At 52.6% G+C, this 121,896-nt stretch overlaps 1 protein-coding gene and 2 long non-coding RNA genes across 3 annotated transcripts; 2 read left to right on the forward strand and 1 right to left on the reverse strand.

Moving 5' to 3' along the window:
- The first annotated feature begins 119 nt into the window (after positions 1-119).
- Positions 120-8,009, forward strand: LOC125755160 (uncharacterized). The gene is made up of 3 exons (XR_007410935.1): positions 120-244; positions 1,272-4,209; positions 5,637-8,009. It is a non-coding gene; the product is annotated as an uncharacterized LOC125755160 (long non-coding RNA).
- A 41,886-nt stretch (positions 8,010-49,895) lies between these two features.
- On the reverse strand, positions 49,896-114,617 carry CRISPLD2 (cysteine rich secretory protein LCCL domain containing 2). The gene is made up of 15 exons (XM_025427022.3): positions 114,473-114,617; positions 98,270-98,575; positions 92,550-92,668; positions 89,881-90,013; positions 89,336-89,451; positions 86,287-86,387; positions 80,977-81,120; positions 79,388-79,448; positions 76,734-76,800; positions 76,154-76,284; positions 74,314-74,357; positions 72,346-72,418; positions 70,131-70,206; positions 63,210-63,343; positions 49,896-52,405 (listed from the first exon to the last, which is right to left on the reverse strand). The coding sequence occupies exons 2-15, from the start codon at positions 98,501-98,503 to the stop codon at positions 52,351-52,353; spliced, it is 1,488 nt and encodes a 495-aa protein (XP_025282807.1). The 5' UTR covers positions 98,504-98,575; positions 114,473-114,617; the 3' UTR covers positions 49,896-52,350.
- On the forward strand, positions 69,275-76,284 carry LOC112646759 (uncharacterized). The gene is made up of 3 exons (XR_003127855.3): positions 69,275-69,452; positions 70,835-70,937; positions 73,591-76,284. It is a non-coding gene; the product is annotated as an uncharacterized LOC112646759 (long non-coding RNA).
- Positions 114,618-121,896: the final 7,279 nt, after the last annotated feature.

Consider the following 121,896-nt stretch of genomic DNA (forward strand, 5'->3'; position numbering starts at 1 on the left):
TGCCCCCGTATCTCTATCCAGTCATCACAGTAGGACACACCCTGCTCTGATAGGGCTTCATCTGAACTTGACCTCTGCCAAGACTATTTCCAAATAAGCTCATATGCACAGGTTCTAGATGAATGTGAACAGTTGGAGGGGGGACTCCATTCACCCCAATACAGATGGAAAGCCTTCCGAGGCTTCTAAGCTGGGAAGGCACAGGAGCATCCCATGACCTGCTGCACCAGGACAGACCACAGAGGTAAGGGCGAGGGGACACGTGGCCAGCTGGAGGCCGTGCGGCTGGGAGAGTGGCTGGCCTGGGGCTGCATTTTGAAGGTGAAGTAACAGGTGGTAACCCAGCATCTGAATGAAAATGAGGCATCGGGGATTTGAGCCCAAGAAACTGGAATGAGAGAGATGCCATCCATGGAGAGAGCTACGTAGTTACCGGAAGTAGTTTCGGGAAGCCCAGCATTCACTAGCTGGGAAGGACAGGACCCCTGCATGGCTTAGAGCTAATACTGAGCTGACCCGGTCAACCCCAGCTATGGTCTACTTGTGTTTCCAGAGAGTTCTGACTCCCAGAATGGTCTATGACCCCTGCCCTGTGCCCCCCGGCCTCGAGCCATCTCCACTCTCCTGCCCCAAGTGCCTCCACTTCTCCCACACCCCAACTGTCTGACCCACTGTGTGCCCTGCAGGACACACCTGCCTCCCTGTCATTGTGCGAGGCTGTAAATACCAGGACCGAGAGCAAGCCGCTCCTCCTCTGGGAGCCTTGGCGTCCTCTTCTGAGATACGGAGGTTCCAGGGCTCGAAGATGGGTCATTTGGCGGTTGCCCTCCCGGCCCCTGTGGCTCTGCACAACGGCACCCTGCCCACATGCGCAGTGCCCACGGGCCTTCCCGGCAGCTGCTGTGTGCCAGGGAGGGAAAGGGAGGTGGTACCCGGTCTGACCCTCCCTGGGATGGGCGCCGCTGTGGGTGCTCGAGCAGACAACAGGGTCTGCACAGAGCAGGAGAGGTCACCTGGGTGGGGAGACTCCTGTGGCTTCTGGTGGCTTTTGGTGGCCGTGCGGCTTGGGCTGGGCTGACCAGTGGGCTCACGGAGTCCAGCCGCCACAACCTCGGGCCTGGAGCCTGCCTCTGTTTCAACAGGGCTAAGGGTGGTTTGCACTCATGGAAACGGGTCATGCTGCCCAGGCTGGAGTCACCTCCCAAGCTCTCCACGAAGCAGGTCACCGAGCCAGGCAACTGTCCTAATTTGAGCTCTGAAATTTCTTGTAGACCTCTCCCTTTTGCCGGGAATTCAGAGGACTTGGTCCAACATCTGGGCAGGAAGGCGGCTGACCCACTTCCATGCATCGGATCGTCAGGCAACAAGAGATATGGTGGCGGGGTGTGGGGTGACCGCATGGGCGCACTCGGAGATGCTCAGGCTTTCCATCTGCAGAATGGGCTCTTGCTGGCGGCCTTCCCTTCACAAAAGGGCAGCTTAACCCCCAACAATGAAGTAAGCACACAAGCTGTGAAGAAGGCCAGCCCTTGGATTCGGATGAGTTCAGTTGGGAGGACGCTGGCCAATTTTCTCATGCTCCCTCAGCATGCGGACAGGGAGACGTGGGTGACAGTGACAGTGAGCGTGTGCATGTCCCAGGGCGGCTGTAACAAACTGCCTCAAACTGGGAGCTTAACACAGCAAATGTGCAGCTCCAGAGGCCGGAAGCGTAAAATCCCAGTGTGGGCAGGCCCCGTTCTCTCAAGGACCCTTGCTTGCTGTCCCGGCTTCTGGTGCCTGCAGCAACCTTCAGCGTCCCTTGGCTTATGGGCCTGTCACTCCTGCCTCCGCCTCATCATCACGTGGCCTCCTCTGGCAGTGTCGATGTTCCTCTCTTCTAATACGGACCCCAGCCAATGGATTCAGGCCCACCCTAGCCCATCAGGACCCCATTTAACCTGACATCTGCAAAGATCCTATTTCCAAACCAGGTCACTCGCAGCTTTGGGGGTAACATATCTTTTCAGAGGACACGTCCTCCCATGCTGACTGAAGAGTCAGAAAGCCTGGGTAGAGGGACAGTCCCCTCCTGGCCATGTTTGGGGGAGGGGGCAGGCAAGCATGGCTGGAGAGCCCTGCACTATCCCACCTGCCCTCACAGATGGAAGTTCCCCAGGTTTCCCTTGCAAGAGGCAGCTGGCCTGATGTCAGCCAGTTGCCCAGTGGCAAGGCCATGCCAGGATGCAGAGCTCTGCTGCTGGGCCAGGCCCGAGCCGTGACATGAGGAAGGAAGCGCAGCGGCTCAGCCCCAGCCCTGTACACAGGCCTGGGTGAGGATGGAGGGCTAGAGTGGGAATTCCTGGCAGAGAGAAATCCATGCCTTTGCCTGTTGGATAGCAGAAGGGCTTGTCCTTGTCATAAGGGCCCCGTGTGACTTCCCAGGCTACATCCACAGACCCTACAGCAGCCGCCACGCTGGGCAGTCCTCTGGAGGGGGACCGAGGTGGCTCACAGGCTCCCCAGAGGTTGGCTCTGCAGGGGTGTTTGCCAACCCAAACGACACACTTCCCAGAGAGGTGTAGGGACCAGCCTGAGGTCACACAGCCATCAGGACTACATGGGGGTCCAGGCACCTTGCCTCCCATTCTGGTCAGTGGGAGCCTCATAGCCTTCATCCACCCAGATGGTGTCTGTTGGGGAGGTCTTTGCACACAGGAAACCAGGGTGGACATGATAATGGCTCTACAGTGGCAGTTGGGAAGAAAGTATCACCCTTGCACACCCATCCTACCTGTGAGCAGCTAGAGGCTCCGGGAGGCTGGACTCAGCCAAGGGTTCCATCCCCAATCGGGCCTCTTGGGTGTCCTATCATGTCACTGAGCCTTAGTTAGCTTCCTTAGCTGTGATGATCACAAATTTCACATCACCAGCAGTCATGAGGATTCGAATTCCCTCCCAGCAACACCGGCACATCGTAGGTGCCCAAGAAAGGTGACGTTTCCAATTTTCTATTGCTGCTGTAATCCATTTCCACTTAGCAGCTAAAACAACACAGATTTATTGTCTTGAGGCTAGAGGTTAGCAGATCTCTAACCAGGGTCTCTCTGGGCTCAATCAAGGTGTCAGCAGGGCTGCTCTCCTGGGGGTTCTGGGGGACAACCGACTCCTTGCCTCTCCAGCTTATAGGGAAGGTATTCCTGGCCTCAGGGCCCTTGCCTGAGCTCAGAGCCAGCAACATTGCATCTCTTAGAGCCTTCTCCTCTTGGATCACAGCTGGAAAAGCTCTGGGATTTTAGGACTGGATGGTTATATTGGGTCCACTGGGCAACCCAGGATAACCTCCATATCACAAGATCCCAAACTCAATCACATCTGCAAATTCCCTTTTGCCACGCAAGGTCACATACACACAGGTTCCGGGAATTAGGGCAAGGACGTCTGGGGGCGAGGGGTGTTATTTTGCTGACCACAGGTGAGTGGAGTTGAATTCCATCAAGCAAGGGAAGCCTGGCCTGGTCTCTGGCAGTTCTTTTTGGATGAAGAGGATTCCACTAACACCAGCTCATTCCAGAACCATTTCCCATCGTTCTGCTGTTTTTGACTCTCTTCAAAGAAGTACTGTCTAGCCAAGGAGACTGGGTCAGGGCTGCCAAACCTTTGCTTCAAAATAAACCCTACTAGGAAATTTCCATGGGATTGGGCCCTTTTCTTGCCCCACAAACCTGCCTGAAATCAAAAACCAAGCAGGGCTTCTTGTGGAAGGGCTGTCAGACTTTGAGCTCTCCAACATGGGGCTTTCGTTGTTGTTTTGGCATTTATTTTCTTCTGTTAGTTTCCCCCCATCAAGCTCAATGGCACTAGGTGTACCGTCGTGCAGGCAGAGGAAACCTGGGTTAGGATGTCAACGACTTGGAAAGGTGTCTGCAGCTCTCCTCCTCAAAAGGCCCTAAACCAGGACGCCTGGGTGGCTCAGCGGTTGAGCATCTGCCTTCAACTCATCCTGGGGTCCCAGGATTGAGTCCCGCATCGGGCTCCCCACATGGAGCCTGCTTCTCCCTCTGCCTGTGTCTCTGCCTCTCTCTGTGTCTCTCATGAATAAATAGATAAAATCTTTAAAGGATAATTTTTAAAGAAAGGGGCCTAAACCATCCCCACTTAAATTCTTCAGGAGTCCCTCCTCATCGTCTTCAAGCAGAGCTCAGCCATTTCTCTTCTGCCCACATAGAGGTAGGCACAAAAATCCCTCTGGCCTAACACTCAGCATCTTTGACCTTGATTTACCCAGAAGTATTTACAAACAGGCTGAGCGTGGGACACTTCCCCATGGGAGAAGTGCATTTGTTTTGGATTTCGAGCAGGTTGCAAGGACAGACATCCTCTCATGAATTCTCCCCACAACGCTGGCATCCCCACTTTGCTGGTGGGGAAACAGGGTGGGACAGGGGAGGGGACGAGGTCATGGTCACTCAGCCGAGGTCATGGTCACTCAGCCAGTAAGGGGCAGGGCTGGAGTTTGAAGCTGTGTCTTTTGACTCTAAATCATTCCAGTCTACAGTGACAACATGCAACCTCTACTGTGGTAAGAAATATATATGTGGTCTTTGTCCTAGGTTCCTGCCACAAGAGCCCCTAAAGCACCGGTCACCTCCTCATAGTGGTGAAAGTGGTGTCTTTATGTCCAAAAAGACCCCTTCAACCACACCCGAGTCCATGCTAATGGGGTGACCCCTGGCAGCCCCCAGATAGCTTCAGCATGGGGCTGGGAGCCGGAGGAACAACCGTGTGATTAGAAGGTTGGAATCTGAAGCTCTGTCTCCAACCTCCAGGGAAGGGAGAGGGGCTGGGGACCCATCACACCTCCATAATGGAACCTCCATAAACACTCTCAATGCAGGGGTTTGGAAAGCTTCTGGCTTGGTGAACACACACATGTGCCAGGAGGGTGGTGCACCCCAAACTCCAAGGAGACAGAGGTTCCTACTGGATTCCCCCCTACCGCCCTCATGTACCTCTTCACCTGGCTGTTGATTTGTATCCTTTATAATAAACCAGTAAATGTAAAAGGAAACCAGTAAAAGGAAACCAGTAAAAGGAAAGTGGTTTCCTGCGTGCTGTGAGCTGATACAGCAGATTATCAAACCTGAGGGTGTCATGGGAACCCTCAAAGTGTAGCCAAGTCAAACAGGAGTGTGGGCAGTCTGGGGTCCTGCTTCTTGCGACTGGAATTTAAGTGGCGGCAGTCTTATGGGTCTGAGCCCTAACCTGTAGGGTCTACGCTAACTCCAGGTAGTGTCAGGATTGAATGAAGTTGTGGGACACCCAGCTGGTATCCACAGTAAACCGAAGAACTGCTTGGTGTCAAAAGTATTATGAGTAAAAATATAGAGTTTACTAGTGTCTATAGTTGCGTGTTCATTCATTTGGTGTTTGATAAGTCCATCAGGTCAACCATGTGCTGGAGCTAAAGTGACAGACACAAAATGTGCATTCCCTGCGCCCCACAGCACATGGAGCAGAAGGGAAGCACATTCTCCAGGACCCTGCACACCAGGACCCCAGGGGAACTTGTGAACAAAGACAGCAGAGATTCTGGTTCAATTGGTGCAGGGTGGGTCCATCACGCTGGTAATTTTTAAAATTTCTTTTTAATTTAGGTATATGGCAGGCTGGACAACAGTCCCCGAAGGTATCAGGTCCCAATCCCTGGAACCTGTAAATGTTCCCTTCCATGGGAAAGACTTTGCGGGTATGACTGATGCTCTTGAGTTCGGTAAGCGGGATCCTGGATCATCTGGTGGCCCCAAAGCACTTGCATCACTACAGGGAGGCAGAAGGAGACGTAACACACACAGAGGGGAAGGCAGCGTGACGGCAGAAGCGGAGATGGGAGGGATGTGGCCACCAACCAAGGGCTGCCGGCAGCCACCAGAAGCCAGAAGAGACGAGAGCTTTCAGAGGGAGCCTGGCCTTGATGCCCTGATCTCACAGTTCTGGCCTCCAGAACCGAGAGAAAATAAATTTTGTTCTTTTACACCACCAAGTTTATGGTAACTTACTACAGTGGTCACAGCAAACGAGCGCCAGGAAGAGCTTACAGATGACGATAGGCACAAACCGCAAGTGCACAGCCTGGAGTGTTATATGCATGTACCCCCCTGTGTCACCCTGTGGATAACGACACAACATCCCCAGCATCCCGGAACATACCCCCAGCAATAGCCACTCTCCCGACCTCTGTCACAACAGATTGGTTTTGCCTGTTGCAGAGCTCCACACACATGGGCCGTGAGGCTTCTTTTGCTCCACTTAACATCGGTGAGATTCAGACATGTTGGGTTTTTCCTCCTTTGCTGAGGAGTATTATTCCGCTATAGGAATACATCATGATTTGTTCATCTGTTTTCCTGTTGACGGTCATTGGAGCTGCTCTTAGTTATTAGTATTATAACAAAGCAGACGGGAACATGGGCCTGCGTGCTCTGGAAGCATACGCTCAGCTACCTCAGCCACCTACTTAGGAGTGGACCTGCTGGGTCCGGACCAGTAAGCTTCTGTAGCTTCCCAGGTGATCCAAATGTGTAATCAGGTGCTGAGAACCATTGCTCTAAACTCACGGTCCTCAACTGGGGCTGCTTTGCCCCCCAGGGGACATCTGGCAAGGTCTGGAGACATTTTTGTTGTTACAACAGAGACTGGGGAATGCTAATGATCTCTAGTGGTTAGGGGGTCAGGGGTGCTGCTAAACATCCTACTGTACATAGGGCAGCACCCCCCACACACACACACGGTGATGGATCACCTTGCCCCGTGGCCAAAAGCCCTGAGAAACCCCACCGTACACGGCTGAGTCACAGCCTCATGCATGAGTGACTCACCTGCGCATAAGTTGCAGCTCAAAGAGCACAGTTCCTGCTTGGAGAGGCGAGCTGGGGTGCCAATGGTGAGGGTCCGAGGCCTGGCCCCACTGGGTGAGCCACGGGAAAGAGCAGGCTGCCTGCTGAGACTGTGGCGTCCTTTCTCGAGGGGACCTCAGCTGTGAGGCTTTACCTGAAGCTCCGAGGCAGCCTCCTGCCGCACAGGTGCACAGAGTGGATTTCTGACCTCACTCCCCTCCTCTGCACTTTCTTCCTGGGTCTGTTGGCTCCAGGGACACCGGACGCCCTCAGGGAGTGGGAACCAGTCTTAGCCATGCTGTAGATGTTGCAGATGTTTGCTTGTGAGGGAGTGAATGATGGTCCAGGTGCACGTCCCAGCAGCGTGGCAGTGAGACCGGCGTTGGGCCCACAGGCCTTGGAATGAAGATCAAACCAGTAGGCTTCCGACCGGCTCCACCTGCTGGGGGATGTTTGTGGTGCCATACAGGCACTCTCGTGGGGCCTCTGTGTGTGTGTGTGTGGTGGAGGGGGGCAAACGCTGGCTGCTCACCACCCGCCCCTTTCCTCTTCCTCCTGGGCCAGATGGACTACAGTTCCCAGCATCCCTTGCAGTCAGGTGACTGAATACAGGTGAACTCCTGAGCACCTCTTAAAGACCTCCCACACCTTCTCCTCCTTGCTCTGGCCCTACGCAGGAGCCTGAAGCCAGGAGGCTGAAGCCAAGGGTTGCTGGTGGGTGGTGGAGTCAAAGAAGGAAGAGCCTGGTCCCTAAGTCTCCCCACCTGACACCTACTTTGCCCTATTGAGCAGAAAACAAACTCCAGTTGTGTTAAGTCACTGAAATGTGGAGATTGGCTTGTTTTAGCAGCTAGTATGAACTTAACTAGTACCCCCTGTCTCTCCAAACAGGGAGATAAGTATCAACTCCACTCCTAGTAAGAAGTGATTCCTCACCCCAAAAATGACTTAGAATGCAGAAGGAGGAAAGGTTTGAGGAAAAACATAGATGCCAAGGACACCACTGAGCAACGTGGACCTCGGGGAGCAGCGAAGGCCGTGGCATGTGGTGGGCATTTCTCAACTACTGTAGTAAGGCTTTCGGAATTTGTGGACAGGCATTCAGATGTGCAAAAATGAGTGAATCATTCTGTGCTCTTGTGTTTTTTGTTTTTTTATTATAATGTTTACACATAATTAGGGGCACCTGGGTGGTTCAGTGGTTGAGCATCAACCTTCGGCTCAGGTTGTGATCTTGAGGCCCAGGAATCGAGTCCCACATTGGGCTCTCTACAGGGAGCCTGCATCTGCCTCTGCCTATGTCTCTGCCTCTCTGTGTCTCTCATCAATCAATAAAATCTTTACCTAAAAATCTTTAAAAAAAAACAATTACATTCATTTACACATAATTAAAATCATATTGGCTCTTTAGAAGTACTTTCCACTCTCAGATTTCATGAAATCTATTCAGACCGTCCTCGGGCCCTCGAGGCAGGGCTTTGGCATCCTGAGTACCATGCCAGTGTTCGGTCACCTGCGTTACGTTATTTGAGCTGTGGAACTCCGAACTCAGATGCTATTTGGATCAGTCCCCAGCTTGGCTGTTCTGTGATCCTCAACCAGGGTCACCCTGCTCCTTGCATTGGTGACTCCCCTCCCCCCGGGTGTGCACCAACCTGTCCCCTTGGCCATATCCCACTTGCCCCTCTGGGGCCCACACAACTTCTGAAACCCCACATGCTGCACACAGCCGTGGGAAACAGGGCTCTTCTGTCAGGCTCCGGGCCACGTGAAGGTGGTGCTGGGCTGGGGGTCCTGGGCCTTCCCATCCTCTGTGCCACAGGATCCCCAGCGGCTATATCTCCCAGGTGCCGGAGTCCACCAACCGAGGCCAGTGGGGACCCTGGAGGAGAAGCCAGGTGTCCCCTCCTTCCTTGTGGCTACATCTCTGGTGGCCCAGGGTCTCCTCCAATGGCTCCTGCCCCCTCCCAGATCGCGGCACATCTGTCCCTTCAGTTCTAGAACGGGGAAGGAGAACTGCCTCCTGCACTTGCTGAGCTCAGGTCACAGCACAGCTGTGTGGCTCCTCGGTGTCCTGTGGCCTGCATGCCCAGCTCCCCGCACTCAGCTACCCCCGTCATGGTGCTTGTTTCCCAGGCTGGACCCCGATCTCTATGTGGCTTCCACCTCCCACCGCACTGCCGCAGCCGGGCGCAGGCCTCTTCTGTTCTTCCCTTCCATGTTCTATTCCCTCAGCTGCATCTTGCAGCTTCCCCTCTGATTCATGCTGAGGTCTGTCTTCCACGTGCAGTTCTTGATGCGAGAGCAACCAGGTTTGGGAATTCAGAAACGTGCAGTTCCCTTGACAGCCCGACTTTCAAGACCACTGAGTAAGGATTCCAGAAAACGTCAGAAAGTTATTTCACAGCTCAAAGCGCTGAGTGTTTATCCCCCTGTATCAGTTCTCCTCTGCCCTGAGTGATAAGCTGCACTTTGTGGCTGGTTGTGACATCAGTGGGAGTGGTGATGGGGGGAACCCCAAAAGAAAATCTCTGAGCTGTTCTATTTTTTTTTAAAGATTTTATTTATTGATTGATGAAAGACACAGAGAGAGGCAGAGACACAGGCAGAGGGAAAAGCAGGCTCCATACAGGAAGCCCGACGTGGGACTCGATCCCAGGACCCCGGGATCATGCCCTGAGCCGATGGCAGATGCTCAACCACTGAGCCACCCAGGTGCCCCTCTGAGCTGTTTTGTAATATTCTTCCCTTGAAGCAAAGCCAGCAGCCAGCAAGGGACAGAGCACACTCACAGGAGCAAATTTTCACAGGAACTGGTGAAATGTGGTTGCCCCGATGTGTCTGGTCTCTCTGGAAGGACAGAAGCTGCTAACTGGGAGGGAAAGGGGGTTCGGGTGAGAGGAAGGCGAGGTCCCTGACCATCCCTTTGGCACTGTTAATGCCGGGCATGGGTGTTACCTTCTGAAAATGGAGGGGGAAAAACATCTCATCCCTCTTTCCAAAAAGTCCAGTTGGCTCAAGTCATCCTGTCTGAAATACACAGAAAAAAAATGAAGAAAAACAGCTGCTAAAAGTCTCCAGCTTGAGGCTGTGCTCTGCAGAAGTGCCCAAGCCAGGCTAACCCCTTGCCTGCCTTTTGCGATAAGCGTTTGCGGGTTCAGGCAGAAACGTCACGAGCGTGTGAGGGAGGGTGTGGGTGGCAGCCACCAGATCCCCATCTTCTGGCTGCTGGGGGCTTATCTGCCTCCGGCAAAGCGGAGGATTCGAGTTGCCATCATCCTGTCCCTGCTCGCGGTCTGTGTGTCAGAGCACCTACATGCACACACTCATCCGAGGTCTGAGACCAGAGGTCAGAGATGACTAAGGGGACGGTGATCAGAAACCCCTCCCTCCCCCTCTGAAGTCAGACCCAGACCCGGCACTGGCTGGGAGAAACCCAGGCCAGACAGACCGGCTGCCTGCATCTGCTGCATGCGGTGGTGGCAGGTCCATCTGGGGTCTCCTGGAGAGCATGGCTTGGTGGCATGCCTTGGGAGGCTGGCCTTTGTGAGCTGTGTGCACCAGCATCGACGGGGCAGACAGGACTGTACCTACAGACACTGCAAGGAAGGCTCAGGACCAAGCCCAGGACAGGTCCTGGCTGCACCTTCTACAGCCTGCTGCTGCCCCAAAGCACTGAAGATGCCGTTCCTCCCAGGGCCACGAGAGGGCACTGTCCATTGCCACATCACCACTCCCCTTCTGAAACCTTCCATGGCTCCCCATGGCTCTTAGGAGAAAGGCCAGATCCCTAAATCCGGCGTACAAGGCCATGAATGATGTGACTGCTGGCCTTCCTGGCTTCTCACCAGCAATAATGGCTGTCTTGCAGTTCCTGGCAAAGGGGACACCCCCTGTGGCCGCAGGGCTTCCGTAACCCCCTGCCCACTTCTCAGAAGGCTATTCCACCCTCGTTCACTCACCTACAGGACCCTACTCATCCTGTACGTTTGCCCTTAAACATCAGCCCAGTCCCGTAGGGAGGCCGTGCAAACACCCCTGGATGAGGGCCTATGGCCCTGAGCGGCCGCCCTGGCACCCTGCACTCCTCCCCTGCAGCACTCGCCGTAGGTGCTATTAGGTCATGACTGTCTCGCTGCTCGTCCACTGTCTCCCCAGCTAGACTCTCCCTGTACCTTGTTCAGCGCAGACTCCCCAGCCCACACGACGCCGATATTGCTTGACGGCTGCTGGAAGGGTGTCTGGTGGACATCGGTGCCAGCCACCAAATACTTCTGGATCCCCACCCTTCCGGGCACCTGGTAGGACTACCTGCAGGGGATGAGCTGCGAGCAGCAGGGCCACGGCCACGGCCCAGGCGAGGGCACTGAATGGCCAGGCTGAGCCCCTCCAGCCCGGCGCCTGGCCACAGTCAGGGGGCAGCTGTTCCCTTCGCTGGAGTCTCTGGGTGTCTGTGATGAGCGCACTTGCCCTGCTCACCTGTCGTGGATGTGGACAATAAGCAAGAGACAAATCTGTACTGTCTTCAGCCACCGGCGCTCAGGGTGTGCTTGTTACAAGCCCCGGTGCTGCCCATCCTGACTGATCCGCTGCCTTTGGCCCAGAAACAGGACACGAGGACTCAGCCTGCTGCACGCCAGCCCGTGTCACCGCTTCGGCTCTGCCTTCCTCACGGGGTTGGCACGCCGGGAAGCCAGGCCGCCTCTCCCCTACCTGGGCTTCCAGACACCTTCCCCAGGCAGCGAGGCCAGGCTTGCTGCTGCCTTAATGGGGGAGGAGAAGGAGGGGGACCCAGCGAGAACAATTCAGCATAAACAAATGCCTCAAAATGCTATGTGGCCACACATGAATTCTAACACTGGGTTAGAGCCATTAATTAATTGTCTGTTTATGCCTGTGAATCCTCCTTGAAAGCAAGGGCTGTTGATGCCTCCTGTTGCTGTGCCCACGGGGACAGCACGCCTGGGTCATCAGGTGTTCATATTTTTTTAAGATTTTATTTATTTATTTATGAGGGACAGAGAGAGGGGGAGAGACACAGGCAGAGGGAGAAGCAGGCTCCATGCAGGGAGCCCGACGCGGGACTCGATCCCGGGTCCCCAGGATCACACACTGGGCTGAAGGTGGTGCTAAATTGCCGAGCCACCCGGGCTGCCCCAGGTGTTCATATTAATCCACATCTGGCATCCCAGGTGGAAAGTGTGCACCTTCTCTCTGGCTGGTTTGAGGGCCCTTCCACAGTGTTACATTAACCACATCCCTTTCTGACCAAGATGAGGGGGAATTAGAGTATGATCAAGACCAAGTGCCAGCCTCTGGCTGGGCCCATCCACGAAGCCCGGCTCTGCTGGTCCCACTGAGGATCTGCCCTGCAGCCTGGACCCCCGCTCTGCCTCTTGTTAATGAGAAGTGGGCAGCGGGCTGCCTGTGGGAAATGGCTCTATAGATGCCAGGTGGGTCACGGGCCCCCGAAACCGGGCCAGAGCAGGGGGTCGTTTAAATGCCCAAATAGGATAAAAAGCCAGAGCTGGCCCGGGCCAGGCCCCAGCTGAGCAAGCAGCAGGCAGGAAGTGTGCAATGGGCTTCTTTGGGCTGGACAATATCTTTTTTAAGTGGAAATGTCAATCGGTTTTAAGAAGAAGACTCAGTCCTTGGAGAGAGGCCAGGTCGTTCCCTGGCCAACAGCTCCGGGCTGAGCGTGGGCTGACCCAAATTGGAGACCAGCTCTCCTACGTGGCAGTAGGAAGTTGGGGGGGAGGCTGGAGGGGCCCCCAAATGGAGCTGAAGAAGCTTTGGCCTAGGAGGAGGGGAGATTTGGGATTTTTCCCTTCCCTCTTCCCTCCCTGCCTCTTCCTGTCTTTTTGTTTTGCCAAATATTTATTAAAAGCCTACTCGGTCCCAGATACCCTGCTAGGTACGGGGGATTTGACAGCAAATGAAAAGAACAACAAAATCCTGCCTTTGTGGAGTTTATCTTTCAGTGGGAGAGATGGACAAGAAAACAAGTAAATAAAAATAAGTTTCAAGGGACGACTGGGTGGCTCCATCGCTTAAGCCACTTAATCTGACTCTTGATTTTGGATCAGGTCATGATCTCAGGGTCGTGAGATTGAGCCCTGGATTGGGCTCTGCACTGCACATGGAGCCTGGTTGAGATTCTCTATCTCCCTCTCCCTTTCTAAAAGGAAAATAAATGAAAAAAAATTCAAAAACCATTCTGGGGAACAAATAAATAAGGAAGGGAAATGCAGTTTTTTGGCAGGGGTAGGGGGCGGCTGCAGGACTCTCAGCTGGGGTAGCCCGGGAAAGGAAGGTCTCACAGAGGACGGTAAGGAAGTAAGATCACCAAGGCATGGCATTCCAGGGAGAGGGCACAGCAGGTGCGAGGGTCCTGGGGTGGCCGTGTGTCTGGCATGTGTGAGGAATAGCAAGAAGGCTCCATTCACTCAGTTCCTTTCCTGGACTGTCCCAGAACCTTCTCTTTGTCCCATTAGCCTCTGGGCTCTATCTCTCTGACCCAAGGACAAGGTAAGACCACCCATTTCATGAGTGACACTGCTCTCCATTCTGGGGATTTGGGTGGGGAAGTGAGGCAAGTCTGCACTCACATTGGTTCCAGTCCAGTCCCAATACTGAAAACGTGGCAGCTTGTAGGCTTGCCTGGACCAAACCATTTGTTTGCTTTGGCCAGAACTGATTTTTTTTTAAGATTTTACTTATTTATTCATGAGAGACACAGAGAGAGAGGCAGAGACACAGGCAGAGAGAGAAGCAGGCTCCATGTAGGAAGCCCGATGTGGGACTCGATCCCAGGACACCAGAATCATGCCCTGAGCCAAAGGCAGATGCTCAACCACTGAGCCACCTGAATATTTTTTTAATTGGTACTTTTATTTACTATTTTTAAAGATTCTATTTATTTGAGAGAGACCATGAGCATGGAGCAGGGGAGAGGGAGAAACAGGCTCCTCTCGGAGCAGGGAGCCTGACACGGGACTCGATCCCAGGACCCCAGGATCATGACCTGAACTAAAGGCAGATGCTTAACTGACTCAGCCACCCAGGCACCCCTTTGACTGGTAACTTTTATATAAGGTATAATTTCAAACTCACAGAAAAGTTGCAAGAATAGTGCATGGATCTTCTGTGTGTTCTTCATGCAGACTCACCAATTGTTCGGGTTTTGCCCCATTTGCTTCACACCCCTGTGTTGCTCTGGGTGGATGTATGTACATGTCTCTTCCCTGAGCCACGTGACAGTAAGTCACAGCCAGCAGACACTTTCACTTGGACACACTTCAGTGTGATAGAAGCAACCTCAAAAAGAAAATGTGCAAATACATCCCTTGGATTATTATAGAGCCTGAAGAAAGAAGGAGATTCTCGCATTTGCAACAACATGGATGAACCTGGAGCACGTGATGCTAAGAAATAAGCCCGATGCAGAAAGACAAACATGGCAAGGGGCCACTTACAGGATGAAGCCAACAGTCAAACTCATAGGAACAGAGAGAGTGGTCAACGGACATGTAATCTCAGTTCTGAAGATGAGTCAGTCCCACAGGCCTACCGCACAGCATGGAGCCTGTCGTCATAAATGCTGCCCTGTGAGCTAGGAGGGTGGTGGTTCCTACGTTAAGTGTGCTTATCACTGGATGGATGGATGGATGGATGGATGGATGGATGGATGGATGGAACCTTGGAGGTGATGTGTTCATGGCAGATTATGCTGATCATTTCATGGGTGTATCCATGTCTTCACACTCATCAAGTTGTGCCCATTAAACACAACTTTCTGGATGTCAATCATGCCTCAATAAAGTGGTTAAAAAGACTTTGGTGTGCAATTCCCAAGAACAAGGATGCTCTCTTACTTAACCACGGTGTGAAGATCAAAGCAAGAAATTCACACAAATACCATCCTCGTATCTAATCCATTTCACTTCTGGTTCATATTCAACTCTCGTCAACGTCCTGTTCTGTCTTCCTCTTCTTCGTTTTTTTTTTTCTTAAGATTTTATTTATTTATTCATGAGAGACACACAGAGAGAGGCAGAGACATAGACAGAGGGAGAAGCAGGCTCCCTGTGGGGAGCCTGATGCGGGATTTGATCCCAGGACCCCAGGATCACGACCTGAGCCAAAGGCAGACGTTCAACCACTGAGCCACCCAGGCACCCCTGTTCTGTCTTCTGCAGCTATATTTGCTTTTTCTAGAATATGAGCCAGGACACCACATTGCATTTACTTGCCGGGTCTCTTGAATCTCCTTTTCTCATGAATAGGGGACTTGGCCTTTCTCCTCCTCCTCCTCCTCCTCCTCCTCCTCCTCCTCCTTCTTTTGATCTTTGTGGTCACAGTTTTGAAGTATATGGGGCCGTTATTTTCTAGAATGTCCCTAAGTTTGGGCTAGTCTTAGACTCTGGTGCTGCATCTGGAGCACAAATACTGCAAAAGTGATGCTCTGTCCCTCCGAGTGCATTTCCTCCAGAGGCACGATGTTGTTTTGGTCTCACGTGGATGACATTAGTGTTTTTTTTTTAAATAAATTTAAAAGTTATTAGCCCTAGGAAAAAATCGATTCCTCAAAATCAATTCTTACGTTCCCTGTAAAACAGTAAGCTTACAGAATATTTCTCTCTCATGAGCAGAAAATCACTATGCTTTTGGTCCAAGATATGTTGCATTTTTCCCCTTCCTCTACGATGACAAACAGATGGATGTAGCTGAATCTGTGAATGAGCATACTCGCCCCAAATGTGCAACATAAATACAGAAGCAATGAGCAGAAGACTCACAGCCCATTCTGGACCAGGGCCAGCTTCAAGCCCAGGTGAACCGTCTAGATAGAAGGGCCACGTGCCCTGTGGCCTGTGCTCCCCATGCCACAGCTGGTGCTCTCCTCTGCCTGAGGGCAGCCCTGTTGGGCTGGGAGAACGCTCTGCAGAGCCACATGAGGGCCACCAGGCTCAGACCCCACCTGCCAGGCATGGCAGGGACTGGCGTCGGTGGCTGAGAGGTTGCCGACGTTAGTTTTGACCACTTGATTAGGCTTGTGTCTGCCTATTTTCTCCACTGAAAAGTTACCATTTTCCCCTTTGTAAATTATAAATGATGTGTGGGGAAATATTTTGAGACTATAAATATCCTATTCCTCCAAACATTGTCTCTTGTGAGATTTTCAGCATCCACTGATGATCTAACTCCACCATTCCTAATGCATTTATTTGTTGGCAGTTATCTTGGTAGATATATGGATGCCAGAGAGATGCTTTCTTTTAAAGAGAGCTTTCTCTTCTCCCTCATTTATTCACTTATTCTTTCCTTTTGTTTCTGTCCACATGGCACACATGTTTCTAGCTGCTGTGGGGGGAATGCATGGGTGTGGGTGGGTGTATTAGCTAGCCATTGCCGTGTAACAAATCATCCCAACACTAATTTGTAAACATTTATGATCTTTCATTGTTTCTGTGTACCAGGTATTTGAGAACGGCTCAGTGGGATAGTTCTGGCTTGGGGTTTCTTGGGGTCAACATGCAGGCCTGAAGGCTTGATTGCAGATAGAGGATCCACTCATGGCTGCCTTGTTGGTGCTGGTTGTTGGCAGGAGGCCTCAGTCTCTTTCCACGAGGGCTTGGCATGGCAGCTAGCTTCCCCCAGAGCAAATGACCCAAGAGAGGGAGAGGTAGGCAGAGGCTGACCTTCCCGGGGCCTAGCCTTGGAGGTAGGACAGCATCACTTCCATCCGCTTCTACTGCTAGAAGTGAGACTGAGTGATTGGGTCCACGCCAGAGGGAGGGGAATTAGCCTCCACCTTTAAAGGACATGCATGTGTAGACATGCACAGGCTTCTCAAAAAGTTACACACAGAGCCACTTTATGACCTGGACGTCCCCCTCCTAGGTACCTACCCAGAGAAAGGAAAGTAAGGACCAATATAAGTGCTTTTACATGGATTTCACAGTAGCAGAAGTCAGAAACAACCCGAGTGCCTGTCAACAGATGACAAATAAAGCAAACACGGTCTAGCCATACGATGGAATTTTATTTTGTCATAAAAAAGAATGAAGCACTGACACAGGCTACAGCCTCACAAAACCTTATGCCATGTGAAAGAAGCCAGACACAGTTACATATTGTGTGACTCCATTTGTATGAAATGTCCAGAAGAGAAAAATCCAGAGACAGGGCCTAGGGGTGGGAGAGGAGACAGGAAGCAATTGCCTAATTGCACTGGGCTTTACTCGGCCGGGGGTGGGGGGACCCATTTGTGAAGTAGGTAGAGCTCATAGTGATACAACATCTCAAATGTACTAAATGCCACCAGACAGGTCACTTCAAAGAGTTAATTCTATGTTATGTGAGTTCACTTCAGGAAATTATTTTATCTTATTTTGTTTTATTTTTTTAAAGATTTTATTTATTTATTCATGAGAGACACAGAGAGAGTCAGAGACATAGGCAGAGGGAGAAGCAGGTTCCATACAGGGAGCCTGATGCAGGACTCGATCACAGGACCCCAGGATCATGCCCGGGCCGAAGGCAGATGCTCAACCACTGAGCCACCCAGGTGCCCCAGGAAATTAGTTTAAAAAACAAAAACCCCACGTTGGGCAAGGCTGAACTCTGGGGAGACCAGCTGGAGCTGTGCAGTCACCGGGGGGTAGGGATGTGGGCATAGGGAGGGCCTCGGAAGGAACGTGGGTGTGCAGATTTTCACCTGAACAAGCAAGGAAAGGAGAGAGTTGCTCCAGCCTCTGGAGGACTAGATGGACAGTGAGGATTGTCAAGGGCCAGAGCACAAAGGCCTCCAGAAGCTTCTGGAAGAAGAGCAATGAGCTGTTTGTGTATTGGGGTTTGCAGTGCTGGGGGGGCCTCCTGGCGGGGCTGCTCACAAGAGCGTCTGCCACTAAGTGAGTCAGAGGGAGGGCATGCTCAACATCTATCTGGGAAAACAGGCGACGTGTCTTGTCATCTGAAACCAGCCCTCCCCACCACATCCCGGGGGCCGAGCCCCCATGTCAGAGTGGCCGGCGCCTCAGCTCAGCCTGGCGGCAGACGGGTGAATGCGTCTGTGTGGGGTGGCGCCACGTGGGGCCGGGGGGCCTCGTGGGTTGCAGGGGGGCTATGCTCACGTCAAAGGCTTGTCCCGGAATCCTCTGTGCCTGGCCAGACTGAAGCACAACCTCCCTCGTGTTTGTGGGATTTGCCTCCCTATTTCTCTTTGGGGGCTGGAATCTGGGTACTTGGGTGCTGAACAGAACCCATCCCTTACTCCCTGAACAGGGAACAGAAATGCTACGGAAGATACGCAAGACTTAGAGAGACCTTCAGGGATCAGAGTGGATGATATTTTAGTCAACACCGAGCCTGGGATGTTACTAGTCCAGGTGATGTTCATGATTATGTGAACCGGAGTCTCTAATTAAGAAAGTTGGCGAGTGAGTAGTGGCACCTGGGTGCCTCAGTAGGTTAGGCGTCCGCCTTCAGCTCAGGTCATGATCCCGGGGTCCTGGGATCGAGCCCCGTGTTGGGCTTTCTGATCGGTGGGGAGTCTGTTTCTCCCTCTCCCTCTGCCCTTCCCCCACTGCTTGTGTGCTCTCTCAAATAAATAAAATCTTAAAAAAAAAAAAAGATCGTCGAGTAGACCATGGTAATCCTCATGGTGGGTTTTAGGGGATATGGGAGGGTTACTAGCGTGGGCTCAGGGTCGGATGCACCTGGAATCAAGACTAGTGGTGCTACTCACTAGCAGTTTAACTGGGGGTGAAGTCACCTGACCTCTCTGTGCCTCGACTTTTCCTTCTGTGGAATGGGGTGATAGCAGCCCCTGGCAGATAGTGCTGTGAAAATGTGTACCATGAGCTAGTGCTGTGCACACGGCTCCGATGATTACCAACCATTATCTTTACACCACTGCGATACACCTGGGGTGTTGGCCAAGTTTTATCTGACCCTCCTTCCCTGTCACCTGTCTGACATCCTGACAATTCTCCCCATTTTATTAGGGGGAGAGTGTTTGTTTCAGGGGTAACTGGGGTGGATCACATCCACACCATTTCAAATCTCACACACTTTTTATCACATAGTTTGCTTCTCACAACCTACATTCGTACCTACATTCGAAATACATTTTAGGAGGATCCCCTCTTAAGATGGCCACAGGCTTTGGGAACTTACGGAGCCAAGCCTGTCCACTGTGGGAACGGCTCTCTGCACAACGCAGTGGTGTCTCTCTCTTGCTGGGGATATAGGCTGGAAGCAGGTGGTCATGGAACAGGACTTCCCTGGGTTTGGGTTCAGTCCTCAGGGGGATCGAGGGAAAGCTGCCTCCCAGGACAGCAGCTGGGCAGAGCAGGCCCCATGGGCATATGCCCACATCAGGATAACTGAGAGAGGGTCTGGGAGCCATCTGTGCTCAGGTGGACAGGTGCGCCACCAGGTGGGCTGTTCCCTGGGCTGGAGGGGGCAGCAGGCAGGTGATGTGGGGCCAGAGGAGGGAGCCATCGGCCAGCCAGGGAGGTCTGTGTGCAGCACCCAGGCCTGCAGTTGAGGGACATGGCCAGCCCCAAGTCCACAGAGAGGAAACTGGGGGAGTGAACACCCACTTATCTCCTCCAGCCCCTGCTGGTTTTTCCCACTGGCCAAACCGCACAGGACCCCCCGGGCAGCCAGTCCCTACAGGTGGGCTCTGGGATGCAGAGGGTGGAGGGCGGATGCGGATGAACAACAGCAGCAGTTGGAACAAGCCGGGAGTCCTCAAAGGCCAGTGTCAGCAGGCCAGAGAGGGCTCCGCCTCCTGGAGCCCTGGGGACAGCAGGGTGGGCATTCCCTGGCCCCCGCCTCCTCACGCGCAGCCCTCACGAGGGAGAGGACGAGAACATTATCCTGCTGTTTGTAAACCTCAGAAAGCCAAACAAACTGTCCTTCTTAGCAGCCAGGCCCGGATCTGCCTTGGACATCTGGAAAACCTTACCCGATTTCCCAATCTCCGCTGACGGCCCTTGGCTAACTTGGGATGGGGTCCAAGTGGACAGGGGCCAGGGCACCTGAGGAATGTCACATCTGATGACTAGAGGGACAGCTGAGAGGCAGATCCCGCTTGGATCCTGTCCCACACAGGCCAGAGACGAGCAGGACGAGCAGGGTGTTCTGGAACATTCCGTGATGCATGAGGCCTTTTCTCACCAGACCCTCTACGGGCTTCAAACCCTAATATGTCCTTCCCACCGTGGGGCCTTCCCTGCACTGCAGCCTCTGTCAGGAATGCCTGCCCAGCCCCCTGCCTGCCCCCTTCAGCTCTTGGGGACACAGCCCCCCGCTTCCTAAGCTGGGTCACAGCCCACTGTAAGCTCTCGAGGCCCCCCGGTGAAATGATTTATCGCTCAGTGCATCTCCCGGATGTCAGGCCAAGGTGGGCAGGGGCACAGCTGCTGGCTCACATCCATCTGTGTTTGGGCTTGGGACGCCGTGGAAGCGCAGTGACAGGTGTGCTGGGCCAGTGGGTAAACCTCAAAAGCCCCAAAGGGTTTGTCTTGACTCCCAAGGGTTCCTCAGTGGTACCGTGTTCAGAAACATCTAACTTTTCTTAGATATATTGTTGATATTTTGAAGGAAGACAAAGTGGAAGCACATAAAAGGGACTTGTCAACGTTATGGTGACGGGAAGATGATCTACGGGGCTCCTCAGCCATCCCTTGGCTCCCAAACCGGCAGAGATTGGCCCCGGGGTAGGCCTGGCCACCCAGCCGGCCGGGCAGGGGGGTGCTAGAAGCCTACATTGCTCTGAAGAACTGTTTCTAGGGTGAACACACTCAGGTCAAGGCCTCAGGTCCTCCCCTCTGCTCCAGGAGCCGTGGCAGAGCATTGTGGCCACCCAGGCTTCCAGCAGGGCTGGGGGTGGGGGTAGGAGATAGGCCTCAGAATGCAGATTCCCGGGCATTGTGGCTTCAGGAGGTCTGGGTCGGGACCCCCCACTCCCACCCCATGACAGGAAGGGGTTGGCGGAGCATCAGGTGGAACAGCCTGAGACCCCTCTGTGACCTGCTCACATTCGGACACCCTTCCTGGTCACCTTGGTGTCTGTGCCTGAATAAAGACACTTAGGAACGAGGGTGGCCCTTATTACCATTTAGATAAGCAGAATGGTTTGACTCACCGACAACATCTCAGAAAGCCAGGTCTGGAAAATTTGCGTAAGAAAAAAAAAAGCTGAAATAAGAAAAATCGGGGAAATGTTTTTTTTTTTTTAAAGGCTGGAACCAATTTGGGGGTTAAACCAGCTGCCCACACAGATTTATTTCAGCTTTTCAAGCGTTATTCTATATGATTTATTTCCTGCTAACGTATTTGACAACTGTTGTGTAAATGGTTTCCATTTATTCTGGAAAGGCCTCTCCTCCTGCTTTGGGGAGGTCCTGCTAGGACCCTACTAAATCAAAAACAACAACAACTGGTTTTGATTTGGAAAAACAAAACCCACAAGAAGCCAGAAGAGTAAAATAAATGCTGATTCCAAAAGTAATCTTTAGACGCTCCGCAGTGAATCACCGGGGGCCCCTCTGGCCTCTCCGAGAGATCTAGGTCTGACTCCTGCTGTGTGTTTTGGGCTAAGAAATTACTCAGGCTTTCTGGGCCTCTGTTTTCTGACCCATAAAATGGGGACAGCAGTTGGAACCACCTCACGGGGACGTTGAGAGCTTTACAGAGATCGGGCATGGCACGCTTAAAAATGGTCACAGTTCTTCTTATAAGATGGAAACATTCTGAACCACAAGGACTCCTCCTCCCCGTGTTTTCATACATCCGTTCACACCGCAAGGGCCCCACAGGGAACTGGTCAACACCTGGATTCCAGGCTCAAAGACGGAAGTGACTTATTACAGGAAAACGAGAGGCTGCAGGGAGGGTAAGGGATCCGCTGGCTCCGGGGCACACAGGCTGTCTTTTGAATCTAAAAAGTGGTTGAGCTCAGGTCATGATTCCGGGGTCCTGGGATCGAGTCCTGGTTTGGGCTCCCTGTGGGGAGCCTGCTTCTCCCTCTGCCTGTGTCTCTGCCTCTCTCTCTAGGTCTCTCACCAATCAATCAAATAAAATCTCTTTAAAATTCTCAATTAAATTTAAAAATAAATTAATAAATAAATAAGAGAACAAAAAACTTTGTAAGAGCTGATATTAAGGCAGGATGCCATTCAGGTGTGTGGGGGGGCTTCTGGAAAGGTCATTAGGGCAAGAAAGGGGTTTCCTTGCGGCCACCACCTTTCTACCCCAGGCTGGCCATGAGCGTGGGGAGGGGGCCATGGCTGGGCAGGGTTGCTGCCGCCTGAGCCACGTCCAGAGGACAGCGCTTCTGCTCTGTCCGGCCGAGGTGTGCCCCAGCGGCCACCATCCCTGGGGCTGCGATGCAAGGGGAGTCCCCCTGGCCTTGGTTCTGAGCAGCCACCACTGCCCGGCTGGCCCGAGAGGAGAGGGTCACGCCGGCCCAAGAGTGCACGCTCAGTCTGGGCCCCTGCAGGCACATCTGGGCATCCCCTGGCAATCAGAAGAGAGAGGCCGGGGCTGGAGGCCAAGAAAAGGATTCGAGGTCAGCACCAGCAGAGCCAAGTGAAGGCGAGGGCGAGCACGGGCAGGCCGGGTCAGCAGGCCAGCGTCAGCTCCTGGGCTCCACACCAAGCCGCGGCGGAGCACCCAGGCCAGAGTCAGCACAGAGATGCTGCTGCGGCTTCAGAGAGCCTGGCAGTGGGCAGGGAGCTGCTTCTCAGCCCAGGGGTGCCTGCAAGTGACCCTGCTTCTGCGGGAGGACAAAGGCCACTCACCTTTAGCTATGACCTTGGCTGCCTCCTGCGGGGAAGAGGCTGATGAAGTGTCGTTGGGGAGGCCAAACCGGCAGAGCAGCTGGGATGACCCAAGTGTCTGGGGAGGCACCCCACGGTTCTGGCTTCTCGGCAGCAATATGTGCTCTGACTCAAGGCCAAGCTTAGCACAGGAGACTCAGAACAGGGATACCCCCAAATCCCAAGATCCTTCCCCAAAAGACAGGGGCAGCTCAAGTGGGTGGCTTTGTCTCCCCACAGTATTCACTAGTCCCTCTGCCTTATGTTTCAGGTTGGGTCCTTCAGATGCAGAGCTTGAGACAAGGATTTGGTACAAAGAGTTTATGGGGGATGTGTTCCCGGGAAGCACAAGTGATGGAATGTGGAAGGGAGGCCAGGCAGGGGATGACAGGTGTCCTGGGTGGGTATCCTGCTGGGACCCCCGGGGATCACTTGGAGAATCCCGCGTGAGGGGCAGGGAGCCAGTGTTTACATACCCACGCTTGTCCTTCCTTGCTAGGGGACTGCCCCCAGGACATTAACTCCTCCATGGGATGACCACCCATCCTGGTCTGCCTGGGACTAAGGTGTTTCCTGGGCTCTGGGACTTTGAGTGCTAGGAACGGGAGCGTCCTGGGCAAATTGGCACAAGTTGGTCCTACGACTCTCTGGCCCTTCCAGGGCCCCTGATGCGTGGTGAACTTGCTCCTGCCGCTAGAGAATGCCTTGGGGCACTTCAGGTGAGAAGCTGCTGGTGTGAACCGCAATGGTGAAGTCGGAGGGCACACTGACAGGGGATATCAGCAGATCTGCTACACCAGATTAGGCCCCCCCCATACACCTGATTGCCCCACCTCCCTGCATCCTTCCTGCTGCCCCTCCTTACTCACGAGCCACAGCACTCCAGCCAGCCACAGTGTTCCACAAACTCTCCCGCCACCTCTGACCTCAGGGCCTTGGCACTGGCTGTTCCCTCTGCTTTGAAGTCTCTTTCCCAGACACGCATGCAGGGAAATACAAACACCATGTGAGAAGTTTGCTGGGTATGAACAGTGCATTACTCCTAATGCACAGAACAGTGCCGGGTGCACAGTAAACATTTATCCACCAAACGAATGAAAATGATCTAAAAACAACACTATATTGAAATAAGGACCTCAAATGCACCTGGAGATGAGACTGCAGGCCTTTCCAGCCATGGAGATTGCCTCCTCCAAAGGAAATGGGGGAACTGTCGAGTGATGCCTGAGAGACCTGGGATTCCTGACTCTTCTGCAGTGGCCTCTCTGCTGCCCTGTGCCCTGGAGCCTCTAGCAATCCCTGATGTGGGCATTGGAGGGAACCCAGCCCAGGACCAGGGTGTCCAGATTCCTCCACTTTAGCAAATTAATCTGTGCAGAACCTCATCAAATAAAACAAAAAATGTGCTTTTACCTTTTTTAAAGCAGGAGTGGAGAACCTAGATCTGCCCGCTTCCCATTTCCTACATGGGGGGCCCAAAGGACCACCCTGGGGACTCAAGGACAGCTTGAACACAAGGCCCTGGAGAGCTGAGATCAGAGGTCCCAAGTGAGGGTCTCATTAAGTGCAGGGGCAGATGCAGAAGATGTTAGTGTGTCTAACAAGCTCCGAGGTGATGCCAATGGCCTGTGGCCAGGGCTTTGAGCACACGATGAGCATTTGGCAACGTCTCCCCTCTCTGCCAGAGTCAGGAAGCTTTGATGATCTTGCCTATAGTTTCCACAAGCTCAGCAGTGGTGAGGTGTAAGAGAGGAGTCAGAGGCCCTTGGTCACGGGTAAAGCGAGGGTCGAGACAGCTTCTCTGACACATAGGTCCTCGTGTCTGAGTTAGGGTATGGCATACCCACAGCATTGTCTGCTGTGACAAAGAAGCCCCCCGATACATTGACTTAAACAAGATAGACAGTATTTCTCTCATCGTCCAGAAGGAGGTGGTCCAGGGCTAGTAGGATAGCTCTGCTAGCTTCAGCACATGGTTTTTACCTCTGGATCCAAAGTGGTTGCCACAGACCCTGCCATCCTAGCTACATCCCAGCTGGTGGGAGGAAGGAAAAGGCAAAGGGAGCCATGCTCATTCTTTTTAAAGGCACCATCCAGCAGTGCCACATACCCCTCCTGCCCCCACCGCACAGGCCAGACAGCCATGGGGTCATTCCTCACTATAGATGAGGCTGCGAAATGAGCAATCCTAGGCTCATTTGGGACACCGGGTGGTTCAGCAGTTGAGCGTCTGCCTTCAGCTCAGAGCGAGATTCCGGGGTCCTGGGATCAAGTCCCACATCAGGCTCCCTGCAGGGAGCCTGCTTCTCCCTCTGCCTGTGTCTCCCCTCCTCCTCTCTCTGTATCTCTCATGAATAAATAAACAAAATCTAAAAAAAAAAAAAAAAACCTTAGGCTCAGTGAAGCGGAGGCCTTCTACCATCAAAGGAAGAAGAGGATGGATATTGGTGGCAGACACTGGAAGAAAGTTGTTACATTCAAACCCTAACTTGAAGTTGTGTGAGTAATATTCCCACAGCCCCATTAGGATGGACCATGCAGGTAGAGGGCACGTGGTAGGTGGACTAAAGATGTCCCTGTTCCCATCTCCAGAAACCGTGACTAGGTGAATTTACAGGACACACCACAGATGTGGTTAAGGACCTCGAGGTGGGGAGAGGGTCCTGGGGTACAGTGCGATCACAAGGGTCCTCGGGAAGTCAGAGAAGACGTGGTGGCAAAAGCAGAGACCAGGGCCGCACACCCAGGGTGGAGGAGGGGCCACGAGCCAAGGGATGCAGGTGCCTCCAGAAGCCGGAGACGGCCAGGAACCAGGTCCTCCCCCGGAGCCCCTGGAGGGAAGCAGCCCTGCACTGGTTTTACCTGGAAGACTCATTTTGGGCCTCTGCCTCCAGACCTGCACCGGGAGTACACTGACGTGGTTTTAAGCCGTTAATGTCCTGACCCGCTCTTACACGAGGTGGCCCTCACTAACACGCCTTGCTGGGAAGAGCCAGCCGGGCAGCCAAGCTGGGGCCTCCTGCTTGGGATGTGAGTTCACAGTGTCCGGGGCTCCCTGTTACCACCCGCCCCCCTGCCAGGCCCTGCTCTGAGTGTTGGGGCCAAGCTCAGACTTGGACCTAACCTTGGGGCGTCCTAAAGACCCCTTTCTGGAGCCACTGGCCACCAAGCCCAGACTTGGCTTTCCCACCGTCAGCTAATGACAGTCGTATTAACCCAGACAAATCCCAAGGGGCCCAGAGGCTCCCCAAGGTGCCTCCTCCCTCAAAGAAAGAGTCAGACCTTCCCTGTGCCAGCCAGGAGCTTCGAGAGCGCGCTGCAGTGGACGCGCCCCGTCCGCCCCTGCACCAGTGCTGGACACTAGCTTCTCTCCTGTTCTCCCTCCACCGTCTAGAGTGGCTCGCTCTCTGTGACTCCCCCAGGCCCCCCAAAACCTCTCTCACCAACCCCCAGGCCCCATCCCTCTACTCCCCCAGCGCCCGGGCTTCTAGCACCACCCAGCCATCCACACCCTCCCTCACACAGGAACCCCCCAATCCTCCCCACCCTGAAAATGCAGCTTTCTCACACTCTGCCTCTTCCTTAAGGACTTCAGATGAATTTTACAAGAAGCCAACTTTTTATAAATAAGTAATACTAACCAAGGGCTTATGCATCCAGCACCTGGCCCCGCACTTCCCTTCATGCCTGTCCTTCAGGATGAGGGTGTTATTACCCACCCCCCTGTGTTGGGTATGGACATGGGAGAAGGAGTCAGTGCTTTCCCAAGGTCACCTTGCAGGGAGCCAGGGGAGCCAGGGTTTGAACCCAGGTCTGGCCTGGCCGCAGTCTCTAGACACCCCCGCTGCTCGTTCTGGGCACCATGGTGCAGGAGTCAGCTGCAAAAACCATGTCCTCTCACCGGCCTAGACAGCTTGTCCACTTTTGCTTCCAAAGGGGTGGCCCTCGGAGTCCACTAGGACTGGGTCCCTCCTTTCCCGCCAGGGAAGAGAACAGAGCTGGTGCGCTGCGTCTCGGGCTGGGCCAGGAGGCAGAGCGGCTCGTCCAGCCCTGGCTGGCCACCTGCTCCGGGGCCAGGACTGATGAACCAGCAAACACACGGCCTGTGCCCTGGCACAGGTTCTCCTCACCCAGAGGATGCATGAGCTCTTGCCTGGGCCGGGCCTGGTGGCTTCGTTTAAGTGGCATCCCAGGAGCTGCACCAGGCATGGAGGGCTGTGCAGGGCACCACATTTCCCCCTCAGCCAGCAGCCCTCTCCCACTGTCTTGGGAACCCCGGGGAGCTGAGGAGGAGGAGGAAGCTGGCCTTCAGCTCGGTCCCCTGAGCCTCAGTTTCTCAGCTGAACATACAGAGGAATAGCCTGTTTCCTGCCTCCAGGGACCAGTAAGACCCAGTAAGATAATGGCAGAGAGAGTGTTCCGAAAACTCACTCCATTGAACACCTTTGTAGAGGGGCGCCTGGGTGGCTCAGTGATTGAGGGTCTGCCTTCGGCTCAGGTTGTGATTTGTGATCCCAGGGTCCTGAGATGAGTCCCACATTGGGCTCCCTGCATGGAGCCTGCTTCTCCCTCTGCCTGTGTCTCTGCCTCTCTCTGTGTCTCTCATGAACAAACAAATAAGACCTTTAAAAAAAAATCTACAAAAACCTTTGTCAAGAGCCCACAATGGCCAAGCGGGGGGAGGCAGGGCATGCTGGGGGCACTGCAACGGGAACCCAGCCTTCCAGGAGCTGTCAGTGTGACCAAAGAGCAAACAGGCCACCAGACTATCACAGAAGAGCTCAGGAGTTCCACTGTGCCTGAATATTCTGGAAGGTTCTGGGGTAAGGCAGGAGGGAAGCGGTAGTTGGAAGTGAGTGGGTGGTCAGCAGGCTGAGTCCAGAGAAGGAGCCACCTTGTAGGTGGGAGCCAGTCAGAGTACTGGCTCACCCGTGGGCCTCAGAGTTGCACCCGGGCGTGCTTTACCTAATGGGTTCTCTAAAGCAGCCTGTGGACGCTCCCTACCCTATAGTGGGGACAGACGCCCTGAAGGGAGTGACTGGCCCAAGGGCATGCAGCTAGGACCTGGTGGAGCCTTCCCATAACAGCCCGTGCAGAGGCCCAGGGGTGTGGGGAGTGGGGCGACAGGTCAGGGCTGAGGAGAGTCCACAGAGGCAGACAGGGACAGGGTTGCAGGACTTGAGGCCCCCCCGCCAGCCTGAAGGCCATGGGAGGCTGATGGGAAGCCAGAGAAGGGTCTGAGCAGGAGAGGAGGCAGGGGACGGAGAATCCTTCAGCCTCGTGCCAAGAGCCCCTCCTTTCCCTGGGGACTTTCCCTCTGGCTCGCTGCGGCTCTGCTTGGGCCAGCTCCTTCTGGACAAACATTTGGAGCAGGGTGGGGACGTTGCCTTCTGGAGATAAGGTCTGGGCAGGCCTCCCTGGCGGCTGCCTTCGAGGACAGCTGTGCATCTGGAGCTCGCCTCCCTGGGCCTGGGGTTGCTGGAATTTTTCTGATAAGCGAACCCCAAGACCCTGAAGATCCTAGGGGCTTAACCCACCTCAAGGTCTGCACAGTCTACAGACAAAATGCAACTGGCAAGCCTGCAACCTTTCAAAACAACTCACAATTTGACGGCCTGCCTCGCTCTGGTGTTAAGGGGTCTGACCTTGAATGGGATGCCCATGACACAGCCTTCTCCCTGGGAGACAAAACTGAGCTCCAGTAGCTTTTCTAAAAACTTTATTGCTTAGCAGTCAATTTGGTAAAAATTAAAATGTTTGCAGGTTACCTAGGGCTCAGTCCCAATAAGAACAATAATAGCCATAGGACATTTTATGGGGGAAAACATGGGTTTTTTGTTTTTTAACAGTTCTTGTGAGATCTAATTCACACACGACACAGTTCTGTGGTTTAAAGTGTGTGACTCCATAGTGTGTTCAGAGTCATGCTATCAATACAGTTCATTCTAGAACGTTCTATCACCCTCTCTGCCTCGCCTTCACCTTCAATCTCCCTACCCACCCCCCCGGCCCGGCCCCAACAACCATGAACCTGCTTTCCACCTCTGTGGATTTGCTTATTTGGATGCTCCCATATTTATATGGGAGGCAAACACCCTGGGGTCTTTGTGGCCTGCTTCCTTCACACGGCCCGATGCTGTCGAGGGGCATCCGCGGTGTGGCGGGCACCTGCCCCTCACTCATCTTTATGGCCCGAGTATGATTCCAGCGGGATGGAGCACATTTTGCATCCTCAAAATCGGGCGCGCATGGTTGGGAGGTTCCCCTCGCTGGCTGCTGGGACGAGCTGCTGGAGCATCGCAGACAGGTTTCCCCGCGAACCTGTGTCTGTTTTCTCTCGGATGTCTCCTGACAAGCGGAATCGCTGGGTCATACACGGAGTCTGCTTAACCTTGGGAACAGCCGGACTGGGAAAACAGGAGTTTACAACACACATGGCTTGTTTATTAAGAAGGTTCATGGACACGTGCTGAGTGTTGACTATGAGCCAGGGGTCCCGGGAATTGGCTTATCCTCGCGGCCCGCTGATTTGGCAGCCGGTGCTGTTACCGTCTCTACTGTTCAGACAGGAATAGAGAAATCAGAGAGGTTGAGCCACTGAGCAGGGTGGCTCAGCTTGTAAGTGTGGAGCAGGGATTTGAACCCTCTCTTCCTGATTCCTCCCGAGGGACGGTCTCTATTCATTCTAGTGCCTGGAAAGGGCCCTGTGGCTCCTTTTTACTCCTTTTGAGCCGCATCCATGCTCATCAGGGTGAACTGTAGCCCTGAGGTCACCGGTTAGCTCCTCCCTGTGGAAATCGCTGGGGCTGGGTCCCGAGGCTGTGCGACTGTGGCTGACTCACTCACCCGTCACCGTGACCACCACTGGTGGATGCCCTGCTCTAGACCAACCACCCGGTCCCATGCTGCACCACACCGTGCTCTGCCTTTTCTTCCTCAAAGCCACATCGACACAGACCGGCAAATAAATCGCTGCTCCCGGCTGGCCTGATTCATCGAAAGCAGCCATCCCCAAGGCTGAGCTGTGCCCGGAGAATCCCCCGGATTCTGGGGCCTGTCTAAACCCACAGGGCCGGGCCCGGCCCCCGGAGATTCTGAGGCTGCCAGTCTGGGGCAGACTCGGAGAATCTGCATTTCCAGCAAGCTCCCTGGTGAGGCTGGTCCTGCTGGCCCGGGGTTCCCCACTTTGACAATGTCTGCAGTCCTGGGGCTGGTCTGTAGGAACCTCCCTCGAATCACGAGTAAGGTGCTTTGGCCTCTATGTGGGCAAAACTGTGTTTGAGAAATTATGCCTGTTTCCCTCGGGGGCCTTTCTGGACCTCCACCCGGCGGTCTATGTAGGATATGCCAGTGAAGCACATGTTCGTTTGGAGGGAAGAAGAGGGGCTACCCAGACCGGGTTGGGGAGTTTTGCAACTTATCAGAGTATTAATTCGGACCCCTGGATTTAGATTGCTACATTGATCCCTGGTGCTCTGCTGCCCCCTAGTGGTGGGCAATTCTGCACCACCTCCTTTGGGAGGTGCCCCTTGATGGCTGACCAAAGCCAGGGGACCCCAAGGCCAGAACCCTCGTACTTGCTCTTTCTCGGTAACTGATCTGCTGTCAGTCATTTCTACTTTAGCAAGAGTCAGTTCCAAGTTCTTGATTGTCCTCCGTCAGTCCCAGAGCTCATCGCTGAAGGACAGGAAAACTCCCCCTTGGCTTCCTGTTTCACGCATGGAGAAGAGAAGGGCAGGGTGTCCTTCCAGACCCTTGGAGAGTAACTGTCTCCTCCGACCCTGGAATGTGATAGAACCTGGCCGAGGTCCTGCTTGTCTCCCAGCTGCACTGGGCTCCTGACCTGGAGGTGGGTCGTGTGTCATTTGCATCTGCTCACCAAGACACTAACCTCTGATCCTGAGACCTAACCCGTGCTCGGCTTCCCTCTGTGTCTTCCTGTGCGGCCGCGTCCAGGGTCTGGGTTGCTGTCCATCCGTAGCTCACAGACGCAGCTGTGGGGGCTCAGACAGGCTAGGAGGCTTGCTCTCTTGATAACTGGTAAGCTGAGGGGTCAGGGAGGTGTCCAAGCAGAGGGGCCAGTGGCCCGCGGGCCCTAGAACGCTGCGGACCTCCGAAGAGGCGCCTGAAGCCAGGGATGCGATGAGCTCTCCTAGGGAGGGTGGATCCACGGGAGGGCAGGGGCCCAGGGTCAGCGTCAGAGGGGACAGGAAAGGAGCAGAAGGAGAGGCCGGGGAGGGAGGAAGACCATGAGGGTGGAGATATAGGTGCTAACAGGTGGACACCGGCTGGAAGTCACGGTCTCTAAGTTAAATCTACCATTTGATCAACCACTGAACCGACTGCAGTGCACAGCCCGCCGTCTGAAAGGGGGAGCATGAGGCACAGCTGGGGGCCCCATCCTGGAGGTGGAGCCAGGCTCAGGCACCTTTACTGTCCTTTTGTTTGCAGGCCAATTTGTGAGAGACTCTGCAAATTTGAATATATCGCATCCTGACCCCCTCAACCTGGAAATGTGCCTGATGTGGCAATAGGGTCTTTGTTGTTGTAATTAAGGATCTCCAGAAGAGCTCATCCTGGATCATGTGGGTGGGCCCTAAACCCAAGGACACATGTCTCCATAAGACACAGCTAAGGAGCGGACACGATCAAGGGAGAGGTCGTGTGAAGACAGGCAGGGACCAGAGTACGCGGCCACAGACCCCGGAGCCCCCGGGGGCTGGAAGAAGCAGGAAGGACCCTCCCCTAGAAGCTTCAGAGGGAGGTGACCATGTGACACCTTGATTTGGAATTGTGGCTTGCAGAGAGTGGGAGAGTACACTTCTATTGTTTTAAGCCATGTAGTTTGTGATCATTTGTTATGGGGGCTGCAGGAAACTCATATGATATGTATCAATATATCTGTATCTATATGGCTAACTACATAAATCTATCTAGAGAGAGAGAGAAAATAGATCCCCTCCCCCATGTGCATCTCACCTGTCATGTGAAGGGAGGATATACCATCTGTGTCAGTGTTTCTCCCAGGTGTGGCCTAAGAAGACTTGCATTAAAACGACCTGGGGGGATCCCTGGGTGGCGCAGCGGTTTGGCGCCTGCCTTTGGCCCAGGGCACGATCCTGGAGACCCGGGATCGAATCCCATGTCGGGCTCCCGGTGCATGGAGCCTGCTTCTCCCTCTGCCTGTGTCTCTGCCTCTCTCTCTCTCTCTCTCTGTGTGTGACTATCATAAATAAATAAAAATTAAAAAAAAAAAAAAAAACGACGTGGGGACCTTGCCAAAAATAAAGACCCGCAAGCCCACTTCCAGACTGAGGGGACTGGACTCCCTGGGTGGAGGCCCTGAACAGGCATTTTATTTTTCTAATTCTTTTTAAAAGATTTTATGTATTTATTTGGGAGAAAAAGAGAGCATGAGCAGGGGCAGAGGGAGAAGCAGGGAGCCCGACGCAGGGCTCCATCCCAGGACACCAGGATCGTGATCTGAGCTGAAGGCAGATGTTTCACTGACTGAGACCCCCAGGAGCCCCCTGAATGGGCACTTTAAACCATCCTTCCAGGGATCTGATGGACCTGGGGGTCTGGGGACCTGTGGTCCCTGGATGCGGCCATGAGAATGACCTGAGTGCAGGTGGGAGGAAGCTCATCACACAAGAGGGATCAGGAACGTGTCCAAGTAAAACAGGAGGGACAAGGGTGGACTGTTCTGCTGAGGCGATGTCACCAGCATGCCTTCCTTGAGGCCAGTCTATGCCATGGGCCCAGATGTTCAGGATCACAGGGACCCAGCTCTGTCCCTGGGCGTAGCTGTTCTTGGGAAGGGCGAGGAGCACATAGAGACTTTCGGAGGCTGATGTGCTCACTCAGCACGCCTGCTCCCCCCTCACCCCAGTGTTTCAGCAGCTGCTCTGGGTCAGGCTGCTCCAGGAATCCCAGGGCCCAGGAAAGTAGCCAGGGCCGACATCCCGGGAGCAGCTGGTAGGGTGGGCCGCAGGGCCATCTGGAAGCTTCCAGGCCTCAGGGAACACTTATGTAACTGGTTCAGAGGGGAATTTTGGACGCTGGGTCAGCTTGGAGCCAAGGACAGACTGAGTGTTCCACACACTGGGCCAGGGGGCACCGGGGTGGCACCTCCAGTCCCAGGCCTGGCAGTGAGAACCTTTCCTTAGTCCTCAACCCCGCGACCCCCACAAAGTGCACCACGTTGGATGCAAGCACAGAAAGCAATTTAAGCTCTGTGAGGGCGGGGCATCTTCGCTTTGTCCCCCATGGTGCTCAGCGCAGGGTGTGGCACATAGTAGGCGCTCAGGTCAGGGCGGGGCACACAGTAGGGGCTCAGCACTGTCTATAGGATACACACGTGCTATTACTACCACCGTCGTTCGGATCACCACGGTTACTGGTGCTGCGGTGAGCACCTGTACCATCATCACTACCACCAGCACTGTTCCTACTGCTGCCATCACCGCGTCTCTTGGACGGTGACAGTTGCTCCGCTCGTTCCTCTCTTCCTATCATTACTCCAGTTGTTGCTACTGATGCTATTAGTGCTGCCGCCAGTATCCCTCTGCTTCCTCCTCTACGACCACTCCTACCACGGCCCTAAAAGTGCTGCCACTGTCCATGCCATTACCACTGTGCTACTGATATGACCGTACGAGTCTTCCTACAGTTTCTTTTCGGATCGTTACTGTCAGTATTGCTGTTCTTGGTATCATTGGTACAATTCCTGCTACTATCACTACTACTTCGGCAAGGCAGAAGGACTTCTCCCAGCTTCCAGGAGGGACAGTTGCAGGAACCCGGCTCCAGCCCTGCACCTGCAGAAGCAAGACTGCCCAGGCTCAGGGGCTGCCAGTGCAGAGCAGAGGGGGGGCCCTTTCTCGCTGTGTGGGGTGAGAGGCAGCCCTCCCCGTGCACTCTGGGAGCGGTTTGGGCCCTCTCTCTGGGGGTGGGGCATCCTTCCCTGTGCACTCTGGGAGCAGTGCGGTCCCTCTGGCCAGAGCAAAGTGCAGCCACGGCTTCCCCAGACAGTCCTTGAAGGTCACAGCCCCGAAGTACCAGGCTCCATCTCTCAGGCTCATGCTTTCAAAGCACCCCAGCATCTGTCCCTCCCCCCAATCCCAGCAAACACACGGCTTCCCGATGGAGGTTTCCTCCAAGCGGCTCTTCCCACCCAGACCCTATCTGGTCGGGGCCAGACATGAAACAAACCAGAGCTGTCTCCGGGCTGGGAGCCACAGGAGGGAACGCCACTCACTTTTTGAAAGGCCCCAGAGCTGCAGGAAAATGCCAACCATGTCAAGCTGTGGTTTGCACGTATCTTCGGGAGAAAGGAAGAGAATGCAACACAGAGGCTAAAACACAAAATTTACACTAAACTGCTGGAATTCGGAAGGCAGTCTGCAGACCCAGTTTGGGGGCTGGAGCAGGTGGCTCCTCCAGGGCAGCTCCGCACCACGAGGGCGGACCCCACTGGCACATCCTGCTGGACGGGGGCGAGGTGCCACTGAGGGCCACCAAGTCTTGGCTTTAGGAGACCCTCTCCGGGCTCCTACCAGCCAGTGACTCGAGAGAGAAAACAGAAACACAACCTCCACTAGCAGCACGGATTTCATGGAAAATATCTGTATTTTCACGCGGTTCCCCCTAATCACAGTATTAGAGTGCGATCATTGATGACAACTTGGGAAGTGGAGAAAAGTGAAAGAGGACGATCCCCTGTCCACAGAGAACCTCTGTTAAATGCTAGGAAATTTCTTCCTGTGTTTTTTCCACACACTGTAAAGGAAAAAAAATAAGATCAAACGTCCTTTTCTAACTTAAGATGACAGAGGTGTTTTCTCCCCCTTCTCTCTCCTCGGCCAAGAGGTACCTGGACTGACGGACACCACTGTTCGTCCAGTTCAGCTAATTAAGCAAGGTATGCTGGGGCAGCTTTGACCCTGCTTCCTCCTCTCCCAGAGTCCACGGCCCCCGAGTCCTGTGGCGCTGCCGTCCCAATCTCTCTCAATACACCCACTTCTCTGCACCCCCACGACTGCCACCCCAAGCTGCCTGCCGCCCAGCACTAAAGAAGCACCTTAGAAATAATTGGCTGGTGACCTCTCACCAGGGCTAGGTGATGGCTGCCCCCCGCTTTCTGGCTTCCACTCTGGATCCCAACATTCCACTCTCCACACTGTCCCTGGAACATGCTTTCAAAAAGCAAATCTGATCACATCACTGCCCTCTCCCCCTCGATTAAAACTTCAATGGCGGTAGTCCATTGCTCCTGGGGTTTAGACCAGACTCTTCCTCCAGGAAGCCTCCCTGTTCTGCAGGGGCACCAGATGCCACCCACTTGGTGTTTGTGGGCCTCCCATGTAACCTCCCCCAGTCACGAGGCCTCTGGGAGCCGCTCTCTCTGCACAGAGAGCAATGAGCTATGAGCACTCTGAAAATGCATCATAGAAGAAATGAATGCCAACACTCTCGGGGCCGCCCGTAAACAGTGTCAGAGTGGGTGTTAGGATTTGCTCGGTGGAGGCTGGCGCTTTCTCCATCCTTGCCCATTTACCAAGAACAGGGGAATTTGGGATTAGTGATCACCCAGCAATAGGCAATCACTCTATGCACCCACAAAATTTAGGTGTTGGCCGCCTGAAGTGCTGAGGATGGCATGATCACCCTGATTCTCTTATCAGAGAGATAGATTTGGCACTTGGTCTAGAGAATCTCCAGGGACATAGCTCAGCAGGAAGTGGAGACGGGAGACTGAGGTCCCTCAAATCCCTGCTGGGTTCTGTGCGCTCCCTGCTCCCGGGAGCCAGAGGGGACCAGGATTCCAAGGTCAGCCCCACAGCGCTGTTCTCACTCCTTGCTCGTGGTTTGGAGACTGTTGTCTGTCCTGCAATGACACCAACTGCTGGCTGTCTTTATCAATGAGTGAGCCGCCTGTGTGTGTGTGTGTGTGTGTGTGTGTGTGCGTGCGCGGGCGTGCTTGCGTGTACATGCATGTGTGCAACCCACAGTCAAGACTACCGGGGGGGTCATTCTAAAGACAGCTGCCGGGGTAGCCTGAGGTCACAGGTCCAGCCCTAAAAGGAAATTGCTGGACTCTTCCAGTGGCCAGCCTCTAAACCCCCTCTCCTTGGCTATACTTTGGGGTTAGGTCATGGGGCCTCTGAGGCCAGTGCAGAAATGACACAGGAAGAGGCCCCCGTGGGGGGACACGTGGAGAGTCTGGGCGTACCAAGCTGGGACCCATCGCTGCCCACACTTCAGGATTTCCTGCCGTAATCAGTGCCTTTTTGGTTAAAAATAATAATAATAATTCTCCTCTTACCAAGTGGCAGGTGTTGTGGGGTTGTTACTCTGGCTTTTGGCAAAGCAACCAGAGGAAAAATAAACCCACACAGTCTGCAAGGAAAGGAGGTGGCCAAATAGTAAGATCTGGACCAGTTCCGTAGCATCTGGGACACAAGCGGAGAGAATGACGAAGTGTTTTCTCCTTGAGATGATCGTCATTCTGCTCAGCGTCGTCGCTGTGGCTATAAAGTCTGTCGAGCACCCAGCCCATGCCCGGTGCGCTATCCGTGTCCGTTCTAGAGACAAGACCATGGAGGCTTAGCCTCCAGATCCAGGACTTGGGAGCAGTGGAGCCGGGCCCGCCCCCCCTCCTCGATTCCCTACCTGCAGGTCAACACCTGTTTTGCTCCCCACTCCCAGGACACCCGAGGGGCTGCGACAGGTAGAGAACCAAAGTCCATGGGGCAGAATGAGGGTGAAGCCCTGGGGCCCGTGCCCCCCACCGTGGGCTCTAGTGGGCTCCATCTCCCTGTAGACATCACCCCTCCTTCCTACAGGAAGGGGTGCCAGTGGTCAGGTTTGAATCCCAGGGCTACCGCCCCCAGCCCCGAGACCATGGGCGAGCAAATGACACACCTGGGGCCTGTTTCTCACCTCTAAAAAGGGTTAATAGTGCCTCTTGCATAGACTTGTAGGGGGACGCGTTGCCTCCTTCCCTCCTCCCCTAGCTTCTCCCCTCCTCATGCCCAAACTATTCCCACTTGGGAGCCTTCCCAACTCCCACCCTCCCTAGACCAGCAGGTGCCCGTTGGTACCTGCGCCTCGGCCTTGGAGCCTCCTCATCCTGGTCCCACATCTGGTGGTCCTCAGAGGGCAGGGGTGGGTCTGTCTCATTAACCTTGGGGCCACCAGGTTCAACTCTTGTGCCGGGTGCACAGTAAGTGCTTCTGTCCCCCTGGAGCTGGGGGGAGGAGGTGAGGGTTTCTGGGCACCTGTGGCCCCTCCGACACGCTGAGCAGCAGGCTGCACACCTGAGCGTGATGATGCCCAGCAGCCACGCAGCGGACTGAGAAGGCACGGGCCTGCCTCGATGGTGCGGGTGTCCCTTACCTGAGCCAGGGGTCACACGGCACTGTTGACAGTACGGGTTCAGTGCCTTTTTTGTTGCCGTTCTTGGTTATTATATCCCGTGATTTTTTATTTTGGTATAATTTCAAATTTACAGAAAAGCTGCAAGGACAATCTAGGGAATTCCTAGGCATGCTCCACCCAGATTAACCAGTTGTTTGCACTGATGTCACTGCTGTATCGGTTTGCGTGTGTGCCTGTGGGTTTATTCCCATCCCATTCAGCAGTAAAGTGCAGACACCGATCCTTTCTGTTCCTAAATGAAATTATGCATATTCCCTACGAACAGGAATCCCTTAATGACAGTAGCACGATCCCAGTCGGGGCGCTGAACATCTCACGGGGACGTAGTGCCATCAGAGCGTGACAGTGTGTGTACTCAGGCTCCTGTGATCGATACGGTCACCCAGCCCGCAGCCCAAGCTGCCCAGGGGCCCCGTGAAGCACTCCACGGCCGTCCCTGCTCCCGGGCTCCAGGGCCCGGTTGCTTGTGGTCATGCCGTCTCTCTCGTCCCTCTAATTCACAACAGTTTTTCCGCCCGTCTTGGTCTTTTCTGACTTGTTGATTCTCAAGACTGTGTTTCTTGTCTTGTCTCTTCCCATGAGTTGGAAACTATGACAGCCATTCTGAGCCCAGTTTGGAGGAGTTAAGTGCATGATGAAATAGATGCCCCAACATCTGGTCAGCACTCACGTCCTGTCATGTGGTCCCGATGTGTGGCTGCCACGTGCTCCTGGGCGAGGGACATGCCTCTTACCCCACTGCTCCAGCCTGTGTGACCTGGCGTAAGTCGCTTACCGTCTCTGTGTCGAAGTCTCCTTATCTGTGGAATGGGGATAAACATGGTACTCATGGTAGGATGTCATGAGGATGGATAAGCTCATGTCTGTAAGAGCTGAGACATGCCTAGCGCACGTGACACAGGAAGCCTTCCTGGAACACACTGGTTGTCTGGTTTCACTCACACGATCTTGAAGACACAGCTTGCATCACAGCGCTCCTGGGGACAGCGGCTCAGTCACATGGGATGTACTCACCCATCCCTCACTTCCCTTCCCCCAGGGCTTTCCCTTTACTCACACACACCCACACGCACAGGCACGCGCACACAGGCGCACACATGTGTCTGCACACACGGGACGGCGGAACCAGGCTGACACACACGTTCCTGCAGGGCCAGTCCATCCGTCTGGTTGTCTGCTCACTCGCTCGCTCATCAGAGTGTTACTGGTATAAATGCTCATTGTTGCTCCGCTATCTTTATAGCTGTTTGTGTTTATTCATCGTAACGTTAGCAAGCACGTGTGCAGGGCTTTGCTATTGTTAATCAGCAGCTTGGCTGTGTCCACGTGCTGCTGTAAGCTCTTTCCACCCACTATCTCCTGGAAGCCCCGGCACCTGTATGAGGCTGGGCCTATTACCGTCCCCCGGGTACAGCTGAGGAGAGAGGCACAGAGAGGTTAAGGAGCTCACCCGAGGTCACACAGAGGAGCCATGCTGGGACTCTAACCCACGGGCTACTAACTCTTCAGTTATCCCCCATGTGACGATGCTGGGGTGAAAAAAGTCCACGGGAGAGAGTGCTGATGGCATACGCTTGGGACATGGGGACAGCATCCTCAGAAGGCAGAAGCACTGAGTGTGAGGCAGTGAGGGAAACCAAGTCTCAGAGCCGTCCTGCCGCGTGGGGGCGAAGGCCAGATCGGGTACCTGCCGGCCGTGTGACGAGTCTCTGAGGCACGTAGGCTCCCCACTGGGGCTCCGAGGAGGAGGGGCTGGGGCTGAGCTTGCCCAGCAAGGCAGGGTGCGCTGGGACATGGTGCAGGTGCCCTGGTCCAGCCAGGCAAGCCCAGGCTGCGTGTCCCTGGCACGACCGCCACATTCACAAAGGGCAGCTGGGTCTGTGGGCCCCTTGACCAGGATCTGGGTTCTGCCCCTTGCCTGCATTTCCTTGGCCAAATGGTGGAACTCAAACCTCAGCTTCCTCGTGGACTCATGGGCCTGAGAGCTGTTACGTCGCCGGGCTGTCGTGAGACCAGATGCGGTGGGTTAGCCAAGAGGAGCAAATGGCCCCTTTGTCTTGACCTTGCACCGTGTCTGCTCCCTTCCCCGAGTGAGCAGGGGAGGCCCCGGGAAGGAGCGGAGCGGGTGGGGTGGTCTGGTTCCTATTAAGCTGTTTATATGCGTCCTTGTCCGGTGACAAATGGCTGCAGTGACGGAGAATCATGGTTTCAATTTTCCATTTGGGATCAGACGTCTCGCGGCTCTGCCAACCTCCTCCGGAAGTGGGCAGGTCATCCCAGAGGCCTCGAGAGCCAGGGAAGGTGGCTCCTGACCATCATGCCTGCTCCGGGCCTGGCTGGCCAGGGGAGGAGGACGGTCCTCTCCGATCTCAGCCTGGGGTCGCTCTGGAAACTTCAGGCCGTCCCTGCCCTCTTGTGCCCTCACATAGCCCTGCATGACAAGACCACCTTATTTCTTGGGCAACACACGTCCACACCCCCCAGCAAATTCTTCCTTCTCAATTGACCCATTTGGCCGGAGCCGGCTGTTTCCAGGCCAATGGGAACAGGGGTGTTGGAGCGGTGCGGGCGGACGGAGGGGCAGCCTGGGCTCTCGGTAATTTCCATCTTGATTTTCAAGGTCCCACAGAAGGTGAAGGCGAGCCAGCAGAAGCTCAGGCGGGAAGGGAGAGAGGTGCTCCACAGGGAAGGTAGCCTGGGGTGGGCCGAGGGCCGGGGTCGCGGGGCCTGGCAAGGCACTCAGCCTCCCCGGGCCTCAGCTTCCTCACCCAGCAATGGACACATCCACACCTGCTTCGCGAGCTCGTGATGAGGAATGAATGCAAGGGTGCACCTGAGCCATCATGAGTTTTCAAGCCACACACCCAGGTTGACAAGGAAAGGTGCACTTTTCTTTTTCTTTCTTTTAAAGATTCTATTTATCTATTGATGAGAGACACAGAGAGGCAGAGGGGAAGTAGGCTCCCCGTGAGGAGCCTGATGCAGGACTCGATCCCAGAACCCTGGGATCGCGACCTGAGCTCAACTGCTGAGTCACCCAGGTGCCCCTTATTTTTCTGTAGTGAACCTTTATCTCTGGAGGTCCCCCACCCCCCTCCCTACCCTCACAGCCAGCAAACTCAGTAGAAGAAAACTGGCCATTGTGCAAAAAGCAGCCTGGTTCTATTTCTGGTTTAAATTGGTTCATTCTGAGAGTACCCTCTGCCCCCTCCTGGAGCTCACGTTCCCTTAGAAATGGAAGTCAGAGCCCATCTCTTCTCAGCCAAGAGCCCTCCCATGGCTCCCCAGTTCCCTGGACTGGAAGCCTAAGTCCTCCCCACGACTGATGGCTGCCCCTGCCTGCCCTCAGGTCACCTCTCCCTCTGTGCTGTCTTCCTGGGGTCCCTGGGGCCAGGCACCCTCCCTCTTCAGCTTCTCAGCCTCTAGTCCCTCTGACACGTCTGACTCCACCCTACCTCCATTGTGCCCCCTTTACAAAGTCATCTTCTCAGGGACCTGACCTCACCTTCCCTCCCTAACCACCCTGTTTAACATATCAACAACTCTGTCTCTGGCACTTCCAGCCTCCTTCATCTGGTTTCTTTTCTCATAGCACTTCTTACACTGGACACATAAAATGGGTAATTTGTTCTCTTGTCTCCTGCCTGCACCTGCCCCACCATGCAAATGTAAGCTCCACACCTCTATGTCTGTTTTTTTTTCATTTGTGGTACCTCTAGGACCTACAGCAGTGCTTAGAACACAGTAGGTGCTCAATAATCATCAGATGGATGGATGGATGGATGGATGGATGAACAATGGAAGGAAGGAAAGAAGGAGGGATGGATGGTTGGTTCAGCCTGTGGGCTGGGGAATTCTCCAAGTTCTGGAAGGAAGTAGATGAGTCCCTTCTACTTTCTAGTTTCCCAGACTGATCTGGGGGCTTCCTCCCTTCTTTCCCACCTGGCTTCAGCATAGGAGGTGGGCACAAGTAGCCCTTCCCAGTGCCCTGCACTCATTTAAACAGAAGAGGGATTTGTTATTAGAACAGGAGGACCCCACAGGATCTCAGGGCGGGCTGGAGGACCAGTTGGGAAGGTTCTACAGCTGGAAACAATGGCCAAGATCACACCAGAGAACTCATCTGTTGGGACCTACCCATTGGGTGGCTGAGTGTGGGCATGCAGGGTGGGAAATTGGACTCTCTTGTCAGCCCCACACCCAACGTTGCCAGATAAAACACAGGAGACCCAGTTCAATTGGAATTGCAGATAAACAATGAATAATATATTAGTTAATATATGTTATTGTTATTATTATATTTTCTTTTCTTTAAATCTGTCATCCTTACCCACTGCTCCTAAAGCCCCCACCATTCCTCTGAGAGAAGGCTCTGGACACCAACTTCTTTGTGTCAGAGGCTCCCAGTTCAAAGTCAGGGAAGCATGCCACTTGTGTGCACCCTAGCTGCAAAGGAGTCTGGGGAAACGAGCATCAGAAACTCTAAGCCTCTCCAGTAGGAGGGAGCTCCACCTCATGGGTTGGGGAGCCCCTCAGATGATCGCCAGAACCTGGCTTTAGGCTTCTGCTCTCCTATTATCTGGAGAGCCTGGGTAGGTGAAGAATCAGACTCTCCCCAAATCTGTTGTATGTTCCATGAGATTTGGCTTTTGAGATGCAAGCATCCTTTCCTTCAAAGTGTTTTCTCTGCCAGGGAGTTTTATGTCTATTTAGATATAAACTCCACTAAAAGGAACCAGGGATCCTTGGAGAAATGGCTGATTCCAGGGTTGGGGCAAGGAAAGTACAAGATGAGCCCAGAACATCTTGTTGTGCCAGAAAGCTGTGCCAAAACGGATAGGGCCATGTCAAAAGCACACAGAAGCCAGCTGGCAGGGGCTCCCACTGTCCAATCTGGGATGAATGAGCATCAAACACAAAAAGAGTAAGGCATTGTGATTCCCTGCACAAAACAAGAATCAGTGCACCTTCCCAATGTGTATATGTATGTATATCATATATAAAGTATATATACATATATGCCGTATATTTATAAAATACAAAATACAGTGTGTTTGTGTGTGTGAATAAACGAAGAGGGCATGTGCCAGGATCGTGCCAACTAATAAAAGTGTAATTAGAAACGTTACCATTTGACAACTACCCTAGAATACTTGTTTCAGACAGGAATTATCAGTAGAGGCTAAAATTAGTAGGGAATGAGATATTTATATAGTCTCCCATATGTCTCCCTAAGATAATTATTTATTACAAAAAAAAAAAAAAAAAAAAAAGACCTTCGCAGTGGAGAAATCTACCAGACACCACCTTTACCAAATGATCAAAAATGATGTCAACAGCAAGAGCATGAACAGACATGTGCGTCCTGCTACCCCACACTGAGACAGAGATAGCAGCACTTGTGGGGGATTCCTTTCCAGAATGTGACTCTAGAATCTCCTCATGAAGAAATACCAAATGAACTCAATTTGAGGGACACACTCTGCAAAATATTTGGCCAATAATCTTGAAAACAACATAAAAGGTGAAGACACAGTGAAGTGCTCGTTCGGAGTCAAGGATACTACAAAGACACGGAGACTGAATGATTCAAGATTTGAGTTTGTTACCACAGGGACATGCCTGGACGGGTGGGTGAAATCAGAGTAAGGTCTGTATCTGTAGATTTGATCATATAACGTACCCACTTTAATTTCCCAATTTAGATAATTACACCAGGATTTATGTAAGAAAACCTCTCTAAGTAAGAGAATGTTCTTATTTGTTGGAAATACACACTAAACATGTTTAGAACAAAGAGGGTCTCAAGTCTGTAACCTCTTCTTAAATGATTGAGAAAAGAAAAGGATCCAGCGTACGTGGTTAAATGTTAATGTCTGGGGAATCCAAGTAGAGTTTATTTGAGAATTCTGGTAACATTCTTGCAACTTCCCTGCAAGTCTGAAATTATGTAAAAATAAAAAGTTACAAAACAAAAAAAAGTCTGTCTAGAAACTTAAAAGTCAAAATTGACCCTTTTGTTCATACTGTCCTGATGTAGAAGGCAGGATAGCAGGGGCTGCTGCTGGAAGGCCCAGGGGAGGGTTTCAGAGGGAAAACATTCCTGGGAAAGCACAACACATTTGTTAAAATAATGGTATTAGTTGCAGTAACAACTAACATGTATAAAGCTTTATTATATCCCAGGCTTCCAAACGCTTCTTTAAAAAAATGATGTTAACTTGTTTGAGCCTCAAAACAACCTGATTACCATTTTACATTTGGGGAAACTAAGGTACAGAGAAGTTCAGTAACCTGTTCTGGGACTCCCAGATCATAAGTGGTAGAGCTGGGATTTGAATCCAGACCCACTGGCTCCAGGTTCTTTTCCTGCCCTTCAGAAGCGTCCTATTAAAGGTTCGAGCCAAGAGAAGCTGAAGAGGAAAAAGATTGAGCATAGTCTAGAAACTGAAGCCATGCCACCCAGCAACCCCCGGAGTGCTGCCCTGATGGAGAAAAGCTGCAAAGGGGTTCAGACAAAATCCCAGGGAGATAAGATGCCTGAGAGCTACCATCCCTCAGCCTGCAGGATATGTTTCTACCTACTGGATTGGGTTGAATGGTGTCTCCCTAAATACCTGACCTCCTAGAGCCTCAAAACGTGATCTTATTTTGAAATAGGGTCTTTGCAGATATAGTTAGTTAAGGATCTTGAGATAGAATCATCCTGGATTTAGGGTGGGTCTAAATCCAATGATGGGAGAAGGCCATGTGAAGATGGGAGAGACAGGAGAGATGTGCTCACAAGCCAAGGATCATCCATCTACAGCCGACAGAACCTGGATGGGGCAAGAAAGGATTCTTCCCTGGAGCCTTTAGAGGGGGTGCAGTCCTGCCAACACCTAGAGTGCAGATTTATGGCTTCCAGAACTGTGAAAGAATAAACTTCAGTTGGTTAAGCTGCCAGATTCGTGGTCATTTGTTACAGTGGCCCCAAGAAATTAATACACCTGTGGTAAGTTCCCAGGGCCGCACCTTGTCTGCTCAAGGCTCCTTCCCTCACTCTACCTCACCACAGGACCCCCTTTCCAGGAGGAGCTGCAATGTACACAGTTAAAAATACACATATCTCCAAACTCCTTCATAGCTGGGAGTGGCTGTGGAATCCAATCCAGGCCATCGGGGTGTAAGTGGAGATTTATTGGCTGACACACCTGGGAAAGCTATTTCTTTCATTGTTTTTCTAAGTCATAGACTCAGGGGTTCTGCTTCCAGTACTAGCAGAGTAGCTATAACCCAACCAACTAGTCTATACATGGAGACTATAGTCTCCAGAAAAAAATATAAAACACAACTACCTGATGGTTATTGAGAGAAGCAAAGACAGGCAGAAACGTGGAAGTCAACCTTTGGAGGAAGGGGACTACACTACATGAGTCTCGCACATTTTTTAACTTTTTGCTTGAAGACAAGCCAATCAACACCATGCAGGGTTGGCTAAACGTCTACTAAGGACCTGAGGTCTTAAAGAAGCAGAGGACACAGCAGCTAGAAAGTAGAGAGGAAACCCCAAAAGGAGAGAGTTGCAGGAGGGGAGGGTCCAAGTCTCTAGCTGACCCTTGAACCATGCATGCACAGGGCAGACTCCAAGCAGAGCAGTGAAGGCCAACAAAAGCTGAATTATTTTAGCTGCTGGCTGAAATGCAATAGGGGCAGCATTCAGAATTTGAGTCCAGACAAGTTAATTTCCTGCTTAAAGTGTAACAATCTAGTCTCCATGATGCATTAATACAATGTCTAAGTTATAATCCAAAATGACTAGACATACAAAGAAATGTCTCTAAAATGTCCATACTCAAGAGAAGGGTCAGTAAACTATGGCTTGCAGGTTGGCCATCTGCTTTTTAAAAAGAAGTTTTATAGGTGCCTGGGTGGCTATCAATTAAGCGTCTGATTCTTGATTTCAGCTCAGATCATGAACTCAGAGTTGTGACATCAAGCCCCAAGTTGGCCTCCATGATGTGTCTGGAGCCTGCTTAAGATTCTCCCTCTCTTTCTGCCCACAGCCACATGCACTCTCTCTTAAAAAAAAAAAAAAAAAGAAGAAGAAGAAAAGAAGAAGAAGAAGAAGAAGAAGAAGAAGAAGAAGAAGAAGAAGAAGAAGAAGAAGAAGAAGAAGAAGAAGAAGAAGAAGAAGAAGTTTTACTGGAACACAGTCATGTTCATTCACTGGGCACCAGTGATCGATGGTAGCCTTCACACTACAACCACACAGTTGAGTCTTAGTAACAGAGATGTTATGGCTCACGATCCTACAAAATTCACTGGTTGGGTCCTTCAAGAAAAAGTATGCCAACTCTTGCTCAAGAGAAAAGGTGAATGACCCCACAATGACCCAGACATAGGAATTAGCTGACATCTATCTATGCTGAAGTCGTAAAGGAAAATACCTTCAAAATACATGGGAAAAAATGAAAAAGTTCATGGAAAATTAGAAAATTAGGAAAAGAACCAGATGGACATTCTAGAATTGAAAAAATACCACATCTGAAATAAAAGGGACAGCTACCATGTGCCTTTTGCCCTCCATCATTGTCTCTCTTCCTTGCCTGAATGCCTATGGCATGCCGGAGGTCAAGCAGTCATCTTTTGACAGTAAGGAGAAATGCCAGGTGCTCAAGAGGACAGAGCAGGAAGTGTGACGGCCACCTGGGACTCCCCAGGCACTGTATCCCTGAACCCACCTTCCACTGTGCTTGGGTCTCTGTTACATGCAACCAAATGCATTTTTAACAGACACTTTGACAAATGTAGTAGAATGGCACCTGAATTTCTCTTGACAAATAAATTGAATGAGCAAGTCCTTGCAAGACATGTCCTTAGTAAATGACAGCACATACTTGGTGCCCAGCCCATACCTGGCACGTAGTGGGCACTTTCTTAGGTGAATCCCTTTGCCATCTTCCTGTGTCAGGTGGGGAGGGGGCAGTGAATGGGAGGAAACACCCCGGGGACCACAGCCAGCCACGAAGGTGTAAGGGGGTGAGACAGGTGAGCTGGGAGGCTGCTTGCTGACCAGCTGGCCCATTCCCGTCAGCATGGGGCGGCCAGGGCACAGAAGAGGCCTCTTTGCCCACCTCAGATCCTGGCCAAGTGCTGATGGGAGGGATTGGTTTAGGGGCCCTCTCCACGCTTCTTGGATACAACATCCACTTACCCTTATTTTTTAAGGGTCTAAAAGATTTTTTTAAGCCCCAGTAGCAGTCTAGGACAGGTTTTGGTTTGGTGTGAAATTCTGGACAGAGTGTGAATAAATGACAAAAATGACCCAACACAACACAATGGCTCTACATAGGTCCAGAGGTTGTTTTTCGTTTCTTTTCTCTTCTTCTTTTTTTTTTTTCAAATAAAGGTGCCATGGTTTGAGGATCCAGGATTTTATGTCTCGGTGCCCCTGTTCCTTGGGTCCTCAGGGCCCTCTGGGCAGGGCAGTGGGGGAAAGGCAGGTCTCTGCTGGGAACCAGAATCAGGGAAGAATACTTAAAGTCATTCAACTCCAAGATTCTTCCAGCTTCTGTTTGTATCCTTCTAGGGACAGGGAGCTCACTCCCTTTCCACATGAGCCATTTCATCTTTGGGCAGTTCTGCCAATTAGAACATCTTTATTGTATTTGGTAGTAGTCTCTCTGTGCCACATGCCTACTGGCATAAGCTCCACACCTCAAAACAACAGAGTGACGTATGTGGCAGCTGTGTGCACACCAAGTGTGAGTGTGAACATTCTCAGGTGTGACCTCATTAATCCACATAACCACCCCATGGAACAGACCCTGGTGTCACTACCCTTTTACGGAGGACACCATGATGCTCAGAGAGGTTCAGGAACTTGCCCAGCATCACAGCTTGTAGAATGGAGCTGGGATTCAAACTCAGACACAACTGGGTCCCCACTCATGACTCTTGCACTGTGCCACCCTGACTGAAGCAAATCTTCATGTATTTAAAAAAGCCCTGGGGAAGAAAAAAAAAAACACAAAACAACCCTGGGCAGCCTGGGTGGCTCAGCGGTTTAGTGCCACCTTTAGCCTAGGGCCTGATCCTAGGGACCCGGGATCGAGTCCCACATCGGGCTCCCTGCATGGAGCCTGCTTCCCCTCTGCCTGTGTCTCTGTCTCCCTCTCTGTGTCTCTCATGAATAAATAAATAAAATCTTAAAAAATAAAATAAAATAAAATAAAACAGCCCTCGTGGCGCCCTGGTCTTCCTCTCTCCACTCTTATGGGAACTTCCTGTTCTGTCAGCAGTTGCTTGGGACAAACCTGGGAATGGGCATATGGGCCTTTATGAGGAAAGGGACTTAAAACAGGCCCACTGGGTGACACCAGGAAAGATTTCTTCCCCGACGGGAGCAGACAGCTGTGGGAAGAGGCCCTACCTCTCCCACCCAACGAACTGTCTCGGCCCCGTGCGTGGGGACAGTGTGCGGGGTGGCGGCTCTCCTAAGCACAGGGCGTGCAGTGAGGGTTGTAGAGGTGTCCACCAGGAGTCCTCACGTTACATCACTGAGCAGCGGCTCCAGGAATCACCCCCCCTCCTTCATACCTGAGATATTTGCATGTCCTTAGCGCCAGAATCTTCCAGGAGGCTTGTTAATGCACAGGGTGCTGCCCTACCACCAGAGGTTTGGTGGGTCTGGGCTGAGCCCCCGAGATCCTGCATTTCTAACAAGTCCTGGGGCCATTAGATGCATTTCTGGTTTCAGTAACCAAAAGTGTCCCGACAGGTGCAAATCTTCATCATTATTCAAGAACCGCCTCTGAGCACTTTGCTATCTTAGCTCACCTGATGTCATCCTTGCCCCGTGGCGGGTGTGTGTGTGTGTGTGTGTGTGTGTGTGTGCTAAATCTCCATTTCGTGCACAAGCGTGCATGAGCAGCCTGAGGCCCAGAGAAGCAAAGCAGCTTGTCTCAAGTCCCAGAGCTGGTAAGAGGTGGAGGCTCCCTGGGGACTACCAGGTGCTTGCTCACAGTCACTGTGTCACCTGGCACTGAGCAACCCATGTCAGCAGCTTGGGCTGCAGGCACCACAACCTCAGCATGAACTTGCAATACTCTCTGCCTCGTCTCCAGTGGATTCTGCGAGGAGGAAGCCAGCCCCTGCCTTGTGGCTGCCACCTTCCCCAGCCAATGCTACCACTTTTACATGTTGGGAACTTAGGGGGTGAGCACAGGACGGTGACATCGTGGGATGTCAGAACTTCTGGATGCAGGTGGAAGAGACTGTAGATCTGGGGATGGTGGTGGCAGGGGAGGCTCCCCAGTGCCCTGTGGGGAGCTGCCAGCGGGGTCATCTCTACAGACTTGGCCATGCTCTTGTCATAAACCAGTGTTTGCCGGACATTAGTTATTATCCAATGTCCATGATTTTTGCAATCCAGCCGCACAAGTGCTCATATATTATTTTTAAATCAACATTTTACAGAGGAAAGCTATCCCCACCATCAGTGGAAAGAACATAGCAGGGGACTGAGAACACAAAAGCAAAAGCATTGACAGTGAAATAAAAGATCAGCCGAGCCCCCGAAACCCTCCCATGACTATGGCAGATTGGGACACACAAGGACACATGACAGCAATCACCAAAAGGGGCTGATGCTCCCTCCTCCCCAAGTTCATATGTCGAAGCCCTGACTCCCAATATGACTGTATTTGGAGATGAGACCTCTAAGGGGTTAATTAAGGTTAAATGGGGTCATACGGGCGAGGCCCTTGATCCAGTAGGACTAGGGACGTACAAACAGAGCACAGGGGGGAATCCCTGGGTGGCTCAGTGGTTTGGCACCTGCCTTTGGCCCAGGGTGCCATCCTGGAGTCCCGAGATCGAGTCCCACATCAGGCTCTTGGCATGGAGCCTGCTTCTCCCTCCTCCTGTGTCTCTGCCTCTCTCTCTCTCTGTGTCTATCATAAATAATAAATAAGTAAATAAATCTTTAAAAAAAACAAAAACAAACAAACAGAACACAGGACTCAGGGAGAAGGTGGCCCCGAGCAAGCAAGGACAGATACCTCGGGAGAAACCGACCCTGCTGCCACCTTGATCTTGGATTTCAGCCTCCTAAACTGGGAGATAATAAATCTGTGTTGTGTAAACCACCAAGTCTATGGTGCTTTGTTGGGGCCGCTGGAGCAGCCTCTAGCTGGCACCTACAGTATGCTCTCGGGGACCAGCATGCATGTCACTAGGAGTTCATGAGAAAGACAGGTTCTCAGGCCCAGCCTAGAGCTGCAGGACCAGAATCTGTATTCTTTTTTGTCTTTTTTTTTAGGAGAAAGATAGTGTGTGAGTGGGGGAGGGGCAGAGGGAGAGGGAGAGAATCTCAAGCAGACTCCATGCCCAGCACGGAGCCTGATGCAAGGCTCGATCTCACAACCCTGAGATCATGACCTGAGCCGAAATCAAAAGTCAGACACTCAGCTGACAGAGCCACCCAGGTGCCCTCAGAATCTGCATTTTTGATGAGCCCCCCACCCCACCCCATCTACACGAAGTTTGCACACTTTCTGTGACATCGCTTCGTTTCTTCCCACTTATCAGGTGGAGGTTTCCCGGAGGCTCCAGAAAATACTGCAGCCTTCAGCATCTCCCTGCCTACATGCGACACACTTAGTAGAAGTGGTGTTGACAAGAGCCAAGAGCCTTCGAGGAGGTTTTTAAACATTTCACAAACTGTTCAAATTTGTCCAGAAGAGATACATCACAGAAACACTTTAGAAATCAAACCAGTTTTATTGAAACAACAGCAACGTGGCCCCCGTTCATGCAAAGCACACACACACAAAATTTACAATAAACTTTTGTACATAGGAAGTAGTAAAATACATCATTTTTCATAGAAAAAAGCACACATGTAAGCTGCGGGCTGAGTGAGCCTACAGACAATATAAAAACTCAGAACATGATAGGGCAAAAATCTGAAGGAAATGAGAACTTTTTATTTTGGAGGCAGGAGACCCAGCAACACTGTTGGCCTGATTTGTCATCTTTCTGTGGGTTCCGTGCCAATGGCACGGTGGGTCTCGTTAACACGCAAAGTGAGAGGTGGCCTCTGATTATAGGGGCTTAGACTTTGCTGCCTTGTTTCCATTCTCGGAAGACAAACGGTTCCAGTTTCAAAATGTTTGTGAGTACAGAAAGGAGAGCAAGTTCCGGTTCTGGGTGAGGATTGCCTATCCCATTGGGCCGGCCGGTTACCGAGGCATTCGCCAGTCAGGGAACTCAAATTTAAAATAGTGGACGGGGTCCACTAGCACCAGATGTTTCAGATTCTCCCTTGGGTAGGATGCTTCCAACAAACCCATGGGAAGAGCCCCTGGACTGTCTCGAATTCTAAAAACCCAACCCTGTAGTCTCAACAAAGCCACAGGCCACAGAAGGTTGGTGGCAGAGCAAAGTCTGATGGAGAGTCCAGCAGCACAACACCTAGAATCCAGAAGTTTCCCAGTACTCAGATCTTTGGCTATAACTAGACACATAACTGTCAGGCCAACCAAATTCTTATGCTCTGACATTTGGGGTCAAATTGTCAAAACCTACAAATTACTATGAGCCCGCAATGCACGAACTAAAAACAGCTCTGCTAGTTTCAGCTCTGTTGGGCTACGAGTTGCACTGCTTATAGCAGCTCCCCAGAGGTGGAAGAGGGAAGCTGTTTACCTCCAGCGTGTGCACGAAGTAGGGGTGCTCTCAACAACACACCAGCTTACTCCCCCTGGTAGACTTCCTTGTCCGGATCATCTTAGTTTTGCTTCGTTTGTTTTTTCTAAAAAACTGCCTGCTAGTTCCTTTGCCTTTGCAATATTTTGATGAAGAATGAACTTAAAATTTAAAACCGGCGTTCACAGAAGTGATAGATTGGCCAGCCTGCTGGTGGAGGGTGGAATTTTACCTTCTGCAAAGCAATGCTATTTACAAAAAGGTATTTTATTTCACTGTGGGTTTTGGTCTGGGCTTATGAAGAACTTTTGTAAAGTGGAAGCCAGAGAGCACCGCACTCCTCAGAGCCCGAGGAGCATTTGGCAAGGGCTGTTCCACAAAAACAGGAAGAGAAATCTTTCTAGAGTGTTACCGTCTCTTGCTATTACACCGCAGGATGGTTTCATAACCACAAACTGTTCCTCTTCCCAGAGCTGCTAACCTGGGCGAGGAATGTACCAAGGAATCCATTCCTCCCACTGCTAAAAACTAGGTCATCAGATGGATCGGGGAATCTGCATATTTAATTGTCACTTTTTAAAAGCAGCAACAAAACAGCCCTCCTTTGGCTGTTCTTAGACACCTCAGTGGAACCAACTGATACTAAGTTTAAAAAAAAAAAAGTGGGCTGCCAACAGAACCACTTGCAAAGCGAAGACCCTGGTGGGGAACGTGATGCACAAACCAGTCTGGGCTGGGCCAGGAGCCACACGGGTGGGGGGCAAAGAAAGGATCCTGGTTCATTTGTCCTCAATGAGACCAAAGGTCATGGAAGCAAATAGACGGGCCACGTGGACAAAGGGAAGGACAAAGACATGGTAAATCTCCGGCGTTACCGTGGAACTCTAAATAAACCAGCACTGCTGTCTACAGATCCAGCCTGCGGGAGGCGGGGTGCCGGCAGGGACAGGTGCCAGGGCAGGGCCCCGGCCTCACCTCCCCAGCCCCCTGGTTCCAGCCCATTTGTCTGACCAGCAAACATTAACCCCATTTTATTCCACTGGTAGGGACAGACTGTGTTTTCAAAGTTTTTAAATAGCCACCTTCTATTCCATTCTTGAAACTCGCCCTTCGGGTGTTCATTATGCCTCCTCCCGCCCCTGCGTGCCTCCCTGCGTGAGCTCCACATCTGCCAGCTCCGGGGGCCTGGAACCCTCTCCTACCCACGGAGGAGCACTGGGGAGGAGCACCTTGGTGACCATCCGTGCAGAGCGGGCGCGCCGATGGGGACCTCCGGGCCTCAGCAGGACCAGTCACCAGCTGTCCAGCCGGGCCCCCAAGGACGCTGCTTCTCCGTGTGGTTCGAGACAAAGGCACAAAGGGTGTGACACTGAACGCCATTCAAAGGAAGTTTCCTGCCTCTCTATATCCCCAGCCCACCCCCCTCCCAAATGACAAAATAATAATAAAAAGCAAAACCCTGAAGCCCTCTTGAAGACGCACGCCCCCTTCTCCCCGGCGCTGGAAATTCACTGCCTGACGGCAAAGATCCGGAAGGCCTTTCCGTCTCGAGGGGTCCTCAGGCTGAAAAAGAAGGCAGAAGGCGTATTACTGAAGGATCTGGAGGGCCTTCCACAGAGACTAGCTCGGGGAAGGGAGAGCCGGGCGCCCCCGTGCCCCAGGTGGGGAACTGTGGCCGAGGGCCACCTCCCCGCAGCTGCTGCAAACACAGCTGCTGCGTGCGCCCAGGAACAGCTGGCAGATCCCATTCTCCTCCCGGGGCCTGGGTCTGAATCTGGGTCAGGCAGGGCGGGGAGCTCTGGTCTTGAACCCCGGGACCTCCAGCCCCGATCCGTCTGAACTGAGCGCCCCTCCGGCCTCCGAGCCTTCCGCCTGGTGTGGGCTGCCACCCGCGGGCTCCTCCGGTGGCCATGTGGCGGGCGGGCTGGCAGGACGGCACCGTGACAGCGACGACGCCCGCACCGCTACTAAAACAGAGCGGCCCCCTCTGCTGGACTCTGCGAAGCGCTCTCTTCCCGCCCTTTCACCTTCCTCGGGGGGCGGGTGCCCTTAGTGGCCTTGTTTGGCAGGTGAGAAAACAGAAACAGTAGAAAGCAAGGACTTCCCCAAGGTCACACAGCTAGTAACAGCCACTCTCAGGGCGGCAGTTAAATCCTTCAGCTAACAAAAGTTTTTAAAAAAAAAACAAAAACAAAAACAAAAAAACCTCCCAGCTCTACTGATGGGGCGCCGGGGTGGTTCAGTTGGTTGAGCGGTCATGATCTCAGGGCCGTCTCGGGGCTCCATGCTCAGCAGGCAGTCTGCTTGAGATTTTTTTTTTCTCTCTCTGTCCCTCCTCCACCAGCGTGTTAATTAATATAAATTTATGTTAATTATTATAAATAATTTATAATTATATTAACTATTATTTATGTTAATTGTTATAAATTATGTTAATATAAATAAATTAATTAGAACAAAGCAAAACCCAGCTCCACTGAGGTATAACATGCCATGAAATTCACCCTAAGTATATACAATCCAGTGATTTTTTTTTTTTTTTAGTGATTTTATAGGGTTGTGCAACCACGACCACTTTTGGATCATCATAATCACCCCAAAAGATCGTCTGCGTCCAGTTTTAATCAGTTCCCCTCCCACAGACCCCGGCAACTCCTGTCCGTACAGATGTGGACATCTCACGTAAACGGAATCATGCCATACTCGGCCTTGTGCACCTGGCCTCTTTTCGCCCGGCAGGAGGTGTGTGAGGCTCATCCCTCAATGTGGCAGCGTGATCTGTACTTGACTCCCTTTTGTGACGAATAATATTCCATCACAGGGATAGGCCTCATTTTCTTTATCCATTCCCCAGTTGATGGGTATGTAGATTCTTTCCACTTCCGGCTACTATGAGAAATGCTGCTGTGAATGTGTGTGGACATGTGCTTGTACGGACACATTTTTCTTTTGAATACAGATCGAGGAGTGGCACTGCTGAGTCCATACGTTAAATGTATGTTTGCCTTTTTAAAAAGCTGCCAAACTATTTCCCGAGGCAGCTGCCCCATTTTGCCTCCCTGCCGGGAGCATGCGAGGGGCTTGTAGGGGTTCCACATTCTTGTTGGCCCTTGTGTGTCACATAGCTTGTGGTGGGCTGCTGTTCACAAAGAGCCCCCCGTGCTTTATATTCAGCGGCCCAGTATTCTATTATATTAAAGTATTCCAACGACAGCCAACCAGATCCCTATTAATGAAGATTTAGTAGCTCGTAATATTTTGCTCTTGCAAACAACGCCAAGGAGTGCTAGCTTTCCCCTACACAAGTCTGAGAGCACCTGCGGATATGCTCCGAGGAGGGGAACTGGGCATCCCAGGACCAACCTGGACAGCTTGCTAAACTGCCCTCTGTGATGGCTCCACCAATGGACAAGTCCTATCAACACTTGAGGCAGCCGGTCCAGCCCATGAGCTCGCCAGCACCGCGTGGCATCCAGCTTTTGGTGCTCAGCCATTCAAAAGTAGGGCATGGCATCCAGAGTTTTAACTTGCATTTTGCTCATTATGAATGAATTTGAACATAAGATTAACAGCCCAGCCAGGACTGAAGCCTGATTTCCAGCAGAGTCTCCCCTCCAGCTGAAAGGGACCCAGCCTGGAAACCACCAGACCAGACAGATGGCCCTCGCCCTCTCAGACTGCTTGGTAAGGGCAGCAATCCTCAGGAAGCAGGGGATCCGGTGATTCCTGGGGATCTTCCCCCTCCCTCATGGCAGCTCCGTGCTCTTGGCTACCCTGGGACTGAACTTTTGAAACGCATATCAGATGGGAACACTTGGCGAGATGGGGCTGTGAGGGAGAGCCAGGAGTCCAGACAGAGCAGAACTCCGGCCTCCCTGCCAGCAGCTCCCCACCAGACTGTGGACAGAGAGGGTGGCCGAGCTGGGACTGGGGTTACCCCAGCTGCCCTGCTGGTTTCTGGAAAGCTCCGGTTCCAGGGCCCCCCTCGGGCCTCTGGGCTGCGAGATTTCCCCAGATTCTCTGCCCAAATGAACAGTCTGGGAGAACCACCCAGAGCCTCAAGGCTCTCAGTTATCCCTCATGGTGGGCAAGCCACGCTGGTAAAAATACCAAGGTCTGTGCCTCGGACTTACTTCTGTAAAAATCTATAGATGAGGCCGTGGTTTCTCCCCCACACAGGGCCCTAAACAACCCAGGGACAAGAGGGCCATTCAGGCTGTTGTCCAGACAAGTGCCCCAAGGTACCTGGACGTCTTGCCTGGATCTACCAAGCATCCCCAGTGAGCAAGCCATCCACCTCGGAGGCAAGAGCAGGCCCTGCTGACACAGACCAGAGTGCTGATACCGCCGAGGGTGTCAATGTGACAAGTGTCAGGCTCATCCACTGTCTCAGGCAAAGAATTCCTGCAGGTTTGGGCCACTCAGGAAAGCCTTCCAGGTGGGTCCCCATTTGTTTGTGCCTCAAACACTGACCGAGCCCCAGTCCTGCTAAGTCAGTGGCTGTGTATTTGAGGAAGAGTGGGTGCGATTGACTCAATGTAAACTGGTCTCCTGCCCCCTACTCCTAAACCTCACCCTCCTATCCCGATTCTCTCCTTGGATTAGTTGTAACTCCCATATGTAGGAGGAGGGAGTGTCAATTGGCACAGCATTTCTGGGCAATTTTCATAGAAGGTATTGAACAATTTTAGTAAAGGGTTTAAACCATTTTCATAAAATGTATAAAAAAAATCCCTCAGTGAAAAAAAAAAATCCCTCAGTGAGTTCTGAATAAATTTCTGAACTCAGCAATTTGCCATTCAGCCGGTGTGCAGCTGAGCACCTACTAGGTGCCAGGCACGGGGTGGGGACATGGGGTTAGCAGGACTGGGGAGGTTCCTGCTTTCATGGACCTGAGACTGGGGGTGGGAGATAACAGCAAATTACCTATAAGGGATCATCTCAGACAGTGACAGGCCCTGGGAGATGGGATCAGAGCAGAGCAGAGGTGAGGGATGCGGGGTATGGGACGGAGCATCCTGAGGAGGCAGCAGCTGAATGACAAGGAGGCCCCTGTCACAGGAATACATGGCAGCTGCAGGGCCTGGGGGGGCGGGGGCGTTTCAGAGTCAGGTGACAACAGGTGCAAAGGCCCCCAGTCTCAGTGTGTCCCTGGAATGGAGAGGCCAGTGTATGAAGGGTAATGAGGAGGAACAATGCAATGAGAGGCTGGAGGGACGGGCAAGGGCTGCATCAGCTGTGACCTTGGGTGGTAAGGGGAGCAGCTTTCATTCTTGCCACCATGGAAGCCACTGGGGGCAGGCCTAACCCAGAGCAAGAAGTGCTGCCCTCTGACAGAGAGAGAGAGAGAGAGAGAGAGGAGTTCTGGTGACTAATCTGCCAAAAGGAAGTTATCTTAAGACACTGTTAGGAAAGTACACAGGCTTGTGCAAAGATGTTCTCTGCCGTGTTGTTTATCACAGAAAAGAGAAAGGAAACAGCTTGGATGTCTGTCAAGCGGTGGTCTGTCCACACAAGGGAATAGTGTGCAGCCACTGACACGATGCCGTGGCTACCTGGGACGTGGCTTGGGAGAACATTCACAAGCTGCGGCTGATTGAAAAAAGACAGTTAACCTAACAATACAGGGAGTCTGATCCCTCTAGGTTAAAACAAAAACAAGCAATAAGGTGTTTGTGAGCAGAAAAAAAATCTGGAAGGAAACACACCAGCGTGTTTGCACTGGTCGTTTCTGGGTGTGGGATGTTCAGTGGTAGCCATCCCTTAAAATTATCTTGACATTTCTTAAAATTAAGGTTTTTATCCCTTAAAATTAATTTCTTAGAATCATTTTAAAATTAAAATGATTTCTTGAGGTTTCGCTCATTTTAAAAATAAAAAAGGAAGGAAAGGAGGGGGGAAAGGAGGGGGGAAGGGAGGGAGGAAGAGAAAGGCCACACAGAAGTCCCTTGCAGAGCTGGGGAGCACCACCAGCGTGGCCAGGAAGCCTGCGGTGTTGGGGGTGGGGCTCTAGCTGACTGGGGGCACACAGAGCGCTCATCTGTTTGGGCCGAGCTGTGACAAGGGAGCTCTAGGAAATGTCCAGGGTCTGCAGTCTCCGGGGGTCACAACTCAGCCCTGGTGAGGGGTTCGCAGCCTTGTGCTGATCGCTTACCCTGCCCCTTGGTGGGAACACACCTCTGAGGGCCAGCAGCTCTGGCCACCTGTACTGCCCGCCGGATGCCACCTAGGTCATTGCATAATCTCACCCCATGTGTCCCTCTCGGCCACCCCACAAGACCTCTAAGGTTCTTGCCGCTTACAGAAAAGGAACTGAGGCTCTGAGAGATGATGCAATTTGTCCCAAATCGAATACCGGTTCTGGGCACAGCCAGGATGGGGACCCCGGTGTCTCGAGGTCCCCAACCATTATCCTGGGCAGTCGGGCTGTGGCGCGCCACATCTGAGGACGACATCAGCCCAGCCAGGTCCCAGTGGGAGGGGGAGGCTGCAGGCCCGAGAGGAGCTGCAAACATCCCACTGCATCCTAGGGCTGCGGGCGAGGATCACTCAGGGAGGGACCAGTGGGCATGTGGCGCCACACGACACAAGCTGCATGACAGCACAGCAGGCAGTTCCGGGCGCGGGGTGGCCTGTCCCGGGAGGGACCGCGGGCTTACCCACCAGTTGACAGCTCACTCCACAGAGTCACGGAACCCAGCGTCAAAAGGACAGTAGGAAAGGAACACAGGACTGCCCTTCTGGCTTTTTAAGTGTGTGATTTCTTTTTTATGATTAAGAAATATCATTTCTAGGGACGCCAGCGGGCTCAGGACGTGATCCTGCAGGGAGCCTGCTTCTCCCTCTGCCTGTGTCTCTGTCTCTCTGTGTTTCTCATGAATAAATATATAAAAATCTTTAAAGAAATATCATTTCTATGTACACATGTGCATGTAATATGTACATATGCATGTGTGTGTATACGTTGGTATGTTGTGTATGTATTTTGTTTGTTTTGAGGATTCGAACCCTATTTCCCCAAAGTCTCATCCATTTACTGATCTTTCAGAGAATTCAAAAGTCAGACAGATGCGGCTTCAGAGCTTACTGCAGGACTTTGGTTAGTCCATTTCTGAGCCTGCTCCCACATCTGTTCGTGGAAGCACCCACTCCTTAGGGGCAGTGGGAAGAGGGCGGGAGCTCGTTCCCGCCAAGCCCTCGGTCGGTGCGGGCATCCAGCAGGAGCTCCAGGACGCTGAGATGCAAACATCGTCCTTCCTACGTGGTTTAAACCCTGTGCTCCTCTCGGGGAGAGGACAGTGTGCCTGGCACGTGGCAGGTACACACACAGGGATGAACGCACTACCCCACAGAAGCCCAAACCCCATCAAAACCCTTCCCCTATTTCATGAAATATAAAAGTATTCTTTAGGGGTAAGAGTCTAGAACAATGTAACATGATCTCTGTTTTGATTTTTATGCGTGTTGTATGTGCACCGGGGGGAAAGGCCTAGAAAGCTATAAATGAGCAACTAACAGAGGTTAACAGGGCAGCTGTGGGGGACTCTTATTTTCTACTCCCTAGACTTAGTATTTAAATAGTAAGTTTGTATTTCTTTTCTAATAAATGCTTTTAAAGATAGAAACAAGTGTACCCTAGCGCTGTAGGCTCACCAGCCACTCCTAGGCAGGGCCTGTCCCCAGGCTCAGGGACCTATCTATGGTGGGAGTCATGTGTGCTGGTGAAGGGCATGGGTGCTGGGGCAGGCAGCCTGGGTTCAAGTCTCGGCTCTGTGGCTTGTCGGCTGGGTGACTTTGAACAAGTCACTTAACCTCTCTGTGCTTCCCTTTCCTTATTGATAAAGTGGGGATAACTGGGGTCCCCCACCTCCTGGGGCTGCTGGGGGAATGAGATGAGCTACAGCATGTATAGATCCTAGAGGACGGGGAGGGGGAAACCCACCCATTTGCAGAGCAGAGGGAACCTGACACCCAGCCTTGGTCCAGCTGGCTTGAGGGAGGGTGCAGAGTGCATGATATCTGGAAACAACAACCATTAAGTCTCTATTTCTCAGAGTTTCTGTATGCATTAAGTGGTTTTCAGACACCCAACCCTTACGAGTCCCGACAGTCACACTGGCTTCTGAACACTTGAAATGGGGCTCACCCAAACATGTGCTGCATGTGTGCCATACACACTACATCTCCAAGGTCTTATTTATTTAAAAAAATATTTATCAATAATTTCCTATTAATACATGTTAAAATGATGACACTTTTGATACACTGGATTAAATCAAATAAATCCTAAAATTTCCCTTCTGTTTCTTTTTTACTGTGTCCACTAGAAACTATGTGGCTCAAGTGTGTTCTGGATGTATCCCAGGAGGACAGTGCCTGGCACAGAAGCTGCCCCACAAATGCTACCTGAATAGTCCACTTTTGGATGGAAGTCCAGCCACATAGATACCATCAACCTCTGTATATGGCTTGTATTTGCTAAAACAAAGTGACCAAGAATGCTATCTGTCATCATTGGTCTATTTCCCAATATCCTTGTGAAATCAGTTTAAAAAAAAATTAGTCCTGGTCTAGGACAAATTCCTAAACCAATATTCATCCAGATGTCCAGCTTCTTTACGAGAATACACAGGGAAACGCCAGTCCCAATGTCAAAAGCTCTTCCTGACACCTTTCCTTTCCTCTGCTATCCTTTGCAGGCATGTGTGTGAGATAGAAGATTCCAGTCCTCTCACAGTGTCCCAGTTCTGCACACTCATTTTTCAAAACTCTCAGGAAATCCTCTTCTAGAAAAAGACCAGCAGCTTTTGGCCCATGTGCTGAGAATTCTATTCAGGAGGCTCTTGTTTGTGTGATTGATTGAAGGATTCCCTAAATTTGGAATGAAGTTTGCTGCGAATGGGTCCCAGAGTGTCCAGCATCCACAACTCCCTTGGGACCGACTGTGACCTACTCTAGGATACCGGCAGAGGTTGGAGAGAAAGGCCTCTCCAGCCCCAGGCTTCGTTCCCACAGTCCCTAATGGGAACAGGCTCCTGGGAGATTTCTCAGTTCTGGTCTCTGTGCAGAGGGCTGCCAAGATCCCATCTGAACAAGGGGCGGGTAGCGCATGGCTGGAGCCATGTCACCAAGGAGGAGCCTCCAGATAGTGAGGTGGGGCCCTGCTTGACATGCTCAGCTGCCTGCACCTCCCTCCCTAACAGTGATGCCTGGGACCCTACAGCTGCAGGGCTTATTTGTCTCATCATCTGTACCCCCACTGGATGACACACCCCATATGGGAAGAGGGTAGGCTACATTTTCCCTGCTGGATCCCAGTGCCTGGGACATCGTGTGGGCTTGCCAAGTATAAGATCCCTGATAGTGGGTGCACATTGGAAGGACTGATACAAGGATAAAAGAGGGGGTTCCTGCAAGGTGCTTTCCCCCTCATCCTGAAAGACAATCCATACAGACTATTTTTCACACACAAGTCGCTTGGCCCTGTGTGTAAGAACCATAGCGCCTTGAAGTGTACAGCAGACCTTATAAGGTATAGCATAACAACAAGGGCCACTGGATTCATCGTGCCCAAGGACACCCAGCTGGTGAGCAGTGGAGCAGATGTCTAAATGTCATCAGACTCCGCACGCCCTCCCGGCCTAGTCCTTCCCTTCTGATGGACTCTGTCATCTGGCTGCTTGTGGACCCCAGCACTGGTCCTGGAACCCCATGAATATGTAATGAAAAAAATGAGTCTTAATTGCAAAATATCAGAATCCCACACAGTGTCTGTAAGTTCCAGGGACTTAACCACCTTCATATCATCCTCCTGAGTGCACCAGAGCCTAGTCCTGGGGCCTGTGACTCAGCAGGTCTGGGGAGCACCACAGAATCTGCTTTGCTAGCAAGCTCCCAGCTGATTTGGATTCTGCTGGTCTGTGGGGTTGGGTTTGAGATCCACTGCCTTACCACTACCCCAGGGGGGTAGGTGCTATCACCCTCCTCTTTATAGGTGGGGAAACTGAGGCACAAGAGAGCATCCAAGGAGGAAGGGAAGCAGGATCTCAACTCTGGAGATGCTGCAGAAACTCACTAGAACCTCTGAATAGTGCGGCGGGCATCGGCGCCCTCTGGGCCTGGGAAAGCCTGCCTGGAAGATATTTATGATGATAGTGGCGATTTGGGCGGGTCCCTCGGGAAGAGAGAAAGAACGATTGGGCCTGGGGGGGAGGGAGTGACAATGGGAAAGAAGCCACTTTGGGGACCCATCTCAGTCCCCAGCTCTCCCCAGACACCCACCTCTGGGGGCTGCACACTGAGCCGTGTGGCAGCCCTCAGGGAGCCGCTGCGATGTCCTCAGGGAGGAGCCAGGCAGCGAGTACGGAGGCCAAGCTGCTCGGCATGACCGGTTCCTCTTCAGGGGTATAGAGAGCTCAGAGGAGGGGGGTCCTGGGACTTCTTTCCAGCCTGGCCGGGAAATTCCACCTCATCAGCTGCCTCATTTCCCTCCCATTAAATCAATGGAATTTCCTTTCATTAAGCTTTTCCCAAAGTTGCCCATGCTGCAGGAGAAGACACAGAAGTGTTGGCTGCAGCGTCGGGGCCCAAGGCAGAGTTCCTGTGTGGGCCCCTGGGGCGGGGGATCTGCACGCCGTCCTGAGACTCCCAGGCAGCCCGGGAGGATGGGGGGCCACGGGAGCCTAGGCTTCCAGGGGCCTGGCACATTTTGTGTTCTTGATTTTACACTCTTTTTTGAAAGAAGGCCCCTCAAATATAAAATCTCAGCACTCCATTCTTCTATGGGCTCAACTGTGTCCCCCCTTGGCCCATTCCTATGGCTAAGTCCCAACCTCCAGTGCCTCAGAATGTGCCCCTATTTGGAGTGCATCTTTCAAGGGATAATGAAGTTAAAAATGAGGTGACAAAGGTGAACCTTGATCCAATCTGATTGGTGTCCTTAGAAGAGGAGAGCAGGACACAGATGCACACAGAGAGAGGACCATGTCAGGATATAGGGAGAAGGTGGCCATCTCCACACCCAGGAGGGAGGACTCAGGAGGAAGTCCCCCCTACTCTATCCCCGGCCCACGCCTTGATCTGGGACTTCCAGTCTCCAGCACCTCGAGGAAATGAATGTCTATGGTATAAGCCCCCTGTTGTCTGGGTACCTCGCCCCAGCAGCCCTACAAACAAATATACTCCCAATGGGGATCTGCCCCCAGGGAAGATGAGTCATCAGTCCCATTTCACGGATACAGGAACTGAAGCTCAGGAAAGGCTGGTGCCTCGTGTGAGGTCATGGGGGTCTCAAGAGGAGACCCTGGGCGTGGAGTCTGGATTCCTGGGCTGCAAGGCTGTGACATGCTTCCATGGACAACTGAGGGACACATGTGAGGCTGAGCAGCATGTGCCAGAAAATGGATTGGCAGCCTGAAGTGGTACTGGGACCCCTTCTGAAGAACATTCTGGAAAGGCATACCCAAAGCCTTAGACTTTCTCTTCGTCTTTGATCTGAGAATGTCACTTCCAAGGATTTCAGGAAACAAGCATGACAGTTTCAGACAGTCCTTTGTGAGGATGGTCATCATGGTGACAATTGCCCCCCGCCTGCCCCAGGGTGGAGGAGTGCTGAACTGCCCAACCAGGAAGCGAGGTGTGGTACGCTCACTGGATGCAACGACGTGGGGTCACCAGCAGTGACACGGGGCGTGGGTTTTAGGAGCAGCCTAGAGAATCTGTTCTGTGAAAATACAGAGTAATAAACTCTCCTCTACCAAGGGCCTGTTGCTCTCAGGTACCAAACAGCCACTGGATTAATCTTCCAGTGACTCTGTGAGGCCGAGACCACTGTTGACCCCATATCACAGGAGAGAACAGTGAGGTGCAAGGAAATCAATGGCTGGCTCGTGGTCACCGAGCTGGTGAGAAGCAGAGCCTGGTCTGTTGGACTCAGACCCTCTGCCCTTACTCCTGTGACGAATGTAACTATACTACCATGTTGCAAATGAGAACCATCGTGTCAACATAGTTTGATCCTATTTGTTTCACACTCATACAGGCAGAGAAAGGGCCAGAGGGAGACGCACCAAAAATCTCACAGCAACTCCCCCAGGTGATCGGCTATGGATGATTGTTTTGTTTTTCTCTGGGCTTATTGGATGCTTCTAAATTGTCTACAATAACATGTTGTCATAGAAAAACATTCTTATCTTTAAAACAGAAAAGAAGAGAAAAGAACAGGCTCGTCTTGGATATTCTGGTGAGAATGAGTGCAAGCCTACCTGAGTTTTACTCTCAGGGTCAAGGTCATTGGCTTTCCTCCCAGGGGCCCCAGGGGCACCCGTGGCAGGCCTTGGGTGTCAAGAGCCAGAGAACGCAGCCCTACCTTTCAGACTGGATTCCATTCCTGAGTGAGCCCACGTAAGTCTTCTTTTTGTCCACAGGCATCACGTCCACGTAGCCCCCGCTCTCGTTCCTGATGACTCCTGCATGCACGGCCGTCTTGCAGATGCTTGAACTCTAAAAGCGCGAGAAGAGCTATGATCAACGTCAAGGATGTTGTGCTCTCAGGCAAGACCCTGCCACTGCCAACCAGTACTTGGTGGCCTGGTTGGGGAAGGGGCATTGATCAAGTTACCCCTAGGAAATACCCATCACCACCTTGATTTCTCAGGGGTCTCTCCAGAGAAACCTGGCACCATTCATTCATGCACTCATTCCTTCATTCAGCAAGTATTTTCTGAGTGCCTACTATGTGCCAGGCACTGTGCTAGATGCAGGGAAACCCAGCAGGGAACAAAATAAAGACTCTGCCTTCATGCAGTTGAGGGAGCCTGACAAGCAAACAAACATGCAAGCAACTCTGCCTGTGAAGAAAAAACCAGCTCATGAGATAAAATGACTGGGTGGAGGCACTCTCTTAAACAGTTCATCAGGGAAGACCGCTCTTGGTGTGACTTTTGAGCTTATATCTGGATGACAAAAAAGAATTGGCCGCAGCCTAGAAACAGGCTGTGCAAAGGTCCTGGGGTAAGAGTGAACTTGTCATGTCCCAGGAACAGAAAGACAGCCAGGGTGGTTGGAATACAGAGAGTCAGGTGGAGTGTGGCAAGACAGGAGGGAGAGGTGAACAGAGCCCATCATGTGGGGCCGTGAGGACCACAAGGATTTTAGGCTCATTCTAGGGGCCAAGGGAGCCACTGCCTTTGAAGTAGAGGCAGGATGTGCTGTTTTCCAAGATTATGGGGTAATTGAATTTCTGGATAATAAACCCGTCCTTGAGTTAAACTTTCATTTAGGGTCTTTAATTATCCAGGAGGAAAATGATCCTCAGGATGAAATGTCTGGGACTAATTAATCAAGATTTCTCAAACTGGGGAGATTCATTCAGGGGTGGGGTGGCTGGTTCTTGGTCCCCCTGACCTGCTGAATCAGAATCGCCCCCAACTAGGGCCAGGTGATGTGAGACACACTCAAGGTGAAGAACCACATCGGTACATTGTCCTGCCACTTCCATGATCCTGTCATCCATCCTGGGGTAAAATCCAGCCCTGGCCTTGGCAGTGGGCGTGAGTCTTCACTGCAACCCAGAGCCACCTGCCGCATCTTCACTCGGTGACAGTGCCCGGCCCCCCATTCCCCACCCCACTGGATTCTGCTGCTGTGGGGGAAGCCTGAACTTCAGCATTTTAATTACACACTGGTCAGGTGGTTCTCACGAGTGGCCAGGGCTGCATACAAGGGCTGAGCCGATCCATCTGTGGGGCCACCAGCCTCCTTCCCAGTAGACCTAATGCCTAACTCCGAGCCTCTTCAGTGCCAGGCCCTGGGCTGACTGCCTCTGCCTCGTGATCTCATTTCATCTTCCAATAGGATGGGTGAGTACCGCTATTCCCATTTTACAGGCCGGGAAGCATGGGGTTTGTAAGATTCAAGAACTTGGCCAGGGTCATGCAGAATGTGGCTTAGCAGAGATTCTGGTTGAGCAAAGTCTATGCTTCTGTGGTCAGCAGAGTACTGGCCTCCAACGGTGTCCACATCCCCGTCTCCGGAGCCTGGGACCGTGTGAGCTCAGGTGGCCAAAGGGCGCCACAGAGGTGACTGAGTCAAGCGAGGAGTTTGTGAGGAGTCATCACAAGGGTCCTTCCAGGAGGGGGGTACAGGGAGCAGAGTCAGAGAAACCTCATACCACACCGCTGGCTTTGCCGATGGAGGGGGTGCCACGAGCAGGGGCTGTGGGCGGCCTCTGGAAAGTGGGGAAGACAGGAAAACACAGGTTCTCCTGGAAGCTCCAGAAGGAACGGAGCTCTGCCGACAGCTTGACCTGAGCTCGGGGAGGCCTGTGTTGGGTTTCTGACCTCCAGACTGTGGGACAGTAAGGAGGTAGTGTTTTAGGCCATGAGGTTCCTAAGTCTGTGGACATTTATTCCAGGAGCCCTAAGACACCAACACAGCTTCTAATCACTGTCTTATTACAAACATGTTCCACGGATGAGGTCCCTTAAAGTTTGATGACTTCCAAATATCCAGAAAACAGAGTCACCAGGAGGGTGGCCCCAGTGACATCCGATAACGTGTTCACCCAGGCTGATGGAGCGAGCTGCTCAGTCCAGCTCAGCAACCTGCCAACTTGAAGACGGAAAGTCAGGCCGATGTCTACAGGGCAGGAGGACTGACTCTAGTCCCTGCCTTCATTCATGACTGAGTGACCTGTGGCCATGGCCGTGGCCATGACTGGGGGCTTTACCCGCAGACTCCGTGTGTGTCGAGGGTAGATGGGGGAGGATGCTAGGATGCTTCGTGCCATACATGTGCCACGCAGGGAGTGGAGGTGAGGCCACTGCTGGCCGTGCCCCCAGTGTGCAAACACCACCAGGTGATGGTCACTCGGCAGGAGGGTGGGTCTGGGCTTGGCTGTCTTCTCAAGGCCACCTGTCGACGCAGTGCCTGGGACCCAGGAACCCCCTGGGGCGTGACTCAGGTTCCAACCACTGGTTAGCCCAGCCGGCACCTCCTTCTTGAAGAGAGTAGGCTGGTGCAGAAGAACCCTGTATGATTCTACTTACACGGGGCATCAGAAGTGGCCAAGTGCAGACACAGAACGTAGAATGGAGTTCGTACCCTAAACCGCCCTTTGAATAGGACAAGCAGCCCATGAGCAGGTTCCTAACACCAGACGTGAGTGAACGGATTCAAGTGGGCTCTTTGAAAATCCAGATTTGAAATCTCACGCGTGGCTGCTCTGAACCTGCAGCCTGTTGGGAGCCCCGGGCAGCCCCTCTTAGGGACCCCTGTCCAGGCTGTGGGCTCCTGCCCCCTCCTTGGAACCAGGTCCTGCCCGAGAAGCCGCTGGTTTTGCATACGAAGAATAAGGCTCTCAGCAGCAGAGGCCACCCGGCCTGTTCCCAGGGATGCCGAGGGCTGTGGAAAGGGCAGAGCCCGAGAGCCCAAGCGAGCATTCGCACCAACGACGTGGGAGTGCTCACCCCTGTGACGAGGTGAGGAACCGAAGGCCACGGCCGATCCTGCCCTGACACATCTTTGCTTCTCTGATAAATAAACGGACGAGGGCAGGTTCCTTAGCAAAGCAGGCTCCGGGGATCTGGGAGGCCCCAGGGGTGCAGGCAGCGCTCTGGGGGCCCGTAGGGTGGGCAGGACCCTGATGCTAGCGCCGAATGAGGGCGACCCCTCAGGCCCAGGGAAGCGGGGACAGTCAGTTGCCTTGTCTGCACGAGGAAGCCTTCTTAACGATCATCTCAGAAAAACGATCCGTAGGTTTCCAGTTCTGCAAAGGCTGTGCGGTGCCCGAGGATCAGGAGGCAGGGCCTCCGGGGCGCTCTAACGCCGCGCGCATGCAGACGTGCAGGTTGTCCCCGTGCGTGGGCCGAACTGGCAGTCCTCCGGCCTCTCGGCTGCTGCTCATTCCACCAACCGAGCGGCCACTTCCACGGCAGTGCCAGGAGGGCCTCGATCCCACCTCGCGCAGGCCCTTCCTGGGGAGGCGCATCCTCTGAACTAAACGCTGCCGGAAGGTGGGGTGCTCTGGTTTTGCGCCCTCTGTGACTGTCCTTTGCCTCCGGTCCCCAGAGGAATTCTGGACACCAGTGGCACAGAAAGTTTTCTGTGATAACATCAGCGGTGAGTATGAACACCACCCAGCCAGCCAGATCTTTCTCACGAGATAGGCACAGCTATCGTCCGTTATCAACACACACCTCTTCACGCAACCACAACGTTGGGCAAACCCGTGTCTTCCCCTTCCTCTCCCTTCCTCAGAGGTGTCTCCCCTCATGAGGCAAGCTTCTATAGATACAGGTTGTCCACTTTCTCTCCTCAGGGCCCGAGTAACACGAACATCTACATGCTTATTAACTGCTGCCATCACCACAAATGTGGTCTCAGTGAGGCTGGAACCCATCCTGCCTCTACCACTTACCAGCTAGGTGGCCTTGAATGACCTGCTTTAACCCCGAGAGCCCCTATTTTGTTGATATAAAGGGGGGATCATCATAGGTAACACTTAGGAGCATTTACCAAGGCAGGCCCTGTTCTATGAGTTTCCCTGTGCAGTGATGGAGAAATCTCTCAATAATCCTGCAAGGTAGGTATTATTGTCCTCTCTTAACAGAGGAGTGGAAAGAGGTTCAAGGAGGTTAAATGACTTGCCCCAAATCACTCAGCTGGCAAACAGCTGAGCCAGGACTGCCCTCCATAGCCAGCAAGCTGCCCATTACTCCTCATGGGACCAGGAAGAGTCTAAGAGGACTATGTGGAAGATGCAATGAGCTCAGGGGTTGAATGCAGGCTCGCTGCAGGCAGCACTCAGTAGATGTTAGTAAATAAGATAACTGGGCACCACCATAATCATCACTGTCACCGTCACCATTATTGAAAACACTCAAGGGACTGTCGTCCCGGACCAGCAGCATCAGCATCGTCTGGGAACTTGTCAGAAATGCAGATTCTCTGGCTCTCCTCCAGACTCACTGAGTCAGAAATGCTGGGGTGGGGCCCAGAAATCTGTTTGAACAAGCCCTCTGGGGGATTCTGATGTATGCCCAAGTGTGAGAACTTATCCAGCAGCCGAAGGAGACAGGGAAGAGAGATAAGAAAACTGAGGCTCGGAGTAGGAGAAAGGCTCATCCACCATCTCGCAACCAGGTCTTAAATTTGCATCTGTGACCAAGACTTTGCTCTTTGGGCTACACCCTGCTGCTGTTCCTGTAGGCAGCTCACCACGGAGGGAAGGGGCTGCCAAGTAATGCACTATGGGTGAGCAGGAGGAATGGTGGCTCTATTAGGCCCTTCGAAGATCTGGAGACAACTCTCCCAAAATAAATCTCTTAGCTAAACAGACACTTTCCAAAAGACATCGTCATTTCCCAGAATACAGAGTGACCTAGAAACCAAGGCCAGGAAAGAACCTCTGAGATGGACAGAACTCCTTTCCTTCTCTCCTTACTCCTCCCCTCGCCTCTCCCTGTCTCCCCTCTCTTTCTCTTTCTTTCTCCCTTCCTTCTTTTATTTTCTGAAGAGCTTAATATTTAAACATTGATTAATGTAGCATCTTTATTTATTCCTTCAACAGACATTAACTGAACAATCATTATGTGCCAAGCCCTGCGGTGAGCACTGTGGTTCTAAAAGCTCAAAACCCTAGTGAACAAGTTAAAGACTACATACAGGTCTTCACTCACGTGCCCATTCACATCAGTGTAATTATGAATGCAGGTACATTTAAACAAAGCAGAGTACAGTAGGGAAATAAAAGAAACTAAAGCAAGACACAACCTCACAGCATCTCATCGTGGCTCTGTATTAGCTATGTGATTTGGAAGCAGGTTATTCTAAGCCTCGCTTTATTTTCTTATAAGATAGGGACAATAATACCTAGAAATGGTGTTTTTAAAGAACCTAAAACATAGTAAAAGATAGTTTTATATTTTTGTTAATTTTCATCAATTTCTCCTTGTGTTTCTAACCTTTTAAAAAAACTTTATATGTTTAGCTGCTATGTTGTTTGGTGCATACAGATTTGATCTCTTATCTTCATAAATTATACCATTTGTGCTACTGCGCAATGAATTGTGTTGTCCTATTCAGTATGCTTAGCCCTAAATTCCACTTTTCAGATAGCAATATTGTCACGCCTGCTTTATTCTCTGTATTTCACTAGAATCATTTGGCCTATCCCTTTATTTTTAAGTCCTTAAAATCAAAGTCTCCATCTTTAATAGCAGGCTTTGGGTCAAACATTTGGTATAACAATTGATAGACATTATTTTACTTCATTAAAATTTTAAAACTCAATTTCGGCTGAATGGCTTCTGAGAAGAAAAAAATTCATTTAAAAAAGGAGAGAAAAAAGATGAGGGGAAAAAAAAGGTAGTCATGAAGGTTGCTTTGACTTTAAAGAACTTAGTGACCTCATATTTATAGGAATTTGGAACAAATGAAGCAGAGGGAGGCAGATTGTGGTGGTGGGTGGGAGAGAACAATTAATATGAAGATGGAAAAGAGTTGAGTAAAAATGTTAGCTGGGGATGAGTGATGCTGAACTAATCATGAAATGTTAGGCCTCAAAAATTCCTTGGACTTGAAAGGCCCAGCTGGCTAATTCTACAGAGAGGTAAGCAACTTGGCAAGAACATCACACAGCCTGGTGCACATGGCTATGACCACATTCCCATCTTTGGGACACCATGTCCCTCAACGCTGGGCAACTGGAAAGAACAGACTATATTCTGGAAGATTCACTCAGAAAAATCAAGCTAAAGCTTCCTTGTTAAAGTTAGTAAGAAAATGTGGAAGAATGGACTCCAGTGTAATAAGAGTGGTTATGAACAAGTAGTAAATTAGTCTAATTTGTAGCACCTTCCATGTGCTTTTAGCTAAGTGAAGATATAGCCAAAAAGAAGTGCAGTGAGTAGAGTGGACCAGTTCTATAAATGCAGCAGAGAGCTGGAAAGATTATTAAATATCTGGGGAAATGATATATGTGATATGTGAAAGCCTTCATATTAAAAATGCACATGAATGGGGAAGCAGGATTCAATGTACCAAACTCTGAAAACACTTTCATAACATGAGGTTCACCTGCATCCGCATTCATCAGCATACATAAGTGGAAGTACTAATACCACTATAAATGGGGAAACTAGGGTAGGGTTGCAGAAATAAATGATCTAAATTTAGCTAGAAGCACAGGAATGAGATCTCAGGTTTCTGGTATCCAGGCCTTGGAACGTGGTTTCTAAGGTCTTAGCATGCTTTGAGAGGTGGTCATGGAAAATGCTGGCATACTCACATCTGCATAGATGTTAGTTCCAAACACAGGAGCCCAGTAGGATGGCTCGTCTTTGCAGTGTGCTGGGCAATGAACTCTGGAAAATAAGAAACATTTGTATGATGGTTATGATCATTAGAAAACAAAAGTTCTCAAGAAGCAGCTAGCCTTCCCTATTTGAATTTCAAGATTAACTTCTTACATGGGAAAGGAGACAACCATACAGTTTACTCTTTCAGAAAAAAAAATATACCTCTCCCACCCTAGCAGTGGTAGATATTTTCCCTCTTTGTAAACAGTGCATACAGAATTTTTAAATTCCATATGAGACATGCAAAAATAAGGTGAAAAAGAATAAATATGTAAGAAAGGTGAATATGGGATTGGGAGAGGTTGAACCTTCCGTTTGTGGGTGTTGGCCAATTCATATTATGGGTACCTCATAATCAGAGAGATTATAATCAATAGACTTTTTTTAAAGGCCACTTCCCTGGGTGAGGGCGGAAAGGGCGGAGGGCCCTCACCTCAGTGAGTCAGACTATTCCAGGGAAGGGGCACTGATAACCTAAGGCGGAAGAGGTTAGATCACCACTGGGTCAGTCACCACGTCCCTGTTAAAGGCATAGGGGATGAGGAGAATACCTCAAACTGGAAATGGGTGGGTCCTAGGTGGTACAAAAGATTCAAATCAGTAAAAAGCATGAATTTAAGAAAAGGTTTTTTAGCTTTTATCTGCAATAGTACACCATGTTGCTGGAACCCAGAGACCAAGAAACCAAGATGGTGGCTGGAAACCATCTGGCCCCACAACAGACAAGATTCTGGCAGGTAAGAGAGCCAGGCAAAGGCATTGGGAAGTTAAAATAGTCTGGGGGGAAGGGGGGCAGGTGTGAGGGCAGGTGGGAGGAGAGAAGGAAGATGTATGTGAGATTTTAAAAAAGAAAAAAGAAATTGGGGAAGAAAATTCTTTCCTACTTTTTCTAGAATGGCAGGTGAGAAACCTGTGTTTTGTAAGCTTGCACTAGATCAAGATCTTTGTTCTTTTATGTTTTATGAAATAATTTCCTTCTGCTTCTCTTGAATATTTGGGTTAACTATTTAATACTTAATAAAAAGTTGATTGAATATTCCAAGGGGATCAGCATGGTGGTGATGTTGGTGGTAGAAGCCAATGAGAAAGCTCCAGGGGGATCGTGAGCAGCAGAGGGGAGGAGGGGGGGGTTCCCCACCCAGTGTCTTCTCCATCACCAGCACCCTCCCAGGGCTCTTCCCTGCACACACCTTGAGGGTGTCTACATGTTAGTTTTAAGGTGAGTCTTTTGGAAAGTCCATAGGCCTAGGGGCCCAGGAGATGGATTCGTAGCTTCCAAGAGGACTACCAGGTACTTCAGAGGCCAATATTACCAAAGGTTACTTTACGTCACCATTCATCATCCTCCAAAAACCAGCCAATTAAGGTGTGGGTAAACACATGTAAAACCTATTCCTTGGACGAATTGTGTTCCGTGCACAGAATAGAACCCCACATAGCAACACGACAGAGGGAACAGCTGACATGCTCGCAGCACAGATGAATCTCAAAAGTATTATGCAGAGTGAAAGAAGCCAGACACAGAAGTCTACATATTATGATGGTGCTGTTTGTGTGAAATGCTAGAAAAGGCAAAATTATAATGCCAGAAAGGAGACCAGTGGCTGGCAGACACATGGGTGTGAGGTGGAGGGAGAGGGGGATGAGAAGGGACGTTCTGGAATGATGAACACATTCTCCAGCTTGACTGTGGAGGTGGCGACACGATTGGGTACATTTGTCAAGACTCATAGAATTGCATACTTAACAATGGCTGGATTTTAGTGTGTGCAAGTTACACCCCAGAAAAGCTGGGGTATAATGAGCTGGTTCTAAAATGACCCATAGAAGATGTCACAGATGAAGCACAAGGATCAAGGAACTGATTGAAAGCAGACAGATGACAGCCTGGAGTTCCTAATAAGGTGACGTCCTGCAATTCTATCCCACAGCCAGGGTTGGGAACTGTGGTCTCAGGGAGGAGTCCAGCGGGTCTGTAACTCAGCATGAAGAAGTCGGTTTTCTGGGTGTCTGCACCAAAGGGACACACCTAGAACGCAGTTGTGCTTCATTTCATGAGATGACCTCCCGCCCCTCCCCCACAACTCAGCATGATGCCTCCTCTCAGCCCCTGTATTTGCTAAACCAGATGCCAGTGGGCCTTACCTCGGGCAGTGGGTCCCCGCCTTCTCAAACGGGCAGAGCTGAGCAACCGTGGTATAACAGTCCAGGTCCTGCACTGGGGACAGGAACATGATGGGAAATGGTGAGGTCGTTGGCAAGCTGGGGTCTCAGGCTACCAGCCTGTGAAACAGCCCATTGGACAAGCAGGTCCTGGGGGCTCACTGGGTCCTCGAACAGAGGTGGGACAAGAAGCCAGCAGGTGCTGAGTCTTGGCACTGACCGGCACCTCATCTTGGGCCCCTCAAGGGATGAGATGCCCTGTGGCCTGAGTGTGTCTACGGTTCAGGAGTGTTATCACCCCCTATAGTTTCTCCATGGGACCAATGATACCTTTTGTCTGCTTTTCTATTTTGAAGCTCTCCCCTACCCCATCCTCATGGCAGGTATTATTCTAATTACACAGAGGAGAAAAACAGAGGCCCAAAGGCCAGAGACCATCCTGGGTCCACATAGGGCATGGTGGGAGGGCAGGTTTCCGATTCCTGGTCTAGAGCTCATCCTCAAGGTCACAGAGGTCTGAAAGTGGCTCTAATACTGGCTGCCTGTGGTCTCTGAGAGCATGTCGTCAGCTAGTCCAGGGCTCGGCAAACTTTTCCTAAAGGACCAGAGGCTAAGTATTTCTGGCTTTGAGGCCCTGTGGACTATGTAGCAACCACTCAACACTGCTGGAGGAGCAGAAACCAGCTATAGCAGACGTGTAAATGAATGGGTGTGATGTGTGCCAATAAAACTTTATTTACAAAGACAGATGGCAGGCAGGATTTGCCCTGAGGGTGGTAGTTTGCCAACCCCTGGTCCAGCCTACATTTGTGGGTAGCAATCCAACAAAGGGGACCGGTTCTATATGCCACAGGTTGCTATACCATGAAAGGCAGGGGAGGTCATTAAAATTAGGTTTAGAACACCATTTAAAGGCACAGAAGCATCTTCCTGATACATTATTATTTAGGGGAAAAAAATCATGTTACCAAATTTATGTAATTCCATTGCAATTTTTAAAAGTGTATCAGTGTATTACCAGCGCACATACTCAATCATGGGAAAATAAATTATAAAAGTACTTCCAAAATGTTCACAAATGTTATCTCTAGAATATGGGCCAAACATTTTTTAATGCTTCTTCATATTTTTAAATTATCTGGAATAAATAGGCATTATTTTTGTAATAAGGAAAAAAACTACCGTATGTTTTTATAAAATCATCTAACCAGATCTTTGTGCATCCAGGGCTATGACGACAAGAACTGCTTTCCCAAAGGAAAGGAAGGGTTGGCAGGCCAGCTTCCTGAGGAAGGGCCCCTGCATCTCCGCTTGCCTGAGACTATTCTGGTCCAGTGCCCAGTCTGCGCAACTATAACGCACAGCTCCCCTTCTGCTTATGGCATGCTCTCCCAGGGATGCACCCCACCCTGCTGAATGAACGTACCCTAGACAATAAAAAAATACATAGGCAATTTAAACTATAGGTAATATGAAAAGCTGGGCCAGAGATGGCAAACATGTGCCACATACTTCCTTGCGTTTTCCTCTGGTCCTCATGGCAGACAATACTGGTCTATCAAGCCCTATTTTCTAATGAGCTCAGAATGCGGCTTCAGCACCCTTCTCAACACAGGGCTCCAGTTGCTACTGTGGACCAGCAGGAACGGACTACCTCCTATCAGGTGCTTTACACCCAGGCATTAGCATTTCTGCAGCACTCAGCTGGGAACCTCAGGCCCACATTTCTGGGGTAGCAATTTAGGGCCAATGTCAAGTTCAGATATGTTTAGAAACTGGTTAAAGAATTGACCTCATCAGGAGCCTCCTTTCAAATGCCTTTTTAAGGGCTGAGAACAGCAGTGTTAACAGGCATCAAATACAATCAATAGCTAAGGAGAATGACATCTCCAGGAAAACCCAAGATAACCTGTGTATTACAGTTCCATAAAAACAGACTGGCCAGCTTACCTTTTACTTTTGACACCACGAATGAGCTGGAAGGCTTGTATTTGCTAGAAAAGAAAACAGGAGGTAAATGCAAACAGAATCGTTTCTAAAAGTCCAAGATTGCTCCTGCATTTATTTTATTTTCAGCCTCAACTTTATATTTTCCTACTTGTTTCTCATCAGCCTTGGGAAGGCTCAAAGCCCTTAGAACATTCCAGAGTAGGGCTCACCCTTAGAACATTCCAGAGCGGGGCTCGTTAAACTTCTCTGTGCCAAGAACCCCTCTGGCAGCCTTGGGAAGCCTATGGACCTCTTCACAGAAAAGTGACTTTAAAATGTGTATGATAAATTTACAAGATTAACAGAGAATCAGTTACTCATGACATTGTTACAGAGGTATTAAAACGACTCTGCATTCCAGTGAATGCATTAAAAACACAATGGAGAGGCGAGTCTTCTAACCGCTGTTGTCTCAGGGTAATGATGGCAGAGACCGTGTTTTCAGATGGCCGCAACAACCAGATTTGTCCCAGTGAGAGGGTTGCTGGCCCTGCTAATGCTACTGTGGTTTGGGGCCAACGTTCATACCAGCAGGAAATACTACATTTCAATTAGAGGTTAGAGAAAATAAAGCTTTGATTTGCTTTGTGTCGCTGTTTGCAGACTCCCTAAAATGTGAAGAACTCTGTTCCAGATGCAAAGTTGGCAGTTGGGAGGGCCCAGAAGCAGCTCTGTGACAAGCGTGCTGGGCCACGTGGGGCCCAAACCTGGTGCCCCTGCTGAGCCTCGTGTGGCCAGCATTAGGTCACTGGGCCTCCGAGAATATGTTGCTTCCGTTTAGACTTCCTTGCTCTTGTGTTTACACAACCCCTGAGTCCCTAGCTAAGACGAAGAGGGAATTTTGCAAGACCTCTTGAAGAACCAGGCCTTTGAAAGGGGAATGACTCATGTGGTTTTTGAAATGTCCTGAGTGGAACTCCTTGGAACACACACAGGGGCTTTGGTCACTGTGGTCCTTGCTGCAGACCCTGGGAAGGGCACTGACACGGGGAAGCTTGCTTGATGCAATGCACCATGGCCCAGGGCTGCAGGAAGCTGGGACAGGGTCCCCAGTGTCCCTGCTGGGCCAGACACTAAATCCTGCATGGGGAGGGGGCTCCCGGGCATGAGGAGGGGTGCATTCTGAGGGCTCTGGGTGACAGATCTTTCCTGGCGACTGTGGAAGAACTTTATCATTTTAAAGATTGGCTGGCTGTACCTCTGTGGACTAGCTGGGTGTCAGCCTGTCAGCCCTGGGTTCTACCATGGCTCTCTTTGACCAGCGAGGTACTGACACCCAGAAGGGACGAAGAAACTGGCCCAAGGTCACAGAGCAGAGGAAGGATAGAGCCAGTCTGTTTGGCCACTGTTGGGTTCCATGCTCCCAGTTACTTTATGTCTCTATGGACAGACCACGATGTGGCCTCCCCCACCACTCCCCAGAAAGTCAGGATAGGGAGGACAGCCTGTCCTGCAGCCTCTGCAGGCCTTATCTGAAAAACAGTATCTTGCAAAAAAAAAGTAAATACATTTTAAAAATGAAAAGCCTCATTCTCTAGAAAGAAAAGATGCTAATCAGGAAGAAACCTATAAACTCAAGAAGGGGTCAAAACTCAGCCAAATTAAACACAGAAAAACCCACTTGGGGGAAAGACGGTAATTTGCCTATGGGGTGATTTTTGAGCTACATGGTTAAGTTTATCTTTATAGTTTTTTTTCCCCCTGCTTCGTTATACTGTTCGGTGCTTTTCGAAATTTCGACAATGTTTTCATAACCCATGGGGGAAAATGTTTTAAGGAATCCTGATCACAGAATAGTTACCTCAAAGACTCCACACCATGTCTCTCAGATCTGACGAAGAAGGGGACCTTCCCGTTCCTGGTGACATCCACCAGGCCACCTTTGCTGTCCAGGATTCCATAGTGAATGGCGGCCCGGCATATGCTGGATGACTGGGGGCAAGAACGGGGCACCATAAGTCCATCTGAATTGGCCTTTGTCCAGGCTTCTTAGAAATATCCAGGATGTTTGTCCTCAACCCACAAAAAGCTGAAACGTCAGGCCAAAGCTCGCCCCACTTCTGACCTTCCTTTCCCTAGAACACGTCTTTGTTCCTGGAGTAGCTTATCTTAGAAAACTCATCCGAGGTGCTTTACAAACTAAGAACAGTGACAAACAGCCCTTTCTCCCCATCCAGTGGAGCACATTAATGCTAGGTCTAGAATGGAGACGGACTTTCACGAGGGTCAGCCCCCGTTCCCCAAAGTGGCTTTACTAGTCCGTGATCCCAGAGATATGTGCGGATCAGCTCTCAGGCTGAGGGGTGGAAAGGAAATCTCATCGTGAGGAACCACCAACCTCCTTTACAAACACACGGTGGGAGTCCACACAGGACACTTACACTTTCATAGAAGAGAGTCCCAAAAACTTTTGCCTTGCTCTCCAGGCAGCCTGCGGGGCACTGATACCTAATGGAAAAGAAAGGAGATGACTTTCACAGGTGAACGTGTTGATGGAATCTCGCCAAGAACTTATCTGGGTTTGTCTCCTACAAAAGCTTTACTATTATATCAGAGAGAAGCTTCGGTGATACACAATTTACTGTTTCCAAGCGAGTCACAACTTCCCTAGGCTGGAGCTCATAGTCCCACGAGCACCATTCTAGATTCAATCTGACCTTCTTATCACGTGTTTGAGATTCGTGTTGAAGGCAGAGACGCAAATAGGACAATTCACAGAAGAGAGACATGTGGCTTTAACTTTAAAGGCACCAAAAAAAAACAAAAAAACAAAAAACAAAAAAAACCCCAAAATCCTGAACTATCAGTCATCAAAGAAGGTACTAATTGAAAGGAGATGCCTCTCTCAGGTGTCAAATTGCAAGGTTTTTTTTAATAGAATAAAATTCAATGATAATGCTCATGCCCATGAAAATGCATAAATTAAGCTTTCTGGAAAGCCTTAAAAATTCATATCCTCCAATTCTTGAACTTTCCTTGTAAGTGTATAACCCAAGGTAGAAGTCAGAAAGACCCACATGTTATTCCAAGTGTTTATAATAATGAAAAACTAGAAATAAGCCAGCACTGTCAAAGCAATGGCCAAACATATGTTTGTGTGGTCGTACGTTAGAGTATGATGCATCTGCTGGAAATGAAGTCTTTGAAAAATATTTGACTTTGGAAAATCTTAAATGAAAACAGTAATGCTCAAGATGCATAAGCAGGGTAATCTCACGGGGGCACAGAAAACAGACGAGAAGGGACTACATCAAATTGCTAAGAATATCAAGAAGATGCTGGGACATTTGGGGTTTTTTTTTGCTTTAAACTTCTTTGTTGTTGTTTTTCCTGAATTTTCCTGAATTACTTACAATAAACAAGAATACCTTTTAGATCAGAAAAGAAATGGCCCAGTAAATATTATTTTTGTCAAAGCATCAGGTGATGGGATCCCTTTAAGGAGACAGACTGTGGATGCACTTGTGTTTGCAGGTGGGAGAGTTATAGTTCTTGATTGGAGGCCTCAAATAGTCTATGTGTGGATGGACGCCCACCTTCTCGCTGCTTGCAGAGGGTCCCACCTACCGACTCTGGAACTTTCTCAATGCCACCTGATGGATGGTCTCCAAACCTTATAATTTTTTCGCATTGACTACTCAGGCATGTTGCTCTCATAATGAGCTTGCAGTATAGAAAGGCACATCATCGCAAAGGGACATCTCAGCATTCTGAAAACCCCAGCCCCATGCGAATGTGCCCTAACGCCATGCACAGGGACAGTTAAACCACCACCCCTCATGGCCACATGTTGCTCATCTCACCAACAAACTGACTGCTTTTACTTTTGCAGTACTTGCTGGCCAGCTGCTCTTGGGCTGCACGAGCCCTTGAGCGACCTCATCCTGGGTTGTTCAAAGTTGACTTCCTGACACTCCTGCCAAAGTCCAAGGGAAGCTTCTCCTGGCAAACAAAATCCCAAATCCCCATTGTATATAGCAGGATCTGCTACCTTCTCTTTTTAGCATATGCGCTAAATACCACAATTCACCTTTAGATGAATGGTTGCCAGACTCTGGAGGAAGAGGAGTAAGTACCACTCTACCACTGACATGGTTTTCCAACCATGAGCCCGAGGTTCTGCGTGAGGCCACTGCACCTGTTGGCCATTTGCTGCCAGAAAGAGTGGCCTAGCAGCTGCACTGCCAAAACCAAACCCATCCTTCTTGGCAAACATTCTTCAACATCTGAATGGACAATACTGACTCCATCAGTTAGATGAATTCATTCAACTACCAGGGGAATAAATACACTGACAGTTCTTCCTTCAGTGGAGACTCACAGACCGCAGTCCTGCTGGATCTGTCAGTGGCCAACAGTGCCAACTCACACGTGCCCTCCCACGGCCCCCTCCCTGACCTCCCTGGCACAGAACCCTGGGTTGCCTTGTGACCCCCTTTACACACACAGGTGGAATGGAGCCCCAACCGTGCAAGATCTCCATGTCTACAGCACATCTGCTACTTGCACATCCACAGTCTGGGGACTCTTTTCAGGCCAATAACCTAGAGCATCCATGATTCAGGCCTCTCCTCCCCATTAGGGATGAAACACTTAACTGGGATATATGTCCAGGTGGGAGGAGACCCAGGGCTTAGGCCAACTCCCTAGTCAAAGGTTATCAATGGGAGTGATTTTTACCCCTCAGGGAACGGTGGGAAATTTCTGGAGACATTTTGTCATCTCACCTAAAGGTGGGAGTGCTCCTGGCATCCAGTGGGGTAAGGCCAGAATGCTGCTCAGAACCCTCCAGGGCACAGAATAGCCCTGCCACAAAGAATTATCTGGCTCTAAGTGTCAGTACATCACGGTTCAGAAGCCCTGCTCTGAGTTGACAGACACAGATCATTTTCGTGTGCCAGGCTCATAATAAATGGTGGCAGTCAGAGAGACCTCCAAGACATCACGGTCAGTCTAACTTGTGAGGTGACCCATAACCCACAGCAGCCCTTCGTAGGGCTGCAGGTGTCGGCAACAAGTTCAGCCTAGACCTTACCTGTTGCACGTGGACCCTTTGCACTTGTCCTTCATCTTGGTATCACATCGGACAACTTGGGCTAGGATGAAAGTACGATAATACACGTCATGCAAACGGAAGGATTGGTCTGAGTTAAAAGAGACCACCCCCCACACCGATGAACCTTCTGGAACATCCTGGGATCCAGGTCATAACCCGAGCGGCAGTGCTGCCCAAAGGCTGCACAGTTCAGCTGCGATGTTTGAATCCCAGGCCCACCCTTTTAGAGTAGCAGTGAGACCCTGAACACATTCCCTCCTGTCTCTGAGGTTTGGTTTCCACATTTTGAGCAGCAGGGATAAGTCCAGCAGGTGCTATTTCTGTGAGCATTAACCAAGAAAGTCAGCATAGCCTTGGAAGGGGGACTGGCACACACCAAGTGCCCCAAAGCCCTGGAAGGCTCTGGAAGGGTAGGACTTACAGGCCTTCCCCAGCCAAGATGGCTTTGGTCAAGCTTTCCTTGTTTGTTTTCTAGGGACACATCAGAATCTTGGCATAGTGTTAGAGTTGGTCCAAAAGACATATATTATTTTGTAATTTAAAAAATTTTTTTTAGAAATGGAACAATTTTAACCTCTGGACAGACAAGGGCATCAGAGTATTTTCTGGTGAAAGAAAGCTACAGAATGATGAGGTGGGCAGAAGTTCCCCGGGGAAGGACACTGGCAGGCCCGAGAGGACAGAGACTGGTCAGGCAGGGCAGGGTGGAGCAGCTGAAAAACCTAAAGAAACAGGAGCACAACCTTGGCCCTGGAGGGGGGGGGGGTGCATTTTATGCTGTTTGAAGCTTAGGGGGAAACGGAGAAGCCCAGCACACAGCCCAGGCCTGTGACGTGCCCGTGAGCCCCGAACCTTCAGTAAAGGCACTACACTGGGGACACAGAGCATATGAGGGCAGAACAAAGGGAGCTGTGAGCTGAGTGAGCTGGCAGGGCAGGGCAAAGCATGATGAGGGGTGAACATAACAACATTCCACACCTGGGCACCTCCAGGAGCCTCGTGGGGAGCCCTGGGAGGCACCGTGGTGATGACCACAGAGCTGACACTGGGTGGCCCCCATTACTGCTAATGGTCCTCACAGCAACCCTGCTTGGGCCCTACTGCCCCCTTGTCTGGATGAGCAAACCAAGTCTCAGAGGCCAGTGAGGGTCCGAGTCACCAGCCGGTATGGGGCGGTGAGGGGCCACAGCTCACCAGGGCCGGCCCTGGGGAGCCACATCCAGCTGACACCCCCAGAAGAACCCAGTTTTAGCCCAGGCCCCCTGGGCTGGCCCCCTTGTCCTGAAAGGATAAGGTCTAACCTTAAAATACTGGCCAGGGGGGAATGCCACCCAAGCACCACCCCTGGGATGCTAGCTTTTGAAACGACTTAAAGATATCATTTTAAAAAAATACCTTAGGGCTGTGCTTTTGCAGCTACGCCCTGCCCTGTTCCCCACTGTTTGCTGACCTGGAGACCTCTCCACACAACCCCAGCACCCCTACTCCCCTCCCCGCACCCCTGCAGGAGCGCTACACGCACCCCCACCCCCCGCAGCCCTGGGGCAGGGGACAGAGCCCCCACTCACTCATGTAATTCACCGCGGGCGCTTTCTTGGGCTTCGTGGGTCTGACCACCCTGGGCTGGACCCAGACGTGCTTCTCTTCAGGAATGGGAGCCACCTCCACCTCGTTCATCTCGTCTGTTTCGGGTTTGGGGCTGTAAGACTCTCCTTAATCGTGGAGAGGGCGAAAGAGATAACACAGAGGATTCAAGAAAAATGCACTTTGTGGGGAAAACAGCAACTGTGAAAATGAACTGGCTGGAGGTTCACGTTCACAAAGAGTGGGCTCAGCGGCAGCGAGAGAGTTACGCTTCGGAGCAGAGCCAGCCAGGTGGAATTCTACGGCCAAGGCCAGCGGCCGGGCAATCTGCTCGCCGTGTTTGCTTTGGACCGGGGGCAGCCGGGCAGGCCAGAGGTGCAAACCCTGCTGCTGCTGGCACCTGGGGGATCACAGTGGCTTCTTGTCCCACCTCTTCCTGCACGCCACCACCTGCCCAAGGAGGCGGCTCCAGGAGGCTGCCTCACCCTCTGACCCCAAACTGGCACCGTCTCCCCTGAGGTCCTTCTGGCCCCAGGTATTCACTAGGGGGGAGGGGAGCCTTCCTAGGTTCTGTGCCCACCGTGGTGCAGGAGACCCGAGTCGGTGTCCTTGGACCACGCTGCACCCCGCCGCAGGCACTCTCTGCTCCGTTCTGGGCCCCTGTGAGTCATTGCTCAACCAACTCAACGCCTTTCTCTGCACGGAAGCTTCACTGTCCAACGCGTACAACCAGCCAAAGACCCAACTCCAGGTTAAAAACAGAGTGACTCCATCAGGTCCTCATAGTTTTCCCAACCCCAGTATTATCACGTTCATTGACAACCCATGACCATGACCCCCAGGTTTCAAGCATGTTAATTAACCATAGATTCCATTTCTTGTAAGTATTTTCCAGTTTCCATCCTGAAAGACACCTGAGGGCACTCAACAGCACCCACCTGCAGGCCATCAGGGTACCACGCTGTAAATTGCAGCCAACGCACAGAAAAATCTTGCTATTTTTATTTGCCGGCAAGGCCTTGTCCAGCACTAACGATGCGCACCTTTGCCGGGAGAGCCCTCCCACCCTTACGGTGTGCACACCCATCCCCCAAGGGCGTCTGAGGACCAGAGCTGGAAACCCTGCCTTGGGAGCCCCTCGGGTGAAGGTGACATAGAGCGCCTCCCAAGCCTCTTCTGTGGCACCGGATTAAAATTCAAGTGCCAGCAAGTGCTCATCAACCCTATAGACTCATTCCCGCTTCTGGTTAGGAGCCACGATCTCTCAGTCTCCAAAGGTGGACCAGGTGTTTGGTGGCTATGCAAAACAAGCATCCAAATCCAGGGCAAATTCTCTGGCGCTTGTCAAGGCAGGGCCGCTCTGCATCTGTTTCACAGGCCAGTCCCCCAAGCACAAGCACCACCCCGGGTGAGGAAGGTGGGTGGGATTTAAGCAGGTAGGGAATGGCAGTCCTGAGCCCTAGGGCCGTCCTTATCAGGGTTCACAGCATGTTGCCACCACCTGCCCCTCCCACCAGCTGCAAACTCCCTGGGGCCAGGAGCCAGCCTGCCTCACTCCCCCTCACCAGACACCCGGCTCCCAGCCACAACAATTTTGTTCAACAAAATTTGCTGAATGAAGGATGAGCTAACCCTTAAAGATTTCGGTCTTTGAGTTCTTTCGGGTAAAAAATAAGAAAAAGAAAAAAGTCTTAGCTGAGTTTAAAGACATTCACGGTGAGAATTCTGACAGCACCACTTGTCACCCAAAGCTATAGGCAAAATCTCTACGAAGACACCAGGTTTGCAAACACCCCTCGGTACACATCTGATTCTGGCCTGCTCTTCCCGTCAATGTGGCTATTCAGGTTTGTGCTTCACGGAAGGCCAGAGCTATCTCTGGAATGAGCCGAGTTTTCTTCCACTGGCCTTTAGGATTTTTATACCTCATAATCGTGGCTTTATTCAGCCGAATATAGTTTGGTAAAGCAGTCTAAAGCATTTGAGGGTTCACTATTTAAGAAAATGGGCAGACAGTCCTCGCCCTCAGACACACACATGAAAAGTGGAATGCTTACCCAGAGGACAGGCTGTATTTGAGCACATCCTAATTAAGATCCTCTGTGCAGAGCAGTGCAGACCTGGGGAAATTCCATGCCCAAGTTCATGGCAAGGTTACTGTGTGCACCGTCCAGCTCCAGACCAGGGGTCTCGGGCCCCACGGCATCGCTCACATCAGCTTCCAGACTCCTACCTGGTTCTGCAGGTAGTGACAGCACTCAGAGCTAACGTTTGCTGGACACCAACTGAATGATGACTTGCTGGCTCGGCCCTTGCCTGGCGTGCTCTCCTGGCTCCCTAGGAACCCTGAGTCAGCCCCATTTCACAGACAGGAAAATCAAGGCTTGGAGAGGCTAAGCTACCTGCCCAAGCTCACACAGCTGAGTGTCAAGCTGGCCTTCCATGAAGCCCACGCCCTTGATCGCCACGTGGTTCCTGGAGGGACGGAAGCTTCTCGTATGGTCTATCTTTATCCCTGCTCTATCTCCATTATAGGTCAAGGCCTTGCCAGGCACCCTCAATCAATGCTTATTAAGTAGCTTATGCAGATAAGCTGCTTTACAGGAGACTTTCTGCATGGTTAGCTAAGAAAACTGGGATGCCTGCCAAGGGAACTTGGGTATTTTCCACCACAAATAAAAAAACAAGCACAGAGGCTTCATTGGGTGGGCAACCCAGCATCTAAGGTGTCTTTGTGTGCATTTGTTCTTTGAAAATGATCCTCTGTGGGTATGGGCAGTATATGTGTTCAGATGGCATGCAGAACACATCTGCTACATGACCCTGGAGCCCTCAGAGCGAACTGGCAGTTGTAACACCAGGTGACCAGGGTTCAAGGAGAGTCTGGGTGCAGAAGAGCACAGGTGCACTGCCTGTGTAGTCAGGGAAGGCTCCCTGGAGGAGGTGTGACACCAGAGCTGTGTTTCCAAAGGGGAGCGGGTATCTGCCAGGTTCGTGACATGGATGAGGCCCCCAGGCGGTGAAAGGGCCTACACTCCCCACCAGGTGAGGAAGGGCCCCACGCAAGGTGGTAAGTGCAGTCGTACCACCCACCCCCACTCCTCTCGGGGAGGGGGAATGGAATGGGGGTGTTTATAAAGCACTATGTGCAGGCTGCTGTGCTAGCATCTCACACCCTTCTCTCCACATCCTCCATCCAGGAAAGCTTCTACAGAGGGACTCGACTCTTACGGTCACAGATGGACAAACAGGTTCAGAGAGAGCAAGCAGTAGGCCCAAGGATGCACCTGCAGGAACCAGAGATGAGCCCTAGCCTGAGCAGCTCTGGCTTGTGCACCTGATGGGCCCCCAAAGTAGCCCTGTGACGAGATTAGGCTTGAGTGAAGAACAGTGGAAGACGCAAAGAGGAGCCTCAATGGCCAGCCCTCTCTCTCTCTCTCTCTCTCTCTCTTTCTCAGTCCCCAAATCAGCACTCAGGATCTGACGGGGGACTTGCCCCCTCCTGGGCAACTGGACAGCAGCCACAGGCTCGGCCTGCCAGGGACCCGGGGAAGGGCCCAGACAGGCCCAAGGGCCAGCCTCCACCCATGGTCTTGTCCTGCACTGACCCCACTTCCAGGCAGGGAGCCTGAGGCTCAGAGAGGGGGTGGCCTGCCCGGGGCCTGCTGCTGGAATGTGGCGGGTGTGCTCTTCCTAATGCAGGTATGCCAGACTCTAGAACCCACGTGTCTCATGAACGCAGGACTCCGAGCAGGGATATTAGGGGGGTTTCACTACAGCGTGTGGAGCCCTGCCTCGAACACAGAGAAGACGGCTGGGCCAGCAGGAGGAATTCAGTTAACAGCCTCCCTGTCTCCCAGGCTCAGGGTCACACCACCCTCACACCTAAAAGCATACACGTGGGCTCTTGCCCCTGCAGAAGCACCCCTCTCTCACCCCTAGGCTACATCCCCCTCCTAGAGGGCCACCTGCTCGGGAGGCCTTCCCTGACCCCTCCAGACAACAGTGGATGCTCCTGCTATAAGCCCCATGACAGTCAGTTACTTCCCCAGGAAGACACATGTCGCTGCTTGTGCGGCAATGATCCTCCTGGATCCCAATCTTAAGAGGGTAGGGCCTTAAGTGTCAGGTCCCATGGTCATCCCCATAGATAGCACCCAGCAACATCCTGCCCACAGCAGGCGTTCAATACGTTCATACCAAATGCGGACTCTCTCCATGGAGCCTGACACCCCCCACGGAAGGCTGGTGTCATGCTCATCTTCCTGCTGGTCAGAGTGACCAAAGGGTCTGAGAACCAGGCTCGAAGTCTGCCCCTGGCCGCTCTGCTGCTCATGGATGACACACAGCCCAGGGAGCAGCACACACAGGTTTGTCACACGTCCAGACCCTCGCCCCCCACAATGGGTGGAAGTAGAGGTGAACGGCTGGCCAGGATGACAGGGTCCCTGGGCCCCGAGCAGGTCTGGGACCCCCACCCTAGCCCATCTGTTTCTGCACCCCAGAGCCCACTGGACTGATGGGGAAAGCCCCACGTGGAGAGCTTTCCCACACGCCCCCTCTGCTGTCACAGGGCCTGCGGGTGCAGCTACATGAACAGCGTGTCCCAAACACAAACCCCTGGCTTGTCCCTCTGGCCCCACTCTGTCCCTCCTGGCGGAGAGCCTGAGAAAATACTGAAAATCGTGAGCAGCACCTTAGGCAAGATGCGCTCCTTACAGCAGTGGGGGTAGTGGGGACACCTTGGTGGCTGACTAGAATCCAGGGGGCAGGTACCCGGCCTCTGAAAGCCAGGGATCTGCCTCAGCCAAGGGGGGAAGGCAGCATGAGCAGCGATGACAAATCGGGTGAGGCGTCAGCAAGATGCAAACAAGGGTAGAAGGAAGGAGACCGACCACCCAGGGGCAAGCCTGGCCGAGCCCGGAGGGGGTCATCCGGGACGGGCACCGTCTAGTCAAGTGCTCTGCATTTCTTGTTTGTTGTGTGTTGACGGCGAACCATGAGCCCAACTCTGGCAGGGACGTGTGTGCATCCAGCATCCGCTCCGGCGGTGGCCGTGGGAGATGCGTACGGGGAGCACGTGCCAGCACAGCCCTGTGTCCCCAGGGAGCTGGGCGCTGAGCACCCCCGGGGCCGCAGAGGGGGACACCTGCCGCTCAGGGCTGCACAGGCAGGGGGAGGGAAGGCAGAGGCGTCTTGACCTCAGTGCTCATGTTCCCGTGTGACGACAGCTCTTCCGGGACCCACAGACAGAAGGGACGGCCACCAAGGGCGGCCTGTAAGTCACTTCCTACCTCGGTAACACAGGTTGTTGTTGCAGCTGCCTCCGTAGCTGGGCGGGCACTCGGAGCAGGGCCGGCCGGTTTTGTACGGGGCTTCTCCGATCCAGTTCCCCCTGCGGACACGCCAAAAACACCGTCAGGGGGGCCACCGCCCAAGGGCCTGGGCTGTCCAGGGGAGGAAGGACGCTGTGTGCCAGGTGCGAGGAAGGGAGACAGCTGCCCAGAGTCTAGAGGATGCTAGAGGAATCCCCGTGGGGAGCTGCGACACATCCTTCCTCCCCAGCACCCTCGGCCCGTGGCACTGCTGTGTGCACCACCTAGCCCTGCATCTCCCGTGTCCTGCCTTACAGACTGAACGCTGTCGGCCACCCCTACCCCAGCCCCAATACTTTCGTGCTGGAAGCTGCTGAGATCCCTCCTTCTAAGCTGTTTCTCAATATCAGCATGTTCTAGGGAGGACCTGGTGTTTACTTAGCTCCTATCAACCAGGTCCCTCTGTCCTGCCAACACCCAGGAGGCTCCTAGAGCTCATAAAGCTTAAGTGACCTGCCCAAGGTCACACAGCACACAAGGGGAGGGGCTCAGAGCCTCTGACCACTCTGCCCTTGGGGTGGGGACCAAGGTCCCTCTGGATGTCATGGATACCATCCACCTCTCTCTCAAGTTCTCCAAGGGCCGGGTAGCAGGTGCAGAGCGGTATTCCCAAGCCCTTCTCTCAGAGCCTGGGCCTTTGGCAGCACAAGCTGGAGTGACTGGGGACCCATCTCTGTGATTCCTTCTAGAAACTTCCTTCAGGGTTGACCTGGCTCACTCAGGAAGGAGAGCCAGAGCCCCGTTGCTAAGCCAAGCCTGGCCCCGGCCTCCCTCAGCCGAGCTGTCCAGAACGACTCCCCGGGCTGCACTCCGGCCCTGCCAGCACGCCACCCCAGCGCTGCCCTCAGCCCTGACCCTCTGTCTCCTTCTCTGTAACAAGGGTGACAGCAGGTCAGGTGGTGAGGGGGTGAGGTGTGGCGGCCCTCGGACCAGGGCCTATGAAGAGGGCCGCGTGCTCTGTGAGCGTTTGCTGAACCAACAAGCTTGTCTGATGGCTGTCCAGGGAGTCGGGGGCCCTGTGGGTGCTGGCTGCAAGCTCTGGTGCCCAGGTCAGCGTCCTGCATGGCCAGGCCCTCAGACTCCTGAGGAAAGAGGCCATGGATGCCACGGAGTACCACACAGCAATCAGGATGGCCCAGTGAACAGGCAATACAGCACACAAACCTCGAACACACAGTGGTGAGCAGGACGTGCTGAGCAGAGCAGGACAGACGTGGCTGGTCGGTTCACGTGAGGGTCCAAACCAGGCACACTGACCAGCGGGGAGAGATGTGGAATGGTGGCCCCTGTGGGGGACATCCCAGGCCCCTGGAGACATGCTCCATCTTCAGCTGGGTGGTAGTTACCTGGGTATACATGCGTCCCACGGACTGACTGTGTGTCTCCCCACCACCTGTAATTCCTACGTTGAAGCCCTAACCCCCAGGGTGGCTGTGTGTGGAGGTGGAGCTTCCCAGGAGGTAAGTGAGGTGAAATGAGGCCACAGGGAAAGGCCCTGATGCAGCAGGATCGGTGTCCCTAGAAGAGGAGACACCGGGGAGCCCCCCGGCCTCCCTGCCTCCCTCTGCGTGCACACCCTGAAGAAATGCCATGTGGGGATGCAGCGAGGAAGAGGAGCGCCAGCGCCCGGCCCCGCCGTGCCTCCCCCCGGGACACGCAGCCCCTGGCCCTTGGTCACGGCCACCAGCGCCGGCTAGCCCATGCACACGCACGCTTGAGACCAGTGTGTATCCTACGTGTTCTTCTTCTTCCCAAGAAAGCAGCTGGGCACTGGGAAGGGCAGAAGGCGGCTTCTCATAGGATCTTCATGTGTATTTTTTCTCTATATACAGAGTCTGATAATCATCCCTCACGCCCCACCTGCCACTCTGCCGGGGGGTCCCCCCATCATGGGCCAGTCACAGCTCTTGCACGGGGCGGGAGTCCCTCCCCAGTGATGATGACCTAATCCGCCTGTCCTCACGTCTGTGGGCTGCTGAGACACGGCCAGCACGGACATGCCAGACGCCCGACGGAGAGCGTGTATTTTCCTCCTGACCTCAGCGATTCCCCTCATCCCGCCTCCTCGAGGCCACTCCTGACCCAAACCAAATAAGTGAGGTCACTGCGTTTCATTTCAGTCACCGAGCAAATATGCCTTGAGGGCACACTGTGTGCAAGGCACGGTGCTAGGGCGGCGGCCAGCCCAGCGGCCGGCGTGCAAACCGCAGGCCATACGCGGGGAGGGCAGTGCTCCGAGAAGCAGCACATACTTGATGGGCAAAGGAGGTGAATGAGTACATTGAGGGGTATATGGCCCCCGGATGCTATCAGGATGCTGGGAGGAGGGGGGGGGGCTGAGACACAGAGGCTCCATGTGGTCTTTGCTAGAAGGGAAAACATAAAAATGCAAAAGCTAGGTCTAGCGTGAATACATTTCCTAGAGTGCTGTCTGCTGCATATTTTCAGAGAAAAAAAGACTCTCCCCATGGCACACCCCACTGGTGGGCCAGCCAACAGCTATTCCCATTTCTGATTTGCTCAGGGAGTCCCAGAAGATGACCTGCAAAGCCAACTGGGCAATGTCATTGGTCGAAGCCAGTTAGGGAAACCTCGTGCCCCTACCGCTTGTCTGTGAGTGGTCTAGTTCTGGCCCGTGACATAAGGGGAAAGTGGACCAGGGCTGAGAAAGGCCTAAGAGAAAGCCCTTTTCTACCATTCTCTTCCATTTGGTTTGGGAAGATGTGATGCCCGGTGCTCTGCAGCCATCTCGGAACCATGAAGAGAGGATGGTACAGCAGGAAAACAGAAAGAGCTTGAGTCCTCACTGACACTGCTCAGCTTTTAGGCTGAACTGGATGCACCAATCTCTAGATGTCTTGTCTTGTGAATTAATAAAGAGATTTCACCGTTTAAGCTCATTTTTGTTGGGTCCTCCATGGCAGGCAAATGCATCCCAACCCAGACAACCATGTTAACTTGTTCTTACTTTGGAGAGTAATTGCAGACGAGATAGACCGCATTCTCCCAAACATCTCCCCAAACGTTCATCCTCCGGCAGGTGTTCACAGCACAGCCAATCTTGTTGGTGGTGGCCCAGACTATCTGAAAAGATGACATCCATGTGTCAGAGCCAGGGATGAGGCACAGCGGGGCCACAGAATCCGGCCTGGATCTACAGACAGGGTGCTGGCGCTAAAGGAGTGAAGGACCGGGTTTTTTCCTTAACCCACTGAAGATCCATCTGTTTGTGGAACACACACCGCCCCCAAACAAAAACAAACACACACGTGGAAAAAGTACCAGCGATGTGAAATCGCCATACAGGTTTCCAGCGCTGTCGGTCTCTTGCACTGGCCTCACAAACACAAGCTCAGCCCAGCAGCTATACTTTAAGTAACAGCAAATTAAAGGAAAAAATTATGGTGATGACAGAGCAGAGTTTTCCAACCGGGGAGCAGTCCTGCACAGCCAGGGGAGTGATGGGGTTTGGGGGTCCTGGGCTGAGGTCTCAGCTGACGCCGCGAGTGTTACCTGTGTGTAATGGGTGCACATGGGTCCAGAGCACCTCTCTGGACACCAGGGGTTGCACTCGTGGGGGTAGGGGTAGGTGTAGTCCTTCACCTCGTCATACCAGGACTGCACGTGGAAGCCAGGAGAGCGGTACCTGCGGGGGCAGACCACATTGTTACGTCCCGGCCACCATGATACCCGGCAGAGACGGTGGCTCATAGCACTGCTGCCCACGGGGCAGGCTGGAGGAGGGGCTACTTTGGGTGAAGAGCCCCCAGTCCTGCCCAGCACCTGTGTCAGTGCCTAAACTCCAAGCTTGCAAAGAGCGTACCTTGGGGATCCCTGGAGCCCCTCTGGGATCCAGGGGTGTTCCTGGGTGGCCCACAAGCCACCTGTGTGTTCAGGAAACGTTTGCCTGGCCCCCAGTGAGTCATTTTCTCATATTACAATTATGTACTTACCCTCATGTATATTTGGGGAGATATATGCAGCCCACGAACCCTGTACTTCCCAGATATTATTGTTTAAAACGCAACTTGATTTAAAACATGAGTCCATTTAAAGTCAATGCAGAGAAAAACAATGAGTAAGTAATTGTCCAGGTAATGCACAGAAGGGCCGGGGAAGGCCTAAAAGTTGTGAGATAGCCAGCTATGGGGAAGAGGGCACACGGGTCCCCGTCACCCCCAAACAAGAGCCCAGAGACTCAGGTTTCTGTTTCGTCATGACTGGCTTCATTCTTCAGCTGCTGAGGACCCAAGGACTCCGGTATAAGGAAGGAAATGAAATCAAGGTGCGGAAACCTGCAGGTGTGCAGAGCTCTGCTGTCACGTGGGCAAAGCCTTTCAAGAAGTTCCTATTTAGGATTTGATCACCTGAGCCCTCATCCGCCCCCAGGTGAGGAGACCCCAGCCCCCACCCTGGTCATCTCCATGAGTGGCCACTGCCTCCTGGCTCGGCCCCATCCACGGGGTTGGCATCCTTACTTTCCTCCCAGGAAAGAAAATAAACTGGATGCAAATCCCCGGTCAGGTCAGCGTCACCAGCAAGTGTAAACAAAACGGTTTCGAATCAAAGAGAAAAGGCACAACGGGTCTGGCCGTTCCTAAGAGCGCTGTGGTGAGCCGGGCAGTTAGAGGTCTTGTAACAATTACGGTCACAGCCCAGAGCGCATGGTGGCGGTCAGTGACGTGGCCGGGGCCAGCCGGGGGAAGGACGCCCGCGGCCACCGGCCACAGAGCTACAGGGCCGTGTGGGGACACCCGCGCCCGTCCGCTTCCCCGGAGCGCCATGGCCAGGCTGCTGCGGGAGCCCCTGGAGGATGAGGGGGGCTCTTTGTGAAATCAGATGGCCCTCTGCGTCCAGCAGGGGCAAGATCTTTGTGGCCTTTGCGCCATCAGTCCCGGCACTTAGCCTGATGGAACGGCTAACTTGTAACCTGGCAGCTGGCAGCTGGGCAGCCCGAAGGCAGCCTCGACGACGATAGCCGCGACCTCTATGGAATAGAAGAATTGTCTGATATCGTATGAGAAGGTGGGGGGGAGAATTAAAAGCTGTCCTGGCCACTATTACCAGTATGTAAAAATATGCCGGCCCACAGCCAGATGGTACACAGGAGTCCAAGAATATTCTGGTTGTTGAGCCAGACCAGTGGAATGATGGTTTTCTCCCTGTAGACATTCTCTTTTCATGAAACCGGAAAACTGATTTTTATAAAAAAGCAGAATTCACCGGAGGACAAAAAAAAAAAACCAAAAACAACGTGTTGATTCACTTCTGCAAAGCCAGATGTCTGCAGCCCTCAGGACACCTGCGCAGGTTCCATCCTGGAAAGGCAGGGACCTAGGGGAAGCGTTCCACTCGCGGTCACACCGATGCAGGCGCTTACGGAGCTGGGAAAGAGCTGCACTGCAGGTCAGGCCACCTGTGCTTTGAGGGGATACGATAAGCCCAGTCCAACTTTTCAATGATACAGGCAAAGCACAGGTGGGCCCTGAGCCCTTGGCCAGCCCTGGGTCCAAACCCCAGAGCCTTGCATACACACCACATTGTCTGGTCGGCTAATGAGTCTACACTGGCCGGAAGGCAAGTTCCCCACGAAGGAAACCAGCCCTGAGCCGGGGGTGCACTCAGCTGACCCCGGGGAAGGCCATGGGGCAACATCTTACAGACCGCTCCCAAGACCCTCCTCCAGCTATGGGGTCCTTGGGGGTGAGACTGAGCCTCCCCATGGCCAGATGAGGAGGGGAAGGTGAGGGACAGCTGCTCTCAACATGGAACTGGCTGGGCCTTGAGAATGAGCAGAACCCAGACGTGCCAGGGCACAGAAGACGCCCTGGCCCAGCACTGCAAGAGCGACATTCCCATTTCTCACTTACCTGGCCAGCTCCCCGCTGGCCAGCCACAACGGGCTCAGGAATCCTTTCAAGGAGGTGGACTGGAACACCCAAGCTCCAGAAACCCTGAGCCCAGGGATCAGCGTCTGGAGCCAACAAGCAGGCTCGCATCCGTTTTGCCAATTACTCAGAAGTGGCCCTGGGCGCGGAGCCCATTTCCCGATGTGTAAATGGCACAGGTGGTCCTGAGGGCTAAACATGACTATGGACAGTGAGCGCCAAGCCCCGCACCCAGTAGGTGCTCAGCAGCGGTGGCCAAGTCACAGGTAAGGGGGGAACCACGGCGGTTCTTACCTGCCCCAGTGGACGGCCAGGTTCTGCCCAATGGACACCAGCAGACCGGTGGGGCCGTGCTCCCAGATGCACTCTTGAGCCCACGCTGCCGCCGACTGCTCCAGCTCCTCGTCCCAGGTCTGCAGGGAGAGGACACACAGGCACCAGGAGGCCAGGGTCAGGGATGGGTAGAGGGTCCCAACCTGCAGCCATGCTCCCCCACCCCTGCTTGGGCCCCAGGTGGAGCCCGGGCCAGGCGCAGTTCTTGGACACAGGGTTCTATGCATACGTTGGGTGGGTTCTTGACCCAGCAAGTGGGAAGGGGCGAGGCAGCAGAGCACTCGGAGGAGCCTGGCCCACGGCGGTCCTCGCGGCTCCAGCTCGGGCTCCCACCTGCCCGGGATGCTGGGCAAGCCCCTTGCATGGCCTTCACCTCCTCGCCCGGGAAGTGAAAGGACACCTAAGCCCTGGTGATGGTGGTGGCCGCTGCACAGCACTGTGAACGTACTTGATGCCACAGAACTGTACACTTAAAGATGGTCAGAACAGAAATTTCATGTTTTGTGCATTTTGCTGTTCTTTTTTTAAAAGATTTTATTTACTTATTCATGAGAGACACACAGAGAGGCAGAGACGCAGGCAGAGGGAGAAGCAGGCTCCCTGTGGGGAGCCCAACGCAGGACTCAATCCCAGGACCCCGGGATCATGCCCTGAGCCAAAGGCAGATGCTCAACCACTGAACCACCCAGGCGTCCCTAATCTACTGCTGTTTTTTTTGGAAAAAAAAAAAAAAGAAGCAGCCCCATCCAGCTTTTCCCCAGCACAGCCCACCCTGAAGGGGCAGGGTCTGGGCCAGAGGGTCTGAAACAGAGTCCGCAGCCCATCCTGCCTCCCAGCTGGCCCAGGGACACACATGACTCCCGGGGAGGGAACGCGGTGAACAAGGCGGTGGGGTCAGTGCTCTTCCGCGGTGGAGCAGATGCCAAGCGGCCCTCCGGCCATCTGTCGGCCGCCTCCTCTCAGCCATCAGGCACATGCTCCAACTCACAGGCAGGCAGGCAGGCACTCTTCCCTCCTCAGGGAGCCCTAGCCCCTGGCACACAGTAGGTGCTCACTGGACGACAGTCAGGGAGAGCCCTGGGATCTCGGGACTGGGACACGGACCGTGCCAATTGCGGGGGGGGGGGGGCTGGTATGGAACATCATGAAGCCCTACACCTCCCTGACCTCTTGCCTCAACGACAGAGACTCCTGAGAATCCAGGGGCAAGCCTTGGCCTAGAACAGACACCTCTGGGAACCTGGGGCACACCCTCTGATGAACCCCATTTCGGCTGCAGTGGACATTCTGGGTACACTCAGCCCTCAGACTCATCTCTTGCCGTCAATGCCTTCCCCTTTCGTGCCCACCAAGCCCTGTGCCGCTTCTGCCTGGGATCCTTCTCCAAAGCCCAGGGCACAGCCTGGGACGGGGAGGGAACAGGCCTCCTCTGGGTGGGTGATCCTCCTGCTGCTCCCCTTATGCAGCAGATCCAAGCTCCCGCTCCCACCAGGAGCCCCCTGTAGCATGCTGTGACGTCGGACTTTCTCCTTCCGCCTTCTGGACTTACGGATCACCTCCTCCCAAATAAACTACCTGCACCAATGTGGTGAATCTGTCTCCAAGCAGGGGGCCACCTGATGCTCCATGAAGGAGAAGACAGCATCCACGGTGGGGGGGTGGGGGGTGGGGGGAGGGCAGCTTGAGTGTGCACGAAGATCCCTCTGGACGGGGCCAGCGGAGGCCCTTCCCAGAGTCCAGGGAGATCAGGCACAGCCTGTGCAGGCACTGACCCCAGCCCGAGGCTCACTAGCTTCTCAGAAGTTCCCTGTTTATTCTGATCAACATGAACCTTGTGTCCCTTTGGTCCGCGTCCATAACATTTTCTACAGCTCCATGAGGAGGGCTGCAGGGAGGGCCCTGGAAGATCTCTGGGGGTCAAGGGCTTTTGAAATTCTGGCTGGAGACGGGCAAACTTGACATGTGGTCTGCAACAGGACGCAGCCCAACAAGGACCCAGCTCTCCCCTCCCTGCATTTGAGGCCTCGAATGGGCCTTCCAGGCCCATTCTTCACCTCCCACCCTCCTCTCGGCTCCAGCCGTGCCTGGCACGTAGTAGGACGTCACAGTGATGTTTCCCAAACAAAGGGGTTTGGCTGTGTGCTGAGTTACTCACAGCCAACAGGCTCTTTGGCTCAGTGGCCTTGCCAGGGCAGCATTACATGTCATGACTGTCACCCCAGAATGATGCGTGCGTGCGTGGGGGAATGCGAGCCTGGTGAGGCCCAGCCCCCGCCAACTCCCCACCCTCACTCACTGCAGCTCTCAAAGACCTCCCCAGGCCCCACCTGCCCCTCACCTCCCACTCAGCCTGTGCTTTCCCAGATGAACATGCCCCGCCCCCCCACCAGTCCATGTCTCACTGAAGGACAGGCGCAGGTGAACATCCCCTACCCCATGAAGGGATGACCAGGGGTCGAAAGAGGGAAAGAAGAGGGCAGTGAGGGGCACCAGTGAGAGTGTTTGTGAGGCGAGCCTGGCTGTGGTGCCAGGCTCTGCCCCGTGCTGGCTGGGTGACTGTGGACAAGTGGCTTCACCTCTCTGAGCCTGTTTCCCCATCTGGGCCAATGATGCTGCTGGAAGAGGATTTGGGGAGAGGGTTGAATGAACAGGCATCCAGCCTCCAGGTGAGATGCAAAGCAGCTCAGTAAACAGTACATGGATATTAAGGAAGTCAACTTAGGCACCTACTGCTTAGGTCTTGTGCCTGAACACCTGCCACTTGCCAGAGAACCTTATTAGCACCATTTTCTTATTTAGTTCTCGAAATAAGCCCTTGGGGAATATCTTCCTATTGTCACAGAAAAAAACAAAACAAAAAAAACTAAACAACAACAACAACAAAAACCCAAACAAAACCCTGAGGCTAAGAGAAGTTAGGTAACTTGCCTAAGATCACACAGCAGGAATTTAGAACTTTAACAACTCAGCTTTATCTTGCTTCTAAGGGATCGCATCTTGCTCTGCGTGCTGTCACCACGTGCTGGTCCCACTCCACTAAAATAATAATAGTTACTAAAATAGTAAATAGCAACATTTTATTTAGTACATTTTTTTTTTAATTTTTTACTTATTTATGATAGTCACAGAGAGAGAGAGAGGCAGAGACATAGGCAGAGGGAGAAGCAGGCTCCATGCACCGGGAGCCTGACATGGGATTCGATCCTGGGTCTCCAGGATCGCGCCCTGGGCCAAAGGCAGGCGCCAAACCGCTGTGCCACCCAGGGATCCCTATTTAGTACATTTATCTACTACTTATGCATCGTCTCATCAACTCCTTCAAACAATCCTGAGAAAGGTACTTTTCCTCTCCCCATTGACACGTGAGGAAGCATTAACACAGAGAGGCTAACTAATCTGGCCTAAAGTCACACGGTTACCAAGCGGCAGCTACCCTAAACCCAGGCAGGCCGGCTCCAGAGCCTATCCACTTATAAAACCTCAAAACAGGGTGTCTTAAGTCTTCGGAGTTTTAAATTCCACCTTTTGGGGCTAAGGCTATTTCAAAGGATGACAGCCTGAAGCCCCTGCAGGCAGGGCTGAACGGGAAGCTAGATTTTCTTTTTTTTGGGGGGCGGGGGGGGAAGCTAGATTTTCAAGCCACTTTCTCAAGCTGGTGCCACTTGTTAGGGTGGAGACAGGAGCAGATGGGCAGCCCTGGGGTGCAGCGGCCGGGCCTCGCACTGCCTTCCCTGCCTCACGATGCCCGCTCAGGGATGGCCCCAACAATAGTCATAAAAGCTCAGCTTCCCCGACAGGCAGGCCATTTAGACCTGAGCACCCAGATCCCAGCTCCAATCCTGAAATAACACAAAGTAAAAATATAGGAAAACATGGCAGGCTCATTCTGGGCTGTACTGACGCCCCCTGCTGTGTATGTGAGCCCCCCTCGCTTGGAATCTTCTGTACACCCGCTGGACAAGCACAGAGCAGTGACGACAAGACCATCGTAACTGGAGCCTGTTCCCCACGGGAGGCAGGGCAGGAAACAACCAGGATCCCAGGGCTTTAGGGCTCAGTCAAGCTCCTAGCCGAGGAAAATTCTCTACTGCCTGGAGGGCGCCTTGGAGTGGGCAGGCGACAGGAGGAAGGCTGACCTGTCCAGGGAGGCGGAGAGCGCCCTGTCCCCCGGGGCCAAGCCAAACCACGAGGTCCCGGGAAGGATGGGGGAAGAGTCCACACCCAAAGTCACAAAGAATTCTACGCTAATTCTCGAAACCTTTAACCCTAAGAAGGTCTGCGCCAGCAGCTACTGCGTTAGTATTTTGGAAGAGTGCCCACGCTTCCTCCCAAGATTAGCACAACCCCTTCAGAGTGAATGCCTGGGCAATGTTCTGGAAGGAATGAAGACATGGCTTCATCACAGGTTCCAAAGGACAGGCTTGCTCGGGGCGGGGTGGGGTTGGGGGCGGTGATCTGCCCAGAAGGGCAAGCCTTCCATCTGCCCTACAGCCTCTGATGGGCCAACTCAGGAGGGGCTCCACAGGCACGTGGGAGGGACAGGGGCCACATGTGCTACCTGTAGCGGAGCACAAGGTACCCAGGAAAGGGACAGTGGGGTCCAGGGGAGGGAGGGAGGCTTGCTTATGATGGGCTGAGGCACGAGGTGGGGACAGGGCTCTGGGGCAGGGACGGCCTGGTGGCATCCTCGGGGAACACGGAGCCGCCTCTCAGGACAGAAGAACTCCTGATTGGAGGCCTCGAGCGCCAGGCATGAGTATTTGGGCTCCATCCTGGGCTCACAGGGCCCTGAGGCTTCTGGGCAGCAGACAGGCTTCCTGGAGGTCAGGAAGGTTACAGGAGGCAGGGCTCGGGGGGCTGGTGGGGGCACCGTGAGAGGTGTTGGGGGCTGGGCTGGGCAGACAGGATAAAACATCTGGAGGGGCCATGGAAGCGGACAGGAGCCGCGGGGGTGCCAGGGTTTAAAGTGAGCATGGAGGTGGCCGAGAGTCGGGGTCCCGCGGCCAGTCCTGCCACTCCCAGCTCTGACCTTGGGCCTCCGTTTCCTAGTCTGTACGAGGAGAGAAAAGCAGCAGGTGTGTTCGTGGGGCTGGGACTGCGGGAAGTGGTTCTGGCAGCAACAGAGAGGCGTGGCTGGAGGCAGGGCTGGAGGCAGGGATCGGGGAGCCCTTCTGCTCCCTACGTGCAGGATCTCTCCAGGGTCGTGGGAGACCCTCCACTGTCCCCTCAGAGAGCAGACACCCTATCTCTCACAGGCTTGGCCCTGCTGCTGTTCAAGCAGAGTAGGGCAGCTAAAGGGGCCGGAGGAAGGCCCAGGTGCTCAGTCCCCACGGTGACCGTGGCCCCAGGCGTGAGCACCTGTGCAGGGCATTCCGTCATCAGACTGTCACAGAACCACGAGAGGCCGAGGCTCCCACTGGTCAAGGGCACATCAAGGTCTCAGGGCTCCCCAAAGCCCAGCCCTGAGAGCCTCTACCAGCCTGGAGGAGAGCCAGTGGGGAGCCAGGGGTGGGCGCCTGGGCTGGGCTCCTCTGTCCTGGGGACTCCCCAGTGCCACTGTGATGTCGACAACAGAGGCAGGGGACCCCCTCTTGCCGGGAGACCCCGAGCCTGCCACCCCCACCCCCACCCCGGAGACAAAAGCAGAGGCCCCCGGCCCCCGTGGGAGCGCCCGCGCTTACCATGTACTCCATGTTAGAGGCCGGGGGGTACACCTGGCCTCGCAGCTTGTTGTGAAGCATGAGGATCTCCTCCTTGTCCGACCGGGGAATGGCCCTCCGCACGCGGGAGTGGGGCTTGTCCTGCTGGTATTTGCTGAGCAGCTTCTCTAAGTGGGTGACGTTAGGCAGGAAAAAGCCTTGGGCTCCGCAGACCAGCAGCACCAGCCCCAAGGGGACGACTCCGTTCAGGCTCATGGTGCCACGCAGGCGGCGAGGACCGGGCAGGGGAGGCAGGCTGGGCTCCGGAGGCGGTGCTGGGCGCGAGCTCTGAAGGGAAGCAGAGGGCAGGGCAGGGGCGGGCGGTCAGCATGAACCCAGCTCCAGCCTGGGCTCGAGCCGCCAGGAGCAGCTATCACTCTGCCCACTTTGCAGACATGAAAACCAAGGCTCCCGGAAGCTCAATACCGAAGGTCCCACAGACAGGACAGGTGCAGTCACCCTCATCCTGGCTTGTCGTCTGGTCCGAGAGGACAAGGCAGGGCTGGGGAGTGTGTGTTTATTCATACATTCATACATGTTTATTCATACATCTCGCCTCTGCTTCACCTCCAAGGGACCCTGACCGGGCATCTATTTGTGGCAGCCCCTGGGACACAAAGATGAAAGAGGCCACTGTGCCTCGACTCGGGGAGCTCCCACTTAGGCTGAGGAGAGAGGCAAGGAACACCACAGTCACCAGCAGCGGGGCAGTGCTGGAGGAAGGCGCTGCAGGACCCCGCCAGGGTGCCGGGCCACCTGGGCCACCGGGACGCCCTGTCCTACCACCAGAGCTCGTTGGTTGGTCTTCCTCCACATGAGCAGGAGCCAGCTCTCATGGGTGCAGCTGGCTAGGTTTGCAAGACAACATCCAGCAGAGGCATCGTCAGGGGCACGACGCAGAGGGGCAGAGGGACGAGTGCGAGGCAGAGCAGGGAGCCAAGGAGCCATGGGAACAGGGCAACCCTGGAAACTCTCCAGGGTCCTGACCGAGCCATGCCTCAGACAAAAATAGCCACCGTCCAGCAGGGAGGCCCGGCATCCTCTGGAGTGGGTGAGATGCAGAGCCCCAGGGAACCGACGGCACAGAAGGACCTGCGCATGGGCCCTTGCCTGCCCTACTGGGAATCGAACCAGTAATGCAGACCCCTGGAGTCCTGACTTCTCTCCAGGGTTAGTTGCACGGCCATATATGAACATTTTTCCAGCTGCAAAAGGCCAAGCTGACAGAGTTGCCAAGACAGTGACGCCGGATGGTGATCCATGATGGAGCGAGAGCAGAGACCAACGTCACAGAGCACCCACCAGGCCTCAGGACGGAACTGGGTCTGTTGCACTCTGCGTCTTGGCAGCTTGAGGGCCAGGGCATCCCCGAAGCCATGGGGCATGAATTGTTCATACAACTCAAATGTGATTCAACTAGACTAAAGCCTGAGTGGGGCTTAAATCCCCAGTGGGCACCATTCAAACAACTGTCACCAGGGGCCAGGTAAATAGTGGGGAGTCAGTGGAGTATTACACAACAGGTGTAATAACCTAGAACCCCGTAAGCGTCAGCACAAATAAACCCCAAATACGATGTTGGGTTAAAAAAGTGAGCTGGAGAATAGGACACTAATGGTATTATTTATGCAAATTTTAAAACATACAGACCATATCTTGTGTAATTCATGGGTAGATGTGGATATAGGCATACATACATCTAGGTGTATGCTATGTGTGCATGTTATATACATATGTTATACACACGTACACACATGTCTGTGTTTGCATGTACATATAAGTATATGGGGTGTGTGTGCGTGTTTATATGGTAAAACCACAACAGAACCAGACCAAGTTCATGATGCTGGCTGACTCCAGGGTGAGGGAAGAAAATCTGGGAAGGAGAATACGATGGACCTTGTCTCGATTTTTTAATATATCATTTATATTTTAAGAATCTTAAGCAAATAAGGCAAACTGTCCACCACTGTTTACTGTACGGGGACAGGTCGAGTTGGGAAGACCCGCAAAGTGGTGGCCCAAGGAGGGTGGCCACAGGGACAGGACTTAGGTGGGGAGCCCGTGCTATCCTTTGGACTTGTCTGTTTTTTTAAAATTATCAATTAATAAAAGGAAAACAATGTCAAAGCATGAAAAGACAAGGAAGCAGTTGCTGGTTCCAAGTACATTTTTCGGGCAAGTTCTGAACTGGTGCAGCCTTATTTCAAAAGACAAGACACGGTGCCTTCACTGTGCTCATGACGGAACTGCCTGCACGCAGGACCTGTAGGCTGGTCCTTGTCTGCATGGCCCCAAAGAGAAATTGTAAGGCCTTGAGGGCAGCTTCCAAGTTGGGAACACCACTTATGGGAGCACCACTCATGGGAGCATCACTCACAGGGTGTAGTCACACCCTCCCGACAGAGGAGAACACAACCGAAAGGACAGAGACAAGACAAGACACTTCTCCAAGGGCCTCCTCTGCCTCGCCTCGGCCAGTCACCGCCTGGGAAATGCACACGCCCTGGGTCACGCCGCTCATGGCTTGCACAGGAAGTACACCCCGTGCACCACTGGTCCTGAACATCTTCTGGCCTGGCCAGAGCTCAGGGGGCTGGGGAGGAGCAAGGCCCGGATCGTGCCACTCCTGCCAAGTCTGCACTGTAGGACAGAGACAGTGGCTCTCCTCCCAGGGGCCCCCATGGTGCCGGCACAAAGGAAAAAAGCATGGGCTTCTGGACTGAGCTGTGGCCTCCCCCAGATTCACAGGCTGGGGGCCCGGCTCCCAGCACCTCAGAGTGTGACTGTATGTGGAGATAGGGCCTTTCAAGAGGTCATTAAGTTAAAATGAGGTCACTAGGTGGACCCCAACCCTGTCTGACTGCTGTCATCATAAGAGAGGGGACTGGGATGCAGACACCCACCAAGGGAGGGCTGTGCAAGGACACAGGGAGAAGGCGGCATCTGCAGGCGCAGGAGAGAGGCCTCGGGGGGAAGCAGCCCTGCCTGCAGTGGGGGCTCGGACGTCCAGCCTCCCGCAGTGCGAGAAAACCAATCTCTGTGGGCGAAGCCCCCTGGCCTGTAGGGCCTCTGGCAACCTAATATGTGCGTCGGGCAGTACATGCTTGATCAGGACTGCGTTCCCAATACCCTACTGGCTGCTGTGGGAAGGAGGCAAGGGAGCATGGCTCACCAGGAGGCCGAGGCCCACTTCACTGCGGCATCGCCGGCAGCCCGGGCCTGTGCATCTGCTACCCCAACAGCTCAACCAGAACTTAGGGCCAAAGTACTTCAGCCCCTTTCCCACCTACAATCACAACATTAAAATCCTTTCTTCAAATGAGACATAGGCAGTATCTGAGGCTGCCTGGGGCTTCCCAGTGACAAGTACAGCGCTCAACCGACCAGGGAGGCTGACACGGAGGGAGACCTACTGTGCGCCAGTCCCTGGATTTCTCATCTCACCCACCCAATAACTCACGAGGCTTGGGTTCTAATGTTCCCATTACAGAGGAGAGAGTAAGGCCTCTGAGGTTTCCGGAAGAGCTTGAAGTCGCAAAGCTGGTGAGCAGAAACAGTGTGCTGGGACCCAGCCTGTCTGGCCCCGGGCCCTCTCCTTACACTGCCCTGCCTCCCTGGGAGGGGGCTTCCTGGAGGGGTTCCTGGCAGCACCCTGTGGGGGAGAGGACCCCGCGGCAGCCCCCTCCACGCCGGCCTCTGGGTCAGATAGTGGTTCTGGAACTGAGAAGGCACCCATGTGTCACCTCAGGGGACTAAAACATTACAACACAGTGACCTTTCATCAAAACATGCCTCCATCACTGGGCGTGGCACCCATCTAACCTCCCTCTGCTGCCGCGCCTGACTCCCACATGGCGAGCTGACCTCTGACCCCTGGCATAGACTCTTTGGATCTCTGGTTCCCCTAGGGCAAACCTCGTTTCTAGAGAAGCCCTCCTCCACTCTGTCAGCCTGGGCCCATCTCTGGTGGCTTGAGATACGTGTCGTGGACAGCCGTACCGCGCGGCAGAAACACTCACCAGAAGCTATGGTTCTCCTTTGCCACAATTGCAAAACCAAGCCCATGAGAGTACAAACATGATAGCAGTGCCAAGGTCTCACGAGGATGCAGATGTCAGTCCACCCGGGGGGGGGGGGGGAAGCAATGAGGCTTTCAAGCCTCATGGCCAACGGCAAGACCCCAGCCTGGCAAATGAAAGTCACAGGGAATCAAATTCCTACAACACTGCCCAGACCTCTTCAACACATCTGGAGCCGCCAGGGTGGTGGCTGTTTCCAACCCCAATTTACAGAAAAGAAAACTGAGTCTAGGGATCCCTGGGTGGCGCAGCGGTTTGGCACCTGCCTTTGGCTCAGGGCGCGATCCTGGAGACCCGGGATCGAATCCCACGTCGGGCTCCCGGTGCATGGAGCCTGCTTCTCCCTCTGCCTATGTCTCTGCCTCTCTCTCTCGCTCTCTCTCTCTGTGACTATCATAAATAAATAAAAATTAGAAAAAAAAAAAAAAACTGAGTCTAGGAGACAACTGCCCGGTGTTGGTGAGGCTGTGCGGCCAGGTCCAAGATGGAGCAAAATCCAGCTTGAAATCCAGCTTGCTGCAAGCTGGTGGAACTTCCTTTTTTTTTTCTAAGATTTTATTTATTTATTTATTCATGAGAGACAGACCGAGAGAGAGAAGCAAAGACACAGGGAAAAGCAGGGTCCACGCGGGGAGCCCAATGCGGGACTCGATCCTAGGACTCCAGGATCACACCCTGAGCCAAAGGCAGGTGCTCAACCGCTGAGCCACCCAGGCGTCCCAGGTGGAACTTTCAACACACGTCGTGGTATCAGCTCTGCATCCACCCCGCCACCCCTGCCGGGGCCCATCTAGCATCGGGGTCTCCTCGTGGTTACCTCCAGGGCAAGGCCGCCCCCCAACCCTCCCCCGGGGAGCAATAAGAGAAAGAGAGCGCGCTGGGCGCCCCGGGCGTCCTCCGGCCAGGGCCGCCTCGGCCTGTGTTTGGGAAAGCCTGCCAGGAAGATGAATCTCAGCCCTGAGTTCGTGGGCCGTCAGCTCTGAGATGTGCCAAGCTCTTCCCTCCTGCACATGCTGTTCCCACAGCTCATCCCGCGGCCCCAACCTGCCCCCTCCCTGGCCCGGGCCAGGCCGATTAATTCCTGCTCTTTCACTTAAGATTTAGCTCCAGGGTCACTGCTGAGTCACACCCCCAGACCTGCCGGGCTTGTTTGCTGCTGAAGCGCCGACAACTGACAAGTCCATGTTCAATAAATATTTATGAAATGAATGTGCGGGTCTCATCCTCCCGACGAGGTCCGGAGAGCCATATAAGGGCTGTGCGTGGTGTTGGCTGGATCATTCCCCGCCGCACGGGCCGTCTGGGCACACAGAGCAGAGTCAACTGCCGACACTGCCCCTCACCAGTGGCGTGGCGTGGGCACGTACCTTCTCTGGGCCCCGGCTGCCACGTCTATAGGGTACAGGGGAATTACAGGGCTTGTCTGACATTGGCAATGCAGCGGTGAACAAGCCAGACAGGTCTGCGGACGTGCTTGTGTGCCAGGAGGCTTCCAGAAAGCAGCGTCCTTCGCAGCAGGGTCCACAGATGAGCAGGGATTCATCCACCTGGCCTGGTTAGGGTCATGGGATGAGCTGTGTGCTGAGGAATGAACGAGATCATGAACAGGAGTACTTCATAAGTATTAGCTGTTATAACGCTGATGGTGATGCTACATGTGCCCCACATGCATTGTTTGAAGAAGTTTCTAGAAGGCCAGGATTAATAATGGGGAGTGGAGTAAAGACTGTTCTCTCTTCATTACATTATTTCAAAGCCCCATCGCTGCCTTGACACAAATCTAATTTTTATTTTATTTTTTTAAAGATTTTATTTATTTATTCATGACAGATACACAGAGAGAGGCAGAGACACAGGCAGAGGGAGAAGCAGGCTCCATGCAGGGAGCCTGATGTGGGACTCGATCCCAGGATCCCGGGATCACGACCTGAGCCAAAGGCATACGCTCAACCACTGAGCCACCCAGGCGTCCCAAAAACTAATTTTTTAAAATCATATTAAATGTCTAATGCTTGCAGGGGTTAAAATCTGTCCCCTAAATTGGAAACATGCTTTGCTCAGTTCATGCCTTGAGCCATGGCCTCTTTCTCCCAGCTTCTGGGTAAGCAGGTTCCAAGATGTCATAAACTACCAGGTCTGGAGCCTGGCTGGCTCAAGTCAGTAAAGTATGCAAGTCTTTATGCTGGGGTCGTGAGTTTGGGCCCCACGTCGGGTATGTAGCCTACTTAAAATTTTTAAAAATTTAAAAAACTAAAATGAACTGGGTGTAGGGCATTAATGCTGACTATCTGGCCAGGAATTGCCTGTACATAGGGACATATTCATGTTGATGACAATGACCCAATTCACCTGCCGTGACTGCCATGAAGCTCCACCTCATTCCAGGGCTCAGTCTTAGCTGAGTTAGGAAGTGGTAGGTGCCCAAGACCTCACCATCACTGTGTTAAGCCTCTCCAGCTAAGACTGCATGCTTCTTGAGGGCTGGAACCAGTGTATGCTGGTAAAGGTCTAACAACTGACATTCAAAAAAAAAAAAAAAAAATTTGGGTCGCCAGTGTGGTTCAGTGGTTGAGCATCTGCCTTCAGCTCAGGGCATGATCCCAAGGTCATGGGATCGAGTCCCACATCAGGCTCCCCACAGGAAGCCTGCTTCTCCTTCTACTTATGTCTCTGCCTCTCTATCTATTTCTCTCACGAATAAATAAATAAAAACTTTTTTAATAAATAAAAACTTTTAAAAATCACCCTGATATGTAGTGTTCATCAGTTCCCTTGGTATAAATATTCCCACTGTGGCCAATTTCAGGCAACTCATGGGAGCTCACCGCACATGGAATTTCTAGAAGGACCCATGATGGCACACCATCATGTGGTCTTTCTATCACAGGGATGGGGCCACCCCAATCACCTTGCAGGCAGAGATAATAGTAAAGTGTAGTAAAAGATTAGGACGGGCTAAGTTGTGAGTTTTCATTACCTTCATTTTACCTAGGACTTACTTAACTGTAATTTCATATAATTTGATGTTTAATGATGGTTGTGTTTAACTGGATCACAAGCTTTCTGAAAAATTTAACAAAACGTAACGAGCCGGTTCCAGCACACCACTGGCTGGCACTGAGTCCTGTTCCACTTCATACCCCAGTGAGTATTAACTGCTCCACAAACATTTATCACAAATACCACAGCCAACAGTTCTGGAGCGTGCACGGAGCAGCAATCACTGCACTGGGCCCTCCACTCCCCGCACTCCACACCCGGTTGGGATCACCGCTAGGGCCCCGTCTTAGAGGCGGGGGAACGGAGGCTCCAAACAGATAAGCAACTTGCTCCCAGTCACGCAGAATGCCTGCAGGATGCGATGCTTCGTCACACTCTGATCACTGGCCTGCCCTGGCCCGTAGGGACGGCTCTCCGAAACATCAGGACAGCTTTAACCTCCAGCACGCGTCAGCCAGGCTCATGCAGTGACACGCCTACTCGATGGGGCAGCAGCGAACCCGAAAGGCCAGGGGGGCCCCAGGCTCTGCTCTTCCTCTGAAGCACAGAGGAGAAATACAAATATGATTGAGGCCAAGGGTAGATCTCACTCATGCCCACAAACCACCCAAAATTCTAGGAATGAAGCCGTGGCTGGGAGCGGGGAGTAGGGACCCCCCCCCCCGCAACATGTCTGGGGCAGATCCCAGGACTGGCCGAACCTCCAGAGAGGAGCGTCTGGGTGTGAGCACCAGACATCCATGGCATGAGGGGGTGTCTCCCCTCCTCCATGGGATCCAGTTGGTTTTCCTTAAACTCTTCTTCTAAGGATGCGGGGTGGACACAGCAGGAGGCAGCCCCTTCCCCTCCCTGCGGCCACTCTGCACCCAGCCCCGGCTCGCGCACAACCAATGACAGATGGCTAACAAGACCCTATGTGAAACCCATCCAATTCTTTTTTTAAAAGATTTTATTTATTTGAGAGAGAGAGAGAGAAAGAGAGAGAAGCAGGGAGAGAGAGAGAATCTCAAGACTCCACCCTGAGCACAGAGCCCAACTCGGGGCTCAATCTCATGACCCCAAGATCCTGACCTGAGCCCAAATCAAGAGTCAGACGCACAACTGAGCCACCCAGGTGCCCCTCGATTTTTTTAACTACTACACTGTGAATATATAAAGACCTGGGCAAAAGAAGAACTCATTTTTCAAAAAAAGAACTAAAAACCAGGCATGTCCAATATAAACCAAGATAATATATGAGAAAAGCCATTTTAAAGTGACTGGATAAAAAATTAATATATTCTCAAAATACCTAGTATCTCACTCCTAGGGCCCCTCGCCTGCCTTCCTGCCCATGTGTGGATGTTTAGCAAAGTTTCAGATAAGCATCAGGAAACAGGCTCCCGAAGACAAGCAGTCCAGGGCTGCCCCAGGGGGGTGTGGGAAAGCGTGGCTGTTGGGTGAGCCCTGGGTTTGAATTGTGACTGCACCACGGCGAGCCTCGTGCTGCCCAGAAGGTTCCTCAGCCTCTGATTTTCCAGTTCTTCAAGAGGACGATGAGGCTCTGAATTGCTCTCAGGCGTAGAGGAGGGAGGGTGAGAAGATGAGGGGAGAACTAGTGGTTCTGGAGCTGCCTACCGACTGTGTCTTTCCCTCCTCCGATCATTTCTGCTCCAGGCTATGGGTCTGGCAGCACTTGCACCCGCCTTCTGCTGAAATGCCTGATTCACCAGTATTGGGTGGTATCTGGAAGGATGAGTCACGGCCCCTGGCTCATGTACCAAGCTTGAAGGCACACGGCTCACCCAACTCTTGGTGCTCAAGAATCCCACAGCACCAGCCTATGGAATCTCCACAGCCATGCGGACAGGAATCTCAGGGCAAGCCCTCAGGTGGCCACGGAGTCCTTCGGATGTGCAGGCAAGCAAGCAAGCCTGCCCTCGAGAGAGGGAGGAGACATCACAGCTAATAGACAGAGACAGAAGGTGTGAGAAAAGCGCCCGGGGAATGGGATGTTAACTCTCGGTAGGTGAAGGGACAGGGACCGCTCTGGCTGGGGTGGACAGCAAGGTCTTGCTGAAATCTCAAGGAAGGGGAACTCCAGACAGCAGGGACCACCAGGACAGAGGCTCAGGGATGCTCACCGTGTTGGCATGACCGAGGACAGGCACAAATCTGTGAGCTGGGGGACAGCAGGGTCACAGAGGAGGACAGGGCCAGGTGGCCAGGAGTCCTGAAGCATCAGTGGGGCGGTACAGCTGACGGTGATAGGGTCAGATTGATGCTTTGAAGGCCCATCAGCATGCAATGACACAGGCAGCAACCGAACAGGAGAAGCCAGACTCCAGGGATTAAACATGCTCGGTTCCGTTTATGTCACGTTCAGGACCACACAAAACCAACCTGTGCCATTAGAGGGGGGAATGGTTACCCCTGGGGGTGGGACTGTGGGAGGGGCCCAGGGGCCCGGCAGGCTCTCTGCAGCCCACCCTGGGGCGGTGGCCTGGCATTTGCACTTGGGGAAGAGTCGCCCGCCAGCGAGCCAATGAGTGTGCATTCCTCTCTGGCATGTGAAACTTTAATACAACCTTTTTTTTTTTTTTTAAGTTTCAAGTCATTTTGGCTTCTAAGAACAGATCAAGGGAAACATGAGAGGCAGCAAGGAAGACGCCAGCCTGCAGGAGGAGATCCTCAAGGCTGTCCCTAGGAGCCTCAGGAGGCTGCAGGGCCTGACCTCTGACAGCCCTTCAGAGTGCAACCCCGAGAAAGCCCCACGGCCGGCCGGGGCCTCCCACTGGGGCCAGACACCGACTCTCCCAGACAGGGCCCAGTTCATCCCAAGTCTGAGAGGGCACTTTGTCCGGCGATGCCAAAGCTGAAAATACCTTCAGTGCCAGTGAAGCCCGAGTCTTGACGGTTCCCGGGAATAAACAGGGTTTTCAGCGGCCAGGCGCTTCCCCCGAAGAGAACAGACTGGCTGTGTTGGAGCCGGTTTGGGGCAGGAGAGAGAGAGGGGATGGTGGCGGAGGACAGCCGGACACACAGAGGTATTGACGGTCGACACTGCCGTGGGGGAGCAGCTCATTGTTTTGGGGCGGGGGGGGGGGGCGTTCTGGGCTTATGAACAGATGGACTTTGAAAGCTCCTGGACACCCAGGGGCAGTGAATGTGCTCTGAAAGAAGATACTAGACCCCTCCGGCCCCCGAGCAATGAGTGCCAACAAGCTGAGCATTCTTCTAGAAGGAAAGCTATGAACCTACCAACAACGTGTCAAGGGGCGTCTTGACCCTGCAGGGAGGTGGCCATGCAGGCCCCCAAGGCTCTCACTCCCGTCTGGCCGTGAGACAGCTCTCTGGTTGCACCAGGCCCTAGACACAGAACCTTCCACACAACTTCACATCCACCCCCACTAGCCAGCCGTCTCCAGCCCATCTCAGTGTCAGGGTCCCTGGGCAAGTCTTCATCAGCTGTATGGGGTGGCAGGTCTCACATCCAGGCCTGTGCCAGAAAGTGACGGGAGCCTCATTAAAACCCAGATTGTGGGATCCCTGGGTGGCGCAGCGGTTTAGCGCCTGCCTTTGGCCCAGGGCGCGATCCTGGAGACCCGGGATCGAATCCCACGTCGGGCTCCCGGTGCATGGAGCCTGCTTCTCCCTCTGCCTATGTCTCTGCCTCTCTTTCTCTCTCTGTGACTATCATAAATAAATAAAACTTAAAAAATAAAAAATAAAAAAATAAAACCCAGATTGCTGGCCCCACCCTCATAAGCTTCTGATTTAGGAAGCCTGGGATGGGGCCTGAGAATCTGCATTTCTCACAAGTTCCCAGGTACTGCTGTGCCCTCCTTGGAGGGGGACCCCACTGTGACAGCCATGGCCCCAGATCGTAACAGTCCCAAATCCCATGCCTCACCCTAATTCAGCGTTTCCCCAACTCCCACCTTGGCATACCTCTCTTCTCACCCGCCCCCTGCTATAGTCCATACTCTGTACTTTTATGTAAGATGGCCCACACCAAGGGTGCGGAGAAATGTACACATAATAGATGATTTTCCGGGCCACCTGGGAGGCTCAGAGGTTGAGCATCTGCCTTTGGCTCAGGGCGTGATCCCGGGATCCTGGGATCAAGTCCCACATCGGGCTCCCTATATGGAGCCTGCTTCTCCCTCTGCCTATGTCTCTGCCTCTCTGTGTGTCTCTCATGAATAAATAAATAAAATCTTAAAAAAAAAAAAAGGTGATTTCCCATCATCACTGTTTGCAAAGAACATGATCCCATCTGCCTTGAACGGAAGGCAGGAGTAAAAGTTTATGTGTTGAAAACAGAACAAACTGAGGGCCTCCCATCTGGTCACGGATGCCAGCCACAGGCTGTTAGGCCAAGGGTGCTCTGTCTTTGCTGTAAAGGGTGAGTGGGGTGCAGGGGAAGCGTTAGGCATGGACAGCACCACCCACATTCACCTTGACCTAAAAGGACAGCCCATAGATTGGGGCCTTTGCGGTCTGTGCACAGGCTAGGTCACCTCGGGAACTGGTGGGGATGGCTCCCCATGCTTTGGGGAACACTGCTTATTTCACTGTAATCTGTTCTCAAGTACAAGCCCCACAGCCTGTAGGAGGACATCCAAACGCAGGGCTGCCTGGGTGGCTCAGTCGTTTAAGCATCCAACTCTTGATTTCAACTTAGGTCATAATCTCAGGGTCATTAGATGGAGCCCTAACTTGGGCTGTAAACTGGGCCTGGAGCCTGTTCAGGATTCTCTCTCTCTCTTTCCGTCTGTCCCTCCACCCCACTCTGCAGCCCCCCCACCTCCCTGCTCACACACATGCTCTCTCTCTCTCTCAAAAAAAAAAAAAGAAAGAAAGAAAGAAAAAAGAAGAAAAGAAAAGAAAAGAAAGAAAAGAAAAGAAAAGAAAAAGAAAGAAAAGAAAAGAAAAGAAAAGAAAAGAAAAGAAAAGAAAGAAAGAAAAGAAAAGAAAAGAAAAGAAAAGAAAAGAAAATCTAAACTCACACCACCCGAAGGGCAGACACTTGCCACTCTGGGCCTGATGCTCAGACTCTAGCCAAACTTCCTGCCACCTTCCAGGAGTGCCAGGCCCCTCCCCATCTCCAAGTTTTTGCACACACATGGTCCTTCCGCTTGGGGCACTCTCAATCATCTTTCCTTGCCTCTGTTCTAGAAAGAGTTCTCAGGCCGTTATCAAGTCCATCCCAGCAGGTACCATCCAGCTCCCAATCCTAGGGAGATCAGAGTGGGCTGTTTCTTGTTTTTCCAATCTAGAAGAACTTTAGAGCAGGCTTGACTCCAGGACCATTTGACTACAAATGAAATGGAAGCTCTATTCTTTTTTCCTTCTGGGATATTGCCTTTCTTCACTCACAATGGGACACAGTTCAGAAATTTGGATTGAAAATGTGGGATTTCATAATTTATAATATTTTTAAATGATGGTCCAGAAATTGCATGAGCTGCATTATGAATTTCTTTTTCCCCGGAATCTGTGGTTTTTGTCTAAGCTGACACAGCACTCGAGACAATCAGAGAAGATAAATCTCCCTGGGGCTGAACCATGAGAAACTGCCTGTCCTCCCGGCCTGGACAAGGGGTGTCTGCCCGTGAACACCCACAACTGCATTGCCTGGGGCACGATGCCTCGGACGGGATTCTCTGCCAATTGCCACTGTGACCCTACTGGAATGTCAACACCTCCCCCAGAACACCCAGATGCCAGGTTTCCCTGCGTCCACAGTCGAGGGCCTTGATCTATTGTGTAACGAGATGACCTGGGTCTATGCTTCTTCAAGATAAGCCAAGAAGGAAAACACAATTTCCTCTATACGTTAAACATCAAGTGACCATGTGACCTGGCAATTCCACTTCTAGGCGCACACCCAGAACACCTGCAGAGAGATGTCCAAACAAAGACGTGCACACACATATCCACAGCAACACCGTTCACGGCAGCCAAAAGGTGGACACCACCCGAACTCCCATTGATGGAAGAATGGATAATTGCAATGTGGTGCATCCACACGATGGAATATTACTCAGCCATAAAAAGGAACGAAGCACTGACACATGCTACGGCGTGGATGGACTCTGAGTGAAAGAGGCCAGTCAAAAAAGGCCACGTGTTATATCGGTCCATTTATATAAGATTTCCAGAATAAGCAAATCCACAGAGACAGCAAGTAGACTGGTGGTCGAGGAGAGAGTGGCCAATGGCGGCAGGGTGTCCTCTGGGGGTGATGGAGACATTCTGGAACTAGATAGAGGTGGTGGTTGCGCTGCGTTGTGAATGTGCTGAATGCCACTGCATTATATACTTTAAACTGGTTAAAATGGTAAATTTGGTGCTTATGCATATTTTACCACATTAAAATAATTTTTTTCAAAGAAGAAAGGTTATGGCAGGTCCTACCACCCACCACCTAGATCGGCCCTACCCTTCCTGTTCCAGAACACAGCGTGTTTCACTTAAGACTTTATGAGAGGCTCGGGGTGCCCATCCCAAGAAGGTCTGAGCAGCTACTCGGCTCCATTAACTGAAGATAAAGTGCAATGATGCTCATGTTGTATTTTCCTTTCCTGACAAGCCGTCAGCCCCTTTGAGTGATGCTGGGTTTGCACATCTGGGACTGATCAAAAACCAGTGAGTTTACAAAAAAAAGAAAAAAATCCTCCTAGGTCTGGAGCAAGCAGACACAGAGGCACCTCCCATACGTAGTAAATTACACTGGTGACAGAGCAAAGAAACGTTCCAGCTCCCACAAGGCCAAGGAGGTCAGTATTTGAGGGTCCCGCCTCCAAAAGCCAGTTTTCAAATGCAACCTACAAAAGGTCAGATATCCAACGAGGGGTCTTTGAGGGAGGGATGAAGTGTAGGACTTCCAGAGGCCTTGTGTGCTTCTGCCAAGGCCCCAGGCCCTCCCCTGCCAAGCCAGCTCTCCTTTCCAGTCCAGTGGCAGGCTCTGCGAGCCAGGACTGATCTGGGTCCCAGAGTGGGGCTCCCTCCATGTTGACACTGGTACCTGTCAGCAGAGGGGAGCCCAAGCCCCTGTGTCAGGGCATCCTCTCCCCAGGCCCGCCCCTAACTCAGGCAGGGATCCAGATCCTACATGGCTTGAGAAGCCGTGAGACCCAGCAAGTTCAGCTGTGACAGTCAAGCAGCTAGCCACGGGGTGAGCACCTTCTTCTAGAATCTGGGGTGCGACCCAGCCTGGAGGGCAGCTCTCCCCAGCCCTGGCTATGTCATGTTGCATACATGCCTTAATCACACCGAGACTCAATTTCCTCCTTGTAAAAAGGAAGGCAGTCTAGTGGCTGCCTCATAAAGAAGTCCATGAGATCATCTGTGTAAAACCTGGGCACATCTGGCTCATTCTGAGTGTCAGGTAAATGTCAGCTGCTGGTATTATTATAAATGTTGCTATTATTATTCCCACTCCTACATCTTAAGAGACTCCATAAAAAAACAAAATCGCCCTCCTTCTCCCCCCAGGGTGTATATTACTGGGACTTGGGGACTTGGGCTTAACTCTGCTGACAGATTTTCCCTGGAGCCCCTCTCAGACAACACATTTTGTGTGAAGGTCAGGTCCAGAGGTGGAGTTAGTGGTTGGGTCGAGAGGGGTCTTAAAGGAGGCAGGGCCCAGGAGTTAAGAGTATAGGGTCTGCAACCAGACAAACCAGGGGGTGACAGCATGGCGCATCAGCTAGGGGGCCTTTTGCACCATTTTTACCTCTTTGAGCCTTGGTTTACTCAGCTATGAAATGGGGATCAAGAGGCTGACCGCCCAGGTATGTGGCAGGGATGGAAATGCAGGGAAGGGGCACGGTCTCATACCTGCCACACCAGCAGTACAGCTCCCACACCTTCTGTTCCTCTTTCCCACGTGGAAACTACCAGATCAGAAAATCAGGTACACAGAGAACTTTAGAAGGCCCCCTCTCAGTCTGCCTGGGGAAGAGGACATGCCCCTCATCTTGTTCTGCTGGACCCTGGGCTCTCCCCTGGCAGGTTTAGACCTTAGATGACCCTACTAGGGAAGGCAGGGTCACCCTCCTCTGCCAGAACGTGGCACCCAAATGCTCAAGGTGGAAATTTACAAACCCACTTAGCAAGGCCAGCTGGGCATTAGTACAGGCCCCCAGCTGCTTCTCTCAGCAGGAGCAGCAGCTCACCTTTTGGCTAAAAGATGCCCCGTTCAGGGTAGACCTCAACAAGCAGGCATCAGCTAAGCCTTTTCTGACTCGTCCCCCCCCCCCCCCCCCCCGAGTCCTGGGCAAGGGAGGCTCTGGGTCTGTACCACACAAGGGGCCTCCCTGGCTCTGGCCATCTAGGGCAGCCGGTCTTCTCAGGACCACAGAGTCGAGTCCTCAGCTTCCAGCACAAGTCTCCCCCCACAAGGAGTGTATGGGATGTCCACTCTGACTGAAGAGACCCAGCGTGTGTTCCCAAGCCCGCAGGAACTCTGGCAAGCCTCACACCCGGACACATCCATCTGGAGCTTTGGAGGCGGAGAGAGCCGGGTTGCAGCCCTCGCTTTAACTGGACACCTCGCTCCCCCTCCCCGACCCTCAGTATCTTCATCTGAAATATGGGAAGAGAGAGGCTACCTCTCAGGTTTGCTGCAGATAAAGGCGGAGAGGGGTGTGGCCCTGTAAACCGGAGCAGAACAGCAGCTCCGTTAGGATCGGCCTGGCCATCCACACGTGGGTAGACGAGACACATCCAACCCCCTGCCACACTCACGCCGCCGGCTTTCGGCTCACTGAGCCCCCTGCGTAGACAGGAACGCTACAGATGCTAGCAAATAGCAAGGGAGGCGAGAGTACCCGCGCCAGGAGCTTGAATCTGCGTCAGACGGGCTTTGAGCCCCCCGCCCCCTTGCTCCCCGGCTGTGAGGTCTTGGGCAAGTGCCTTGGTCCCTGCGAGCCTCAGTTTCTCCATCTGCGAAAGGCCAAGCGGTGGAGCCGGTCGGAGCCGCAGGTCGCGCGCCCGGCGCCCGGTCCGCGCCCGTCAGCCCCAAGGGATGGGCGGCCCCGGCTCGGGGAGGTCGGCGCCTGGGAGGCCGCGGGGGCGGAGGGCAGCCGGGGTCGGGCAGCCAGGTCACACTCACCTCCGCGGGGCTCTCCTGTCACCAGCGCGCCGGCGTCCCTGGTGCAGCAGCGGCGGCAGCGCGGACACTCGGGCGGACACGGCGGGCCCAGCGGCTCGGCAGGGACCCCGCGCCGGAGCAGCCGAGGGATGTCGGGGATGCGGGTTCGGCGCGCGGCTCTTATGGGACCTCCGCACCCTGCCCCCGGCGGCGCCGATAGGGCCGTTCCTCCACGCTCCGCCCCGGCCCGGCCGGCCCCTCCCCCGGGGAGGCCCGCGGGCGCCGGGGGTGCGGGCGGCGGGGGGCGCGCGGCGGGCCGGACCCCGCGTCCCCAGACCTCGGCTTGCGCGCAGGACGCGCTCGGGTTCTCTCCGCGATCGTGACGACCCTAGGTTCCCCTGGGCGCTCATGGGCGCCCGGCGAGGTGCCAAGCACTTTCCACCAGGGGTTTGCACGTTGACCAAATCCCTTCTCTCTGCGGCTCACATGGAAACTGGGAACAGGGAAGTGACCTCCCGGGATTGTAGCAAATAAAACCGGGAAGGGTGTGGGCTCTGTAAACTGTGGCACAGAATACACACTTGCTATATTTACTCCCATCCTCTACACGGTGGCTGAAAACTCCACTCATCTCTCCGTCTCTCTCTGTCTCTCTCTCTCTCACACACACACACACACACTCATGCACCCGTGCGCATTCCCAATGTGCAGATGAAGAAACTGTGCTCCAGGCCAGGTGCTTTCCCTTCATTATGAACCAGTACCGGTTCACAGGACTCTGCTAGGGTGGAAATGATCCCATTTCACAGATCAGACACCTGAGGCCGGAAGAAGAGTGTCCTTAGTCCCACAGCTGGTGAGCAGCAGCCTTGCTCTTGCCACACTTGGCCTGCAGGCATTTAGCATTCTTAACCTGTGCAGGTAAATACTAATCAATTTAGAGCCAGAAGACACTGCCTTTGAAACGCGTAAATCCAAGGCCCTTGCTGGCAGGTGAAGAAACCAAGGCTAGCGGCTTGGCCCACTGCATGCAGACAAGGGCTGGAGGAGCCTGTCTTCCCCTGGCACGTCCCTGCATGAAGATGAGGAATGGTCTCCTGCTCCTTCCACACGCTCCAGCAGGGTCAGTCTGCACCAGCCCTGTCCTTTGCAGCGCCAGCAGGGCAGACAGAGCTCCTCTGGGATCTCAAGCATCGGGGGCATCCAGAGGGGTCAGAGCATATGGGGGAGCCAAGAAGGAGAGAGAGTGGGGCAGGGCACGCGTGGCACAGATTCGGAAAGCCCAAACGCTTGCCAGGGCTTCGGTGCAGCTCAAATGCCAAGAAAGACACAGGCATCCTGTTATCTTCCTTGGTTCATTCCCTTTACTCATCTAGCACTTACTAAGCATCTATTGTGTGCCAGGCTCTGTTCCAAACACCGGACTATCCAGTGGTGAGCAGACCGGTCCAGAACAACTTCCTATTCGACAAAGGACAAACCCAGAGGGAGAGAGATGCCTCTCGGACATGGAGCCTCACACACATGAGCCTGTCAACTCTCCCCCCACCCCCACAACTCCAAAATGTAGTGCTTTAAAACCACCATTTTATTTTGCTCATAGTTTTGCAGGTCAGGCGTCTGGGAAAGGCCTGGTTGCACGGTCCTTCCTTAGGGGTCTCTCATGTGGTTACTGTCGGATGTTGGCGGGGTGGGGGGCAGCATCTGAGGTTCAGCGGCGCTGGACATCCGCCGGGTTGTCACCCACGTGGTGGGAGCCCAGCGGGAGGTCTCGACTGGGGTACCTGTCTTTCCTGGTCTTTCCTGGAAGGTGGTCTCAGGATAGTCAGAATTTTACTCCCTCATGGCCTTCTGTGACCCACCACTGGCAATCAGAGAACCTTACTCCTGCTTAGTATGCTTAGTTGAATCGCCGAGCCTGCCACAAAGGTCAAGAAGAGAAGACACAGGTCACACTTCTCAATAGATGGAGATCAAAGAATTTGCAGACAAGATACATGAAAACACAGCTTGGTACTGAGCAGACACTCAATAAAAGAGAATCCATCTTTCTTAGGGGCTAAGCTAGGCAGTCGTGTGGAATGAGCACCATCTTCGCATGTCCACGGATGAATTCCAATCCTGACTCTACCAGGCACGCACCTGCTGTGTGTCATTGCTCAAGTCACCTGACCTCAATGAGTGACAAATGCCTCCAAGGCTCCAAAGAGGCAGGATGAGTGTGTGACTTGCTGGTTGGTGCCACCGTTTGGCACCAGTCAGGCTGGTCCCCATCCCAACTCCACTTCCAAGCCGCTGGCTAGTGCTCAACTCCCTATCTATAAAAGGTGGATGATGAGAATGGCATCTTTCTCCCTAGGGGCTGCCTTTAAAACATTAAATGGCTTAAAGGCATACATTAATTAATAGAAAATAATTGGGACAAGGCCTAGCACATAGCAAGAATTAGTTAATATTGTTATTAGAGCCAGCAAACTAAAACAAGAGACAGAATTTTAATCTTAATCAACAATTTTCCATCACTGTGCCATCTTAGAATCTAATTTCCAAAAAGTAATTATTTGAATTCGAGTAAGTTGATGTGTCATGGGGAATGTGGGTCCCTGAGAGGCTCTGAACATGGGGAAAGGCCAAGATGCACCCAGGAGTCCTTGTGGGAAGGGACTGGAAACTTATATCCTTGGAAATCCCAGAAAAGGATCCTGTTTGCTAGCCAGGCAGGAGTCAGGTCATGGAGCATTTGAGACAAAGGAAAAGTTTTTTCTGGTTAGAATGCAGCCCAGCCTGGAAATGGGAGCGTATAAGCACAGTCTCGACATCAGGGAGAGGTTCCATCCCTCTGCCCACCTGTTCTCTCAGAACCCGGGTGGGCTGATAGGAAGGCCACACACAGAAGTGCAGAACAGTGGGTCGCCTCAGACAGTCCCAAGGGTTTCCCCACTCAGAGCACAGGCCAGGTCTTTCTTTCCGATCTCGACGAGGCTGCCACAGGACTGGTGGGTCTTGGACTCTCGCCAACATCTTCTTCACCAGCTGTTTTCATCAGAAGCTCTTGGGCTGGACATCAAGAGCCAAGGCTGGGGAGTTTCAGCTTCTTGTCTGTTCCTGCCACACCCGCTCAGCAGCTACCAGGTCAGGGAGCCTTAATATGCATCAAAGGTCACTAACAATTTGAGACAAGGAGACATGGGGCAGGGGTACCATTTTGTGATGGACATGGCTTAGAAAGAGGAACCAGACGAGATCGGGCACGTTCAGGGTGGTATGGCCTCGGTGTCCATCGAAAGATGAATGGATAAAGAAACTGTGGTCTATGTATACAATGGAATATTCCTCAGCCATTAGAAATGACAAATACCCACCATTTGCTTCAACGTGGCTGGAACTGAAGGGTATTATGCTGAGTGAAGTAAGTCAATCAGAGAAGGACAAACATTCTATGGTCTCACTCATTTGGGGAATATAAATAATAGTGAAAGGGAAGGGAGAAGAAATGGGTAGGAAATATCAGAAAGGGAGACAGAACATAAAGACTCCTAACTCTGGGAAACGAAATAGGGGTGGTGGAAAGGGAGGAGGGCGGGGGGTGGGGTGAATGGGTGACGGGCACTGAAGGGGGCACTTGACGGGATGAGCACTGGGTGTTATTCTGTATGTTGGCAAATTGAAAACCAATAAAAAATAAATTTATTATTAAAAAAAAAAAAAGAAAGAGGAACCAGAAGGTCAGGAAAGATGGTGACATCTCTGGGTTGACAGGTACCAATCATGTGGTCCTCTGGGATCTGAGTGGGATGGGTTTGCTTGACTTGCTGCAGAAAAAGGGGTACAGAGTGAGTTCTACAACTTATGTAGGCAGGCAACCCTTTGGGGGCAGTGTGGGCCCTGCTTGTGGGGAGATCTGGGGTAAGGTCTTGATCACCTGAAGTTGTAAGAAAAATGCACTCAAGTCAGTGCAGGTGAGCAGGGATCTTCTGGAAGGATGGTAGCTAGCTGTGGAACCCAAGGGCAGTCAAGACCCTCAAAGAACAAGAATTAGTCCTGGAGGGTGTCAGGCATCCTGGCAGTACTTTGTGTGCCTGTCTCACTGCACTGATTAGGGGTCCCCTCCTCCTCCCTCTGTGACCAGGCCTCGCCCACTCCCTGTGGACGTGACCATCCCCCCAGCATGTGTGGCTTCACATCCCCCTGGTTCCACGGACCAGCTCAGGTTGTGCCCAGGCACCTCCCAGCTCTGATTCCTAGAGAGAGAATCTAATTGGCCCTGTCGGGAGCTGATGTCCATCTCTGGTCAATCAAGTGACACCCAGAGAACATTGTCAGGCAACACAAGCGTGACAGCAGGCACTGAGAGGTAGAGTGGATGCACCCGAAGGCCAGGCTGATGGGGACGGCCCACAGCTCAGTCTTCACATCCTTACGAAAAAGGAGACCTCACATCATAATTTCATGAAACTCCTTGCTCACAGGGCCTTGAAACCATTAACCCAGGTCAGCCCAAACCAATGTCCAAACACGCCCAGGTTCCCGCCCTCCCCGGGGTTTCTGTGCTGTCTGGTCTCCCCGATCTCCGAGCCTAGGAGCCAGAGAACACCGATGACCATGACTGGAAACTCCTCGGAAATCCAGCTCTTTTGGCAAATGCTGCCACGGTGATTGCCTTCTCCCTGGGAGACAATCAGGCTTCTCCAGAGGAGGCTTGGCCCCAAGGTTCACGCCCAGGGTGTGGTGTTTCGGGAAGATTCTAAACCTTTCTGTCAGCCTGGGAGGAAGCCAAGCCACCGGATGCTGCTCATTCTCCCATGTCCCCCAGGGCGTGTGCTGGGTCCGTCTATGACCTGGGCCCCTCCGTGCCAGGGCCAGGCCGCAGAATGGAAACCACACGGCCCCCTCCTGCCGGGGAGAGGGCCTCGCACCCCTCCTCACAATACTGAGCTTCCAGTTCCCCTGTGGGCCTTGAATCCAAGCTCCATCCCACCCGCCTCACCTTCTCTGTCTGCCAGCGTCCTCCTCCATAGACGGCACTAGTAACAGCCCGTATTACGGCGCAGTGGCTGGAAACAAGCTAACTGTTGGAAACCTGCCTTCCATGTTTGCTCTTCAAGTTGTCCATACTCCTGTTTCTCTGAACACCGTCCCTGCCAAGCATGACCTCCTACAAGGCACCCTCCCTAATCACACCCACCCCAAGAAACAAGTAGTCTGTGACCAAAGTTTGAAAAGCAGGGTACATGAATGCACTGCACTGGCTTCCTGAAGCTGGTAACAAATGACCACCAAGAGGGGACAGAAACAACAGGAATTTGTTTTCTCCCAGAACCCAGAGTCTGAAATCAAAGTGTTGGTGGGGCTGTGTTCCATCTGGAGCTGGAATGGAAGGATTCTTGCCTCTTCCAGCTTCTGCTCTGTTCATGTCTCCTTTTTTTTTAAGATTTTATTTATTTATTCATGAGAGACACGGAGACAGAGAGGCAGAGACACAGGCAGAGGGAGAAGCAGGCTCCATGCAGGGAGCCCGACACAGGACTCGATCCCGGGTCTCCAGGATCACACCCTGGCTGAAGGCGGTGCCAAATGGCTAAGCCACAGGGGCTGCCCGATGTCTCCTCTTCTTAAAAGGAGCCAATAGTCAGTACCAATGTGCAGGTATGAGTGTGCCATCTTGGAATGGGTACTCCAGATCCAGTGGACATGTGAGCAAAATGAGTGACTGTTGTGCCCCAAGCCACCAGGTGCTGGGATAGCTTCTTGTGCAGCAACAGACAAAAGAATAGGAAGGATGGGGAACCCCAGGTGGCTCAGCGGTTTAGCGTCGCCTTCGGCCCAGGGTGTGATCCTGGAGACCCAGAATCAAGTCCTACATCAGGCTCCCTGCATGGAGCCTGCTTCTCCCTCTGCCTGTGTCTCTGCCTCTCTCTGTGTGTGTCTCTCATGAATAAATAAATAAAATCTTAAAAAAAAAAAAAAAAGAATAGGAAGGATGAATGCAGTGCCCTCACCACACAGCAGATGCTCACCGGTGTTTGCTGAGTAGAACAGAACCCTCTCTGACTCTTGAGAAACTAGTTGGCACTGGCAACAACTGAAGCCATTAATAAATAGAATGTGCCAGGTCCATCTTCCTTCTCACCTAGACCACAGTAAACTGAGACTTTTATTTCCAAATGATGGGGCGGCTTCAGCACTCCTATTAAATAGGCCATACTGGCCCCTGATGGAGGACAGACCTTCCATGGCCAGTGGTCAGCTTTCGCTGGGTAATTGAATTCATAAGTCCTGCAGACGTGCAAGTCCTAGCAGGTGCTTCAACCTGGGGACACACGTAAGAGTGACTGTGTGCAGGTATTTCAGATCACTGCCATCAGCTCATTGACTGGGAGCTGGTGCTCATTAGGTCTTGCTTTCATCCCAAGCCAAAACTGAGACTGTCTCTCAAAAAGAGAAATGCCCATGTGAATCATTATAGATCATTATCATGAAAGTTCCCAGTGAACCCCACACCTCCCTGTGTCCTGCCCCTTGTCTCCTCAAGAGGTGGAGTCCATTTCCCTTGTGCGTGAGCTGGCCATGTGATTGACTTTGGCCAACAGATTATGGCAGAAGTGAGAGTACCTGTTCCAAGCTTAGGACTTCAGGGGTCTGCAGCCTCTGCTCTCATCTCTCAGACCCATGGACAGCTGTGCCCTATAGAAGCCCAGTCCAGCCTCCTGGAGGATGAGAGGCCACATGGAGGCAAAGCCAGGCACCTGTGCTGACAGCCAGCACCAACTGCCTGGCTTTTGTATGAGTGACCTTGGACTTTCAGCCCCACTCAAGCTGTCAGCCACTTGTAGCTGCAGGAGTAAGCCCAGCAAGAGCACAGAAGCACCATCAGATTGCCACCCTACAGAACATGAGAATAATACACTGTCACTGTTTGAAGCCCTTACAGTTTGGGGTACTCTGTTATGCAGCCAACACTAACAGATCATGTCCTGGAATGACAAACATTGTCAAGGAGAGATTATTCTGAAGGTCAAACATTTCCCCTCCAAAATAGCCACTTGTCCAGTAAAAAAACAAAAAAAAAAAAAACAAAAAAAAAAACCCAGGGAATATTCTGTATTTCTGATATAGTCCGAATTGTGCCCCCCCCACCCTCAAATTCACGTGTTGAAGTCCTAGCCCCTAGTACCTGAGAGTGACACTGTATTTGGAGATAGGTCTTTAAAAAGGTAATTAAGGAGGGGCATCTGGCTGGCTCAGTTGGTGGAGCGTCCGTCTCTTGATCTCAGGGTTCCAGGTTCAAGCCCTGCATTGGGTGTAGAGATTACTCAAAAATTACGATTTTTTAAAAAAAGGTAATTAAAGTAAAATGAGGTCATTCTCATGACTGGCCTCAGATAAATTTCTGTTGTCTAAGCCCCCAGTCGGCCATACTTTGTTATGGCAACAAACCAATACAA

Source organism: Canis lupus, chromosome 5 (assembly GCF_003254725.2).
Source record: "Canis lupus dingo isolate Sandy chromosome 5, ASM325472v2, whole genome shotgun sequence".
In the NCBI taxonomy this organism is placed as follows: domain Eukaryota; kingdom Metazoa; phylum Chordata; class Mammalia; order Carnivora; family Canidae; genus Canis; species Canis lupus.

Coding starts and splice junctions, on each gene's coding strand:
- CRISPLD2 (XM_025427022.3), bottom strand. CDS start 98,503: ATGAGCCTGAACGGAGTCGTCCCCTTGGGGCTGGTGCTGCTGGTCTGC. Junction 92,669..98,269: donor CCTCTAACATGGAGTACATG/GTAAGCGCGGGC, acceptor CTCTCCCTGCAG/ACCTGGGACGAGGAGCTGGA. Junction 72,419..74,313: donor CGTGGTGTCAAAAGTAAAAG/GTAAGCTGGCCA, acceptor TCCTGTCCCCAG/TGCAGGACCTGGACTGTTAT.